This window comes from Gymnoscopelus microlampas (assembly GCF_963454915.1).
Source record: "Gymnoscopelus microlampas genome assembly, chromosome: 4".
Taxonomy (NCBI): domain Eukaryota; kingdom Metazoa; phylum Chordata; class Actinopteri; order Myctophiformes; family Myctophidae; genus Gymnoscopelus; species Gymnoscopelus microlampas.
The window spans coordinates 39,714,909-39,835,795 of NC_139941.1; the positions used below are offsets into that span (position 1 = coordinate 39,714,909).

Genomic DNA, 120,887 nt, shown 5'->3' on the forward strand with positions numbered 1-120,887 from the left:
TACAGATACTGGGAGAAACCAATATTGCAGATATGTTATGCTGATGATGGCAGGGCCCAGTACCTCGTGTTCTGCTGAGAGATATGGAATAACCTGCTCAAATAATGCTTCATTTTGTGACAGGGAATTGTAGTACACACTATATATAAAATGACAACCAGTGGTGGAAAAAGTACTGATTTTTTTTTACTTAAGTAAAAGTATCAATACCACAAAGTACTCTGTTACAAGTTAAAAGGCCTGTGTTCAAAATGTTACTTGAGTAAAATTTACAAAAGTATTGGCATCAAAATATACTTAAAGTACCAAAAGTAAAAGTACCAAAATGTTTGAAAATAGCAAATCTACAAGCTCACAACGCGTCAAATCGCGTATACTTCAAGTATATAAGTATATAATTAGCAATTGTTTTTCAAATTTTTAGAACTATTTTTGAAAAAAAAAAAAAAAAAAAGGAAAATGTGCTCAAAATAGGTATGCCAGGGTTAATGTGGTTAATACTGGAGTTCTGAGGACAAATCTGCACTTGGCTCTCTAAATGGTTTTTTGTTGTAAGATATAAATTATCTTCAATTTAAAAGAGTAAATGATACTTTAATTTAGACACTAACAATTTGGAAAACCAAAAAGTCTACCCAGTGCCCACTCATTCACGTAATGTTTTTTAATGTGTTTTCAGTGTGCCAGTTTTACTGTGACACAATCACACAAAACTAAAGTTAACATGATTGTCGGTGACTTTGCTAGGCATTCAACAGGATTGTGAAAGCAAATCGTCCCTCCCTCTATTTAACCCATTTAGACCTGGAACTGTGTCATTTTTAGATTTGAGCTAAAAAGCATTATTTTACACTTTGGGCTATTCAAAAATAGCAGATATACAAGCTCATAGCGCGGCACCGAGTGCCGCGCTATGAGCTTGTAGATCTGCTATTTTTGAAAAATCGTGAAAATGTGTGCAAATCTTTGAATATATATATTTTTAAGCGAACATTTTTAACTCAAATCTTTGCTTCTGGGGGTCCCTGGAACAAAATATTTTGATGGGGGTCCGCGGCCAAATACATATCATTTTGGGGGTCCTTGACATGAAAAAGATTGAGCACCACTGATATAGAAACATACGTTTTTCAGAATACTGTTGGGATTTAGGAGACATGTAGAATGGGTTAACACACAACCATAAATGCACTACTGTAGTAATCCATGCACCATGCACTATACGCTCATGTTATACTGTTATACAAAGTGTCAGTGGCGGCCTTTGTTATGTTTCACCTGTTTCAAAAAAAAGTCTAATATCTATATTAGACTAATACAATATCTATATCTAGTCTAATAGCATGTGGAGTAAGCAGGATGTAGATCTGATTAAATCAGGGCTCAGCTCAAGTGAATCATGTAACGACAATGGCAAAACAATATTACTTTTGTTAATTTAATGTGAGGGAGTTGTCTTAGCTGTCTGTCCATGGTGGAAGTGCAAATAGTCTAATTAATTTAGTTTGAAAAGGCATCATTATGGTTTATGGAAGCAAACCAACTTCAGTCAACAACTTTTTTTTATATAAAAAGAAAAAAATATAAACGTTTTTTTTATTTTTATGCATCATATGGCTTCATATAGCTCTTGAAACGGGCCCCCAGATCACTAAGGCCGCCCCTGCAAAGTGTACATAAAGACGGGATACTGTAGGTAGATGAGGTTGATGACTGTGCCAAAAGCCATTTCCAATAGTACACTGTAATCACCTGGAATACTGCGAGGAAAATACTGTATACCCTGGACCTGCTGGTTTAGTATCACATCCAGAAATAAAATATAAAAATCAAAAACAGGAAGTTTTTTTCTTCTTTTCTTTTGGAGTATTTTTGAGTTGTGCACAGGAAAAGAAATGATTAATAATACATCAGGATTATGGAGCACAGGCTGTGCTGCATTGACTTTAATAAGTCCACAGAGGAACAACAAGCAACCAGACTAAAGAAAACAACCACAACCAATGTCTGAAAAACATCTGCATTTAGGCACTGATGAATCTGTTTGGTTTTTTTCTTTATTTCCCTCAGCAATAATAAAAAAAAAAGCCTTAGTTAGTGAAGCGCTGTTCAAAGTATACAGCCAAATGTTTGTGATAACTCTCCTTATTTTTGTTGTTGTTCGTCTCAGATGTTGCTGTGCTACCGTATCAATGGACCAGTAGGGTTTATTTAGGGAAGTGCAGCTCAGTTGCGGCGTGTGTGTTTTTTGCTGCAAAAAAACCCTGAGAAATGAAATAATTGGCACCCCGGTGTACGACTCCCCCTGTTTGGTGCCAGCTGTTTAAAATATGGATGATATTGTTTTCATTGCCGTGTGCTTTTATTGAGTTCTATTCGGGCCATGCGGCATAATCCTCTGACTCTGACCTTTTCTGGCATGTGGAAAAAGTAAATAAACAAGGCACTGATGTATTCCCTTCTCTCTGTTATACCAGAGGAGCTAGAGGAGTTGAGTTGATCACATTCAGGTGTCTCTCTCTGCTATTCAGGAGAACCGTATGAGTTTCCTGAGCAGAGAGAACGGGGAGACAGGAGCCTCTCAGCAAGAACAGCCAGAGAATAATGGATGATGGGGAGAGAGAGAGAACAAAAACGTATTGACAACTTAGATCAGCGTATACGGAATTGACTTTCCTTTGGCATGTAGTATACCGGCAAAGCTTGAAGCACACCGACCTTGATCTCTCTTCTGTGCTGTTAGTTTCAACTAACACTCTGAACAACTCTGCAATGCCTCTTCATAGAAGTCATAATATATTGCACCAAGCAACAACAAATAGCATTAAACTGAAAAAGTCACGATAAAAATGTTGCTAAAGTAATTTTAAGTGTAAACATACACATTACCACACAACACACAATCTCCCACCGTGTATGCAACAATTAATCTATTTTATTTAAAAAATAATAGTGAGACTGCCTGGGAGCACGTTCGTCTGTAATGCCAGCCTGACAGCGTGTCACTGGTTCGACTCCCGTTCCCGACAGCCTTTGTTGCGTGTCACCCCCCATCTCTCTCCCCATTTCCTGTCAGCCTACTGTAAACTATCAATAAAGTACTGTATATAAATTATTTTTATTTAAAATTGATAGGACAGTAGGAAATGGGCATGCAGCAAAGGCCGTCGGGAGTCGAACCCGCGACTCGCTGTCAGGCTTCATTGAGCCTAGGTGCCCGGACCGCTACAACAGCAGTCCGGGCCAACACAGCAGCTAAATTCTAATCTCATGTACATGCCTGCTGCTAATGTGGACCTACTGTACCAAAGTGGAACCACCTTGCACCTTATGTCTAACCTCAAGCACATACTGTACTTACTCGTTTAAGCTATGTAGATATCTTAGATTTGTGCTTCTCCTTGACATGTTTTTCTTAACCGTTTGATTTCCCTCCTTGCTCTCTCCCCCCCCCCCCCCCCCTCCTCCCCTCTCCTTTTCTCTTTCTGAAAACAACAAAAATGATGTAGCTTGCACAAAAAAAACAACGGATTTCACCCACTTCTTTACACCTGTGAATCTGTGAGGTGACAATAAAGTTGATTCTGATTGTTATTGTGTGGACAGGCAATGTTCTACCAGTTAGGGTTCACAGCAGCAGTCCTTGTCATAGATGATAAACAGTAGGTCAGTAGTCCTTTAGGGGGTTCCAGGGGGTTCTCAGAAATAAATTGAAACAATTTAAATTTCACTTTCTAAAAGTTAGCCCAATGATAGAATGTATAGCCTAAGAATTACTATTCAGATCAGAGGTTTCACTCACTCCACTGTATCTCCATAACTAAAGTATAGATTGTTGAGTAACTAAATATAGTATTTGTATAGCTTCAGACTAATCCATGTGAATTTGGGGGTCCTTGACATGAAAATGTTTGAGAAACACTAATGTAGGCTGCCTGTAGGCTGCCCCCCCCCCCCCCCCTACTAATGTAGGCTGCCAGACGCTTAGTCATTTGCTGGATAGAAATCAAAAGTTGTGGTGGGGGGGGGGGGCGGAATGCTGTTTGCTTGTCCACAGAATGTTATTCAGACAGATGGTAGGTCTGATGTTTACCTGGTATTCTAGTTAGTTTATAGCACTAAGTTATTTTCTTGTCACTCTATTTACTTGACCGCATACCCTGGTGTTGGCTGACTAGTGTTCATCATGCCATCTACTCCTATCTTGCACTTTGTATGGCTCAGCCTCTGGATAAGACAGGCTAAATGCCCCAAATTACAAATTGTAAAAAGTTGGCACCATATTTTTATACATGCTGACCTGCTGGCAAAATGACATAATCTCAACAGATAAATGTAATTAGTCCAGAAATGTATTGCTCAAAAAAACACTTTCTTCATAGAATTGATTTTAATAAAGATAGTACAGTTTAATTTACTAAGACACCTACACCAATTTAGAATGCTGTCTCTCTATCTGTACACCTGCTAAAGCCCTGGTTAAGCTGCCAAATATCATTCCCTGTTCTTGTATCATCTTGCAGCTATAGTCCATTAAAAGGCAATGAGCGGCACTTTCCAAATATACTAATGCATTAGGGGTGTAAACTGAATACATGATGATCAATAATCCCACTATTCAGCTATGCAACAGTTTGGGCATCATGTTCACATATCATCGCTAGATCGCGTAGAAACCTTGTAAGTCCAGAAATGTTACTTTTCAGGAAAACAGAGGAAAGAACCGGTGCTCCAATGGTAGGTATGGTATGTAGATATTATCCATTCACAAGCTCTTGTTAATATTTACTGTATAAAACCCACAGACAGACTTTAACCTTACATTTTCTTTTCAAACAATAGCAACTTTTGCGCAACACTTATCATACAACAAATTATACTAGAGCATTAATGAAAAAACAAAAACATAAAAAAGTTGAAATACGGAGATACAAGGTTTCTGCCCGACAACAACGATATTATGTACTATATACCACCTCGCCCATGATGTCAGGTGCCTGTGTATAATTTGTTTTATTTTTTTTGTGCCTCGGTTGGGTAAGATGATAATCCAAGCCTAGTCCACTGACAGACTGCAACATGATTCACTTGGACAGTGACTGACTGCACATCCAATTTGTTTCAACTCCAGAGCAGGGGCTTATCCCTCCAAGACCGGGAACGCATCTTATGTGTGTCATTTTTTTTATTTCTTTGGGCTATTGAAAAATAGCAGATATACAAGCTCATAGCGCGGCACCGAGTGCCGCGCTATGAGCTTGTAGATCTGCTATTTTTTTTTTTTAATTGTGAAAATCTGAATATATATATATTTTAAGCAAACATTTGTAACTCAAATCTTTGCTTCTGGAGATTCTACTAATGTCTCCTAAATCCTAACAGTTTTTTGAAAAAACATCTGTTGCTATAATATCAGTGGTTCTCAAACTTTTTCATGTCAAGGACCCCCAAAATGATATGTATTTGGCTGCTGTCCCCCATTTCAAAATATTTAGTTCCAGGGACCCCCAGAAGCAAAGATTTTAGTTAAAAATGTTCGCTTTAAAAATATATACTGTATAAAGATTTGCACAAATTTTCACGATTTAAAAAAAATAGCAGATATACAAGCTCATAGCGCTACGAGCTTGTATATCTGCTATTTTTTAATAGCCAAAGACACCTAAAAAATGACACACAAGATGCGTTCCCCCGGATCGACTGGGTTATTATCTGGAATGCATGAGATGTCTGCGCATGAGAGGCGTGATCAGCCGGGGCGTGCGCCGGGGCTGCTGGGAAAGTAATCAATAAGGGATTGTCTCTTGTAGTTTAGGCCGACACATTATGACAGAGACCAAAATTAAACGGGCAGATATTAATAATAATGGAAATCAGAGGCTCACGGGTGAGATGGTGTTGGTGGGGGCTGAAACTAAAAATATGTATCATGTTCTGCCCCCCCGTGTGTGTGTGTGTGTGTGTGTGTGTGTGTGTGTGTCTGTGTCTGTCTGTCTGGGGGGGGGGTTAGGACTCCTAGGTGGCAGTGGGGTTGGTTCTGTGCATACTGTACAGGGAGTATTTTGTCTTTTTTCTTTCTTCTAGGTGCAGTGTGTGTGTGTCCAAATTACGCCCATATATGGAGATCCTGTTTTTATCAGTTCCCATCCCTAGTGAACTACTTACTGTGAAGATCCTTACTGTACAGTCGTTCTTTTTGATTTGTGTTTCATTCCACAACATTCAACTTTTTGTGTGCGTGTGTGTGTGTGTTGGGCTCATTAATGGTCAATAAAAGCGCTTTAAAGATGGATTCTTATAATAAGGGCCAATCAGATGACGCAAGAAAACTATTGAATTTGTGGAGGGAAACGAGATGTACGTTTTTGTGACAGATGTGTCAATGATACCATTACAACCTTTACTGTTCCATCCATGTTACTGTATATTTACAAATGTGAAAACAGAGCCCTTTGTCAATACCCATGACAAAACACAGGACTCTCAGAGTTAAATTATAGTATGCCAAGCAGTGGTGGAAAAAGTACTCAAATGTTTTAAAAGTATCAATACTGCAATGTAGAAGTACTCTGTTACAAGTAAAAGTCCGGAATGAAACATTTACTTGAGTAAAAGTACGAAAGTATTGGTATCAAAATGTACTTAAAGTACCAAAAGTAAAAGTACCAAAATGTTTGAAAATAGCAGATCTACAAGCTCACAACGTGTCGTGATGCGACGAAAATAGCCTAGGTATAAAATAGGGCTAAAGTGGTTAATGTATGTTTTATAATGTAATAATTTATATCTGCAAAGTAACTAAACGTTTCAAATAATTGCAGTGGAGTAAAAGTACAATATTTGCCTCTGAGATGTAGTGGAGTAGAAGTGAAAGTACTGATAATTAGAAATATTTGAGTACCTCAAAATTGTACTTAAGTACAGTTCTTGAGTAAATGTACTTAGTTACTTTACGCCACAGATGCCATGTATGGTGCAAAGCCAGACATTTTTTAAGCAACCCTCTGTGTATAGTTTCATGATAGAAGACAAGTACTTCATCTTACCACCAAGAGAGAGCGAAGAGAGGGAGGGGGGGGGGTTAGAGATGGACAGAAACACAGACAACCAGAGACAGAAAGAGATTCTTCTGACCCCATGCACCAACACAAAATCCCTTTGTATTGTTTGTGCAACAAACGTGGTGCCATTGTGGTGGGGGGTTTAACAAACTGCATTACAGGCCATTACAGATGCAGTGTCATTGATTATTTATACCCTTATAAAATGCTAGGCTCCCTGGTGGTGTGTGGGCTTTGCTTGGCTGGCTCTGATAAAATGTTCCCCTTAAATCACCACACTGGGGGCAAGCAACGCATTCAAATACATAAGAGAGTGAGTGACACGGTCCTGTGTGTATAATAGCCGTGAATATCAAGAGCATATACAGTACCAAGATATCTCTGTGCTTTGTGGTACCTTAAACACCATCACTGTGCTCTTATTAAACTAATAACTCTTTTATATTCCCCGTTTCCTTGTAGTTCATCTTTTTAAAATGTATACTGTGATTTGATTTGATGGAAAACTTAACCCGTTAAGGCCTGCAGGCCGATTCTACGAAATGTCTTCTAAATCTAACAGTTTTTTGAAAAACAATGTCAGTGGTTCTTAAACTTTTCCATGTCAAGGACCCCCAAAATGATGTGCATTTGGCCACGGACCCCCATCTCAAAAAAATATTTTGTTCCAGGGACCCCCCAGACGCAAAGATTTGAGTTACAAATGTTCGCTTAAAAATCTATATATATTTTCAAAGATTTGCGCAAAAGTTCAAGATTCTTAAAAAAAATAGCAGATATACAAGCTCGTAGCGCGGCACTCGGTGCCGTGCTACGAGCTTGTAGATCTGCTATTTTTGAATAGCCCAAAGAAATCCCCCCAAAAAAAGGACACACAGATGCGTTCTTCCCGATCTTAACGGCTTAAAGCCTCTGGAGTGGTGCATCATTTCCATGGAGGTAATACATTCTCAGAAGAAGTTGCCTTGCATTAGTTATTGGTGAGGGAGAGACCAGATGGTTGGCTGTGTGTACCGTGTCCACGGCTTATGAGGATGTCAGCACTTTTTTTTTTTTTTTTTTTCACTTTCATGTTCATAGGTGTCTGTGTTACCGAGAGAGAGAGTCAGGACCTGCTCCAACCAGTCACCCTCGCCATGGGAATATTCCCACTGAGATATTAATGGCCGCCCTTGTCGAACAGACCACCTCAGCATAATGCCCACGGGGGCCTAGCGATAGCAAATGCCACACCCTTCAAAGTCTTGGCTTCTTAATGGCGCTACACGCTAATGTTTTCTGGTGGTGCCTCCCAGAACTCCCTTGATAAAGTATATCAAGCGCTTAGCCAGCTAAAAAAAAACACGGTGGCGCTTTTGTGTTTGACATGCTGTCCTCTAACTGTAAGTTATTGGCAGTATATGAGACTGCTGTAGGAACACAAGAGCATGCTGCTCTAACCCGTTAAGAACGGGAACGCATCTGTGTGATTTTAAGATTTCTATGGCTATTAAAAAAAATAGCAGATCTACAAGCTCATGGCGCGGCACCGAGTGCCGCGCCATGAGCTTGTAGATCTGCTATTTTTTTTTTATTGTGAAAATCTTTGAATAAATATTTCTCTAAGCAAAAAAAAATCATCTAATTTTACAACTTCTGGGGGGTCCCTGGAACAAAATAGTTTGAGATGGGGGTCCACGGCCAAATACATGTCATTTTGGGGGTCCTTGACATGAAAAAGAACCACTTACAGCAACATAAGTTTTTTCTAAAAACTGTTAGGATTTAGAAGACATTTGTAGAACCTCAGAAGCAATACGATTTGAGTTACAAACGTTGTAAAAAATATATATTCAAGATATGCACAAAATTTCCACGATTTTCGTAGATCTACAAGCTCATAGCGCGGCACTCGGTGCCGTGCTATGAGCTTGTATATCTGCGATTTTTTATTAGCCAAAGAAATCTAAAAATGACACACATATACGTTCCCGGTCTAAATGGGTTAAGAGGCAAACATGGTGTACAATTAGTGTCAATGAAAGTGATAGTGTCGAAAATTAGTCAGAAAGTCAGAATGTTACAGCTATTACACTATATGTCCTTACAAAGACACTCGGTAGAAAAAGATGGATACGTGCAGGTACGTGACGAGTGCGTACTACGGAATAGTAAATAGGTAGAATGGGACTGTGTTGGACACACTTCCCAGAGCAAGGAAAGTATGAAAGAGAGGACAACATCTTGTATCATCTATCTTCCTTAAACGCTGAAGCCGTGACAAAGTGGATGGAGAAATTATGATAAATGATAAGATGTATTTAGTCAATACCTGCGATCCTCTTTTCTTCCACATAGCTCTAGTTTTAATGGTCATATTGTTTGGTTGAAATGACAACCATTCATTTAAATAAAGCTCCACCGCAGGCACAGATTGTGATGAAATTGAAATGAGCATCATACATGTTAATATGAATATCTCCATCAAGGAGACAGATTGTCAAGATGTCCTTTTTGCGAGTTTTTGCATCTTATTTACCCAGTTAAGGGGAAGTACGTTATGTGGTAGGTGTTTTAATCAGTTTCCAAGGTAACGCTAAGCAACTCAGTCTGTCATCTTATTAACAGACAAAGAGCAAACTCATTCAACGCAAAAAAAGAATAATATAATCAAAACAAACAAAATGCATTTTGTACAATGGCATTTCAATAGGTCATACTGCATTTATTATTGGCTTATGTTTAGTAAAAAAAAGAAATGTAATCGTTTTGTGTACAGTATCTCATATGGGAATGACGTGGCTCCAATGTGAACATTGGACTTGATGCGGCTAGCCTCGTGAGGTCAGACTCAGTTGTCTATATCAGTGGTTTTCAACCTTTTTCATGCCAAGGACCCGTAAATTGATATACATTTGGCCGTGGACCCCCATTTGAAAATGTTTTGTGCCAGGGACCCCCAGAAGCAAAGATATCAGTTAATTTTCGCTTTAAAAAATATAAATATTCAAAGATATGCACACTTTTTCAAGGTTTTTCAAAAATAGCAGATCTACAAGCTCATAGCGCGGCACTCGGTGCCGCGCTATGAGGTTGTATATCTGCTATTTTTGAATAGCCAAAGCTAAGTGGTTAAAAATGATTGTGACGCTATTAACACATTTTGCTGGGGACCCCCTGGTACTCCCTCAAGGACCACTGGTGGTCCCCGGACCACTGGTTGAAAACCACTGGTCTATATGACATGACGTGACTTGAAATTTTGGCAAGCTTTTCAGCCCGATCCAACCGATTGGCTTACAATATAAATGTAAGTTTAATATTTCAAAAAGTACAACACATATGTGAAAACTAAATTGTGGAGATAGTACATTAGCCTACTGGCAGTGTGCTGTGCACAATACATTTGGTACTAATCAGTAGCGGTTTGTAAGATTAGCTCTGAAACAGACAGACAGACACACAGACCGACCCCAATAGATGGCTATAGCCTCCTGCAGAGCCACCACGTAAAAAATATGTACGACATGTTTTAAATTAAAAGTGATGCCACTAAGCAACAAACAATGACAAAAACAATTACCATGTTTTTTTTTTTGCTCCGTTTTTATTGACAAAGCAGCGTTTCACTGACACCATGTAGGGGGTGAGAGCTGACTGGTGATGGAGTGAGATGTGTGTCAGTGAGAGAGCAGCCCCTGGGACTGAGAACATGACTGAGAGATGAGTGACAAGAGGCATGCAACTACAACCTAACATCCACTCCAACAACTCTAATGTGAACTGAATGTTACACACACGTGCACGCACCAGTGGTGGAAAAAGTACTCAACTGTTTTACTTGAGTAAAAGTATCAATACTGCAATGTAAAAGTACTCTGTTACAAGTAAAAGTCCAGAATTAAACATTTACTTGAGTAAAAGTACAAAGGTATTGGTATCAAAATGTACTTAAAGTACCAAAAGTAAAAGTACTAAAATCGTTGAAAATAGCAGATCTACAAGCTCACAACGCGTCGCATTGTGAGCTTGTAGATCGGCTATCTTCAAATAGCCTATGTATAAAATAGGGCTAAAGTGGTTAATGTATGTTTTATAATATCATAATCTGAAAAGTAACTAGTAACTAAACATTTCAAATAATTGTAGTGCAGTAAAAGGACCAAATCTGCCTGTGAGTGGAGTAGAAGTAAAAGTATTGGAAATTGGAAATACTAAAGTAAAGTACAAATTCCTTAGAATTTTACTTAAGTACAGTACTTAAGTAAATGTACTTAGTTACTTTCCACCACTGGCACACACACACACACACACACACACACACACACACACACACACACGCGATCAGACCCAGCTATTCAAAATCCATAAAAGTATTTCAATTTGCCTTTCATGGCGGCCAACCTTTGCAAGCTATGCCAAGATGCAATTAAACAGCATATTTCATGACTGAACGTTGTAAGAGATGAATTGTTTTCTAGATGCCATCAGTCGCAGACAGTGCTGTGAGGAAATAGTCCAGCAACAGGTAGGCAACTGTACACAGAGTTGGCTACCTGTTACAATATGGACACCGAGACCTTGCTTGTTTTTGTGCTTGTTTTTGTTTTCCTCTACACAAGGTGAGAGACTCCGAGAGCAGCGGATGAGGACAGTAAAAGGAGACCAAAGGACATGGGGATGATACTGTCCAAAAAAGTGTTTGCAGAGTCGATATTGAACACCGTTGGTTGAGGTTACTATTTATCTCATGCCAGCCAAGTTGGCACGCACATCTGGCGTTGGGTACTTAGTGCAATTATTTATGATTTCCTCCAAGATTTAAAAGCTCTTCGCCCGGCCTTGTAATGCAGTAACTGATTGCACTGCTAATGTAATTAAGGGGAGATTATGATGTCCACGTGGCACACCAGATGGTGGCATTCACAGCGATGGGGGAAGGCACAACTGGCACACCACTGCACAAGGGCAGTGAGGCGCAGTCAGTCGGAGCAGTCCAGACTCCCCACCAGACGGGGGAGAAAAAGTGTGTGTGTGTGTGTGTGTGTGTGTGTGTGTGTGTGTGTGTGTGTGTGTGTGTGTGTGTGTGAGTGCACGAGCACACACACAGACACACACGCACGCACGCATGTGTGTGTGCAAGAGATGGAGAGGGCCAGAATATGTGTGCGTATACATACTGTATATACGATACGTATGTATATGTGAGAGAGAAATATAATGCATGTTTGTGTACATGCATGTGTGCTTTTGATGTTGTGTTACAGTAGGAGAGAGAGTCTCATATTGTCCTACAGATCATAAGTGAGAGCATACAATGCATCACAGAAGATATGACTTGAGCCAAGACAACGTTACATCTCAGAGAAATGGAGGCATGAAAATGTAATCTAGGCTATGGAAAAACTAACTTTCATACTCAGACTACAAGTTCCACAAAAATTGGGAAAAGTGGTCTTTCTTCTTTCAGCCCATGGACAATGTATAACAAATCTTTACTAGAGTAATAACTGTAACAATTGTAGAATGCAGCCTTTCTTTTTTTGTATTGTCTTGTCCTTTTTATTTTCTTTCTTTCTTTCCTTCCTTTTTGTGTCCTTTTTTTTGTTCTGTCTTGTATCCTTGTATGTGTGTTTGTCTTTTGAAAATCCTTTGTTCCAATAAAAATTGAGTTAAAAAAAAGAAAATGTAATGTAGGCTAAACACAAATATTTATAGTAAAAAGTATATCCTTTGCTACTGTAGTCCCAGTTATAATGTAGCAACAACTGTGAGCAACATCAAAATGAACAGAACAGTTCAGTTAACGGGAACGAGGTACAGTACAGTCCTGTAGGGCATTAACATTTTCAAATTCTGTACTTCAGTGCTCAGTCAAGAAAATGGATGGCAAAAAAAAAGGGAAATCTTTAATCACGTTTGGGCAAAGCCATCATTTTTTAGGGATTTGTCAGCCCAGGCAACAATGAGACTATAGCCCAAACTGACCTTTAATTACCAAACAGCATGGATATTATAAAACCTTGCAAGGCATGTATATCCTATGGGGGTACTAAGGGTAGGGCTTCTTAAAGCATGTTATTATAAGCTATTCAGGAGACACAGGGGTTCTTTATGTGCAGACAGAAATGTTGGAGGGGGGGGGTCATATTTGAAACGAGACCTGCAGATTTCTACACACAGCCTGTAATGGGTTCACGAGGGTGATGGGGACATTTGGGGGCGCGGTAGATTTCCCAAGTTGAGATAGGGGATATTATTACTCTCGGGGTGGCGGCAACACGGAAATCTCCATCTTCCAGACTCCCCAGACTAGTGTCAGCAAATTACAAAACACAGTGAATGACCTTTACACATGAGAGAGCGACCTTTGCTGTTTGCATCATATAGTAGGGAAAGTGCAACGTGATTCACCGAAAGGCATAATTTAGTTTTTTCCCGGGCACTCTTGTGTCAACTACTGAGTGGAACGTGAACGTTTACCATAACAATAACACGGGGGAGAATATTTTGTAGTATGCTATAGTTATCAAATGGCCTAAGTGTTGACTTTAACCCATTGAGACCGGGAACGCAATCCGTGTCATTTTAAGATTTCCTTGGCTATTCAAAAATAGCAGATACAGTATACAAGCTCATATGAGCTTGTAGATCTGCTATTTTTGAAGAATCATGAAAATCTTTGCAAATCTTGAATATATGAATATGAATATATGAATATATATTTTCTAAAGGGATCATTTGTAACTCAAATCTTTGCTTCTGGGGGATTCTACAAATGTCTTTTCTAACAGTTTTTCTCAAACTTTTTTCTTGTCAAGGACGCCGCGGACCCCCATCTCAAAATGTTTTGTTCCAGGGACCCCCTAGAAGCAAAGATTTGAGTTCGCTTTAAAAATATATATATATTAAAAGATTTGCACAAATGTTCCTCTTTTTTTCAAAAAATAGCCAAAGAAATCTTGAAATGACACAGATGCGTTCCCGGATTGAATGGGTTAATTGAGCGCCACTATAAAGCATGAACAAAGGAATGTAGCTGTTTTAATGAACCTCTCCCCAATGCCAGCTGTAATGCTATGCGCACACTTCCTACATAAGCTGCTCCCCCACCAGAAAACCTGCCAAGGCCATCATTCATCTTACCCCACAATCCTCAGCGTGTGATGTGCCGCACATTAAAACATTGTAATAGCTGATGGCTTTCACAGTTAGCATGTGTTGCTGATATCTCCAGACTCGCGCAATGAGTGTTTCATCACCTATTCCATAATTAGACCATTACTTTAACAGGTGCACCTCTTCTCAGCCAGAGCATTTTTTCTCCCCCTCTCTCTCTCTCTATCTCTCGTTTTTTCGTCTTCTTTTTTTCACTTTGACACCCGAGATAGTATCTTATCAACTTCAGCATTACCGTGAATTCTAGAAAAAGTGTGTTCATGCTTATTTTAGTACCTTGTCAACACCTCGAAGTCAGCGGTGGGGTAGGGGGAGGAAAAATAAAATCTACTAGACCGAGACTATAACAAAGAAGCTTGTGTTTTAGAAATATCTGCAACTATGTACATTTCTCTTCCAAAGATCCTTTGTCATTGAAGATAAAGATGCTGTGTACAAGGGGGGTTGGCCCGGTATGATTGTCTGGCTGCATCTTAGCTCTCTTTATAGTTGGTGTTCTGCCAACCGTTCACAATAATGTTCAGTCTCGATGACTACCTCCATCACTCTCATTGACACACATAGAAGCTCATGTACAGCAATTCTCTACCTCTATGAGTTATGGGCACCGACTTACTGTCACTTTGTTACTAATAATGATGAGCGTAAGTGGCCTCATTGTTTGTTATTATGTTCATTAAACTAGTAGTCCATAGGAAGGTGATTTCATGTTCGCATCATGAAATCAAATACTACTAATTAGCCTGGCTCCACCCCTGAATCGTTTGCCTCGCATTCAGGTCTGGTGACGCTGTCGAAGGCGGGTGTTCCTCGGTTGAAAATCTGTACGACGAATCGGGATCGGGATAATCCAGTACGAACCAATCGCGTTGGTTCATAGTGGAGTCCCACTTTGGCCACGCCCCCATCTCAGAAGGTCGGCTGCATTGAGAGGGCTTTCAGACTAAATAATGGAGTGAAACGAAATGAAAATTCAGGCTGAGTGTCAGGCTAACTAATAGCCTTACTACTAACAATAATGTAGTCTCACGATGCCAGATGATTTGAGATCTCCGCTTACTGCTCGTCTGGACTTCGAAATGCAAGGTAGTTGCTAGAATACCGGCGTGAACAGTTGCTATCTTGGTGCATGGCCAAGGCTGAACAGACCCAACATGGACACTCATCACTCCAACCACGATCGTTTGTTTCCACTGGTTAACCATCAGGCTGCTTCTAAAATAGCAGATCTACAAGCTCATAACGAGGACTGAGCCCTGTTGCTATGTCAGCCTTGGCGACATAGGCCGCAACACAGGTATTATCACTTTATGTGTATGATTATGAATACACTCCATTGCTGTTGCACTGGCAATATCACTTATGTATGTACTGTATACACATGATGGATATCTGCTGCTAAATGATGTCTCTTATTTGCACAAGAGACTGTGATATTCTGCCTCATTTGTTTATAGTGCATGCACCATATATACTGTATTATATATATATTTATCCCCACCAGGAGGCCGGAATGGCCAAAGGCGAGGATTATGTTTTCGCTGGTGTCTGTCTGTCTGTCTGTCCGTCCGTCCGTCCATGAACAGCTAATCTCCGGCACCGTTGGACTGATCGGCCTGAAACTTTGCACGCACACTCCCTGTAGGCCCAGGAAGAAACTCTACTCCACGTTTTGCACAAAATGCCACAAATCATGAACTTGTTTTAACACATTTTTTGTAACAGTAAACTAAATATACAAAATAACTTACAAAGTAACTATTTTTCAAACATTTGTAGTGGAGTAAAACGTACAATATTTGCTTCTGAGATGTAGTGGAGTAGAAAATAAATTAATAAAATTCTAAAAATGGAAATGCTCATGTAAATTAAAAGAACCTTAACATTGTACATAAGTACTTGAGTAGCCTACATGTACTTATTTTCTATCCAGCACTGCACCTTACCTTACACAATGGAGTTTTTCCTAGAATTGACAGACAGCAGAGGAGCTGAATCATGCATCCTTTATACCACAAACACTCCATTGCCATATTGACCAATTATAACATTGTCTAATCTCTTGTACCTCTGAGACACGTACAGCATATGAGCAGCTTTAATGAGAGGGGTTAGAGCACAGGTCTATAGCCTGGAGGAGCACTGCAAGGACTCAGCGGTGACTTTCTCAAAGGACACATTGACAGGGATGGACACACTGGGAGATATGACCTTCGTTTCCAACCAACCACAAACCGGTCATTGTAACTAACCACACCTGGCATGGTGGTGTACTTATTATGCAGTGGTGGAAGAAGTACTCAGATATTTTACTTAAGTAAAAGTAGCAATTCTGCAATGTAAAAAGACTCTGTTACAAGTAAAAGGCCTGTGTTCAAAATGTTACTTGATTAAAAGTACAAAAGTATTGGTATCAAAATGTACTTAAAGTACCAAAAGTAGAAAGTACTCATTATGCAGAATGTCCCATTTCAAGTTTTCAAATGTACAGAAATCTTTTGAAAATAGGCGATCTACAAGCTCACAATGCGTCGCATCGCGACGCATTGTGAGCTTGTAGATCGCCTATTTTCAAATAGCCAAAGTCTACATTAAATAGGGTTAATGATTGTTTTGTAATAATAATCAAAATCTACAAAGTAACTAGTAACTAAAGGTTTCAAATAATTGTAGTGGAGTAAAAGTACAATATTTGCCTCTGAGATGTAGTGGAGTAGAAGTAACAGTACTGAAAATTGGAAATACTCCAGTAAAGTAAAAATACCTCAAAAGTGTACTTAAGTACAGTACTTGAGTACTTAGTTACTTTACACCACTGCTATTATGGTAACGTTATATGGATATTTTTCCTTATAAAGAAATAAAAGTGTCAGCCAGGCTTAGTGTTTATGTATTCTATTAGTAATAAAACAAAGACGAGACTATTGGAAAGTTGACACATCAAAACAACAGGTGACAAACCAATAAATGCAGACCTGTTTATGTGTAGGGCGACAATGAAGACACCTGGTCCAAGGATGCAGCGCCGCGACAAAATAGAGCTATAAGACTACAATTTGAATAATTTAGGGTAATAGTTGCAAATTAAATCATTCATTTGATGGCTATTCTGAGTGTGGGGACTGCATAAATAAACTTGGCAAGGGGGTAGCATCTGTTGCCTCGTGACAAGTTTGCTGTGTGGGTTTTCTCTTTGCTGGGTTTTTTTTTGCATTCTGGGAGATGTTCTGCCTAATGTTATTTAGGCTAACACGTTGCTGCTTATCATACTTTTATCTGATTATCATGTGATTATTACAGAGTCAGTCAATGTCACAAAAGGGCGACCCTTATATATGAAAAGATAATTACAACAGTTTAGGCGCAGCCTTAATTTTGTTATGGCTGGATTTAATCTCAAAACTCATTGCGTAGACATTATATCCTATAAATGTGACAACCAGAGAGAAAGACCCTTCTGCCATTGATTCTCCATTGATTCTTGACGTTTCAGGCTACATATAAAATGTACAGGCCTCTACTTTCACAAGCGTGTTCATTTTGTGAATGAAATACTTCAATCTAGTGTTCGTAGACAATTCTTTGCTAGCATGTGATTAAGCCTTTATTCCACAAGTTCCACAGCAGTTCACCTGCTAGACTGCAGAACCATGAACAGCATTGCAAAGTGATGCTGCAATAAAATTAATAAAATTAATGCTCTAAATCAGGGGTTCTCAACCTTTTCAGGCAGCGACCCCCCCAAAAGAATCAAATTTGAACTGGGGACCCCACACCCTGATAAGCACTTGGAATGTAGGAGTTGAGGCATTACATAGTTTGACTCGGTTCCACAGATAAATATTGTGAAAATAGCAGATCTACAAGCTTGTAGATCTGCTATTTTCACAACTTTGGACTACTTTTGATGCAACAATGGTCTTTTTTTATTTAATGTCTTTATATATTTATTTAGGTATTAAAAGGTCCTTAAACTGTCACTTCAATGTCATCTGGGGACACCCCAAAAAATAAAGAAATCATGTGGGGACCTCCCTGGGGGTCCCGACCCACAGGTTGAGAACCACTGCTCTAAATGCAAGGTGCACGTTGACGGCCTGACGCACAGGCTTGACAACGCGACGGGCGGGGGCGGCGAACAATGTGCTATTCATTCATGTGACGCACCTGCCAAACAAACGGCCGTGTTATGGTTTAAGTTAATAATCTCCTAAATACACAACATTGTAACTTAACACAACACCCCGGAAGCACAAAGTCGCGTCGCTAACCGACGGTACAAGACTGAACAGTTGACTGTCTGCTCACAACCAGAAAGCAACGCATAATACAATAAGGTACGAAAATATATATGATTATTCAATATCCAGACACCTGTTTGTTTTACCTGGATTTGTTGTACAGCGCTTGAGTAAATGTACTTAGTTACTTTACACCACTGAAAGTAGTATTGACTGTTTAAATTGCCAGAGGCACAGTGGTAGCTACTTACGGTTACTTACTTACCAAACAAACTCCAAAAGCTTGTAACTGAAATATGAACGCGTTTAACACAACCAGTAAATGTGTGTTTAGAAAAGCATGTAGGCCTACAACAACACAACACTGCAAACTCAACGTGGACTGGAATCAATGCCATAGTCCAGTGGTTCTCAACCTGTGGGTCGGGTCCCCACATGATTTTTTTTTCACATGACAGTGAAGTGACAATTTAAGGACTTTTAAGACCTTTTAAATACCTTTAAAAAATAAGGAATAAAAGAAAAAGAGAATAGAAAAAAAAACATTAGCCTACTGCATCAAAATTAATCAACAAACTATGCTACTATAAACATTGTTCAAACATTGGCCAAATTGTCAAATATTATAAGAAAGAGGCAACATTTTTGAATATAGCTGATCTACAAGCTCACAATGCCTCAAGGCGTTGTGAGCTTAGATCGGCTATTTTCCCAATCTGTATTTGTGGAAATGAGTCAAACAAAATTGAATGCCCCAACTCCTACATTCCAAGTGCTTCTTAAGGTGGGTGGGGGCCTGGGGGGTCCCCAGTTGGGGGCCTGGGGGGTCCCCAGTTCAAATGATTATTTTGGGGGGTCACGGCTTGAAAAGGTTGAGAACCACGGCCCTAGTCGAGCACACAGCTGTATCACTGTCTCACAGACAGTCTTTTGTCAAAATGGAAAAGGTGATTTTGGAGAGAGCGGTCGGCTATAACTGAGGGTCCTGCAGTTGAGGGTCTGCCTGCACAATTGATGGGGAACAAATTAATGTTAGAAAGGAATCATTCATTCTATTAGCCAATTTGCTATCCTGTTTCATTTGAATAAGTACAGCTATCTAACATTTGTTAAAGAGACGGCTGTTTCTGGAGTAAATCCTCTAATTTGATCAGCTTAATTGTAATAGATTCTGTAAACATCAAGATTGAAAGCACTAACTTTGTCAGTTAGTACAAGAATGCTTTAAACGTAATCTAATAAAACTGTAAAGGAACCTTTGCAAAGCCACTTACCCCTTTAAAAGGCTTGCATACCCATTAGGGTAAAATTCCCTAAGACAGGAATAGATAGCAATTGATTGGGACTTCCCTGAAAATATGCGATCAGTCCGTCTAATTTGTGATTTGGTGAACTCATTGGGTGGTCTCCAAGTGCCTTTTTGTCATTGGTCTCACTTGTCATTGGATCCTGGATTAGGAGACCACTTTTTCTTCCTGATGCTAATAAGCCAGCCAAAGTCAATACTCTGTTCGAAATCATTATAGTTGAGAGAAAGCCATCTCAGGCTCACTGTGTTGTCCTGAAATGTGCAATCCAGAAGGTATTTTTTTCTAAAATATATGGGGATATTGTCAGTCACATATTACAAAGAGACAAGTTGTAGAATATAGAATAATCTTCCGTCACATTTTCATAACCCATCCACATTAAAGTATGCGTTTCTCCAATTTGTACATTATATATTATACTAATGACTTTACTGCCTCAATGTAACACAGGTCTAGCTATAACATGTAACGTCTAGCTACAGTTAAATTATACATTAGATTATTAGAGCAGAAAAGATTGAGTGAATGCATCACAATACAGACAAACACAATGTTTAAGCAGCAACAGCAGTTAAGTAGCTGTATGTTGAAATTCTTAAAGGAGTAGTTCACCCAAAAAATGACTTATTTTCTATCAATTGCACACCCCATGAAGTCTTCAATTCATGGATTATTTTTTGTTTGTGTCGCATTCCTAAGCCAATAATTTGATTCCCGTCTTGTACCGGCTAATGTATCCGGTAGGAGACACAAAGTAGATTATTTGTGTCTCCTACCGGAAATACACCCGGTCATCAAATTATTGGCTTAGGAATGCCACAAAAACAAAAATAAATCCATGAATTCAAGGCTTCATGGGGTGTGCAATTGATAAAAAATAAGTCCTTTTTTGGGTGAACTCCTCCTTTAACATACAGCATGTGGTGCACAGTGTCTGTGTGGGTAGGCATCTGTTGTGTAGCCATCCTATTGCTGTAAAATGTTCTCAAACTTCCATAAAGAGGCACAACAAGAGTCAAAACTATTTGACCATTATATGTTTTCAGCTTGTGATAGCCATTCACATTGGATTATCAAAGCTGTACAATATTTCAGCACACTATTTATTTAACGTATCAAATGATCATTGATCATATTGCAGAGGGCTTTGCTGAGGGACTTTGTGCTTTGTTTACAGAGATCCGATATGTCTGAAGTACCAGATCAATGCTGTGCCCTGGAACAGCTGCCCACAGAGCCCATCAGTGCTGTTGGAGTGGCTGCATCGCTGAAGGTCCCTGATGATTACCAAGTTGTGAGTCATGTTTCTGAACTTGGGATTCAATTCTTGAAACGTATTAGTTTGGACATGGATTCTGTTCTGGTTATTTGAAGCCTTCCCATTGAAAGTGTTAAAGGGATAGTTCACCCCCAAGATTTTCCCTTTTTTTCCTATCAATTAGTCAGCCCATGGAGACTTGAATTCATGGATATGTTTTAGTTTTTGTCACATTCCTAAGACAATAATTTGATGACCGGCAGTGGTTCCGGTCGGAGACACAAAGAGTCTCCTTTGTGTCTCCTACCGGAACCGCTGCCTACCGGTCCGCTGGTCATCAAATTATTGGCTTAGGAATGCAATTTCTTTTTAAATATATATATATATATTAATATAGTCTCCATGGGGTGACGATTAAAAATATTTTTTGGGTGAACTATCCCTTTAAGTACAGTACGTGTTAATTCACTTTTGAGCAAACCATCCCGTAAAACTTCACGACTAAACATACTTTTTTACCAGCAATTGTTATGAAATTATAAGTGAATCATTGAGGAGATTACTTGTTCTAAGCATGCTTTAGTTAGTTAGTTGGTTTTGTTTTGTTTTGTTTGTGCTAAAGCTTTTATCTTTTATCTTTCTGTTAGGGTCATTTAATGAACAACAGTATGGCTGTATAAATACCATGGTTATTATAACACTATATAAAACGGATGTAACACAAACACAGCCATGAGGTTTGTCATGAGGCTTGGAAGCAGCTTGCTGGGCTTTCTGTTAGAGAGCTGTTTGCATGACTTATTCATAGAGTTTACTTGGATGATTAGGGGGAATGCTTTGCCCAACGTTGTCATGTGTTGCCACCACCAGTCCTCCAGACTCACCAGAGGCTATGGTTTAACAATGTTTGGCGGATACCAAGCAAGCCGCGGCGGTATGGAACTTTGTGCCCGATGTTTGTTTTACACTCCAGAGAAGAGGGGGGTTGCTGCCAGCAGGTTGGTTGGTGTACTCCCTTACAACTTCAGCATTCAGCATTAGTTGTTAGGATGGAAAGTAGGACAGCGGATCTTACTGGCTTATGGGACCCATATGTACAGTATTTGTGAAAAGAGATGGAGAGCTAGAAGATGTCTGGGATTTTAACCCATTGAGACCGGGAAGGGAACACTGTGTCATTTTTAGATGTTAACCACTTTAACCATTATCTTATACTTTGGGCTATTAAAAAATAGTAGATATACAAGCTATATATGTGCAAATATGTGCAAATCTTTCAATATATATATATATATATATATATATTTTTTATTTTTATTTTTTTTTTAAAGCGAACAATTGTAACTCAAATCTTTGCTTCTGGGGATTCTACAAATGTCCTCTAAAACAGTTTTTTGAAAAAACTTACAGTATGTTGTCATAATAAGCGGTTCTCAAACTGTTTCATGCCAAGGACCCCCAAAATGATATGTATTTGGCCGCGGACCCCCATCTCAAAATGTTTTGTTCCAGGGACCCCCAGAAGCAAAGATTTGAGTTAAAAATGTTCGCTTTAAAAGAAATATATATTTAAATTTTTGCACACATTTTCACGATTTTTCAAAAATAGCAGATCTACAAGCTCATAGCGTGGCACTTGGTGCCGCGCTATGAGCTTGTATATCTGCTATTTTTGAATAGCCAAAGTGTAAAATAATGGTTAAACAGATGCGTTCCCGGTTTTAACGGCTTAACAAAGCACAAAACAAGCTCTGGGGCAGAGCTCTCTTCCTCCTTTCTCTCTTCCTCCCTGCTTTAATTTCATAGTCTTTTTTCAGCCCCTCCTTTCTTTCTTTTTTTTCACCACCAGACTTCCTGCCTCACCCAACACAGCCTGATTATTGTCAAGTCTGGTAGATAATTGTGAGTTGGCATTGAACGGGAGCTTCTGGCATGGAAGTGGAGGCTGCTGGCAGTGGACCAGTGTACGCACACACACACGTAGTTGTTGTGACAAACACAGAGAAAGGCCCATCAGGCTTCCTGCTCTACTGCTTTCGGTGTCTGCATTACATTTCTGTTGATGTGTGAAAACAATGCTATGTTTTGTAGGGGTTTAAACTTAGTCAGAGCAGAGGCTGGTATTGGCATCAGATATATTTAGGAATGGATGTCAGATGATTTGTAATGCTGCTCAATGTGCTCATCAATTTCCAAGTTGTAGTACATACAACGTAAAAACTGCACACGTCTACAGAGAAAGGTATTTATTTTTGAATAGAATTGAATAGAATTTCAACGCCATGACAGCTAATGTTTACTAAGCTCCAGTACTTTCTCATTTTAGGTTGACATTTGAAATAGGCTATCATCAAAGAAAGATTCTGAATTGAAGGATAGCTGTTTGATCATTAGCATAAAGGAAAGTCTGGGCACAGAACAAGTGGGTGAACGCTGACAAATCTTCCACACATAAAAGTAATACCTGTGGTTATTCAAATATGACATAAACGCTGCACAACTCTGTATTTTAGTTTTGATTGGAAATTAGTTTGTCCTTTTTAGGGACACAACCTTTAGATACAAACCCATATTTATTCAGGTTTATCCATAAAGAGAGACTTTGCCAATAACCTTTGAATCCGCCACAGTGGATCTGGTTTGGCTGGACACTCCAATGAACACAATTTGGCTGTGTTAGCGTACATGGGTGGTTTAGTCGGGCAGGGAGGATGATCTCTGTCACTCTAGCGACTCCTACAGGTTGGTCGGTCTGTCCCCTATTCAGCAGGGAGAAGACCTAGGTTGGAACGCTGAATTTACACCAGCAGCATCACAATACTGGCACGTTCTGATTGAGCTTTGAGTTTCTATGCAAAGTCGTGCGTCTCGACCGTTTTCCACAGCGTTGGGATGCTTGACAGCAAAAGCATAATATCAAAGTTGAGAAAACCTCAATGTCGACGCTAGTGCACAGCGCGTGTAACCAATCAGAGCACACTTTGCTGTGAATAGGCATGGGGTAGGCATAATACACTTGAAAAAAAGACTACTCTACAGAAGTAGCAAGTTTTTACTAACATCATTTTTAATTAGAAGTTGTCTGTGTGAAATGAATCAATATTGACCAACTACATGGCATATTTGTGATGCCTAGAATGTATAAATAGTTTACAAACAGAGTGTCGAGCATCTGCACTTCTCCTGCTTGTCTCTGTCTGGTGAGGTCCGTTGGTGGGTGCAGCTGGTGGCTTTGATCCGCTCAGCACCGGGCTCAGCACTGGAGCCTTTCACTGGCCCTGGACTTGTCACACACTCGACACCACTTGAAATGGACAGAAACCCACTGCTTTGTGGACATAGTGAATATTAGCAGTTGTAGATAACACAGATAGCTACACAACATATATAAACAACAATCCATCCCCTGTATTGTGGGAGCAGGGATAGCTCCGGTGCTCTGAACAGCTCAGGCCAGCTGCTCTGCCAGGGAGGCTGAAAAAGACACAGAGGCCTATATTATTGCTCGTCTCTCTCTGGAAGCTTATTTGTAAACAACCTATTCATTTTTAGGCACTAAATACATTACGTACTGTAGGTGCTCAATCTTAACCCATTAAGACCTGAGGCAATTCTTACTTTTTTTTTTAACCCATTGAGACCTGAGGCGATTCTTTAAAAAAATCGAAATCATAACAGTTTTTGGAAAAAAAAAATTATTGTTTTCAAGATTTTTCAAAAATAGCAGATCTACAAGCTCATAGCGCGGCACTCGGTGCCGCGCTATGAGCTTGTATATATGCTATTTTTGAATAGCCAAATACATCTAAAGTGACACAGATGCGTTCCAGGTATCAATGGGCTAAATCCTAACAGTTTTTTGAAAAAAAAAAATGTTTTCAAGATTTAAAAAAAATAGCAGATCTACAAGCTCATAGCGCGGCACAAGCTCATAGCGCGACACAAGCTCACATGCGATGCGACGCATTGTGAGCTTGTAGATCTGCTATTTTCAAAAGACATTTGAAAACTTGAAATGGGACATTCTGCATAATGAGTACTTTTACTTTTGGTACTTTAAGTACATTTGGATGCCAATACTTTTGTGCTTTTACTCAAGTACATTTTGAATTCCCGACGTTTACTTGTAACGGAGTATTTCTATATTGCAGTATTTACACTTTTACTTACTTTTTCCACCACTGCTAGCAGCTACAGTACAGGGAGTAAAAGGTTTTTCAAAATGGGGGAATTGGCATAACAACTAAATTGGGTGAAAACAGGCAAAAGGGGAAGAAAAAAGATTTAAGCTCCATCCTGTCCTTCTGCATGGAGGAGGACAAGTGAAAATGTGACTTAACATTTTCCAACGTGTTGAGAGCTCACTCACTCTCTGCACTGGAAAGTCATCGCCAGCTCCATGTAATATAACTTATTACAGCGAGCGTACAGCTAGTATTTCTTATTATACAGTAGGCTGGCTCGTAAAATACTGGCAAAGTTCCCCCTCTAAGAAGCCCTTTTACTTGCTTTATAAATCAGCAGGTATTCCCAGTGGATGACAACATACTGTACAGTAGGTCAGCCTGTTAAACGTCCCTTTCCAACTTTTTTTTCTTCTCTTTTTTTTGTTGGGGTGGGGGCGGGGGGTAGGGGGGTGTTCAACAGCTCAACAGCTCTCCTTTTGTATGTTTAGAGCCTTTTGCCGTAGTGAACGTATATCCTTTACAGTCTAGACTCTAGACTGTTAAAGGTCAAAATTATTCTTATGAATGAAAAGCCAGGGATCAGTAAACCCACAGGATGAAATCCCAAGTCCATACACTCAAACAAAGGGCACATTTTCCCATATCGAAGAACATTATTTGACTGAAAGTCAGTGGTCTTTCATTCATGGGTTTTGGGTATTGATACTGTACCTGGCATCGACGTACCCCTACAAATATCGAGGGTGTGCCTTGAGATATTAGTGTTTTTGAATTCATCCTCATTAGTGAGTGCTTGAAGACACCACACTTTATTCATGCCCTCGATCAAGGAGCTGATTTTACTCTTTTGCTCTCCAGCATTGTGCACTTACATGTCTGAACTTCAGTATGTTGTTCAGCACGAGAGAGAGAGAGAGAGAGAGAGAGAGAGAGAGAGCGAGAGAGCACAGGCCCAGATCAAACGGCATCCCACAGGGATCGAGAGCTTTGCTCCAGCACCAGCCAAGCCACCCCACATCAAACACTTAACCCTTTAAGACTGGGAACGCATCTGTGTCATTTTAAGATTTCTTTGGCTATTCAAAAATAGCAGATATACAAGCTATGAGCTTATAGATTTTTTTTTAAATAATGATTTTTTCTTTGCAAATATTTGAAATGTTTTTTTTTACATAATTTTTTGACTCAAATCTTTGCTTCTGGGGGTCCCTTTTACAAAATATTTTGAGATGGGGGTCCTAAATACATATCATTTTGCGGGTCCTTGACATGAAAAAGTTTGAGAACCACTGATATAGAAACATACGTTTAAAAAAAAAAACAGAAGCAAAGATTTGAGTAACAAATGTTTGCTTTGAAAATATATTTATATTCAAAGGTTTGCACAACATTTTCACGATTTAAAAAAAAAAATCAGATATACAAGCTCATAGCGCGGCACTCGGTGCCGCGCTATGAGCTTGTAGATCTGCTATTTTTGAATAGCCCTAAGAAATCTAAAAATGACACAGATGCTCTCCCGGTCCGGTCTTTAATGGGTTAAGCACTCTCAAACACCATGCACTCGTGCACTCATGCGCCGCAACGGGGCGTTGTGTGTAATTCAAATTCACCTGAGCTTTTAGCGCGTTGAACCCCCTTGAACTGCATTAACACATTAAGACTATTTGAAGAAAGATAGTACTACCTTGAGATCTGAGTTCTCTGTAATTGGCTAGGAAGTTCAGTGAACCGATTTTACAAGCCATAGATGAGCTCCGGGATCTTCTCGCTTGCATTGGGAGGCATCGTCATTCAGCTTATTCATAACCATCAGTGGATGGAAAGGCAATGGGCATGCTTGAAAGTGACAGTGGTGGAAAAAGTGCTCAAAATAAAAAAGTATCAATACTGCAATGTAGAAATGTACTTTGGTTAAAAGTATAAAAAGCTTTGGTATCAAAATGTACTTTAAGTACCAAAAGTAGAAAGTAGTCATTATGCAGAATGTGCCATTTCAAAAGTTTTCAAATGTATACAAATATTTTGAAAATAGCCGATCTACAAGCTCACAATGCGTCGCATCGCGACGCATTGTGAGCTTGTAGATCGGCTATTTTCAAATGGCCGAAATATATATAGGGCTGAAGTGGTTCATGTATGTTTTGTAATAATAATCTAAATCTACAAAGTAACTACCGGTAGTAGCTAACGTTTTCAAACAATTGTAGTGGAGTAAAAGTACAATATTTTCCTCTGAGATGTAGTGAAGTGAAAGTACTGAAAATTGGAAATACTACAGTAAAAAATACCTCAAAATTGTACTTAAGTACAGTACATGAGTAATTGTACTTAGTTACTTTACACCACTGGAAAGTGCTAGTGTTTAGTTGCAGACTAACAGTATACCTCACACAACAAGGATACTTATTTTCATTTGAATAATTCAAATAAGATGTGAAATAGTCGTCAGACATAGATTCTACCATTCCATGAACAGCAGCCCAACAAGGTAATCTAGGTATAGGGCCTAAGCTTGAACAAATGTTACAATGTAACATCAACGTAGCTCAGTAATAATAGTTGGCGTAGCATCCTCGCCAAGAGAGATGAGATCCAAAGTATCATCGCTGTTTGTTGTTCTTTTGAGAAGCAGGGGTTTGTTGTTGTGACTCTAATAATGAGTTTTATATTTAATATATTTTCTCCAGCTGGTCTCTCACTCCCCAGAGATCCATGATTTCATGCCTTTATGTTTTTGTGTGTGTGTTTGTTTCAGTAGTGCTTCACACAGTGGTTTATATTAACTCACTCACTGGTGTTGGTCTCCTGAGATATCCTTCATAGGAATATTCAGAGCCCCCCGGTAACAGAAGGAAAAAAAGACATGTTTCACTGCAGTCCCTTAGATCACCACAAAGCCTACGATCTTTGTAACTGGCAGGTGGATCTGTCGGTGGGCTTTGTTTCAAAAGATTGATTTCAGGTCACAGCTGTGATAACTCTCTTTGTCAGACAGACGTGGGGTCACTCTACTCTTCTTCTGCTGATGTGATGACTGACTGACTAGGCCCGGTCTGGGCGACGGAGCCAGCCAGACGGCAGCACACTTAACCCATTGAGACTGGTAACGCATCGGTGTCATTTTTTGATTTCTTTGGCTATTCAAGATTAGTAGATATACAAGCTCATAGCCGCGCTATGAGCTTGTAGGTCTGCTATTTCTTAGAAAAATCATGAAAATTTGTGCAAATCTTTGAATTATATATATTTTTTAAAACTCAAATCTTTGCTTCTGGGGATTCTACAAATGTCTTCTAAATCCTAACAGTTGTGAGTCTTTCATGTCAAGGACCCCCAAAATGATATGTATTCGTCCACTGACCCCCCCCCTCCCCCCCATCTCAAAATATTTTCCAATATGTTCCAGGGACCCCCTTAAGCAAAGATCTGAGTAAAAAAATGTCCAGCAACGGACCAGACAGAGACAAGCAGGAGAAGTGCAGGCGCTCGACACTCTGTTTGTAAACTATGTATACATTTTAGGCCAGTGGTTCTCAAACGTTTTCATGTCAAGGACCCCCAAAATGATATGTATTTGGCCGCGGACCCCCATCTCAACACATGTTGTTCCAGTGATCCCCCAGAAGCACAGTTTTGAGTTAAAAATGTTTGCTTCAAAAAATATATATATTCAAAGATTTGCACAAATGTTCACGATTTTAAAAAAAATAGCAGATCTACAAGCTCATAGCGCGGCACTCGGTGCCGCACTATGAGCTTGTATATCTGCTATTTTTGAATAGCCAAATACATGACACAAATGCGTTCCCGGATTGAATGGGTTAAAAGTAGCAATGGAGGCGAGCCACGCACACAGTAAGATTTGCTCCCTCTGCTGTGGCTCAGCAGAACGGGGCCGTTTTGGCATTCTGGCCGCGTTGGAGCCTGGCTGACGGTGCCGGTGCCGCTGTGGCAGCCAGGATGATGCCTGAGGTGCCTCTCTCTCTCCCTAGGAGGAGGAGGAGGAGGAGGAGGAGGAGGAGGACGGTGCCCTCGTTACTCCTTCAACTTGACTTTGGGTTTTTTTTTCCGCCACGAAGCCTGGCCTATTGTTTACGCTGACAGGATGCGCTGGCTACTGACCTGGAAAAAGTGGTCAAGACGGCTTGTCTTGTAAGGGAGAGAGAGAGAGAGAGAGAGAGAGAGGGGCTGGTGATGTATAGGGCTCCTTCTGGGACTGCGCTCCTCTCCCCCCTCCCTCCCTCTCTCACTCTTTCTCTCTTTCTCATCATATGCTCTCTCTCTCTCTCTCTCTCTCTCTCTCTGTCTCTCTCTCTCTCTCTCTCTCTCTCTCTCTCTGGTGGAAAGTAACTAAGTAACTACTGTAACTACATTTACTTAAGTGCAATTTTGAGGTATTTGTACTTCACTTGAGTATTTCCACCTTACAATACTTCTACAAGCTCACAACGCGTCGCAAGCTTGTAGATCTGCTATTTTCAAACATTTCAGTACTTTTACTTTTGGTACTTTAAGTGCATTTTGATACCAATACTTTTGTACTTTTACTCAAGTAACATTTTGAGCACCGGACTATTACTCGTAACAGAGCATTTCTACATTGCAGTATTGATATTTTTACGTAAAACATTTGAGTACTTTTTCCACCACTCTCTCTCTCTCTCTCTCGCTCTCTCTCTCTCTCTCTCTCGCTCTCTCTCTCCCTCTCTCCCTCTCTCCCTCTCTAACATACTCACTCTACTCTATCCCTCTCTCTCTCTCTCTAATCCCCTCCCCCCATCCCATCCCATGTAGTGAGTGGTGGTTTTGCATGAATCTCTCCATGCCGTGCCCCCCCCAGTCAGTGGGGTCATTCATCATTATTGTCAGGGGGGGTAATGTGTGTGGGTGGGTGCAGAGATCTATGACTTCTTCGTTTGAATGAACCCTCATTAGATTGACTCCTCTTTGGTAAAGGATCCTTTCAGAAAACAAGTCTGGCAGTTATTTAGGTGATTCTCACATGATAGTCAATGGAACATGACGTTTTAACCCAGTCAGACCGGGAACGCATCAGTGTGTCATTTTTTTGGATTTCTTTAGGGCAGGCTATTCAAAAATAGCAGATCTACAAGCTCATAGCGCGGCACCGAGTGCCGCGCTATGAGCTTGTAGATCTGCTATTTTTGAAAAATCGAGAAAATGTTTGCAAATAGAACATGGGATTTTTGCAAACGCGAACATTTTTTTATTCCGATCGGTGCTTCTGGGGGTCCCTGGAACAACATATTTTGAGATGGGGGGTCCGCGGCCAAATACATACCATTTTGGGTGGTCCTTGACATGGAAAAGTTTTGAGCACCACTGATAGATAGCAGCATAAGTTTTTTCAAAAAAACTGTTAGAGATTTAGAAGACATTTATAGAATCCACCAGAAGCAAAGATTAGAGTTACAAATGTTCGGTGTTCGCTTTGAAAAAATATGTATATTCAAAGATTTGCACACATTTTCACGATTTTTCAAAAAATAGCAGATCTACAAGCTCATAGCGCGGCACTCGGTGCCGCGCTATGAGCTTGTAGATCTGCTATTTTTGAATAGCCCAAAGAAATCTATAAAAATGACACACAGATGAGATGCGTTCCCGGTCTTAAAGAGTTAAGCCGAGCGTATTTGCTAGGAACCATGGAGGAGGCTCTCTGTGCTGTAGTGTGTGTGTAGGTTGTGTTTCTGCTTTATCATTCTAACCCTGATACTGACATTTACATAGAGATGCGCCGTAAAACCTTGAGCTTGACTCATGGTAGCCTCACACTGTTAACCACATGAACCCTAGTGTCCCTGTTCTGGGCTTGTCATAATAGGTGAAAATAGCCAATCTATCAGCTCACAGCTCGTTGTATTGCGCGACACGTTGTGAGCTTGTAGATCGGCTGCTTTTGTTTTGACCAAGTGATTTGGTGTAGAGGGAGGGGAAAAAAGGAGGGTACCAAGTAAAGACTCCTGGGGGACTGAAGTATTTGGTTTAAGTGCAAGTCTGTATTTTTTTTACCTGACTACTGATAGTGTGTTTACAACGAATAAATGAACAATGCCTTATTATTACATACATCATGGAAAACTTCTCTTTTGTTAAGGATGTAGATGTATTCATAGCCCACATACAGTATTGTATCAAGAATTGGTCTTAATAGTCATTGATTATTAGGTGAATTGTCTCTTTGGATAATGGACTGAATCCCCAAACACCCAGTGAATTAACCCATTAAGACCGGGAACGCATCTGTGTCACTTTGAGATTTCTTTAGGCTATTAAAAAATAGCAGATATACAAGCTCGTAGCGCGGCAAAGTAGATCTGCTATTTTTGTAAAATCGTGAAAAGTTGTACAAATCTTTGAATATATATATATATATATTTTTTGAAGCGTTAGGATTTAAAAAACATTTTTTTAATCGGCCTTAATGGGTTAAAACAAGATACGTTGCTCTGAAATGTCCTTGGTTTACCTTGAAATTCAACAGGGAGATAAACAAAACCTCAACAAAAAAACATATGAAAAGAATAAAGAATCTGTAGATATATAGTATAGTATTTCACACACACACACACACACACACACACACACACACACACACACACACACACACACACACACACACACACACACACACACACACACACACACACACACACACACACACACATACACATAAATAGGCTTCTTCCATATTCTGCATTTCAACAGAAATCAAAGATATGTGCATTCATTCCCATAGTGAAACACAATGAAGTTTAGTTTGTTCCTTATTAGAGCAGCAGATCTTTGTCAGGGCGTCTTTAATCAGCCCGGGTCCCTAGAGATGGTATTTTTAGCCACCTTTTTTTTTGGAGGCTAAGACTCCTTTACCCACACAGAGCACTAATGAGATGGAGCGCCTAGTGCAGGCAAGCGTTAATTAAGGCTAGTATGCAAGGGAAGAGGCAAAAAGCAACACACGCTCATGGCATACATACATTAACCCATTACGACCGGGAAAGCATCTTTAGAAGATCTACAAGCTCACAATGCGTCGCAATTTTTTGGGGATTTCTTTGTGCTATTCAAAAATAGCAGATCTGCTGTTTTTGAAAAATTTTGACAATTTGTGCAAATCTTTGAATATTTTTATGTTTTTGAACATGTGAACATTTTAAACTTTGCTTCTGGGGGTCCCTGGAACAACATATTTTGAGATGAGGGTCCGCGGCCAAATACATATCATTTTGGGGGTCCTTGACATGGAGAAGTTGGAGCACCACTGCATTTTCTTTAGATATGTATTCGCAGACCCCCATCTCAAAATGTTTTGTTCCAGGGACCCCCCCAGAAGCAAAGATTTGAGTTACAAATGTTCGCTTTAAAAAATATATACAGTATATTCAAAAATGTGCAAAAAAAAAATCACAATTTTTCAAAAATTAGCAGATCTACAAGCTCATAGCGCGGCACTCGGTGCCGCGCTATGAGCTGGTATATCTGCTATTTTTTGAATAGCCCAAATAAATCTAAAAATGACACATGCGTTTCCCGGTTCGAATGGGTTAACTTTATCCCACCTCGTGCATGTTTTTTCTCTCTCTCTCTCTCTCTCACTCTCTCTCCTTGTGTTTTTTTTCTTCTTTCTCCTCTCTCCTTTTTTTCACGTAGGTTGCACAAACAACAGATGGCTCTGATGCCGACCTGTGGAAGGACGGCTTATTCAAATCCAAGGTCACCCGCTACCTCTGTTTCACAAGAAAGCATGTAAGTGGAAATGTAAACTAACTTTTTCTCCTCTCCCCATGCCATGTATCTTATCCACTAGGCACTCCATCCATAACCCTGTTTTTTTTTTACCCCGACTCTCACGGTTGGCTAGGTTTTCACCGTCTTCACAATTTTCGACACACATACATACACACACATACAATCCAGTGGTGGTAAAAGTACTCTTTTTCAACTTAAATACAAGTATCAATACTGCAATGTAGAAATACTCTGTTTCAAGTAAAAGTCCAGAATTCAAAATTTACTTGAGTAAAAGTACAAAAGTATTGGCATCAAAATATACTTAAAGTACCAAAAGTATTATGCACAATGTCCCATTTCACAGGTTTCAAATGTAAAAAAAAATATTTTGAAAATAGCAGATCTACAAGCTCACAAGCATTGTGAGCTTGTAGATCTGCTATCAAATAGTGATAGTGGCTGAAGTGATTAATGTAATAATAATTCAAATCTACAAAGTAACTTGTAACTGAAGCTTTTAAATCATTTGATATTGTACAATATTTGCCTCTGAGATGTAGTGGAGTAGAAGTAAAAGTATTGGAAATTGGAAAGTCAAAATACCTCAAAATTGTACTTAGTTACTTTCCACCACTGCAATCCTGAGTGTTAAAGCTACATTCCGTAAGTCTTATGTCCTCTACCCAACGGAGAGAAAGTTAATTGCAACTGTAACATCTTGGGATTTGAACCCAGGTCTCCCTTGTGGGGAAACCAATCATCTTTCCGCTAATGCTAAGAGGGCAACCACACTTGGCCAGGTCAGATATTTGGCTTAAGAGCTCCAGGCAGTACTAACTGTCCTACCTGACACCATGGGTCAACATTTGTCAATGGAAGAGTAGGGATACCACCTCCAACCACCGCAGATGTGCTAGTTATAACATACTTTACTGTTCAGATTGATTAAAATATCTTTTTAGTCATTAAAATAAGTCGTGGATTGCAGCTTTAATTTAACCCTGGATATTTAAAAGTGGTCCCGTAAGGAGTTTTTAGCGTCAATGTGTCACTTTGATCATCGAAACTCTCATAATTTTCAGTATATTTAGTGTTTTGAAATAAGTGTCAATGTCGATATTAATTCTGCATTATATATGTGCATGCATATTGTTGATGAATAAAAGCTTTCAGTGTGGGATCCCAGGACTATATTTTTCATGTTTTCGGTTCTCCGGAGAGAGTATTATTTATGGTTATTCATGACAAATGACAAAGAAGTCTACCTTAACTATTCCAATTTATTCAATTAGCCGCGTCCCCAGGAGAATGTGTGGTACTAACTAGGGATTCTTCAAAGGTGATATACTGTAGCCTACGCATTCCAGAATGCATAAAGTGTGAATATGAAAATCCTCTTTCACAAGGAATGAAACATCAAAAGGCCTTTTCTCTGTGGTTGAGAATAGAGGATCTATATTTTGAAAAGCTGTGTGACGAGTCCTCTGTGAGTTGAATGTGTACAGTACAGTGTGTTCCCTAGTGTGCTGTATTTCAATCAGCAGTTTAGCAACGACCAGTAGATTTTCTCTGGCAAACTTGCATACACTAGTCCTTGAACTGTGGATTGACCCATGGGTCTTTTTTTACCCATTTACTTTTTTAATTAAGGCTCCATTAAGGCATTGGTTCTCAAAGTGGGGTCCGGGGACCCCCATGGGTCCTTGAGGGAGTTCCAGGGGGTCCCCGGCTAAATTATGGATAGTTAGAACCAAATGGACCCTCATGGGTCTGTAACTCTGAGAGCATACAAATGGAACCAAATGGACCCTAACGGGTCCATTTGGTTCCATTTGTACACCCTCAAGAGTTAAATTCCCAGAGAGAGAAATGCCATTAAATGGGGGTCCATAGCCTAATGCATGTCAAACTGGGAGTCCTTGAAATTAAAATGGTTAAGAATCCATGCTCAGAGCCGTAAAAATCTTCTCTCATGGGGGTCCCTGGCATATCTTTTCAAATGGGGGTCCGCGGGCTATAAGTGTCAATTTTGGGGGTCCTTGATATGAAAAAGTTTGAGAACCACTGCATTAGGTCCATTATTACAGTATCAGAGTTAAATTAATAGTCCATATTTGACTGTGTCCTACTGTGTCGATACTCTGTACCTAGACTCAAACAGGTTGTATCTACCAAGCACTGTATATCTCATGCTAATGTCCTAAATCATCACGATTGCCCAACCAGCCTCTTTAAGCTTGGCTCATACAGACAACTATTTACTAAGTAGGATTATTATCTTATTGATATATGCTATTTTAGCTGCAATGATATACTCTAAACTAAAGAATACTGTGTTGACTGTCTAAGGTATTTTCTTCTGATCTTTCCCCCCCCCCCAAGAGTTCAGTTAGGTCATTTCATGATGAACATGCAGTTTTGTGCCGGCTGCCTCTTGAACTGAGCTCAATCTGGTTCCCAGTTTAGTATAAAGCACACAAATAGCCTTCCCCTAGTTCCTGTATATTATCTTAACACATTAAGACCTAACACCGACAAAATGTCTGCTAAATCCTTTTTTTTTTTTTAAACCTATGTTGCTGTCAGTGGTGCTCAAACTTTTTCATGTCAAGGACCCCCAAAATGATATGTATTTTCACCAGGGACCCCATCTCAAAATATTTTGTTCCAGGGACCCCCCAGAAGCAAAGATTCGAGTTTCAAATGTTCGCCTTAATAATATATATATTCAAAGATTTGCAATTTTTTTCACGATTTTCCAAAAATAGCACATCTACAAGCTCATAGCGCGGCACTCGGTGCCGCGCTATGAGCTTGTAGATCTGCTATTTTTTAATAGCCAAAGAAATCTAAAAATGACACGGATGCGTTCCCGATCTTAATGGGTTAAAATGTGTTGTCTGCATTGTTTTAAAGCCTTTGACACAGATTAAACATGGCAGAGCCATCAACAAAGGCTATTTCGTCTGCCAGTCACTGTAGCCCCCACTGTAATTGTCAATGACAAAAACAGATTCTGCAGAATTAGCCCCTTGAATTACGTTGGTGGGGAGGAAGTAAATAGTTTGTGATTTATCATACTCTAGGTTGGAGGTAGATGGCCTTTTTTGTCAGGTCCTGATGGGGAAAAAAATCTCCTTCAGCAGAAAGAAAGAAAGGAAGGAAAAAAGAAAACAAGAAAAAAAAAGGTTCCATGCATAGTAATAACATTCATCCACATTCACCCCCCCTAACCCATTAAGACCGGGAACGCACCTGTGTGTCATTTTTAGATTTCTTTGGCTATTCAAAAATAGCAGATCTACAAGCTCATAGCGCGGCACTCGGTGCCGCGCTATGAGCTGGTAGATCTGCTATTTTTGATTTTTGATTTTTTTATTTCTCATACATATATTTATATATTTTTTTAAAGCGAATATTTTTAACTCAAATCTTTGCTTCTGGGGGTCCCTGGAACAAAATATTTTGAGATGGGGGTCCGCGGCCAAATACATATAATTGTGGGGGTCCTTGACATGAAAAGAGGTTTGAGAACCACTGATTATAGCAACATACATTAAAAAAAAAAAATGTTTGAGTTAAAAAAATATATATTGAAAGATTTGCAAAAAAATTCATGATTTAAAAAAAAAAGTAGCAGATCTACAAGTTCATAGTGCGGCACTTGGTGCCACGCTATGAGCTTGTAGATCTGCTATTTTTTTAATAGCCCAAAGAAATCAAAAAATTACACAGTCAGATGCTTTCCCGGTCTTAATGGGCTAAAGTCAGAATAAAAACTATGAATAAAAAATGTCTCTAATGGTAATGACTGCTGGGCAACAGCAGCCAGCTAGTGGAATCCGGCTTTTTTCGGACGCATGGAGTCACGGCTCGTTCGCCACCACTCTCTCTCCGCCACCGCTGTGTGTATTATTGCAATTTATTATGGGCAAAAAAAATGAAAACGTAATGGCTGGGAGGTTGAGGGAGACTGAGAAGAGTCATGCTTGAAAATGTCAACTACACACTAGGCTGATTGTTTTTAACCCATTGAGACCCGGGGAAAGCGTCTGTGTGTCGTTTTAAGATTTCTTTTGGGCTATTCAAAAATAGCAGATCTACAAGCTCATAGCGCGGCACCGAGTGCCGCGCTATGAGCTTGTAGATCTGCTATTTTAGAAACTTTGTGCAAATCTTTGAATATATATATACCGGTATATGTTTTATAGCGAACATTTTTAACTCCGATCTGTGCTTCTGGGGGGGTTCCTGGAACAACATATTTTGAGATGGGGGTCCGCGGCCAAATACATATCATTTTGGGTGGTCCTTGACGTGAAAAAAGCTTGAGAACCACTGAATAGCAACATAAGTTTTTTTTTACTGTTAGGATTTAGAAGACATTTGTAGAATCCCCCAAAAGCAAAGATTAGAGTTACAAAAAAAATAAAAATAAGATTTGGACACATTTTCACATTTTTTTTTCAAAAATAGCATATCTACAAGCTTGTGGCTTGCGGTGATCTGCTATTTCCCGGTCTTAATGGGTTAACCAGTCCTGTTCTGATGATCAAGCTGCCTGGCCTGTCTCACATCACCCTACTGTTCCTCTCCAAGGGTTGAGAATGATTACAAGTTCACACATGGATTCTCATTAAAAAAAAGAAAGAAAGGATGAAAAAAAAAAGCTATTAGGTTGTAATTACTTCCGCTATTGTGTCAACCCTTCTCTTTTCCTAGACTTCCTGGGCTTTTAGTAAATCATTGAGTCAATTATCTTTACGTTCTCTTTTCCTGAAACCCACCCCCCCAAAAAAATGGGTACGGAATTTATTCTGTCTTTGACTCTCTGTCCATTTACAAGTTGAATATCATCGTTGTCGGGTGGAAACCTTGTATGACCAAGAGCGTTAATACTTGTCTGGAAATACCCTAGGTGGGGTTGGTGAAAGGGCCTTTCTGTGTGGAGTTTGCATGTGCTCCCCGTGTCTCCTAGGGTAGGTACCCTCACAAAAAAACATGCAGTAATCCTGGTCTCTATACTGCCTCCCCCTGGTCAGCCGGGGCGCCTGATGGAGGGGAAAGGAACTGGTTGGAATAACGTGTTCCTTCCACGCACTACCTCCTACCGGGGGAAACTCCCCTCTGTCAGGTGATAAGAAGGCTTGTTAGCCCTCATGCATTGAAGGAGGCATGAGTTCAGCTCTGGGTTCTCCGTAGGTTGGCAGAGGGAGTGTAGCGCCCAGGATTACTTAGACAATCGGCACTGGGTGAAAAAAATTGGGTTACAAAATCGCGGGATAAAAAAAATATATATACTTGTCAGGAAATGGAGAAAAGAACCTGTGTTCCAGTGGATCCCATTGTATTTATTATTTAGACACAAGCTTCATGAAGAAAGCTTATGAAGAAAACATAAAAAAGATGAAATATGGAGATACAAGGTTTCTGCCCTACAGTACAGCAGCGATATCCTCATGTTGAGCTCAACTTTTGAGTTGCCTCTTGCCTTTTTCTGGCCAGGAAAGTAGCGTGGTGGTGGAATTGAAGCTGATTGACGGGAGAGACGTCTTGCCAGAGGGCTTCACACCTATACAAGAAACAGTGGACACGAGTAAGTAAACAGTCGGTACAAAACCACAAGCTTTACAGCGTCTGCCCCTCTCCTCTCTTCTCCTCCTTGTTGCTCTGACTCTCAAACCCTATGTATGTATGTATGCCAGCCAGGTCCTCTGGGGCAGCTTTGCTTGAGATAGTGAATGTTTTATGGGTGCAGGTTAGCTTAACCCATTAAGACCAGGAACGCATCTCATGTGTCATTTTTTAGATTTCTTTGGCTATTCAAAAAAATAGCAGATATACAAGCTCATTTGGAGATCTGCTATTTTTTTTTTAAATCGTGAAAATGTGTGCAAATCTTTGAATATATATTTTTGTTTTTTTACTCAAATCTTTGCTTCTGGGGGGTCCCTGGAACAACATATTTTGAGATGGGGTCCGCGGCCAAATACATATTATTTTGGGGCGGTCCTTGACATAAAAAAAGTTTGAGAGCCACTGTAGAAATATATACTGTAGAAACATATTTTCTTTCCCCAAAAAATTAGAAGACATTTAGAAGACATTGTGGAATCCCCAGAAGCAAAGATTTTAGTTAAGATTTGCACAAACATTTTCAAAAATAGCCCAAAGACGTCTATAAAATGATACACAGATGCGTTCCCGGTCTCAAGGGGTTAATTTATGGTAGTCTGTGGGAATAAAATAAACATTTTGCCCTGGAGGTACACAAGAAGAGAATCATGAGTCATTGTTTATCTCAGCTGGAGCTGTGCTTTTCTTTATGAGCGGCCTTATTTATTTATGTATTTATTTGGGGAGAGGACGAGTAAGATGGGGGGGGTTATCTAATATTAATGAAATGCATTCCCCAATGCTTTAGTGCTTTTTGAGTGCTATGTATTTCCCTCCCCTCACTATCCATGCCTCGGAAATGTAATAATATTTTGGTGTGGGGAGTGAGGACAGCTTGTTTATTATTTTTATTATCATTGCATTTACACTGCACTTTCCACAATGCTGCTAGGGGGAAAGAATGAGCGAGGCTCACAGATGCAATATAGGAGGAAAGCATGGGGCTGTTTTTTTTTCTTTCTTTCTTTCTTTCTACCAGAATGAAAGGAAAGAGATTATGTTTTGTTTGGGCTTGTGGTGTAATTTAATGTTTTATTACGTTATGTGAATCCATGTTTAATGTATACATCTGACATTATGGATGAGATGCTACGTTGTGAATATCCCAGTTTAATCCATTCAATACGGGACACGCATTTCTGTCGTTTTTTAGATTTCTTTGGCTGTTCAAAAATAGCAGATCTACAAGCTCGTAGAGCGGCACCGAGTGCCGCGCTATGAGCTTGTAGATCTGCTATTTTTGAAAAATCGTGAAAATTAGTGCAAATCTTTGAATATATATTTTTTAAAGCCAACATGTATAACTCAAATCTTTGCTTCTGGGGGGTCCCTGGAACAAAATATTTGACAAATGTTCCCTTTAAAAATAATATATATTGAAAGATTTTCACACATTTTCACGATTTTTCAAAAATAGCAGATCTACAAGCGTGTAGATCTGCTATTTTTGAAAAGCCAAAGAAATCTAAAATGACACAGATGCGTTCCCGGTCTTAATGGGTTAAATCCCTGTTGTGCACTATAGCTGATGGAGGGTTTGCTTGCTTCTATCATTTTACCTACTAAAATGATGAAAATTATAACAATAACATGCTGGGTATTCTGTGACTTCATGCTGTCCGGTCGTTTTATTGGAACACAGAATGTCCCAGTGGAAACAATATTTTTTAAGTTTATCTCTTATCTAGAGATTATAGTGAAGACTAAATGGCAACAAAAAGAAAAAGTAAAAACTTGAGAAAGTGTTCATGGTATTTGTCAATGTTGTAGTGGTTCTCAAATTGAGGTTCGGGGGGCTTGAGGAGGTTCCAGGGGGGTCTCCATCTAAATGATTGGTAACTCTGAGAGGGTACCAATGGAACCAAATGGACCCTTACGAGTCCATTTGGTTCCATTGGTACACTGTCAGAGTTATGGGGGATCGTGGCCTAATGCAGTGGTTTTCAACCCTTTTCATATCAAGGTCCATTATCTTTTCGGTATTTGAGCCACGGACCACCATTTGATGAGATTTAGACTCTCAGACCCAAAACGTAGAATATTTTTTTATCGTTATTCGTTGAAAAAAAAAATGTCCACAATTCCATGCTATACTGATGTGGTACCACTAGGAGAGATAACAGGCCAACATTGATCAAAATAACAATTCTTTAATTGAGTAATGCAGATGTTTAACAGTAATTTAACTCTTGAGAGCGTAAAATGAAATCAAATGGACCCGTAAGGGTTAGAGATCTATAAGGGTCCATTTGGTCATTTAACTGGGGACCACCTGGAACCCCCTCAAGGACCACTGGTGGTCCCCAGACCACTGGTTGAGAACCACTGGCCTAATGCATAGTAAACTGGAGGGTCCTTGAAATGAAAAGGTTTGAGAATCACTGAATTAGAGGACATTATAGACCTTGAAACCCAGTGGCTTGAGTTGTCCTGATAATGCTCTTGGTCTTTACTGTGTGTGTGTGTGTGTGTGTGTGTGTGTGTGTGTGTGTGTGTGTGTGTGTGTGTGTGTGTGTGTGTGTGTGTGTGTGTGTGTGTGTGTGTGTGTGTGTGTGTGTGTGTGTGTGTGTGTGTGTGTGTGTGTGTGTGTGTGTGTGTGTGTGTGTGTGTGTGTGTACCTGCCTCATCAGAGGAACCTGCCATGAGGAAGAGGAGGCTGTGTGTGAAGCTCAGCCCTCGGGCCGCTGCAACCACTGCTGTCTGTGACATTGTGATCACTGGGAAGTCCAAACATCACCCTGTTAACTACACTTGTATAGGGTGAGTCCAAACATCACCCTGTTAACTACACTTGTATAGGGTGAGTCCAAACATCACCCTGTTAACTACACTTGTATAGGGTGAGTTCAAACATCACCCTGTTAACTACACTTGTATAGGGTGAGTTCAAACATCACCCTGTTAACTACTGTACACTTGTATAGGGTGAGTTCAAACATCACCCTCTTAACTACACTTGTATAGGGTGAGTTCAAACATCACCCTGTTAACTACACTTGTATAGGGTGAGTTCAAACATCACCCTGTTAACTACACTTGTATAGGGTGAGTTCAGACATCCCTCTGTTAACTACACTTGTATAGGGTGAGTTCAAATCCACAGCTAAATACTGTACGTTCATGTGTTTTGGGGAAATTATCAAAGCAATCTTTTCTGAAGCTACCTGCTGAAATGTACTCTTATTTGCATTAGAAAGCTTTCCATACTGTCAGTATTTAAATATTTGTGCTGACTGAGATATATGGATGTGTGCATTGTGCAAATTATAACTATACTGATAACTATAACTAAATCGTTCACCGTTGTTTTATTTGTTGTAGTTGTTGGTGTGAGTGGACTCTGCCATCCAATTGACTTAGAACAATTTTCTAAATATATATATTTTTAGTTATAATTACTGTATAGTGTTCGGCGTGAATGGCCCTTTAAGCTTGAGTTATTATTACTATTATCATTATTATTATCATTAAAACTATGAACAAAAGATTCCATTAGTAAAGGAAAGTTCTGCTCTGAAGTGCAGTATATAATTTTCTGATTCAATAGTAGGCATTAGACATTCTTGTGCCATCATCATTTACATCATCTTTTTTTTAGCATACCAACAATCATGATCTTTCTTAATAATGAAGTTCATTAATGTTTTCCTAGTGAAGTCAACAACATGGGGATATGGTATCGAACGGGAGACGTTCCTCAGACGCAGCAAGCATCACCGACCGGATCCACTACAGCTTCAAGTGAACCACAACCCAGCATAGCAAGGTGCTGTACTGTCCTTGTCATAATCCTTTACAGCAGTGGTTTTCAACCAGTGGTCCGGGGACCACCAGTGGTCCTTGAGGGAGTACCAGGGGGTCCCCAGCGAAATTAGTTAACATAGCGTCACAATCATTTTAACCGCTTAGCTCTGGCTATTCAAAAATAGCAGATATACAAGCTCATAGCGCGGCACCGAGTGCCACGCTATGAGCTTGTAGATCTGCTATTTTTGAAAAATCTTGAAAAAGTGTGCATATTTTTGAATATTTATATTTTTTTAAAGCGAAAATGTACTGATATCTTTGTTTCTGGCGGGCCCTGGCACAAAACATTTTCAAATGGGGGTCCGCGGCCAAATGTATATCAACTTAGGGGTCCTTGACATGAAAATGGTTGAAAACCACTGCTTTACAGAAAAATATTCAGTGGAAAATTCTTGGGAAGTTCAGTGTCAAGAGAGAGAGCTAATTTCCTCTCTTCTATGCTCCTCCTGCGTGTAAAGCAATAAAGTCCTCGGTAATTGATCTCTCCTGAGCAAACTGCAGAGAAAAGGTTGCGGCGGGCTGGACATAGAGGAGAAGCTATAGTAGAGGGTTCACCGGAGAGACAGGCTAACTAGACAGGATCCTCAGAACGAGAACATGAGTTCAATGAGGGCTAAACTCCTGCTATTTGTGCTGTGTCCCAGGAGGCTCAGGCAGGTCGCTCTACTGACGGTGGTGACAGGAGTGTGTTGTACTGTGTGCAGACAAAAGAGGAAGAGCTGTAGCCCGGAGAGAGAGAGAGAGAGGGAGAGAGGGAGGGAGACAGCTGCAGAGAGGAAGGGAGGAGAGGCTCCAAGAGCCTCCGCCATCCTGGAGCGTACACCCCCCCCCCTCTCCCCACCTCCTCCCCTCCTCCCCTATCCCTTCCAACCCCAACCCTCTCAGCTGCTCACCCTTCCTCTGCCTCGGGCCCTAGCAGCGAGGAGGAGAAGGAAGGCTAGGTCTTTGTACCGCGTCCAGATCAAACAGCTCAATTATTTATTGCAACCAAAGAGCTGGGGATTTCCAACATGCAAAATGTAAATAAACAATCAAGTACTCCTTATGCAGGAATGGCAGCAATGGGTGGAGAGACTCGACTTGGCTGGGGCACACGGGCTGGCTTTGCCAGCTTAACCCGTTAAGACCGGGAACGCATCTGTGTGACCACTTTAGACATTACTTTAGTACTTTGGCTATTCAAAAATAGCAGATATACAAGCTCATCGCGCGACACTGTGCCGCGCGATGAGCTTGTATATCTGCTATTTTTGAAAAATTGTTAACATTTGTGCAAATCTTTGAATATATATATTCTTTTTAAAGCAACATTTGTAATCCAAATCTTTGCTTCTGGGGGGTCCCTGGAGCAACATATTTTTAGATGGGGGTCCCGGGCCAAATACATCATTTTGGGGGCCCTTGACCGCTTGACGTGAAAAGGTTTAAGCACCACTGTTAGGATTTAGAGGACATTTGTAGAATCCACAGAAACAATAAGATTTGACTTACAAATGTTCGCTTTAAAAATATATATATTCAAAGATTTCATGATTTTTCAAAAAATAGCAGATCTACAAGCTCGAGCTTGTAGATCTGCTATTTTTAACAGCTTGTATATCTGCTATTTTTGAATAGCCAAAGTATAAGATAATGGCTAAAGTGGTTAAAATCTAAAAATGACAGGGGATCCGGGTCTCAATGGGTTAAAATGTGGTGGCTTGGCATTGAGAGCTGGGTCTGAGGAGAGACCACTTTCACAAACCTAGGCCAGAGTGGGTGAATCATGCCAACAGGGTCCACTGACTGCACTGCTCAGATGCCCAACTCTGTGGAATAAGGAGAGAAGAGTGCTGAAATGCAGAAAGTTTGTTCAAAGGGAAAACTATGATTTTTTTATTTTTTTAATACTCTACTCTAACTGTGAGCTAGATTTTTTGGTAGAATCATCCGTATTTTTCAGCTTGAAGATGGTCAGTATAGTAATCTTTGATGTCTTCGAAAAACGACGGCGAGAGAGAGCCGCTCGGCTAGTACTCCCCGACTTTGCAAAATGTTACCGGTAATCCTCCGGTTTCTTTTGAAGCCTGCTTTCATGTTGGTGAGGCACTGGGGTTGGAATAAATTGCACCTCCAAGCAACTCACACGCCCCTCCTGCTGCCTGCTGAGATCACAGGCTCCTGTTTTTGTATTAACCCTTTAAGACCGGGAACGAACGCATCTGTGTGTCATTTTTTTTTAAAGATTTCTTTGGGCTATTCAAAAATAGCAGATCTACAAGCTCATAGCGCGGCACCGAGTGCCGCGATACGAGCTTGTAGTTCTGCTATTTTTTGAAAAGTCGTGAAAATGTGTGCAAATCTTTGAATATATATATTTTTAAAGTGAACTCAAATCTTTGCTTCTGGGGATTATTGGAGTTTTTTTTTTTAGGTATGTTGCTATAATATCAGTGGTTCTCAAACTTTTTCATGTCAAGGACCCCCAAAATTATATGTATTTAGCCATGGACCCCCATCTGAAAATATTTTGTTCCAGGGACCCCCAGAAGCAAAGATTTGAGTTAAAAATGTATATATATATATATTCAAAGATTTGTACACATTTTCACGATTACATTTCAAAAATAGCAGATCTACAAGTGCCGCGGTACGAGCTTGTAGATCTGCTATTTTTGAATAGCCCAAAGAAATCTTAAAATGACACACAGCGGATGCGTTCCCGGTCTTAATGGGTTAACATTAAAATTCATGCCACAGTGTGCAAGTCTTCTTTTTTAGTGCATTTTTTTCCATCCATAACGCACAGACACACAAGGACGGCGGTACTGTGGGCAGTTGGCGCTCTCGCCCAATTTAGACGGTTGCCAGGTCTTTGGCAATTTATCTTTAGAAAACTGGCATCGGTTCTGCGTACTTGTACTTTACACAAACACATCACCATACATATTTGTCTGTCTTTTCAGAATCACAAATGAGAGCTTTTTTTGCACCAGTGATTCATGACTGTTTGGTCACAGTCACAGATTGATTAAAAATACCCGTACAGTAGTAGTCAATGTGTTACTGTCCTTGTGTAGCATCGTTTGGCTTGTACTTTATTCATATTCTGCATGTGGAAAATTCCCTCCCCATCCTCCCTTCCTTGGAGCTATCTACAGTATAACAACTTTATGGCCTTTGGAGAATGGCACCTCTTTAAATTTAAGTGCCCTTTACAGTCAGTGCAAAAGATGTTTTAAATACAGTCAATAATGTGTAAATTTTTAATGACCCTTATAATTTTGAAAGCGTCAGTGATCCCTCTCAAATGTTAAGTTGCCGCGGGCAGCAAGGAGCTTGTTAGTGTGCACTTAACTTAAGTCTCAGGTCTCTTGCAGTTGCATAAAGCTGCTGTGTTATATAAGCCGTAATTATAAACTGTTGAATGTGGTGTTATGAGGGTTACTCTACTGTAAGTTCAGTATATAATGTATCCAGTGGTTTAATCCAAATCACTGATGAGAAGAAACGAGAGTCTCAAAGTCCTGCTAGTGACCTCATGAAGCCATGCTGCTCCTTACTCCCAACTAGACCAAAGTGTTTTGAACTGACAGTGCCATCCTTAGAACCCCAAAAGCTTTTTTTAAGTGAAATAAAACAGAAAGTAGACATTTTGGTGTACAGTATGGCCCCTAAAGGAAGTGCTATTTGGTCACCTAAATCCATAGGGTTTATCTTGTAATGTGTAATTTGATAATATGATATATAGATGATGAGATATCTTGTGTGAAAGGTTGACTGTGACCCAGTGCAGCAAATAGATGGTCAGTAATAATTTGTTATATTTCAATCCATAATTTGTTCACACAAATTATTACATAGGCTAATTATATTTTCAGCAATGCTTGGTAAAACAGTGCTCCTCTCACAGTTCAGTTAACAGACCTTGCCTCCCCTCATAAATATGGATGGATTCTCCCTTGCATTTTCATCAAATCTGACAGTAGGTCAAGCCTATTTCCAAAATTTGCAGAAATCCTATCAGGAAAATGTATAGATTATTCCAACACAAATGACTAGTACTGTAGGTTAAATATGTCTCATTTAAAACCAAAGATTAAATAATTGAATATGGGGTAGGGTCTCGTGTGTTTGTGTTCGGGTGGACCGCTGAAGACCTCTGGTGTGAAGTCCATCTTTCATACCATCATGAAGTAACTTTATAAGATCAATCCCTCACTCCTTCTGTCATGTCAAGTTCAAATAAAAAGGAATTAACCATGAGATGGAATTACATATTGGGTTTGGGTGAGTCCAATTCAACTTACTTTTTTGTTGTATAACTAAGTTGTGTAGGGAGAATCATAATAAAACCGCAACAATAGTCTCTCCTCTCTTCTATTGTCACATTGGCCAGCCACTGAGATGCCTGCCTCTCTTTGCGCACTAAAGGCTGATTTTTGGTGTTAGGTGTGGCGCTCCATTTTAGCAGCACCCATTGGTCTAGCACAACCACCACTGTAAAGTGGATAGACATCCTCATTGCTCGGTTGATACAGACAATAAGCCACTCCAACCTAGTTACATATTTAAACCATCTTTTGTTACAGTTGATTACTATTCGTGTTAAAAAACAACATACATGTTTGGCCTGAACAGACCATCCTGTCTTGTCCCCAACTGCAACGGGAGATCAGATCAGGTGAAGCTGAGATAAAGCTGACGGTTAGCCCATGGCACTGTTCTGTGCCTGCGTGAGAGGACATAACTCTTCTCACCATTATGAATAATGAATAACGTTATACCCATTTTCCACCAAAATGACTTAATATGTGAGAACCCGCCCCCCCCCCCAAAAAAAAAGACTCCTTTCCTTTCCCACTGCCAGTAGACGAGTATGTCTTTCTGTTAATGTTTCTGGTGTGTCACGTTCAACCCAGATTATTATGGGGCACAGAACTTGTTACAGGGTGTTTATCATCTTATCAATCATGATGTTCTTTTGCAAGAAATGAGTGTGTTCCATAAACAAAGTGCGTTCATGTCATGAAGTACCTTCAAGTCTCTCTATTTCGCTCACTCTACCTTTCTCCCTCTCTGCGTGCTGTCCACAATATTTTTTCGGTCTATTTTTAGGGGTAAATGTGAGTGAAATGCTCTCCCTTCCCAAAGTTCCCAACGATCTCTGGCGACAAAATACAACCGTTTATCGAGCACATGTGCTTCTCGACTGACCGATGTCCCGACAAACCCTTGTTTTGTTCAAGCCTTTAAAGTTTCAAACTGATTAAGGAACATTGATTGTTGTTCATTTGTAAAACGTACCCCCAAATCAGAATTGGCATAACAAGTATTAGTTTTAATGTTTTCCTAATTGTGTGATTCAAGTGTAGTCTTTGGTGGAGTAAATCCACTATTATTCATTTGTTGGGTAAAGTATTAACTAAATATATTAATTCAAAGCATTAATAGATTTTTCCAATTATGTATTTCAAACCGAAAAAGTGTGAAAATCGTTTCCTGATCAGAAAAACACTTCTATAGACTATAACAGTCTACACTCTGTGTGGAGTTTGCATGTTCTCCCTGTGTCTCCTAGGGTAGTTAATACCCTCACAAAAACATGTAGTAATCCTGGTCACTGTACTGCCTCCCCCTGGTCAGCCGGGGCGCCTGATGGAGGGGAAAGGAACTGGTTGGAATAACGTGTTCCTTCCACGCGCTACGTCCAACCAGGGAAACTCCCCCCTGTCATGTGACAAGAAGGTCAGTTGGCTCTCATGCATTGAAGGAGGCATGAGCTCGGCCCTGGCCTCCCTAGGCTGGTAGGGGGAGTGTAGTGCCCAGGATCACTTAGCAAATTGGCACCGGGTGAAAAAAAGGGTTACAAAATCGAGGGATAAAAATTATAAGAGAAAAAAAAACTATAAACAGTCATTTACAAAATCAGTCGGTCAATATATTCATGGTGACACTTCATTTTGTAGCACTGGTCCTCTTGTGCAATCCGCTCATTAGAGTTTGCAATATTTTGTGTGCAAGTGAAAATGTTGGCCTAAGGGTGACGCTAGACTAGGAAATGCCATGAGGTCACCAATATTAGTAGGGTCCATTCTCAGAGGAGCAAGAAGGTGCACAGCAAATGTCATTGCAATCCAGCCTACAGTTAAAATGTTTTACTTAAAAGGTGCTGAAAGTGATATTTGTTGGTTTTTTTCTTCTTTGTTTTTGTTCTACATTAAAAGTTCTATATAAGCTCTATATTCTGATAGTAATCATTGCTATAGAGTGGTTGGGTCTCCCTGTCTCTCCAGCTCTCTAGTAAACAGAAAATACATTTTCAGATGGGACACCAAATTCATCCTATCAAAAGAGAGAACCCATTTATCAGCTTTAATTATAGTGTTCCATTTCCAATTTTGTGCCAGATTTCCACTTCTAATATCACTTGTTTGTGCTGTATCCTGTAAAAAACAAATATCACCTACAGGACCTTTTTAAGGGTAATGCTATTCATTGTCCATACATGTTTGCAGTCCCCTCTTTGTTAATATTGTTGCATACAGTACTATAAAAGCGGCCATAGGTTACAGGCAACTGATCTTCAAATCTTTGACCCCTGTAAAGGCTATTTTTATCAGGTTTGTCTAAGTATTCCAAACGGCTATAGTGACCCCTACATTTATTCATGGCCTCCGTCTGATGTCGACCACTTTAGCTTTGCTCTCTGTCAAGAAAAGGCCATATCGCCACTTCCAGACTTCATAATGTGTAAAAACCTGTACCATCCGGTCAGCCTTCCCCCCCCCCCCCCCCCCGTCCACTGTAAGCCCCACCAACCCCCTCATCCTGGCCCCAACGCTGCCATTTGTTCTCCTGATAAAACTGTCATTGCTGAAGCTGATATCTGACCTCTACTGTACTAGTGACTGGTGGTATAGCATACAGTAAATTAGCCTTGTCCTAATATCGCTATTTCTTTCCCCCTCCAGAATCAAGGTTTCTGACACTTCTAATAGCCCTATAGTTCACAGCCTGTAGACACTTCTTTTTCTTTTTTTAGATCAAACGACCAAATGACAAAAATGTCGAGGTCGAGTGTCTGTGTTTTTTTTGTCATTGCAGAAAGTCATCAGTGTCAGGAATGACATGCATATCAATACACCTTGTATTTCCCCCGTCTTCTGCTTTTGACACGCGCACGCACAGCGTTGTAGTTCTACACTGCCATTGTATCACTGCTTTAACCCATTAAGACCGGGAACGCATCTGTGTGTCATTTTAAGATTTCTTTGGCTATTCAAAAATAGCAGATATACAAGCAGATCAAAAAAAAAAAGAAAAATCGTGGACTTTTGTGCAAATCTTTGAATATATACTGTATATTTTTTTTAAAGCGAACTTTTGTAACTCAAATCTTTGCTTCTGGGATTCTACAAATGTCTTCTAAATCACAACAGTTTTTTTTGAAAAAACCTATGTTGCTTGTGGTGCTTAAAACCCTTTTCATGTCAAGGACCCCCAAAACTATATGTATTTGGTCACGGACCCCCATCTGAAAATATTTTGTTCCAGGGTCCCCCAGAAGCAAAGATTTGAGTAAAAAAATTTCCACAAATGTATTTGCACAAAAAAAAGATTTTTGAATAACCAAAGAATTAAAATATGGATAAAGTGGTTACAGTGATGCGTTCCCGGTCTTAATGGGTTAACCAGATCTTCTCTCACAGCACACAAATCTTGAATAGAAAGACACACTGTCACTGTTGCTCTGTGACAGATCTCCCATCAAAAAATGTTAGAATACATAATCATTTTTTAGAATGCTCCCATTTTATTATTTCAAAGAATTCTGAAAAGTTGCAATAATATATATATATATATATATATTTTGTATTTTAAATAAAGCGTCTCAATTCAAACCAAACGGATGCAGAGCAGCGGTGCCACAAACGATAGTGATCAGCCCCAGATCTGATGGGGCTCGGGGACTATGTGCTCAAAAGATTTTGCCAGTGAATTGAAGAGAAGATCCTCTTTTCAACACCTGACACTGAGCTTAACCCATTCAATCCGGGGAACGCATCTGTGTCATTTTTAGATTTTAACTATAACCATTATTTTATACTTTGGGCTATTCAAAAATAGCAGATATACAAGCTCATAGCGCGGCACCGAGTGCCGCGCTATGAGCTTGTAGATCTGCTATTTTTGAAAAATCGTGCAAATCTTTGCAAATCTTTGAATATATATTTTTTAAAGCGAACATTTGTAAAACTTTTTTTGTTCCAGGGACCTCCAGAAGCAAAGATTTGAGTTACAAATGTTCGCTTTTAAAAATATATGTATATTCAAAGATTTGCACACATTTTCAAGTTTAAATTTTTTTTTTGCAGATCTACAAGCTCATAGTATATCGTATATCTGCTATTTTTGAATAGCCCAAATAAATCAAAAAATGTCACACAGATGCATTCCCGGTCTTAAAGGGTTAAAGGAGGATAATGATGGGTGAGAAAGCAGCACTGTCTCTGCACATGGAGGAAGGTGTGGAGATGTTGTCACAGGGAAGGCTGGATGTGTGTCAAAACAAGAGCTTCCAACTCTCTCTGTCGCATGGCTCTGGCTCTTCGCTGATATCGTTGCAGTCGGGAAGAAAACTTGTATCTCTAAATTTAAACTTTTGTTTGCAAATGAAAGCCCTACTTCATCATCACAAGAGTGTCACACAAAACATTATAATAATAAAAAAGGAACGGTTTTGGACATACAAGGTTGTTGTGCTAGCGTAGTGCCTCCGACCAACTCAGCCATTATGAAATAGAGGAAAACTGAGACCTTGCGTGGCTTATTGCTTTTCTAAAACAGTTACAAATATGGCAACATGAAAATCATAGACACCTCCCAATTAAAACGGTTGTTAATAATTCACTTCAAGAACAACTTCTACGAGAAAGTAGTTCCCGGGTACAAGGAAGATCTTCCTGACAGACTGTTGCCTGTTTACTCAGCCAGGCTGTGTGTTAGACGTCAACTTTTCCCAGACAAACACCTAGAGACACAAAACTTAACTGTTCAATCTCATTGATTGATAGAAATTCATACTGTCATTTTTTAAAGCCATGTTTAGCTACTACGTATGTGAACTTCCCTTGTAAACTGCTAGCCTAGCTACTTGGCCTTGCAGCCGAGAATCCAGCACAGATGGTTTGGCGAGGGATGGGGAGCCTTTATTTTCCCTACAAGTCTCGCCCGAAGCCCCTCAGTCACTCTCCGTCCCACACAGCCATTGCTTAGAAGCCCCGCACGGCCGGGGCTTGTAAGGTAAAACAAGCACTCCCCTTCCATCGTTCAGCTACAGATACGCTGGATCAATGTATAAACAAATAACGCACCTGTGAATGAAGCTGATCTAAGGAGTTGATCATAGTCTGTTTTATCACGTCTTCTCAACGGAAACCAGCCAATCAGAATCAAGGAATGGGTTTGGCTGTTTTAGAATAGCAGATCGACAAGCTCACAACAAGCTTGTAGATGAGCTATTCTCAGCGTGTGACGCCATTGTAGCAATCACAGTCTTCACTCTCATCCTTGTATTGCCTCTCTGCTGACAAACTCTTGTCTGTCCGGACGGTCTCACCAACGTTCTCTTATAGATTACATTCTTTTGTTCAAATCATGGCTTTATTTGCTTATTCCACAAGGAACAACATAAACATACATATGCATAGAAATACATTTTAAAAAGCACATGTAATCACTTATCAGTGTCATCAAGCAATCCTTGGTGCCTCAGTGTACATAGTTGTACTAATGTGATTTTAACCCAATAAGGCCTGAGGTTCCGATTCTACAAATGTCTTCTAAATCCTAACGGTTTTCTGAAAAACGTATGTTTCTATATCGGTGGTTTTCAAACTTTTTCATGTCAAGGACCCCCGAAATGATATGAATTTGCCGCGGACCCCCATCTCAAAATATTTTGTTCCAGGGATCCCCAGAAGAAAAGATTTGAGTTAAAAATGTTCGCTTTAAAACAATATATATTCAAAGATTTGCACACATTTTCACGATTTTTCAAAAATAGCAGATCTACAAGCTCGTAGCGCGGCACTCGGTGCCGCGCTATGAGCTTGTAGATCTGCTATTTTTGAATAGCCAAAGTGTAAAATAATGCTTTTTTTTAGCTCAAATCAAAAAGTGACACAGATGCGTTCCAAGTCTTAAAGGGTTAACTTGCACAGATTCCATGGGACCAGAAAGCTTTTGATCGGAAGGTGTAATTGTGTAAATCTTTTAGGCCGTGTTCCCAGTTTCGGTAATTTGATGAGGAACAACACTATAATTGAATATTCAAATTAGGAATATCTGTCAATATGGCTCCCTTTGCTCCGAAATGAGGATTAATTGTTGTCAAAACTCCAGTGGCCAACGTAATACGAGCTCAAGCACTGTTCGTTTATTATGAATCCACTTTGCCATGTTTTTGTTTTAACAATTAGTGCTTTAATTGATTTGCCATATGTTACGCTCACCGAGCGCACCTGAAATTGTATTTAGAAATCACAGAGTTTGGGTTCTCTGCATCAAACAGATGGGTATGGTAACCCTAGTGGTCGACTATAGAAAAGGATTGTATACATTATGCACGCTGCTCTGAATTCTCTTATTATTTAACTGCTACTTATGCTTCTTACATAGAGTGAATAGTTCAACACACAGCAGTTCTTATACATTTTCTTGATATTCCTCTTTCTTTGTGTGCATAACATTTATAGCTGATCATTTTTGATGAAGAGTTTTCAAATTCTTCCTTTGTTTTTACCTAACATAATCTACAATTTATGCATTTAGCAGACGCTCTTAATTCAGAGCAAATTACAGTAAGCAAGGTAAACACAAGGTAATATATCAAATGCATAGAGACACTGTAGTGCCTCAGTAATCTAGGATCATACTGTAGCTAAACCAAGAACCTATCATCAGTCTAAACAGTATAATATCAAAAAACGAATAATATGTACATTGAAACTATACAAACTATAGGATGCCAGACCCACCTAGGACCACACAAATGGATGCCTCAAAGAAGCTTTTCTCCAAATGTTTCATCCGAGCATGTTAATCTCAAACGATATGATTATTTGCTCTTCTACTAAATATTATGCTTTAAATAGAAAAACAAAAAAACGACATCAACCAAAACCATTTCCCTTCAGTTTATCGGTGCTTGGGAAATGTCTCAGTGCTCAGAGAGAGGTTATGTACCTTTCTTTCTTGGCGGAGTTCAACCTTTTGCGAAAGGTAAGAGAATTCTTCACCGAACGTGACAATCATTCCCACAAGATTGATGCCAACCTTTTAAAAATGCACCACTGGCCTGGATTTAACCCATTAAGACCTGGAACGCATCTGTGTGTCATTTTTAGATTTCTTTGGGCTATTCAAAAATAGCAGATATACAAGCTCATAGCGCGGCACCGAGTGCCGCGCTATGAGCTTTTATATCTGCTATTTTTTTGAAAAATCGTGAACATTTGTGCAAATCTTTGCTTCTGCGGATTCTGCAAATGTCTTCTAAATCTTAACAGTTTTTTTTTTTTTAAACCTATGTTGCTATAATATCAGTGGTTCTCAAACATCTCAAAATATGTTCTTCTAGGTTCTAGATTTGAGTTAAAAATGTTCGCTCTAAATTTGCGAGAAAAAAAAATCACGATTTTCGAAAATAGCAGATCTACAAGCTCGTAGCGCGGCACTCGGTGCCGCGCTACGAGCTTGTAGATCTGCTATTTTTGAATAGCCCAAAGAAAGCTAAAATGACACACAGATGCGCGTTCCCCGGTCTTAAAGGGTTAACATGGCCAAATGCTGATGTAAACAAGGAGGGGGAAAAAAGTCGACCCCGTCTTTGCAAATAAATCTGAGTTGCAGACTTCATCCTCATAAATACCACCACCTGCCAGGAGTCGTGTTTTATTGCTGTTGATGGAAATTATTGCATTTATTTATCTCATCCAAAGAGATAAGGCTATGGGAAGCCACAACTCATTGCACAGGCGGCGGCTTCGCCCTCAGAATACGCCGTAATGCCATTAGTCTTAAATTTCGAGAATTTATACGTTAACCCCCGCTCAAGCGGAGATTGATTATGATATTCATAAACAGACCCACCTAAAAAATGCATGGATGCAGAAAACACGCTTTATTGTTTACAGCTTTAAATTCGCCCCAACTTGCAAAATATTTCTTATCTTTTTCTTCCCCGTCCCCCCCCCCCCCCCTCCCCACCACGATCTTTCTTTAACTTTCTCTACCTATTATTTATGCATTTTTTACAGCTAGAGTCCACATGTCTCCTACTCAAGGGTAATTGTTGCACACCATTGTAATGCTGTTTCCAAGTGCTTAGTTTTGCATGGTCAATTGGTCATCGTCAGTGGTGTGAAGTAACTAAGTAAGTACATTTACTCAAGTACTGTACTTAAGTACACTTTTTAGGTACTTTTACTTTACCGGAGCATTTCCAAATTGTCTATACTTTTACTTCTACTCCACTACATCTCAGAGGCAAATATTGTACTTTTACTCCACTACAATTATTTGAAAACTTTAGTTACTATACAGATATAAATCATTATATTATAAAACACACATTAACCACTTTAGCCCTATTTTGTACAAAGGCTATTTGAAAATAGCCTATGTACAAGCTCACAAGCTCACGCGACGCATTGTGAGCTGCTATTTTCAAACATTTTAGTACTTTTACTTTTGGTACTTTAGGTATATTTGGACACCAATACTTATGTACTTTTACTCAAGTACATTTTAACACTAGACTTTTACTTGTAACAGAGTACTTCTACATTGCAGTATTGATACTTTTTTTTTTTTTTTTACATTTGAGTACTTTTTCCACCACATTTTACTTAGTTTTGCATGGTCAATTGGTCATTGTTAGACGGCGTGTTTCATAATATCAGTTTTTTAGCAACTTTTGCCTTCAATGCTTGTCACATTATGTGGTTCTCCTGAAGCCTAGACGCTTGCTGTGTGGATTTATCGATCAGTGGGGGTGAGTCACCGGGTGTAATTCATGATAGCTTGATTGATGAGGATTTCAATCTTATATGGTTTGTTAACCTCAACTGCCCATGAAGTGCATTGCATGCTGTTTTCTGTAATACAAGGCCATAGGAGTGGTACAACGGACTTCCCCCTGAGTAATGGAATCTCTTTGTTCACAAAGGATTAAGAAGAGCCTAATCCTACCCTGGTAAACAGTAGTAAGATTACTATATGTGGTCAGGTCTTTGTTGACTTTACATGTGAATGTGTCCATTTTCCTATTATTTACTGTGTGTGTGTGTGTGTGTGTGTGTGTGTGTGTGCACGCGCACGCACATACATTACCACTAATTTGTTCACAGCTAAATAAAATATCAATGGTCACAACATACTGTACCAGATACGTATGGTTCAAGGTAGTAAGGTTCTTATTAGACACCTAAATGTGTTACTGTTACTACATCAAACTTGAGAACCATGTTTATAATGTGACACTTTATTGTGGAGTCTTTGCATGGTAGCCATAGTTCTTCATAAGCTGAATATTGCACTGTGAGCAAATCAGTTGTGACCAAAACTAACCACACTTTATGTGGATTGTAGCACCCCCATGTAGTGTGGTCATTTTCTCATGTCACTCAGTGAAGGTAGCCGCCATGTGTGAGGGGCAGTACCTTTTCGATTGGTTAAAAACGGGACTGGCCTTCAAAATGGTAAATGCAAATTTGCCCGATATGCCCCCTATTCCCGCATATCTGAGTAAATACCTCCAAAAGGTTAGCGACACCCACAGTCACAATACCAGAGGGAGCGTTAACAACAATTTGGTACCACCCACCCTTAAAACAAACATGGGCAAATTCTCCTTCTACAGCACTGCCACCCAGGATTGGAATAGTCTAACCCCATCCCTCAAAAAATGCAGTTCGCTGGGCTCATTTAAAAGAGCCTTAAAAAAATCACCTTTCAGGAGGCCAAAAGAGGAGGTAGTACCATTTTCCCGTTAGACAGCCGACCCCCCCCCCCCCCCCCGTTCTTGTACATATCTTTTTCCCCCCTTTTTTATTTTTTTGTTGTACATAGTGTTATTTTTTTTTGCTGTTTTTTTTGTAATGATATTCGAACTGTGGTGCCACTATATATGTCTATGAATTGAATACCAAGGCCCTCATTGGAAACAAGTCCGCAAGGACTTTTATGAACTGACCTGTTAGACAAATAACAGGTCATTTTAAATGTAAGCTATTTTAAGCTATTTTCAATATAAACTGTGCTGTTTTACATTTTTTTGCCTAATAAAATATTCAATCAATCAATCAATTACGATCACATTATAAATCTGGTTGTCCGTTTGTGGTTGGCAAATTGAGCCAGTTATGTTATATATATATATAGTATATATATATTCATTCTTAGTCTTATCATTGCTACTTTGTCTGTGTCCAGTAGCCTCACCAGCAGAAGCAACAGTAGACCTGAGTATGAACATCAGACCAGTGGTATCTACACCATTTCAGGTAAGATGTTACACACTTCATACATACTAGTACTGTACATACTTGTGTGCACCCACACTATTTGCTTTTGGGTTGTGCGCTCGGTGTGCATAGTTAGAGGGGAGCGCTGCTCATTTCCTCCTGTTGGTGTGTGGTGTGGTGTGGTGTGTGGTGTGTGATGTGGTGTGGTGAAGACAACCCATCCGGTCATTTACCACCCCACGTCAAATCTTTGCCACCAACAACCATGAAAAGCTGATGTTTACATGGTTTCAGCTAAGCTATTTGAGCGTGACGCTCATTATGCGCATGCGAGTGCTATGGACATGATATCCAAAGCGGCCCTCTGTTCATAAAACAGTGTCTGAGGACACGCCCCTAAATCAAAGTCCTTTATAACTTTGTAGCGCTGGTGTGAATACTGCAGCCCTAAAGGTAGGTGAGCCTGGCTACAGAGCCTATAGCCTGTGGGGACCGTAACCCATAGAGCAGATCCTATAGCCTGTGGGGACCGTAACCCATAGAGCAGATCCTATAGCCTGTGGGGACCGTAACCCATAGAGCAGATCCTATAGCCTGTGGGGACCGTAACCCATAGAGCAGATCCTATAGCCTGTGGGGACCGTAACCCATAGAGCAGATCCTATAGCCTGTGGGGACCGTAACCCATCCCAGCAAGCACAGTCAGGACCCGGACCAATCAGTGACGTCTCGATTGGGGCTAGATCAAGTCAAACCAAGACAAGTCAGATCTGGCCCAGAATATAACCTGATTTCAACCAAAATTAATCCTGACCACAAAAACGTCACTTCCAGGACGTCATCTAAACACATTCTCATCACCCAAAATTGCTGTCCAAATGTCCATATGATGTCCCGGTGATGACGTCCTGTAAATGACGTAAAGATCATCCCCATATGGGCTGTGATCTGGCCTAGTCCTGAACGTCACTGGGGTGATGACCGGGCGTCATCATAACGTCATCATGACGTCATTGTGCTTGCTGGGATAGAGCAGATCCTATAGCCTGTGGGGACCGTAACCCATAGAGCAGATCCTATAGCCTGCGGGGACCGTAACCCATAGAGCAGATCCTATAGCCTGCGGGGACCGTAACCCATAGAGCAGATCCTATAGCCTGCGGGGACCGTAACCCATAGAGCAGATCCTATAGCCTGTGGGGACCGTAACCCATAGAGCAGATCCTATAGCCTGCGGGGACCGTAACCCATAGAGCAGATCCTATAGCCTGTGGGGACCGTAACCCATAGAGCAGATCCTATAGCCTGCGGGGACCGTAACCCATAGAGCAGATCCTATAGCCTGCGGGGACCGTAACGCACGACACCAGAGCAGATCCTATAGCCTGTGGGGAACGTATGTAACCGTGACACAGCTCATAGCCCGTTTTCCCTCATTTAATAGTTGGATATCTGGTGCAACAAACAGTGGTAGCATTTGTGGCAGCCCCAATGGGTTGAAGTGAAATTGATACTGATATAGTACATCTTAATCACATGATTCCAGAGAGAATTGTCTACCAAGTTTTAGACAAAATGTCATGCATAAATTTGGATTGTGTGACCTATGGTTCAAGAGTTAGAGGCCAAAATGTGAAGCACCCGGGTATAGCGCCACCATGCGGCCGATATGAAAAATCAGGGGTTGAGGTCCTTCATTGGACTACCTGGAGTTTGTGTGCAACGTTTCATGCCGAACGATCCTGTTTTAAGCTAACACCATACATTAAGAAATGCCCTCAACCTAAACCCTATACTTTGTTGTCTAGATTCCGTTTTGGCTCTATATTAGGTCTCCCTCCTGTCTACTCTAAATATCTTCGCTGAAAATAGCCGATCTGCAAGCTCATTGCAGCCCGTTGTGAGCTTGTAGATTGGCTATTTTCCCGCTGAATATTAGCCCCAGAATAGTGAATGCTACAGTAGTAGGTCTGTAGGTCTCAAGTGAGTAAAAAGCATGCTGTTCATTCTTTGCTAACATACAGGTAATTCTACAAAACCATGCCTTCTGCATTGTGCCTTTTTATACGCTATTTAATCTCCACCTGCATGTAGAGACTTCTCCTCCGGTACTTGATGTACAAATGCTCCATGTCTATCTTTCATCACTGATGGGTACAGAGCTGTGCTTATCTGAACGAGTGAACGCGGCTCCCCAGAGGAGCTCCACATTACACTCAGGAGAACGTTTAACAGCTGTCAAAGATGATTCATCATGTGCCATGCTTACAGCTGTACTGTACGCATTACTGTACTATATATCCCTTGTCTTATTCTATTTTTTTGTACAACAAATTCAAATAGAATAGACTCTTGTTTTACAGTGAGCACGAACCAAGAGTAATTCAAGCAAAAGCAAAGCTTTAGCGTCATGGCCTGGCCCGTGTGCAGTCAGAGAGACCAGCTGAGACAGACATGTGCAGCCAGTGAGCAGTGGTTCTCAAACGTTTTCAGGACATGGATGCCCAAATTGTTATGTATTTGGCTGCAGACCCCCTTTTGAAAAGATATTGTGCCATGGACCCCCATAAGTGACGATTTGGGGTTTTTTTAATCAATTTTTTTCTAGATTTTTCTAAATGTTTGAAAATAGCAGATCTCTATCTCTCTCTCTCTATCTCTGTATCTCTCTCTCTACCTCTCTATTGTGAGCTTGTAGATCGGCTATTTCCGATTTGAATAATTTGATAAAATACGGTTATGGTGGTTGAACAGATTTTTGATGCTACAGTATATTAACTTATTTTGCTGTGGACCCCCGGGGGTCCCCAGACCGCACTTTTGAGAACCACTGCTTTAGAGTGTGTGTGGGTGTGTGTGTGTGTATGCGTGTGCGCGAGTGGGTGTGTGTGTGTGAGAGAGTGAGCAGCCTGGCAGACTTTATCCAGCTGGAGAGAGACCCCATGTGGTGGTGCTTCCTCCTGCTAAACAGAAGCATAGCCATTGCTTAGACAGCCCAGGTATCTCTGTTCTCTTCTAGTCCATACTTCACTGCTGTAAACATGCAATGAAAAGAATCATTCTGCCTGTTTATTTTTTCCTCCATGATTATTTTATTATATTTATTTTATTCTATAATATGATACACTTCCATAATTTTGCCCCTTTTTAAAAGTTTGATTGGATCAAAAACGTAAAACAAATTAAAAAAAAAAAAAAAATTAATCTATTGGAAAATATGCATTGGAGAATTAATGTGTGCTTGAAGACCAGCTGTTTTCAAATAATCTGAACATTTTGAAAATAAATTAAAATCATACATTTTTGAAAATATATTTTTTATCTTTGCCTATAATTACATGCCCAAAATATTGAAGCACAGGGTTAACGCGTTTTAATATGCCATAATAATGCTTCTCCTCTGGGCTACGTTAAGGTAGCAGGCAGGCAGTACTAAAAAGAATTGATTGGAAGTTGATTAATACGTCATTATCTCGCCCGGTGATAATCATAGTGCAAATGATGGTGGTGTTAAAGGACACCCTGAAGGAGTGGCGAGACATTAACGCACACAGCCCAATGGTTTGTGGCATATTTGGGGTGTGTGCGCTCGCCGGGCTGCCTCCAGTGGGACGGCATTGTGAGTGACAGTGAGGAACATGCAGATACAGTGCTCTGCCAGGAGTCATCATTTATCACCAGAGTCCCCCATTACCTCCGAGCCTTTATCTCTCTCCGCCGAGTCACTTTGGAACATTTTTAGGGGAGAGAGAGGATATAGAGTTCTAGCAGAGAGAAAAAAAAGAGAAAGCCTAGCTCTATCTCCTCAGACAGTGTACTCACTCATGAACCTCACAGCACTGTGTAAATGAGAGAGGGCGTAACATCCCTTCATTAAGCCGTTTAGACCGGGAACGCATCTGTGTGTCACTTTTTAAATATATTTGGCTATTTTTTTGAAAAATCGTGAAAATTTGTGCAAATATTTGAATATATACGGTATATGTTTTAAAGTGAACATTTTTAACTCTGTTACAACTTCTGGGGGTCCCTGGAACTAAATATTTTGAGATGGGGGTCCCACGGCCAAATACGGGTTTTGAGAACCACTGATATTATAGCAACATACGTTTTTTTTGACAAAAACTGTTAGGATTTAGAAGACATTTGTAGAATCCCATGAAGCAAATACGTGGGTTACAAATGTTCGCTTTAAAAATATATATATATTCAAAGATTTGCACAACATTTCCACGATTTCCCCCAAAAATAGCAGATACTGTATACAAGCTCATAGAGCTTGTAGATCTGCTATTTTTGAATAGCCCAAAGAAATCAAAAAATGACACACAGATGCGTTCCCGGTCTGAATGGGTTAACAATGTGATGGCCCGCAGACCAAGTGTGAGGTCGTAGCAGACAGCTCCTGTGTGTTAATTGTGAATGTGGTGGTGTGTGTGTGCCTGTGTGTGTGTGTGTGTGTGTGTGTGTGTGTGTGTGTGTGTGTGTGTGTGTGTGTGTGTGTGTGTGTGTGTGTGTGTGTGCGTGTGTGCGTGTGTGCGTGCGTACGTGCGTGCGCGTGTGTGTGTGTGTGTGTTGACAGCTGGCCAGGTTCTAGTTGCTCTAAAACCATGTGCGCTCTGTCAGGGTTGTACAGGCGCCTTCTTTAGGATTGATGAATTGCCTGCTTTCTTGATTAAACCCTCCGTCACTTCCCCAACAAAACAAAAACCTCCAACACACACACACACACACACACACACACACACACACACACACACACACAAAAAAGAGCACAGAGTTGTGGGGAGGAGGAGAGAGCAGGTACCTGTCTGAGGTATCTGTCATCCGCGCTCAGCGTTATGTACACACGTGTGATGTGCGAGTGCTTTGACATTTATTACCTCAATATTAAAAACTAATTCACGTTTATTTTGCAGCCCGTTCGCTTTGACAGTTCAAGCTCATTTGAAAAGTTATGAAGTTTTCACAACAGCCCCCCCCAACCCCCCTTTTTTATCCCTCCCCACCCCCCTGTTTTTTTGATCGATGCCAAGTTTACGTGCCAATTAGGTGTATTTCCCATAGGTGTTTCTTTTTTTTGCTTCTTTTTTTTTTTTAACCCATTGAGACCAGAAGCCGATTCTACATGTCTCCTAAATCTCAACAGTTTTCTGAAAAACGTATGTTTCTATATCAGTGGTGCTCAATCTTTTTCCTGTCAAGGACCCCCGAAATGATATGTATTTGGCCGCGGACCCCCATCAAAATGTTTTGTTCCAGGGACCCCCCAGATGCAAAGATTTGAGTTAAAAATGTTCGCTTTAAAAATATATTATGTTCAAAGATTTGCACACATTTTCATGATTTTTCAAAAATAGCAGGTCTACAAGCTCGTAGCGCGGCACTCGGTGCCGCGCTATGAGCTTGTATATCTGCTATTTTTGAATAGCCCAAAGTGTAAAATAATGCTTTTTAGCTCAAATCTAAAAATGACACCGTTCCAGGTCTTAATGGGTTAAACATGCAATTAAAAATAGACTTGGATTCATTAAATATGCCAGAAAGACATTGCTTGCGTGAAACAAATGTTAAGGTACTGGAATATCCAACTGAAATCTACCTCCGAGTAGCTTATGTTTTCTTTAACTCATTAAGACCCAGAGGGGCCGATTCTACAAACAATGTCTTCTAAATCCTAACAGTTTTTCTGAAACACTTTATGTTGCTATAATATCAGTGGTTCTCAAAACCATTTCATGTCAAGGACCACCCAAAATGATATGTATTTGGCTGCGGACCCCCACCTGAAAATATGTTTTGTTCCAGGGGCCCCCGAGAAGCAAAGATTTGAGTTAAAAAATATACATTCAAAGATTTGCAATAATTCTTCACAATTAAAGAAAAAAAATACTCTTTACTTTACTTAAGTGAAAGTAGCAATACCACAATATACTCTGTTACGAGTAAAAGGCATGTGTTCAAAATGTTACTTGAGTAAAAGTACAAAAGTATTGGTATCAAAATATACTTGAAGTACCAAAATGAAAAGCACTAAAATATTCAAAAATAGCCCAAGTGTAAAATAATGGTTTAGATGTCTTTGGCTATTCAAAAATAGCAGATCTACAAGCTCATAGCGCGGCACCGAGTGCCGCGCTATGAGCTTGTAGATCTGCTATTTTTGAAAAATCTTGAAAACTTTTTTTTTTTTTCTTCTTTTTCCAAAAACTGTTATGATTTTAGATTTTTTTTAAAGAATCGCCTCAGGTCTTAATGGGTTAATGGGTTAAAATGTCACAAATATATAAGTACAGCATGTTGACACAGCCCTGGCGTTCTTTGTGGCGTTCCGTGCAGTCACACCACATTATTACCCAGGGTACAACTTCAGCAGCTAGTCATCCACCTGATAAAAAGGTAAACCTAATAAAAAGTCATACATTTACATATCTACCGCATTAATCAAAAATAAACCCTGACATGGGCCCTGATCTAACGTAATATGGAGAGCAATTATTTCACTATCCATTAAAAGAACTTCAATTAACAGACGCCAGACAGTTCATCCTTTTGGAGAGGAAAGAGATAGAGGGAGATGGAGGGGAGGGAGGGGAGGGGAAAAAAAATAAAACACCACAAAAAAAATCCTGCGGAGACTTCGAAATTAACTCTGGGTTTGCAAAATATCGTGGCAGGATGACAATGATTTTTGATTTTCAGGAAACGATATTGGAATTCTTATTAACCCATTTAGACCGGGAGAGAATCTGTCATTTTTAGATTTCTTTGGGCTATTCAGAAAATAGCAGATCTACAAGCTCATAGCGCGGCACCGAGTGCCGCGCTATGAGCTTGTAGATCTGCTATTTAATGAAAAATCGAGAAAATGTTTGCAAACCTTTGAATATATATATATATTTTTAAAACTTTTTTAACTCAAATCTTTGCTTCTGGGGATTCTACAAATGTCTTCGACAGTTTTCTTTAAAACGTATGTTTTTTTGAAAAAGTATGTTTCTATATCAGTGGTTCTCGAACTTTTTCATGTCAAGGACCCCCAAATTGATATGTATTTGGCCCGAGGACCCCCCATCTCAAAATATTTAGTTCCAGGGACCCCCCAAAATATATATATATATTCAAGATTTGCACACATTTTCACGATTTTTCAAAAAATAGCAGATTTACAAGCTCGTAGCGCGGCACTCGTGCCGCGCTACAAGCTTGTAGATCTGCTATTTTTGAATAGCCCAAAGAAATCCAAAAAAGAAAAAGACACACAGATGCGTTCCCGGTCTCAACGGCTTAAACTATTTGCATCTGCTTTTTTTAATTTGCCGCAAATAATTGGAAAATGCAATGGAGCTTTCCAATTAAAGCGCCACTCTATGCCGTTTAATAATGCCCCTCATAATATTATAGCTTATGAAATGACAGGTGAGTTGATGTATGAATAAAACATAAAGCCTCCGTAATAAGAGACAGGGAAAGGAGGAAAAAAAAATATATGAGACAGTTGTTGGGGAGGGGGGGTGTGGGGGGGTCTTTTAAATGCTCGATATAATTTGCATATATTAATCTCCTTCTTTTCAGCCTTATCAAGTATTCCACTGTATTTGAAGTTAAAATAGTCGTGACAGGCAGGCGTACGCTTCATTTTTCCGAGGATTTATTACTTGTATAATTCTGGATCTTTAATAAGCCAATATGACTGATCCTCTGAGTTCTGTGGAATTTGGTTAATTGTTCCAGATGGTGCTCGCTGATTATGCAAAATTACTTTCTTTCTCTTCTTTTTTTTCCACTCCTCCTCCCCACCACCACACAGCCCAGCCCGCCCAACCCCAACTACACCAATTTTGGATTGACTAACACGGAGAAAAAAGATTATTTTTGGCCCAGCACTTTCATTAACCCTTTGAGACCGGGAACGCATTTTTAGCACACGTCATTTTTAGATTTATTTGGGCTATTCAAAAATAGCAGATCTACAAGCTCATAGCGCGGCACCGAGTGCCGCGCTATGAGCTTGTAGATCTGCTATTTTTTGAAAAAAACTTGAAAGTTTGTGCAAATCTTTTGAATATATATCATTTTTTAAAGCAAACATTTGTTACTCAAATCTTTGCTTCTGGAGGATTCTACAAATGTCTTCTAAATCCTGAAAGTCCTGAAAAAAATGATGTTGCTATATCAGTGGTGCTCAAACTTTGTCATGTCAAGGACCCCCAAAATGATATGTATTTGGCCGCCGACCCCCATCTCAAAATATGTTGTTCCAGGGACCCCCAGAAGCAAAGATTTGAGTTACAAATGTTACAAAAATATATTCAAAGATTTGCAAAAAAAATCACGATTTTTCAAAAATAGCAGATCCGAGTGCCGCGCTATGAGCTTGTAGATCTGCTATTTTTGAATAGCCCAAAGAAATCAAATAATTACACACAGATGTGTTCCCTTCCCCTGGTCTTAAAGGGTTAAGAGGTTTCTCATCAGGTTTCAAACAAAAGTTCCATCTTACTGTATCTCCCTGTGTGTGTGTGTGTGTGTGTGAGTGTAGTTCTGTGGGCTAAGGCTGTGGTGTAGAGCGAGGCTGATCAGCCGGGCTCTTATCTCTCTATAGCCATGATGGATCTGAACCACGCTTCTGCTCTACTGGGGCTATATTTTAGAATAACACAATTCTTTAGGCTGAGAGATTAAAAAACATAACCTCTGGAATAGTGACACAAAAGTTATTATTAGTAAATGTCGTCGTTCTCTTTCTCGCACTTTATCCTTTTCCTCCTTTTGTTTTGCGCTCTCTCTCTCTCTCTCTCTCTCTCTCTCTCTCTCTCTCTCTCTCTCTCTCTCTCTCTCTCTCTCTCCCTCCCTCCTGAGGGTTGATGAAATTCAGTGGTGTAAAGTAACTAAGTACATTTACTGAAGTACTGTACTTAGGTACAATTTTGAGGTATGTTTTACTTTGCTGGATTATTTCCAATTTTCAATACTTTTACTTCTACTCCACTACAACTCAGAGGCATTGTACTTTTACTCCGCTACAATTATTTGAAAACTTTAGTTACTTTGCAGATATACATTATTACATTATGAAACATACGTTAACCACTTCAGCCCTATTTTATACACAGGCTATTTTCAAATAGCCGATCTACAAGCTCACAATGCGTCGCAGCTTGTAGATCTGCTATTTTCAAACATTTTAGTTATTTTACTTATTTTACTTTTGGTACTTTAAGTATATTTTGATACCAATACTTTTGTACTTAAGTAACATTTTGAACTCAGGCCTTTTACTTGTAGCAGAGTATTTTTATATTGTGGTATTGCTACTTTCGTTTAAGTAAAAATATCTGAGTACTTAGTACCACTGATGAAATTACTAAACCAGTGGGGTTGGTCTTACACTCTACTTGCATGCTTGGGTTCCATTCACACACAACTCACCAACATTTCTGTTTTGCATCAGCTAAATGGAGCTGAATGAATCATTTATGGAAGTGTTATGGGGGAGGTAAAGAAAGGCTGGATTTACTACTGGGGCTTTTCTACTTCAGATGGAGTGAGATTTGTATGAAACTGATCTTGATGTTTGAAGCCAAGCCAACGCTCTTGCATCAGGAACACGAATGGAACAGCCCTTAAAAACTTGCAATTTGATTGTATATTCCTGTGGTCAGCACAAAGTGAGGTATACACAGCCAGTAAGCAGTGGTGTTTTACATACACCGCCTGTGTGGACATGTGTGTACAAACACAGATGGTATACAGCCACACTAGGTCCCAAAAAATGTCTACAGCTCATAACATTATTTCTGTTACCAACGGATGGCAAATGTCCAGTGGTGGAAAAATAACTCAAATGTTTTACTTAAGTAAAAGCATCAATACTGCAATGTAGAAGTACTGTTATAAGTAAAAGTCCGGAATTCTAAATTGACTTGAATAAAAGTACAGAAGTGTTGGTATCTGTAACAAGCTCTATTAGTATACTTTATAACTAATATAGATGAGACGGTCGTGTATCCTTTTAGGTAGCTTTATTGACAACTGGAATGACTCACAAGTATGAATGAATGGGTGTCTCACCTAATGTGTCCCCCCTAGCTACACACATTGGTTCCTATACATATCTCCACATCTCCCTCTTTTAGTGAAGTACAACATTTCTTTTTTTCAAACACTGTTAATTTCTTTTACTGTACTTACACAAACACAACTCTTTTCTTTTACTTTAACTCAGGAGTGTACAGTATGAAATCAACTATTAAAGAATTCCTCAGAATAACATTTATGTTTCACACAATAGAACTTTGCAAATGAATTACTTGTAGTGTCTCTTTTCTTTTAAACCAACCACATATTAATTAACTTGAATGTACTGTTTCTATCTAGGGGTCAGGTTAGACTGCCTGAGTCCCCAAAGCTGTGCAGGGGTTATTCTGCCCTGTTTATCAACAGCTTTCTATCTAAGACACAGGTTATTATAAGTCCATTCTGACTGGTCTTTTAATCATGCGCCCTGATCTAGTAACTGTAGAAGTCTCTGGAATGACCCTGATGTGGGATCGGTTTCTGCGAAGACTTCCAGATGGCAGCTCGATGTTGTAGGACCTTGGTGTCTGGGCTGGACCTGTGATGGTCCCAGGCTGCTCGGTGTTCTTCACCCAGACTCTTTGTCCTGGTCTGAGCTCTTGTCTCGGCTGTGTGCGGTGTCTTTGATTGAAACAGGATGCTTGCTTCTCCTTCATCTGCTGATCCTTTTCTTTGAAAGACTGTAGGTCAGGCCACCTCGGCTCCAACTTCTCCTGACTGACGGGCAGGGGCGTCCTGATGTTTCGACCCATCAGCAGCTGTGCAGGAGATGCACCTTGTGCCAGGGGTGTGGCTCTGTAAGCCATGAGGGCCTTGTATGGATCCTCTCCCTTCTTCAGGAGAGATTTGACTGTTCCCACAGCCCTTTCAGCCTCCGAATTACCTTGAGGATAACGGGGGCTGCTGGTCACATGTTTGAAGTCGTATTCTCTGGCAAAGTCTGCAAACTCTGCTGCAGCAAACTGCGGACCATTGTCTGTGACCAGAACATCTGCGACCCCATGACGTGCAAAGATAGACTTCAATTTCTCCTTTACATGGGCTGAGGTAGTGGAAGTGAGGTGAGCTACTTCTATGTATCGTGAGAAGTAGTCGACCACCACTAGGTACATAGCTGCATTCCACTGGAATAGATCTGCTCCAACACGCTGCCACGGCCTGTCCGGCAACGGTGTCGTCAGCAGTGGTTCTGGGAAGTTATGAGCCTCCTTGGCACATATTGCACAGTTTCCCACTTTCTGCTTTATGCGTTTTGACAGTCCTGGCCACCATATGGATTGTTGTGCTCTAGCGATACACTTTGTGATGCCCTGGTGACCTTCATGAACTTTGTTCAGCATCTCCTCTTGCATAGAGTCCGGGATGACAAGTCGTTCGCCTTTCATCAGTAGTCCATCTGCAATAAGCAGATCCTGGCGATATTGCCAGTATTGCTGTAGCTCTGGTGGGAGAGCCTTTCTGTTAGGCCATCCAGTTTGCACCAGATTCTTTAATCTTTTGCAGATACTGTCTGCCTCTTGTGTGGCTCTGATCTGAGCCAGCCTCCCTTCTGACGCAGGTAGGTGCTCCACCACTTGGTTGATGTAAGCACCAACATCCTTCTCCAGCTGCGTTTCCTCCGCCGTCGGCGGCGCTTGGATCGGAGCCCTGGACAGTGCGTCTGCTGTAACCAGGTTCTTCCCCGGTACATGTTCAATCGTGTACGTGAAGCGAAGCAGTCGCAGTCTGAATCTCAGGATTCTAGGGGGCAAGTCATCAAGGGCCCTGCTTCGCAGCAGGGAAATGAGGGGTTTGTGGTCTGTCTGTATCAGAAAGTCCATCCCTATTAAATAGGATTGAAAGCGCTCACACGCCCAGGTCAGCGCCAGCGCCTCTTTTTCAATTTGTGCGTATCTACGCTCCGCATCTGTCATGCTGCGTGATATGAAGGCGGCTGGGCGCCATTCGCCTGACGGTTGCCTCTGAGACAGGACCGCTCCTAGTCCAAATGAGGAAGCGTCCGCTGCAACTTTTGTCACTCTGTTCGGGCAGTATTGTGCCAGGACAGCGGCTGAGCTGAGCTCCCGACGCAGCTCCTCGAACGCCCGCTGCTGCATACTCCCCCACGCCCAGTCGCTGTCAGCTTTGAGCAGCTCCCTTATGGGCTGTGAGAGCTCTGCAATACGTGGCGAGAACTTCCCTACATAATTCACCATGCCCAAATATCTTCTAACACCAGCGATATCCGTGGGTGTGGGCATGTCCGTGATGGCTTTAATTTTACTTGGGTCTGCTTCTAGGCCCTGGGCACTGACAATGTGACCTAGGAACTTGACACGGTCCACAGCAAACTGGCATTTTTCATCATTGAGTGTCAGCCCTTCCTTCTGTAGTCTCTCCAACACTTTGCTCAGCCTGTGGTCATGTTGTTCATGCGATGACCCAAAGACAAGGATATCATCTGCATGACACACTGTTCCTTCCAGTCCTGACAGCATCTGTGTCAGTCTCTTCTGAAAGTGCTCGGGTGCTGACGAAATCCCAAATGGCAATCTGTGAAAACAGTACCTCCCAAACGGTGTGATGAACGTTGTCAGGGGAACTGATTCTGGATGCAGTGGCACCTGCCAGAAGCCAGCTGTGGCGTCGAGTTTTGTAAACACTTTCGCTCCTGATAGCTTGGCGAGGGTTTCATCAACTGCCGGCAGAATGAGTCTTTCACGGCAGACGTATTGATTCAGGTGTGTCAGATCTACACAGATTCTGATCTTTCCGTTGGGCTTTGGTGCCACAACAATCCCTGCGCACCACTCTGTGGGCTCATCGATGGGAGCAATCACTCCCAGAGTCTCCATTCTCTGGATCTCCTCTTTGACTTTGTCTATCAAGGGTATGGGCACACGGCGGGGCAGTGACAATGCATAGGGCTTGGCATCCTCTGTCAGCTTAATTTTGTACATGCCCTGCAGGCAACCCAGGCCTGTGAAAACTTTGGCATACAGCCTTTTAATGTCAGCTGTCTGCTCCTGAATACTGTCAACCGTGTAGGCTAACTGCAGTGCTTCAATTGCTGGCAGGCCAAGTAGTGGGGTAGCTAATCTTTGTATGACAAACACTGGCTGTTCAGTTGTCTGCTCTTTGTATTTTATGATGCCATTGAACTGACCTCTCACTTGTAGAGCGTTGTCGCCCTGTCCCAGCAGTCTCTTTGTTGCAGTGGTGAGTGGGCCATGCTGCTTCTTTGAGTAGACTTTAGCTGGAATGGCTGTCACGTCCGCTCCTGTGTCCAGCTTAAAGGTGGTTTGTTGGCCATTCAACATCAGTGTCTTCTGCCATGTTTTTGACTGTCCACCTGCGGACACCTGTCCCAAGAAAACAGTCTCTACCTCCCGTTCCTGAATTTCATCCACGCTGCTTGGCCTTGTTTTACAGAGGGCTGCATAGTGGCCTTTCTTGTGGCATTTACGGCACTCTGCATCTCTTGCAGCACAGTCATTCAGGGAATGTGGTGGTGCTTTGCCGCATCGACCACAGCTCTTCTGCCCTTTTTCATAGTCCTTTTGACCCTTGAAGTGGGCACTTTTCCCTGTTTGAGGTTGTTTTTGAAACTTTTTCTTGAACTTCATCATATCCACATTAGCTTCTCTCTGGTCTGGGCTATGTGTCTCACGTACAGTGGGCTGCTGTTTCTTAATCTCTTCGTGTTGCCTCATTTTTAGTACAGTTTTTGCCAGCGTTAACTCGCTGTCCATCTGCAGACTCTCTGACAGGCCCTGGTGTCTTATGCCGACCACCAACCTGTCTCTGATCATGTCCTCCTGCAGTGCACCATATTGGCAGTGTTCTGCTAGTTTATAAACTGCAGAAATGAACGATTCAGCCGATTCACCTGGCTCTTGGCATCTTTTGTTAAATCTGCATCGTTCATAGATCACATTATGTTTGCAAACAAAATATTTATCAAAAGCTGCTTTTACTTTACTGTATTCCTTCTTGTCTGCATCACTCAAGCCCAGTGTGCACAGAATGTCATCAGCTTTATCACCCATGGTGTAAACTAATGAATTTACTTGATAGTCTTCATCCTTTTGGTCCAGTCCAGCAGCAACCCTGAACCTCTCAAACCTGCGGATCCAATTGGGCCAGCTTGGAAAGTCTGAGAAATCAAAGTTTTCTGGTGGACTTATGGAGAACAGGGAATCCATCATCTTCTCTCTGTGCTGTTTGGCTCGTTTTTTTTTTTTTTTTTACTTTTAGATTTTTAAAAGTTTTCTTTTTCAAAAAAAAAAATCTTCTTCCAGGCAAGCAGGACCACGCGATGCTGTCTTCAATAGCACTCAGTCTCTTTTTACCCAACTCGGTAGCTATCTGCTATGCTACTACTACAGTTTCTAACTGCTAGTTAGCTTATTAGCTTAGCAACGCCGACCGGGACTTCCTATATAAACGTTCGTTTCTGCACTCAACAAACGTTCTTCTTAACGGCCTCCGACAATCACTGTGACGGGACTCGGCACTTCTGACACCATGTAACAAGCTCTATTAGTATACTTTATAACTAATATAGATGAGACGGTCGTGTATCCTTTTAGGTAGCTTTATTGACAACTGGAATGACTCACAAGTATGAATGAATGGGTGTCTCACCTAATGTGTCCCCCCCTAGCTACACACATTGGTTCCTATACATATCTCCACAGTATCAAAATGTACTTAAAGTACCAAAAGTAAAAGTACTAAAGTGTTTGAAAATAGCAGATCTACAAGCTCACAACGCGTCGCGATGCGACGCGTTGTGAGCTTGTAGATCGGCTATTTTCAAATAGCCTGGGGATAAGATAGGGCTAAAGTGGTTAATGTATGTTTTATAATGTAATAATTTATATCTGCAAAGTAACTCGTAACTAAAGTTCTCAAATACTTGCAGTGGAGTAAAAGTACAATATTTGCCTCTGAGATGTAGTGGAGTAGAAGTAAAAGTATAGACAATTGGAAATACTCCAGTAAAGTAAAAGTACCTCAAAAAAGTATAGTACTTGAGTAAATGTACTTAGTTTTTTTACGCCACTGCAAATGTCATCAGTTTTCTGATTCTGATTGCAACAGGATTGCCAACAGGAAACTTCTATAAATTCCACAAAATACCTGTAGAAGATAATCTTATTTGATTATATCTTAATCTTACACATATTTATAATTCGGATAACGGATTTCCCCCATAGGAACCTAAAGGTTTAATTCCAAAAATACGCTCCTGATGCGATGATGCCATATTTAGGAAGCAGTTTCATATAATCTTGCTGTAGAGATTTCTAAATAATCTTTCTCGACTAGGGGGCGATGAGGCCCTAAGGCATTTTTTTGGACCCCTATTACAGTCAAATAAGCGACTTTGAATGGCTCTGCATTTGCAGCAGGACCAGACTGGACTCTCTGGAGCCTCATCCCTCATTGCGTTCTATCCATCCCTGAGATAGAAGCGGGTGCTCCATTAGTTTCAGTGTCCAGATATGGACGGTCCTCAATGGATGGGCCTGTCACACGCTTCCTCGTTTGCCCCGTGTACAGCAGGGTTTGTTATCGCACATCTAATTAGAACTTGATAAAAAATATTTCACAAAAATCTAGTCATTAAATATAGTTTAACCCATCGAGACCTGAGGCATCTGTGTGTAATTTTTAGGTTTCTTTTGGCTATTCAAAAATAGCAGATATACAAGCTCATAGCGCGGCACCGAGTGCCGCGCTATGAGCTTGTAGATCTGATATATTTTTGAAAAATCTTGAAAACGTGTGCAAATCTTTGAATATGTATATACGTTTTAAAGCGAACGTTTTTAAGTCTGATCTGTGCTTCTGGGGGTCCCTGGAACAACATATTTTGAGATGGGGGTCCGCGGACAAATACATATAATTTTGGGGGTCCTTGACATGAAAAAGTTTGAGAACCTATTATACCTATTATAACAACATATGTTTTTTTTTTTTTAAACTGTTAGGATTTTGAAGACATTTGTAGAATCCCCAGAAGCAAAGATTTGAGTTACAAATGTTTGTTTTAAAAAATATCTAAATTCAGAGATTTTCACAAATTTTCACGATTCTTCAAAAATAGCAGATCTACAAGCTTGTATATCTGCTATTTTTGAACAGCCAAAAAAAAACGTAAAAATGACACACAGATGCGTTCCCGGCCTTAATGGGTTAAGGAGATTTATGGTCAAATATGCCTTAAAGATCTTTTAATGGCTCTGCTGACTTGTTAAGTTTGTAATTAATGATCTTCTAATACATAACTGTGTGGTGCTGTGATTTAGAAAAGCACAATGAGATTCTGGGAATGAAGTCGTTTTGGAAAAGGGCATCTGGGGCTTCCAGAAGCTATATTAAATAGTTTGTGCTCAGACTTGGTTCACCGAGAGGAGAGGAGAGAGAGCCATGTGAAGTCCTCTCTGTGGAAAAGTTCAAACAGATCAACCAATTTACAAAGACGGCAACCATTTCTTTTGCTGTAGTAGTTCCGCAAAGTGAAAGAAAATCACATGATTAAACCATTTAGACCGGGAAAGAATCTGTGTCATTTCTTTTATTTCTTTGGGCTATTCAAAAATAGCAGATATACAAGCTCATAGCGCGGCACCGAGTGCCGCGCTATGAGCTTGTAGATCTGCTATTTTTTCTGAAAACAAATCGTGAAAATCTGTGCAAATCTTTGAACATATACATTTTGGGTGGTCCTTGACATGAAAAAGTTTGAGAACCACTGATATTATAGCAACATACGTTTTTTTCCCCAAAAAAATGCTAGGATTTAGAAGACGTTTGTAGGAGAATCCCCAGAAGCAAAGATTTGAGTTACAAATGTTCGCTTTAAAAAATATATACATATTCAAAGATTTTCACGAATTTTCACTATTTTTCCAAAAATAGCAGATCTACAAACTCTTGTATATCTGCTATTTTTGAATAGCCAAAGAAATCTAAAAATGACACAGATGCGTCCCCGGTCTTAATGGGTTAAGAAATTGTTCTTTTTATAACTGGACTAGTGTCAGTTAGTCTGTGTGAAATAAATCCCATGGCGTATTTTCTGGTATACTAATTAAAGAACGATCCAATCAGTCTGGGCACGTGGACCGCAATTAATGCATGCGCAAAAGGGGGAAAAAATCGCTTTGTAAACGAATCCACAGTATATTCCGGCTCGGCGTAACAAAATGAATATGCATCAAAACCATGAATGCATTATACTAATATCAGTCGCCTGTTTCACCAGGAGAGTAATGGTGTCCTTATTAGCATAATTAATGACAAATGGCAGCGCGGCATTGGTGGATTGGTTGGTTGGGATGATAAATTGGTGGATGCCCAGGTTAGTGGCTGCCAAAGGAGGCCTCTTTGGCTGTCATCCCTCCTGCTTCCTACTCTGGCACAGTTCATTACTCACCGTGTGAGGTGCCACTTTACATTGCCCGGTACTGTGAGCAAGGAGAACTTAACCCGTTACGACCGGGAACGCGTTTGTGTCTTTGTTTTTTTTTGGCTATTTAAAAAAATAGCAGATATACAAGCTCGTAGATATACAAGCTCGTCACAAGCTTGTAGATCTGCTTTTTTTTTATTTTTAAATCTTCAACATTTGTTTAAATATTTGAATATATATATATATATATATATTTTTTAAAGGGTAACTCAATTCTTTGCTTCATGGGGGTCCCTGGAACTAAACATTTTGAGATGGGGGTCCGCGACCAAATACATATAATTTTGGGGGTCCTTGACATTAAAAAGTTTAAGAACCACTGATACAGAAACATACGTTTTTCAAAAAACTGTTCGGATTTAGAAGACATTTGTAGAATCCCCCAGAAGCAAAGATTTAAGAAGATATGTCACAAATGTTCGCTTAAAATAATATATAATAATCAAAGATTTGCAAAAATGTTCACGATTTTTCCAAAAAATAGCAGATATACAAGCTCATAGCGCGGCACTCGGTGCCGCGCTATGAGCTTGTATATCAGCTATTTTTGAATAGCCCAAATAAATCTCAAAACGACACCCAGACGCGTTCTCCCCGGTCTGAAAGCGTTAATAATGCCCACCCACAACCACGCAAGGGCCCGCTGCTTCTGCCCCACTGTCCAGAGGGCAAGTACGCTCAGAGAGGAGGGCTCTGGAGGGGTTTTGGGAGGGTTTTGGACCAGCGTGGGACTCATATCTCCTACCTGGTCCAGCTGCTCTGATCCAAACAGATCTACATGTCACTCACTAGTACTTCAGGGGGAGAAGGAAGCACTAGTGTCTCTCCTCTCTCTCCACAGTGTTGTTGTGCCGCCGTAGCGTTCTTCTTGTTAGGATTTCTGGGGGTTTTCTCCTCTCTCTCCACATCCCCCTGCATCATTACGGGTTAGTTTGCCCACAGAACCGCTAATTAAGAGGGGATTTGTGTAATTGTGCCTTCTGCTGGGTCCCATCCGGCAGCATGCAATTTACTGTCAGCCCTCTGCCAGCTTTTTACACTTGTCCAGAGAGAGGCATACTACTACACACCATTTATACACAAACACACACGCACACACACACACACACACACACACACACACACACACACACACACACACACACACACACACACACACACACACACACACACACACACACACACACACACACACACACACACACACACACACACACACACACACACGCACGCAGTCACACACACATATTCTGCTGTGCACATTTTCCCAGCACAGCCACAGCTGGGGATATGGATGCCGATGCCATGGCAATGTCTTAAGACGACTGTGGCGCTGATTAAAGGGTGATTGTCCATTTGAATGTCTCCCTGTGATTCCCCAGCATAATGTACAACAGCAACACACACACAAGTTCATTTGAAAAATGAACGCTGTTGTACAAAAGTAGGAGGATTTATTATTATGAACCAGTAATCACTCTAGCTGTGTCTTATATGGTATTGCTTCTAGCTCACTGTATTTACATACAAACCCCCAGCCTGCAGGCTCCCATGTAATTTCTATTTCTGTCTTGTGAGTGTCAGTGCCCATATTGTGCATATATTGGAGAGGTTCTCACACACATGCACGTACCCACTACACCTCCTCAAAGCATTCTGTGTTCAGGCTGAAGTGTTTGTGGCCAGCTCACCATAGGTGCTGCTGGCTCTCTGTCTACTTTCTGGAAGACTGATGGACCAGCGCCCGACTGGGACTGCCTTCTGGCTCCCTTCCCCACGACCACATTTCAAGGACTGCTTGTCACAGATGGAAAAATAACTGGGTCGTTCTACATAAGCATGGGCATTTTGTTAGCCTTATGATGATACTAGCAAAAAAAATAAGTTAACATTTTAGTTGCCTCGCCTATCACCTTGATGACACATATTGTACTGTATTAAAGTAACACAAATGGGTGGGGGGGGGGGAATTATCTGTTTTGATAATACGATTTTAGCCACTGATCTACAAGCTCACAACCCATCGCACTGCGATCTTTGAAAAATAAAAATAAAAATGTTAGTATGTAAAATCTTTGTTTACCCAAGTTTAGCCAAAATAGGGCTGCCAGAGTTGTGTGGTTGTTAAAAAGAATATCTGATTATGATTTTAGAATTATGGTCATAATGATTGCCAGTCTCTGCTATAATTGATTTATTGATTGGTTAAGGAGGTATTTATTGAAACAATAATGGCATACAGTGCATGGTAAAATATTGATACACATAACATCTCAAAGGGATAAAAAAGCCTGTAGGCTCATTTCCATTGTGACTAGTTTGTATTAGTCACAGCGCTGGCTGGCTGGTGATGCCTTATGCACTATATACAGTCTTCACAATAAGAATATATGGACATCCCACATGTATACTATACTATTTGAGGTCAAAATGACTGATACCGTTACATTGAACATATTTGGAACATATATTGCTTCAAAAATAAAAGTCTATCCTTTGGTAGAATTTTGTCAGATCATGAATAAATGGTAAGCTCTCATAGAATGACCCAACTCCACTCTTCCATGCTATGTAGTCCTCTGCAAGCCCCCCACCCTTCACTTCTTCTCTGTAAACCTCTGTTTCATGGCTCCATAGCTGCCCCTCAACCAGCCTACACATTGATCCTGTGTAATCCATCCTATACCAATACTAATAATACAACTCCCTGTGTGTGTGTATTAGGACAATCTTAAACGCTGATATTTTGAATACACTATAATTTTGGATTGTTTTGGGGTTGTTTGATGTTGTTTTGGGTCATGTGTTTTCAGTGGGGCTGGGGGGGGGAGGGGTGTATTTTTGTGTGAAATAAATAACTGCATATAGCCTGACTAGCTGACAAGAGAATAGCGAAGGAAAAACCACATGCATGCACAGGAGAGAGAGAGACTGTTGAAACGGCTTGAACACATCATCAGGGAGAAAATAAAATAAAAATAGATAATCGGTATTCCTCAACATCATTTCAGTATCCTCAAGTTCTATGTTAATTAAATCCCTCAGTAAACATTTTAATAATTCAAAAGTTACACTTTTCTTTCCATGTGAGAGATTATCAGTATCTTTCAGAATGGTTATTTTCCCCTCGTTTCCTTTCAAACTTCACTGTGCTCTGTCTGGAGGGTTTTGAGGAGAGGGGTTTGAGAAAGATAAAAAGAAAAAGAATGGGTTTTCACAGAGCCATAGTCATTAAAAGAATCTGAAAATAGCAACTCGCTATCATCTGTTCTCATAGCACGGGTCAGGGGCTCTGACACCTCCAAAATTCCTCCTGTCAGGGTAGGGGGGCCATTTGTATTCTCTCTCATTAGGCAATTTGACTAATGACCTGCCGGGGCTGCGGAGCTACTGAGGGACCCGGAGCTCGGCGGCCTCTCCTCTCCTCTCCTCTCCTCTCCTCTCCTCTCCTCTCCTCTCCTCTCTCAACCAGCCTGAACACACACCCTCTATTGGAATGGCACAGATGGCATGCCCGGGCGACAAAATAAACTACAATATGTCTCCGAGATGCTGTCAGGGCCTGGGCACTATTTCTCATGTCAGAGGAGCCCGGGCTAAGGGCTGTGTGAGTGGGCATAGGGGGGGTCCTCTATACCAGCTTCTCTGTTGATCTACTCACCATTATATGGTGGAGGTGACAGAGAGAGAGAGAGAGAGAGAGAGGGAGAGAGAGATAGGGGCCCCGCAACTGGAATAGCATTTCCAGGGTATGCATTAAGATTCCATCTCAAATTGAGACTCACGCCGGCAGAGAATGTATTGCATGTGTGTGATGTCAGGGCTATGGCTACACAGGAAGGGATATGGAATACACAGAATAAAATGCATTCCACAAGCTTCCAAAAGCTATTCTTCTATCGAATACTTTATTCGTGTTTAGTGGTGTATATATATATTAGACCATTGGTTCTCAAAGTGGGGTCCGGGGACCCCTAGGGGTCCTTGGGGGTGGTACCATGGGGTCCCCAGCAAAATCAGTGAATATAGCTCACAATCATTTTAACCACTTTAACCATATTTTATGCAATTGGCTATTCAAAAATAGCAGATATACAAGCTCATAGTGCGTCACTTCGTGCCGCGATATGAGCTTGTAGATCTGCTATTTTAGATAATTCTTTCTTTTTATGCAAATCTTTGCTTCTGGCAGTCCCTGGCACAAAATATTTTTGAGATGTGGTCTGCGGCCAAATAAATATAATTTTGGGGGTCCTTGATACCACTGTATTAGACAATGCATACATGGTGTAGTCCTGCACGCACCTGATTTCCACACATATATGAGCTATAATAGATGTGTTGTTTGGCCTTTGCGTGACTTTCTCACTTGATTCCAGCATCCTGACGGATTCACCTGAGTAATCATGGTGGACAGAGATCAATGCAATTCTGCTGAATTAGTGAAGTGTAAAATAAAAGTTCATCAACATTCTAAAGGTGTTACTCGTGGAGTCGCGGTTCAGGTGATATGGGGGTATGCTCCATCACCCACGCACATTTTCCCATCAGTCAATGTCTCGGTAACCGACACGCGCACACACACGCGTGAGTGTGTGTGTATGTGTGTGTGTGTGTGTGTGTGTCCGTCCGTCTGTGCATGTTTCTGCCTGCATCCCTGATGTGTGAATGTGTGTGTGTGCGTGTGCAGTGGTGGGAAAAGTACTCAAATGTTTTACTTAAGTAAAAATATCAATACTGCAATGTAGAAGTACTCTGTTATGCGTTGTGAGCTTGTAGATCGGCTATTTTCAAATAGCCTAGGTATAAAATAGGGCTAAAGTGGTTGATGTATGTTTTATAATGTAATAATTAATATCTGCGAAGTAACTAGTAACTCAATTTTTCAAATAATTGTAGTGGAGTAAAAGTACAATATTTGCGTCTGAGATGTAGTGGAGTAGGAGTAAAAGTATAGACAAATGGAAATACTCCAGTAAAGTAAATGTACCTCAAAATTGTACTTAAGTACAGTACATTTACTTAGTTACTTTACACCACTCTGTGTGTGTGTGTGTGTGTGTGTGTGTGTGTGTGTGTGTGTGTGTGTGTGTGTGTGTGTGTGTGTGTGTGTGTGTGTGTGTGTGTGTGTGCGCGCACACGAGCGCACACGAGCGCTTGCATACATGAGTGTGCTTGCGTCCATGAGCTCATGTGTGTGTCCGTGCGTGTCGGTGGAGTCGTGTGTGTGCGTGTTTGTTTCTTTGTGTGTCTCTCTGTGTGTGCGTGTGTGTGTGTGCGCGGGTGTGTGTCGTGGAGGGGTGGTGTTGTGTACCTTGGTAGGGTATGTGTGCGCCCATGTGTGCGTTAGAGCCCCAGAGATGTGGTGTGTGTTGTATATGGTGGCGAGTGGAGTGGGACCAACTGACTGGAGTCCATGGGTGTGACAGTGCATCCAACAATGGAAGAGTGAGGGATTAGCGCTCAGCCCGGCCAGTACGAGGGAGCCCTTCCCGCCCTGAAACAGCCATTCATCTGGGCCCGGGGGCTGGAGATGACAATGCAGCCATTGCTCATCGCACCTGACGGAGCCATTAATAAGGCAATGATCCACACGGGGCGCCGTGCTGACTCCGTTCTTTACACTACCATCACTCAAGCCACAGGGTCCTCCTTACTTAACCCGTTACGTCCGGGAACGCATCTGTGTGTCGATTTTTAAGATTTTTTTTGGGCTAAATAGCAGATATACGTGCTGCGCTATGAGCTTGTAGATCTGCTATTTTTTTTTTAAATCGTGAAAATGTGTGCAAATCTTTGAATATATATGTTTTTTTAAAGCGAACATTTTTAACTCTGTTACAACTTCTGGTGGTCCCTGGAACAAAATATTTTGAGATGGGGGTCCACGGCCAAATACATTTTGGGGCTCCTTGACATGAAAAGGGTTGGGAACCACTGATATTATAGCAACATAGTTTTTTTTTTTTTTAACTGTTACAGATTTAGAAGACATTTGTAGAATCCCCAGAAGCAAAGATTTGAGTTACAAATGTTTGCTTTATAACTATATATGTATTCAAAGATTTGCACAAATGTTCCAAGATTTAAAAAATAAATAGCAGATACACAAGCTCATAGCGCGGCACTCGGTGCCGCGCTATGAGCTCGTAGATCTGCTATTTTTTGAATAGCCCAAAGAAATCTTAAAAACGACACACAGATGCGTTCCCGGTCTCAATGGGTTAACACCACCTCTGTGCTCATCAACACCACCGTCGTCATCATCATCATCATCATCATCATCATCATCAGCTCCTCTGTGGAACCAAATAATTCCAGGCAGATGTTGCAGCAATAGTTGCTACATTTAGATAAAAATCCACAAAATACTAAATAACTATCCAATTCCCAATCCTCCCGGTTGCACTCATGACTTAATGGACTGTATCCTGGTCCATTTGAGCAGCTTAAGAGCATGTTTCATACCGGGGGGACTCCACAGCCCAAGAAGAAGATTGGATTTACATTATTTTTGCCCTTTGCACCTTCCAGATTCGTCCCCTAGCATGGTATCCATTTCTTACCAAGTGCAGCAGCAGTCGTCTCCTCCTGCGCCTCCTCTCCATTTGTCTGGGAGGTGTAAGATAGGGCTATCTGGAGTATAGATGGTGGTGGAATACAAAGTGAGATCTGATTTTAAATGTAATCCTTGAACAATAAAGAAGAAGCTCTCTGTGGCCTTCGGGCTCCGTACATTCATCTGTCTGTTCCGCGCAAGATCCATCAATGGGTGCGACAATCTCCTTGCTTCCACCATTGCTGGGGTATTGATTCAAATGTACCCCCCCCCACCCCCCCACACACCGACCGCCAGCCCACCTCTTTGCCTGGGTGTTGTGTGTGTGTTGCTCCCAGCGACACAGTAGCACATGTTTATTCACTTGTTTTTATGGGCTTAACCCATTAAGACCGGGAACACATCCGACAGCCGCGCTATGAGCTTGTAGATCTTCACTTTTTGAAAAATCATGAAAATTTGGGCAAATCTTTGAAAATATATATATATATATGTTTTAAAGCAAACATTTGTAACTAAAATATTTGCTTCTGGGGGTCCATGGAACAACACATGTTGAGATGGGGGTCCGCAGCCAAATATATATCATTTTGGGGGTCCATGACATGAAAAAGTTTGAGAACCACTGATATTAAAGCAACATAAGTTTTTTTCAATAGAAAAAAAACAGTTAGGATTTAGAAGACATTTGTAGAATCCCCAGAAGCAAAGATTTGAGTAAAACAAATGCTTTGAAAATGTATATATATATTTAAAAAATTGCCAAAAAAATCAATAGTTTCCCAAAATAGCAGATATACAAGCTCATAGCGCGGCACTCGGTGCCGCGCTATGAGCTTGTAGATCTGCTATTTTTGAATAGCCCCAAAACAACCTTAAAATGACACACAGATGCGTTCCCGGTCTAAATGTCTTAAACAAGCCATCATATCCACCCAATCACCCTGGCTGGCCCTGCTACTACTCCAGGTACTGTAGCCCGCCCCACACACCCAGAGAGCTGTTGCTAAATGGTGGTTGTTGCAAACGGAGTTCCATGTCAAAGCCAGGGCATTGAATGGCCCCTGGGTGAGTGTAAATGAGGCCTGGACGCTACTACTCCTTTGCAATCCTCTAATGCAGCAGATTTACTGTATAGGAGATGGTAGTTGGTTCGGGGAGAGCCAAGGAAACGGAATAGGTTTTTTTCCTCCTCCCAGACGTGGTTGTGTGTGAGGGTCATGCTTTGATTACAAAGATCACATTGTAGTTGCGGTTCGGGTGGAAAGTGCAGAGCTATGGATCTGGGTAATGGCCTCCAAAGGAAAGCAAGTCACATAAGTGTCAAAATGAAGGATATGTAAAAATGTCATAGTTTTAACCCATTAAGACCGGGAACGCATCGGTGTGTCATTTTTTTTGATTGCTTTGGGCTATTAAAAAATAGCAGATATACAAGCTCATAGCGCGGCACCGAGTGCCGCGCTATGAGCTTGTATATCTGCTATTTTCTGAAAAATCGTGAAAATTTGCACAAAACTTTCAATATGTATATTTTTTTAAGCAAACATTTTTAACTCTGTTACAACTTCTGGGGGTCCCTGGAAGAAAATATTTTGAGATGGGGTCCACGGCCAAATACATTTTGGGGGTCCTTGACATGAAAGAAGTTTGGGAACCACTGATATTATAGCAACATACGTTTTTTTGTTAAACTGTTAGATTTAGAAGACATTTGCAGAATCCCCAGGAGCAAAGATTAAAAATGTTCGCTTAAAAAAATATACATTTTCAAAGATTTACACAAATTTTTCAAAAGAATTGCAGATCTACAAGCTCGTAGCGCTATGAGCTTGTAGATCTGCTATTTTTGAATATCCCAAATAAATCCAAAAAACGCCACAGGCGCGTTCCCGGTCTTAACGGCTTAAATACCGCTGTGAGGTGGAAAGACTAAGGAGAGTGTCGGTTCCAAAAACCATGACTCATGCACAGCTTTGGCTTACATTTATGAGTTCCCTTTCCTGTGCCAGCAGCCTGATGGACTGGAGGTAAAAGAACACCAGTTGTGGAAGGCTTGGCCTCTCCGCTATCCGGGGGGGGGCTCCTGGCTCCTGTCGGGAGGGAGGGAGCCAATAACTGCTATAGCGACGACACAACGACAAGAGTTTTTGTGCTTCCTCTTTAAATTTGGACTTCCATAATGAATGTGAGCAGCTGTATAGTTTCCCCCTCTCCTCAGCCCTGTGTGAAACGAGAGGGCTTTGTGTCCCTTGTCATCCTGTGTTAAGCCACTGAGACCGGAGAACGCATCTGTGTTCGTTGGGCGATTCAATAGCAGATATACAAGCTCATAGCGCGGCACTCGGTGCCACGCTATGAGCTTGTAGATCTGCTATTTTTTTGAAAATGTGTGCAAATCTTTGAATGTATATATTTAGAAGCGAACGTTTGTAACTCAAATATTTGCTTCTGGGGGATTCTACTTAATGTCTTCTAAATCCTAACAGTTATTTTTTTTACTTATGTTGCTATGTATCAGTGGTTCTCAAAACTTTTTTATGTCAAGGACCCCCAAAATGATATATGTATTTGGCCGTGGACCCCCATCTCAAAATGTTTACTTCCAGGGACCCCCCAGAAGCAAAGATTTGAGTTAAAAATGTTACAAAAAATACATATATTCAAAGATTTGCACACATTTTTCATGATTTTTCAAAAAAATAGCAGATCTACAAGCTCATAGCGCGGCACTCGGTGCCGCGCTATGAGCTTGTATATCTGCTAATTTTTGAATAGCAAAACGACACAGATGCGTTCCCGGTCTTAACGGGTTAATTTGGGCTCTAATGTATTTTATAAACAAAGGCCTGCTCTCTAGCCCTGACAGTCGTGACACCTTGATTCCAGAGCAGGAGCGCGTGCAGTACCGGGTCACACCATTAATAATCAACTGGCAGCCATCACACCATTTTAACCACGATCATTATGATAAAGGGCATACACTTAATTACAGGCCTGCTTAATTATAGCTCTGTTGAAGCTCGTTTGTTTGGTCAAATGCTAATTATACCACCACGCTCTTGGCAAGTCCTCATTTCAATCCACTTTTTTTTTTCTCCCCAGTTCTTTCTCTTTTTTTTTCTCATCCCCCCGCCTCAACAGTAGTGGCTTATTTTCATGCAAATTTGATATCCGGGTGAATGTTTTTCTTTTTTTCCCTCGTCTTTCTGCCTTTCTGCGCCAGGGTGATGGCGTCTTTGTTTTGGAGGTGAAACATCTCCTCAGACAAGACAGAATCAGGAATAATCAAGAGTAATTAACCCTTTAAGACCGGGGGACGCATCTGTGTAACCACTTTATCCATATTTTATACTTTTGGCTATTCAAAAATAGCAGATCTACAAGCTCATAGCGCGGCACCGAGTGCCGCGCTATGAGCTTGTAGATTTGCTATTTTTTTTTAAAAATCGTGGGGTTTTTTTGCAAATCTTTGAATATATATCTATAAAGCAATTGATTTTTACTCAAATCTTTGCTTTTGGGGGTCCCTGGAACATTTTTTTTTTAGATGGGGGTCCGCAGCCAAATACATATCGTTGTGGGGCTCCTTGACACTGACATTAATACTATAGCAACATAAGTGTTTCAGAAAACTGTTTTAAACTGATTTAGAAGACATTTGTAGAATCCCCAGAAGCAACAACATTTTAGCTAGAAATGCTCGCTTTAAATATATATATATTCAAAGATTTGCACAAAATTGTTCACGATTTTTCAAAAACAGCAGATCTACAAGCTCGTAGCGCGGCACTCGGTGCCGCGCTATGAGCTTGTAGATCTGCTGTTTTTGAATAGCCCAAAGAAATCTAAAAGTGACACACAGATGCGTTCTCAGGTCTTAAAGAGTTAAAGTGGAAGACGGGGTTGTGTGTGGAAGAAGAGCTGGGTGGAGGAGAAGAGAGAGTGGAGGAGAGGTGCTCAAAATACGGCAGAGAATAGAAAGCCTTTCATCTTTCCAGAGAGAGAGGGAAGAGAAGGGGAAGAGAGGGAGGGAGGAGGGGGGGAGAGGAGGGTGTCTGGGACGGCAGTCAGAGGATGCTGATAGCTCTGCTATTTTATACTCCCAACATTTAGTCTTGTTGAAATACTCACAATGAAAAAGAGGGAGATTTATTGTTTTTCTATTATTAAGCCGTTCAATACAGGAACGCATCTGTGTTATTTTAGATTTTAGCTATGACCATTATTTTATACTTTGGCTATTCAAAAATAGCAGATATACAAGCTCATAGCGCGGCTTGGTGAGATCTATGGTCTATGAGCTCTATGAGCTTGTAGATCTGCAATTTTTGGGGAAAAATCGTAAAAATGTGTGCAAGTCTTTGAATATATATATTTTTAAAGCGTACATTTGTAACTCAAATCTCTGCTTCTGGGGGTCCCTGGAACAACATATTTTGAGAGTCGGCGGCCGAATACATATCATTTTGGGGGTCCTTGACATGGAAAAAGTTTGAGAACCACTGATATAGAAACATACGTTTTTCAGAAACCTGTTAGGATTTAGAAGACATTAGTAGATGCGCTCCCGGCATGAATGTGCTAAGAGAACAACAACAACAACAAAAAAGTCAAAATATTCTCCCCGTGCATTTCTTGACTCACAACCTGTTTTTCTCTTCTCTCTTTGCAGCCATGGATAACGTGCCGTTTGGGATCTCTGAGAAATTCTGCAGCACCCCCAGCGAGGTGAGTGTAACACATTTTCGAAAAATAGCTGGTCTACAAGCTCACAATGTATTCCACGTTGTGAGCTTTTAGATCTGCAATTTTGGGTGATAAGAAGCGACTTGCTACTGTAGCTCTCATGCATCGAAGGAGGCATGAGCTCGGCTCTCTCCCTAGGCTGGCAGAGGGAGTGTAGCGCCCAGGATTACTTAGACAATTGGCACTGGGTGAAAAAAAATGGGTTACAAAATCGAGGGATAAAAATGTAAGGAAAAACAAAGATTTGCAATTTTAAAAAATGATTACATTTTCAATTATAAATGACATGCCCCGAAAATAGGGTTGCCAGGTTCGAACAAGTGGTTAATTATTCTATATTTTCAGGATTGGGATTTCATTTCCAGCTTACCAGTGGTCATAATATTCACCTTTGTGTTGTATTGTGCTATAGCTCTGAGTCAGGCGGTGACGGGGCTATATACACATTACTCACACTGAAGAGCTGCAGCAGTGCTCTTCTTCTAGTGATGGCTAGTCTACCTTATTCTCACAGTATGGTAGAGCCTGTATTACTCTCTCCGGGTCATGAACTTCAATCAGGCTCTCCTCCAGTTCCACTCTCCACAACCACCACCACCACTACCCTCCTCTCTCTCTTCATCTCTCCATCTCTCCTCTCTCACCTGCTGCCTTATCCTCCTCTCTCCTCCTCTCTCCTCCTCCTCTCCTCCAGTGTGGAGTGAGTGATGAATGCGGTCAGTCAGGCAGAGAGCCTGGCTCAATGCAGTCCATTTGGCTGGCTGGCGGCGGTTGTCACTATAGGCCCGTTTGTATTGACACAGAGCGAGGGAGAGGATTAAAGATTTTAACCCGCTAAGACCGGGGAACGAACGCGTCCGTGTGGTGTCATTTTTTTACCATTTATTTTGGGGCTATTTAAAAAATAGCAGATATACAAGCTCGTAGCGCGGCACCGAGTGCCGCGCTACGAGCTTGTAGATCTGCTATTTTTTGAGAAATCGTGAAAATTTGTTGCAAATCTTTGAATATATATATATGTTTTTCTAACATTCTTAATTCAAATCTTTGCTTCTGGGGATTCTACAAATGTCTTCTAAATTTTAACAGTTTAAAAAATAATCTATAATCAATGGTTCTCAAACTTTTTTCATGTTCAAGGACCCCCAAAATCATATGTATTTGGCCACGGACCCCCATCTCAAAATATGTAGTTCCAGGGACCCCCAAAAGCAGAGATCGGAGTTAAAAATGTTCGCTTCAAAACATATATATTCAAAGATTTGCAACACATTTTCACGATTTTTTCAAAAATAGCAGATCTACAAGCTCGTAGCGCGGCACTCGGTGCCGCGCTACGAGCTTGTAGATCTGCTATTTTTGAATAGCCCAAAGAAATCTATAAAACGACACACACGGACGCTTCCCCGGTCTCAAAGGGTTAAGCATGCTTACTTAGCCATGAGCCTAACCGCCATGTTCCTTGTTTTTTTTCTCTTCTCTCTCTCTCTCTCTCTTCTTCTTCTTCTTCTCCCTTTGCTTTTGATTTCAGATGCAGCGAGTCAATTTAATGGGCATTACCATCAAATCCCTGGCAGAGATCGAGGAGGAAGTGAGTAGAGAGAGAGAGAGGGCTCTGCAACGCTCCGCTGCCACTGACGCCGCTGGCCCAGAATGCAAAGCAAACGGGTCTTGGGATTGTAATTAAGTGTCTGAGACGGCGAGAGGGCCCTGTTGGCTCCACTAAGCTCCCGATTGAATAAAAGCATGGCCCCGTCTAAGGCTGCCGCTCTCTGTTAACCCCTTTTGGGCGGGAACTCCTATTCGGAACTATACCTCTCAGGACGGTAACCTCTTTTTGGGGGTTCCTGTTGCTATGTACAGCAGCGGTTCTCAAACTTTTTCATGTCAAGGACCCCCAAATTGACACTTATTAGCCAGCGGACCCCCATTTGAAAAGATATGCCAGGGACCCCCGATAAGAGAAGATTTTTTACGCCTCTAGCAGTGACTCTCAACCATTTAAATTTCAAGGACCCCCAGTTTGACATGCATTAGGCTACGGACCCCCATTTAATGGCATTTATATCTCTGGGACCCCAAACTATATAGTACAATCAATGTCAATGTAACTCTGAGAGTGTACAAATGGAACCAAATGGACCCGTTAGGGTCCATTTGGTTCCATTTGTACACTCTCAGAGTTGGGTCTGTACACTCTCAGAGTTACAGACCCATAAGGGTCCATTTAGTTCCTAACTATACATACTTTAGCTGGGGACCCCCTGGAACTCCCTCAAGGACCCCTTACATTTTTTGTAATTTTTGAATAAATATTTGAAGTTTTTCCAGAAAACTTAGGTTCAGGATTTAGAAGGCGTTTTTAGAATGGGCCTCAGGTGTGAATGAGTTAAAAGCGTTGTGTCCTGTTCCAAAACACTTGACTTTTATTCCCCAATTGTTCTCTCAAACAGCTCAATTGAATGTCTCTCACGGTCGGTGCTTTGGTTTTTTCGGGAACTTTTTACTGTTACTGTTAAAGAAAATTCCAACGTTCCGGTATATCCTATCCCCTATCTTCCCTACTACTCCTCCAGAGTGACATTGAAAGACAAGAGATCGCACAGAGAGAGAGAATTTACACAGAAAACACAGAGCGTTACAAATACCAGCCGATTTCTGATGAAACACTGCAGCCTGTAGACACATTCATATAAGAAAGAAAGAAAAGTGCCTACCGTATAGAAATGAGGCAGCGTGTGCGTGTGTGTGTGTGTGTGTGTGTGTGTGTGTGTGTGTGTGTGTGTGTGTGTGTGTGTGTGTGTGTGTGTGTGTGTGTGTGTGTGTGTGTGTGTGTGTGTGTGTGTGTGTGTGTGTTTGTGTGTGCGCGCGCGCACATACACCTATTTGTGTGTGTGTGTGAGTGTATTAACCCATTAAGACCGGGAACGCATCTGTGTCATTTTAAGATTTCTTTGGCTATTAAAAAAAATAGCAGATATACAAGCTCGGTGCCGCACTATGAGCTTGTAGATGTACTATTTTTTTTAAATCGTGAAAATGTGTGCAAATCTTTGAATATATATATTCTTTTTTAAGCGAACATTTGTCAAATATTTTGATCCAGGGACCCCCAGAAGCCAAAGATTTGAGTTACAAATGCTCACTTTAAAAATATATATATTCAAAGATGTGCACACATGTTCAAGATTTTTCAAAAATAGCAGATATACAAGCTCATAGCGCGGCACTCGGTGCCGAGCTATGAGCTTGTATATCTGCTATTTTTGAATAGCCAAAGAAATCTAAAAATGACACAGATGCCTTCCCGGATTGAATGGGTTAATGGTGTGTGTGTGTGCGTACGCGCTTGTGCGTGTGTGTGTGTGTGTGTGTGTGTGCGCGCGCTGTATTAAAGACAGCGATACACCCCCCTCTCTCTCATTAGCACGGTATCTCGGTATCAGAACTGCCAGGATGTGACAGACCACTGTAAAAGAACAGGTGCTGTTTGGGTTTGAGATGTGTTACAGAGCAAACACTCCCTCATCAAACTGGGTGTCTGTTCTGCACTCCGCCTCTGTCTTCTGTCACATGCTATCCAAATCACACACACACACACATAGTCGGCCATCTTGTCATTTGGTCATCCACATGGAGCTCATTGTCAGCTTCAGGTATTAACCCTTATAGACCGGGAGAAACGCATCTGTGTAATCCCTTTAACCATTATTTTATACTTTGGGCTATTCAAAAATAGCAGATATACAAGCTCATAGCTTGTACCTATGAGCTTGTAGATCTGCTATTTATGTATTTTTATCAAAAAAAATTGTGCAAATCTTTGAATATATGTATATTTTTAAAGCGATTTGTTCCCCCTACTTCTAGGGGGGTCCCTGGAATAACATATTTTGAGAAATGCGTATAATTTTGGGGGTCCTTGACATGAAACAGTTTGAGAACCACTGATATTATAGCAACAAACGTTTAAAAAAAAAACCTGTTATGATTTAGAAGACATTAGTAGAATCCTCCAGAAGCAAAATTTGAGTTTAAAATGTTCGCTTTAAAAATATATATGTTGAAAGATTTGCACAAATGTATCACGTTTTTTCCAAATAAATAGCAGATCTACAAGCTCATAGCGCAGCACTCAGTGCAGCCCAATGAGCTTGTATATCTGCTATTTTTGAATAGCCCAAAGATGACAGAGATGCTTTCCCGGTCTGAATGGATTAATGGTGTGTGTGTGTGTGTGTGTGTGTGTATGTATGTGTGTGTCCAGTGTGGTATCCTCCTCATTCAGACAGCCTGGCAGCTTGTCCTCTTGGTTTGATCTCCTCTCTCCCTCCCTTCTCTCCTTTTTCCCTCTTTTCCTCTCTCTCTCTCTCTCTCCTTCCTCCTCTCCTCTCCTCTCAGAGTGTGATTAGCAGCAGGACACATGGTGAGCTGAGCTGGGGAGAGAGAGGGGAAGGGAAGAGAAGGGCGCGAGAAATCATTAACCCATTGAGACCGGGAACGCATCTGTGTGTAATTTTTTAGATTACTTTGGGCTATTCAAAAATAGCAGATATACAAGCTCGTAGCGCGGCACCGAGTGCCGCGCTATGAGCTTGTAGATCTGCTATTTTTGAAAAATCGTGAAAATGTGTGCAAATCTTTGAATATATATATTTTAAAGCAACTTCTGGGGGTCCCTGGAACAACATATTTTCAGATGGGGGTCCGCGACCAAATACATATCATTTTGGGGGTCCTTGACATGAAAGTTTGAGGACCACCGTTATAGCAACATAATGTTTTTCAAAAAACTGTTAGGATTTACAAGACATTTGTAGAATCCCCCAGAAGCAAATATTTGAGTTAAAATGTTTGCCGTAAAATTATATACATTCAAAGATTTGCAAAAAATGTTCACAATTTAAAAAGAAAATAGCAGATATACAAGCTCATAGCGCGGCACTCGGTGCCGCGCTATGAGCTTGTATATCTGCTATTTTTTGAATAGCACCAAATAAATCTATAAAAATGACACACGGCATGCGTTCCCGCCCGGGTCTCAGTGGGTTAATTACCGCCGCGCTGGAGCTGATGAAGTAAATGTGAGATAGTGTAACACACAGGATTTAGTGAAGTGGACGACAGCACAAGATTAATGGCGGGGCCAGGCTGATGAGGATGAAGTCACAGCTTAGGTTGATAATTAGTTTCCAAGTGGAAACATCCCTCACCATTGTGTTATTTTTTACTTCTCTCTCTCTCCCTCTTATTATTATTATTATCCTGTGGATATGATACCTCTCTGGAGCTGTAGGGAGAAAATACACAGTTTGTTACTGTATGTTTCTGTGCCCTAACATGCAGGACATATCTGTGATATTGGTACATTGTACAATTTTTGGACGTTTTTTTCTGCTGTGCATTATGGTGTAAAAAAATTGGTTTAGTTTATCCCTTTAAGACCGGGAACGCACACTGTGTGTAATTTTTTTATTTCTTTGGCTATTCAAAAAATAAGCTGATCTACAAGCTCATAGTGTGGCACCGAGTTCAAGTTAGACATAGACATGATCACAAGATCCAAGAGTGCCACGCTATGAACTTGTAAATCTGCTATTTTTTAACATTTGTGAAAATTTGTGCAAATCTTTGAGTATATATTTTATAAAGCGAACATTTTTAACTCAGTTACAACTTCTTCTGGGGGTCCCTGGAACAAAATATTTTGAGATGGGGATCCACAGCCAAATATATATCATTTTTGAGAACTGATATAATAGCAACATACATTTTTTTTAAAAACTGTTAGGATTTAGAAGACATTTGTAGAATCCCCAGAAGCCAAGATTTGAGTTACAAATGTTCGCTTTAAAAATATATATATTCAAAGATTTGCACAAATCTTCCACGATTTTCCCCAAAAATAGCAGATCTACAAGCTCATAGCTCGGCACTCATGAGCATAGCCAAATAAATAAAAAAATGACAGAGATGTGTTCCCTTATTGAATGGGTTAAATACAGCTTTTCTTCCTGTTCCAAATGCAGTGTAACAAAACGTAACATAACTCTAGAGTCGAGTCAAAGAACAGCAGTTTGTGTCTACAAACAGCTCCCAGATGTTTATGAAGCACCGCTCCATGTATGCTGTTGTCCAGAAGAGGTCACTGTCACAGTGCTCTGCTATGGGGAGAGGCTTTCTTTTCTCTCTCTCTCTCTCTCTCTCTCTCTCTCTCTCCCTTCTCCCCCAGGAAAGAAACAGCACTTTTTCCTGCACCAGAATCTAATTGACTAATTCCTAATTCCATTAAAAAAAATACATTTGTGAAAGAGATGTGCTCTCTCTCTCTCTAAACATATGCACATGTAATTGGGGAAAACTGTTGTAATCACAGGCAAGGAGTTTTAGATAAGACCATTTCCTAACAGGCATCACTTAAGCCCATGTCTCAGATGATGTTGGTTCCAGCAATTAGGCATTCTTTTCATTTCCCAAATGACTTGCAAAACTTGCGGATATTATAATTGCTTTTAGCCACGCATATCTAATTTGTGTCTTTTTAAGTGTTAATTAGTAAGCGATTTAAAGTGACGTCTTTATGTAGTTTGCGCCGCTGAAAAATTTTGTTGGCGGCTGGCTAATGGTTTTCGGAAGAGGAACGCACATGAAAGAGAGTGTATGTATGTATGTATGCTAGGCTGGGTATGAATGACTGTAGCGCACATGACAAGATTTTCATTAGCACCTATGTATGAGTTTACAGCATTTTGTAGTTAGCAATGAATAGTGTCGCTGCTCGTGTGTGTGTGTGTGTGTGTGTGTGTGTGTGTGTGTGTGTGTGTGTGTGTGTGTGTGTGTGTGTGTGTGTGTGTGTGTGTGTGTGTGTGTGTGTGTGTGTGTGTGTGTGTGTGTGTGTGTGTGTGTGTGTGTGTGTGTGTGTGTGTGTGTGCGCACGCACTGATGTATTTGTGTGTGTGTGTCTGTCAATGAATAGTGTTGCTACTTACGAGTGTGTGTGTGTGTGTGTGTGTGCGTGTGTGTGTTTGCGCGCGTGCGCCAATAATGCATGCATCTACACAGTATGTGTAGGTGTGTCCTTGTCTATATCTGTGTGTGTGTGTGTGTGTGTGTGTGTGTACACACAGTATGTACATGTATGCATCTCAGTATATCTAGGTGTGTTTGAGTCTATATCTGTCTGTCTGGATGTGTGTGTGTGTGTGTGTGTGTGTGTGTGTGTGTGTGTGTGTGTGTGTGTGTGTGTGTGTGTGTGTGTGTGTGTGTGTGTGTGTGTGTGTGTGTGTGTGTGTGTGTGTGTGTGTGTGTGTGTGTGTGTGTGTTCTCTCTCATTTGAATGTATGGAAGGACAGTAGCATATATATATATATATGCGGGTGTGTGTGTGTGTGTGTGTGTGTGTGTGTGTGTGTGTGTGTGTGTGTGTGTGTGTGTGTGTGTGTGTGAGAGAGGTGAGAGAGAGAGGGAGAGAGCTCCAAATAGAGGTGGAATTAATGAAGACAACATGTCACATATTTTTGGCAGTGGAGCAGGGACAGGAAATGAAGCTGGGCTCGTCTGGGTGACTGCCGCCCATGTTCCAGTGTGTCACTGTCCTGTCAGCCCGTGTGTAAAAGTGGCAGACATTGATACATGCTCTCCCTGATAACACCCCATTCCCCCATCCATCATCCACCACACACACACACACACACACACACACACACACACACACACACACACACACACACACACACACACACACACACACACACACACATGATTATTTATTTACTGTGCCAGATGTTGAGACTGGATTTTATTTTTTTTCCTTTCTTATCCCATCAAGACCGGAAACGCATCTGTGTAATCACTTTATACTTTGGCTATTCAAAAATAGCAGATCTACAAGCTCATAGCGCGGCACCGAGTGCCGCGCTATGAGCTTGTAGATCTGCTATTTTTGAAAGATCATGTTTTTTTTTCAACTCTTTGAATATATATATATATTCTTTTTTAAAGTGAACATTTGTAACTCAAATCTTTGCTTCAGGGGGGGTCCCTGGAACAATATATTTTGAGATGGGGTGGTCCGTGGCCAAATACATATCATTTTTGGGGGTCCTTGACAAGAAAGAGTTTGAGCACCACTGATATAGAAACATACGTTTTTCAGGAAAAACTGTTAGGATTTAGAAGACATTTGTAGAATCCCCCAGAAGCAAAGATTTGAGTTACAAATGTTTGCACAAATTTTCACAATAAAAAAAGAAATATCGGTGCCGCGCTATGAGCTTGTAGATCTGCTATTTTTGAATAGCCAAAGAAATCTAAAAATGACAGATTCTTTCCTGGTCTAAATGGGTTATTTTGTGAGGGAGGGGGGCTTGAATTTCTTCACAACTAACTGGCTTGTGATAGGTGACACGTTTGTGTAACTTGCAGCTTCCTCAGAGTAGATGAAAATCCGGGGATGGGGTTGGTTTTTGAGGTAGATAGAAAGAAACCCCTTTTCCGACCATTGTGCTTCACTTGCTTCTCTCCTGGTGATTTTTTTGGGGGGGAAACTCATTTCAGTGATCATGCAGCATCACCTAGTGCTGTGTTGAAGTATTACACCTCTGATAAATATAGTTCAATAACCGTTACTTATAATAGCTTTTGATTTGCTCATTGGTATGAATACACAAAAGCAAAATATGTAGATTTCATGTATTCATTTAGTTTGTTATCTAACTATAACATTGTCATCAGTCATCTATTGTCTGTTGATAAGTGAGGTAATGTTAATTTGTGGTCCCTAACCACCAATCATTTCTGTTAATTACATAAATTAATTTTAATTGACGTTATGTATTTACAGTATATAGCTGCCTTTTGGGGTTTTCCATAACCTCTGTGTGGATTCGGGGACCTGAGGTGTTTATATGACCCTGCATTCCATGAAATACACATTTAGGTCCTTGGTCACTAATTACATCCATCTCCTCATAATGGCCATGAACAGCACAAAATGGGCATAGATTGCGCCAATATTTAGTCACAGATGCATTTTGTCTGTCACCATGTATATCTAGAGGTGTGATAAACACTGCTCTAATGTGTTCTCTCCTCTGCATTCCACTCAGAGAATTCTTTTGTCTTGTTTTTGTCCTGTTACAGGTTTTTTTCTTATGTTAGAGTCATGTTCGTGCTTGGCCATAAGGGGGCAGTGTTTGTTCATATTTCTATGCTGGTCATTTTTTTGTCCTGACATTACTATCTAACCACTCTGATTGGAAGTTACAGGACTGTAGAATATGTACAATATTGTTTTGTTTTTAGGGTATTTTTTTTGTCTGTTGATCACCCAAATATTAACCTAAGTTAAGTGCCTAGTTAGTAAGCAATACATCTTTATTTTGTAGCTATACTGTACAACGGTTACACAGCATACAGTAGGTGGCCAGCAGTGGTGGAAAAAGTACTCAAATTCTTTACTTAAGTAAAAGTACTGCAACATAGAAATACTCTGTTACAAGTAAAACTCCAGAATTCTAAATTTACTTAATTAAAAGTACAAAAGTATGGCATCAAAATATACTTAAAGTACCAAAAGTAAAAGTACTAAAATGTTTGAAAAAAGCAGATCGACGCATTGTGAGCTTGTAGATCGGCTATTTTCAAATAGCCTATGTATAAAATAGGGCTAAAGTGGTTAATGTATGATTCATGATATCATAATTTATATCTGAAAAGTAACTAGTAACTAAAGTTTTCAAAGGATTGTAGTGGAGTAGAAGTTAAATATTTGTCTCCGAGATGTAGTGGAGTAGAAGTAAAAGTATTGGAAATTGGAAATGCTCAAGTAAAGTACAAATACCTCAAAATTGTACTTAAGTACAGTACTTAAGTAAATGTACTTAGTTACTTTCCACCACTGGTGGCCAGTCACTTTGACCAGTTTCACTTTGAAAAGCTTTGCATCATGCATGTCACACAAACAGAATGTGATGCGTTTTGTTGATATGACAAGTTTGTTCATACATCCACAAATCCACCATTTAGCTTCCACAATCCACATGATCAAAACCATTGGTGTTGTGTGCCGCATTCCAGTGGCGTGCACAGACATTTTGAGGGGCAGGTGCTCAAGTAAATTATCCTTTTTTGTGTTTACTTGGTCTGCTCTTTTTTCCCTCTACACCTATACCTCTTTGCCAAAAATAGCCGATCTACAAGCCCACAACGCCTCGCAGCGCGAGGCGTTGTGGGCTTGTAGATCAGCTATTTTTTGGCTAAAGTTCTCCTCAGAAAAGGGATGCTAGGTTTCGAGTGGTTATGGCAAAAAGAAAAATCATATCACACAAAGATTTGGCGGACCCCCTGTAGTAACTCTAAGGACCCTCTAGGGGCCCCGGACCCCCTGTTGAAGACCCCTGCTGTAAACTGGGAAAAAAAACTTTTTTTTTTTCTTTTTTTCAAAAAGGCACTTCTGGTCAAGAGGGCAAAGGGCAGGTGCTCTAGCACCACCTAGAGTCTATCTGTGCACGTCCCTGTGTAGTAGCATGTATTATCTCTGGACTCATTACCTCATCTTTCATAGGATTTTACATATCATAAACTTGAGATTTTTTATTTAGTTATTATTGTATTTCTGTGTTCATCTCTATGTGTGTTTTTTCTTCACTTACAGTTTCACTACAACTTCAGCGCAGAGCGAAGCATTTGCCCGTTTCCTCCCACCCGGCTCGCACAAAACCAGCATTAAGCCAGTCACCAGGTCTGCAGAACTAGCTGTTGCAGGGATCATTTACAGTACAACCAAACAGGTTGAAAATCAAACATCGATCTTTAAAAATCACAATGATGATGATTGTTGTCTTTTCATAATGAAAATAACTGGTTAACAGTGAAGTCATGAATTTCAATAGTAGTGGTTCATATGAATTATAATAATGTAATGGCATCAGTGGTGGAAAGTAACTAAGTACATTTACTGAAGTACTGTACTTAAGTACAATTTTGAGGTACTTTTACTTTACTGGAGCATTTCCAATGTTCAGTACTTTTACTTCTACTCCACTATATCTCAGAGACAAATATTGTACTTTACTAGTACTTCACTTTACTACCATTGTAGTTACTAGTTACTTTGTAGATTTTGATTATTATTACAAAACATACAGTAGCCACATCTTCAGCCCTATATATATATTTCGCCATTTGAAAATAGCAGCTCTACAAGCTCACACTGCGTTGCTATTTTCAAAAGATTTTTTTTAAAACCTGTGAAATGGGACATTCTGAGTACTTTTACTCTCGGTACTTTAAGTACATTTTTATACCAATACTTTCGTACTTTTAAGTAAGTACATTTTGAAATTCGGACGTTTACTTGTAACAGAGTATTTCTACATTTCAGTATTGATACTTTTATTTAAGTTAAAATCATTACTTTTCCCACCACTGAATAGCATTAGCGATTCATATGAGCTTTTGTATGTGTAGAACACCTATGGATTATCTTATTCTAAAGTGCACTTAATTTATGCTTGATTAAAGAAGCTATTTAATTTATTTTTTTAAATAAACGTACGTTAACATATTAACATAATTGCATAAACTGTGACTCCATATTTGTATTTTGTTTTTGCTCATCAAGAGTAACACAGGAGCATTCACAGGCCTCAGAGAGTAGAGCGGTGTGATTGAGACAACGGGGAATAGGGGACAAGCCTTGTCACGCTCCCTCTGACACGCACAGATAGTCCCGTCTGATGCTCAGTGTTCAGGTAATGCCAGCTTTCCATCACAAAGTTCATCATGAGCACCGTCACCGTCGTGCAGGAAAAGCTCAAAGCAGCAGAGCTTTGAGAAATGAGTTCTTTTTTACCCCAGACACCCACCCACCCACCCACCCACCCCTACTCTAATACAACACCTCCTCTACTGAGCCAGGTCTTAACCCGTTGAGACCGGGAAAAGCATCTGTATTTATTCAAAAATAGCAGATCTACAAGCTCATAGCGCGGCACCGAGTGCCGCGCTACGAGCTTGTAGATCTGCTATTTTTTTTAAATCGTGAAAATTTGTGAAAATCTTTGAATACATATATTTGTTTTTAAAGCGATTTTTTTTACTCAAATCTTTGCTTCTGGGGGTCCCTGGAACAACATATTTTTTGATGGGGGTCCGCGGACAAATACATATCATTTTGGGGGTCCTTGACATGAAAAAGTTTGAGAACCACTGATATTATAGCAACATAAGTTTTTTTTTAAAAAACTGTTAGGATCTAGAAGACATTTGTAGAATCCCCCAGAAGCAAAGATTTGAGTTACAAATGTTCGCTTATATAAAAAATATACATATACATATAAAAGAAAATATATATACATATATTCAAATATTTTCACAAATTATCAAGTTTTTTCAAAAATAGCAGATCTACAAGCTCATAGCGCGGCACTCGGTGCCGCGCTATGAGCTTGTATATCTGCTATTTTTGAATAGCCCAAACAAATAAAAAAAACTTACACACAGATGCGTTCCCGGTCTTAAGGGGTTAAAAGAGAACGCCACGGAAATCCACTCTTGAAATATTCAACTCTTGCCATTCATTCCCACATATACAGCTGCCTAGAGAGAATGAATTTGAAAGGGATGGAAAAGGTTGGCTGTGACAGTAACCCAGATGATAGTCCTGGGTATAAGAATACATTTTCTCTCTTTTCAGGCACACTTTACTGTCACTACTGTAATATAAAGCTCATTTGATTGTAAAAGAGGGAAAGAATGTATAAACCTCATAAAGTCAGTCTCTCACCGCCCATGAAACTGCTCTTGACTGCATGTGCTCCAATATGAAATCATAGATTAAGAGTTTTTAGTCCCACTATGAAATCATAGATTATAACTTTACACCAGTATGAACTCATAGATTTATGTGTCGTTTGGTATCTAAATATATTTGTGCACCATTATAAACTCATAGATTAAAGTCATGAGTTGTGGGTATCTTAATATGTTTGTGACAGTGCTCCTCTGTGAAATCATAGATCAGAGTCTTGATTTCTTGCTGTCTATATTGCAGTGGTGGAAAGTAACCAAGTACTGTACTTAAGTACAATTTTGAGGTACTTTTACTTTACTAGAGTGTTTCCAATTTTCTATACTTTTACTTCTACTCCACTACATCTCAGTGACAAATATTGTACTTATACTCAACTACAACTATTTGAAAACTTTAGTTACTAGTTACTTTGTAGATTTGTATACATTAACCCATACAGCCCTATTTAAACTTGCTATTTTTAATACATTTTAGACATAACTTGTGAAACGGGACATTCTGCATAGTGATTACTTTATTTTAGGACAAAGTATTGATATGTCACAATATTGTCACATTTTTGTCTGAACTTCTTTACACAATTGAGCAATTTCCTATGAACATTCTTAAACTCTCCAACCACTTTTCCCCTCGGTTTAAAGGACCAAACCTGATATTATATGTTTACACTTGACCACAACTCATGACTCATACTTTTCCACAGCATATCATTGTTTTATTTTCAATTTTTGAGGAAGCCATTTGTTTTCATTAATTTCAGAACAAAATCAAATCAACTAGCAGAGAGTTGAAACTTACTTACATTTATCAGTCATCAGAAATATTAGCCAGAAAAGCAGAAATATTAAGTTTGGTTTATCATCTGAAAGTTTGAAAAGGAAAAGATTTTGAAATCTGGTCATTATTACAATATCTAACACTGTACGCTTTGGGAGATGGCCAGCAGTAATGTAAGATATACAGTATAGGCCTAGCATGAGTCATATAGTCAGTGATCTAAACATTACTGAACCCATATAAATAAAATAAATAAATGCACACTAATGCTCAGATTACTGGGAATAATTAGCTTATGGCAATAATGCATACAGTAGCAACAGTATTGGCTTACTCTTTTACTCAACGTCGAGTTGCTTGTAAATTCTTACTATATAAGGCAGGGGTGGGCAACTTTGATGATGGAGAGGGCCACTATATATTGCCTCACTCACTCCAGAGGCCCACATTGCATATACTGTCGGGCAGACGCGTATTATCTCCGTATTGAAGATAGTAGAATTTTAATACTAGTCATTAAGCTGAAATCATTAAAGTGGGTCATCTTTGCATGTTTTGAATTGTAACAGCTGAAATCAATAATATCACTATTCCGATATTAACCTGCGGGCCGCATTAAGTGAAGGTGAGGGCCGCATGTGGCCCCCGGGCCGCCAGTTGCCCATGTTTCATACAGTATAAGGACTTATGGCTAAACAGAAATCTAAAGATGTGTTAACATTGCCCCCAAAACAACAACAAACAAACAAAACAAAAACAAAATTAGGTTAATCATGTTTTGCTCACCCTGATTAAGGCCACAGACTCATTTTGTAAATCACATCAGTGTTTTTATGACCATGTCAATGCCATTTCAACGTTGCCTTATTTTGGGTAAGATTATCTCATTGGAATGGGTGTAAACACACTCAGTGTCTTGTCAGCCCCTGAAGGACCTGTTCTCAGAGTCAAAGTCAAATCATGTTCTTTTCACCATCGCTCAGGCGTGTCATACCCAGCCTAATGAAGCCATCAGAATTTATTTGCACATTTCTGTAGGTCTAATTAGCCTCAGAAACACCCTAATGAATTAATTCCCCATTGTTAATTAGACTTTCCTGCCACGCTTGTGAATTTATGAACACTGTATGGGGTTTATTTATTTATTATATTCATATTATATTAGTATTTTAGTATTTTGTTGTAAACCAAAAGTATTTGTTTGGCTGAGGTGTAAAATGTCAGTGGTGGAAAAAGTACTCTGATATTTTACTTAAGTAAAAGTAGCAATACCACAATATAAAAATACTCTGCAAGTAAAAGGCCTGTGTTCAAAATGTCACTTGAGTAAAAGTACAAAAGTATTGGCATCAAAATATACTTAAAGTACCAAAAGTAAAAGTACAAGGAAATAGAAAATAAACAGATCTACAAGCTCACAACGCATCGCATCGCGACGCGTTGTGAGCTTGTATATCGGCTATTTTTAAATAGCCCATGTATAAAATAGGGCTGAAGTGGTTAATGTATGTTTTATAATATAATGATTTACATCTGCAAAGTAACTATAGTAACTAAAGTTTTCAAATAATTGTAGTGGAGTAAAAGTACAATATTTGCCTTTGAGGTGTAGTGGAGTAGAAGTAAAAAATACTGAAAACTGGAAATACTCCAGTAAAGTAATAATACCTAGAAATTGTACTTAAGTACAGTACTTGAGTAAATGTACTTAGTTACTTTACACCACTGCAATGCTCCCACTGTTTCAACCAACTCTTCCGTCACAGTGATGTTGTTAGGAATCCTCTGTTGAGGGAGGCAGCTCTGTGTTCATTCATGAATGTGACATACATGTCAGTAATGTCCTAGCATGCAGTGACAGGCCATATTACTGCCCTCCCTTCCTTTGTACATAGAGCAGAGGTCTTCAACAGGGGGTCCGGGACCCCTAGGGGGTCCTCAGGGTTACTACAGGGTGTCCACCTTATCTTTGTGTGAACGGATTATTATTGTCTCCGTCAGAGGTGGAGAGTATGTTTTCGTTCTTGTCCTTCCGTGTGTCCGCCAAGCTAACATTGGTCAAGCTTCACGTGACAATATGTTGAAAGGGTGTGCTTTGATTGGCTAGTGAGACGCATGACGAAATAGAAACCTAGGTGTATCACTTCAAAAAATCATTTATATTTTTTGAAGTGAGGTAAGACAGGATTAATCAGGAACAGTACTGGCGGAGAGACCTGTGCTCCGAGGAGCACATTTTCTAGTTATTCATTTTTTTACATTAACCACTTCAACCCTAGCATCGCTATTCTGAGGAGAACTTTAGCCAAGAATAGCAGATATACAAGCCTCGCGGCGCGAGGCGTTGTGGGCTTGTAGATCTGCTATTTTCGGGCAAAGCGGTTTGGTGTAGAGGGAAAGAAAGAGCAGAACAGTTTACTAAGTATCGATGACGGTTTAAGTGGTTAAATGTCTGACAATACACATCACTGTCAAACAACTCTATGAAACAATGTATGAATATATTTTATACATTAGTGGCGGTCCCTGCCTCATCTCTCTCTCTCTCAGCTAAGGGGTCCTTTTGGGCTGAAAAACGTTGAAGACCCCTGACATACGAGTACACATTTTCTGCCACATGTGGCTTATTGCTAACTCTTCCTGTTTTCAAAATCAATTATGGCTTAATTTGCTCTTATAGTTATTATGAAGAGAGGAGAGCCTCAAAGTAATCATGGAAATATTATTTTGCCATTTCACTCAGTGAAGCCCTCAGGCAGAGAACCACATAAGTCCGTTTTGAGTTCTCAGATAAGTCATGTTGTCACATCTCATTATGACGTTAAGTAATATTCAATACCGTCATATTTTAAACCGCAAGTTGCTGCATGCATATGTGGTTCATTATAATAGAGGCTATGCAGTTTCAGGCAATGTGTACGCGTTGCCTGAAAGCATATTAAATAATTACTGTATAAGATATATACAATACATACGAAAAATAGCTTTTAGATCAGGTATGCTGTTTTTGACTGTTCACAATATTTTTGCAACATTTATAAGATACATTTGTATCTTGATGATGTTTATTATGTAAAGGAATGTATTGCCTATGTTAACTTTCATCCATACAGTACAGTGGTGGAAAAAGTACTCAAATGTTTTACTTCATTAAAAGTATCAATACTGCAATGTAGAAGTACTCTTTTACAAGTAAAAGTCCGGAATTCAAAATGTACTTGAGTAAAAGTACAAAAGTATTGGTATCCAAATGTACTTAAAGTACCAAAAGTAAAAGTACTAAAATGTTTGAAAATAGCAGATCTACAAGTGTTGTGAGCTTGTATATAATAATTGATAATTGCAAAGTAACTAAAATGTTCTAATAATTGTAGTGGAGTAAAAGTACAATATTTGCCTCCGAGATGTAGTGGAGTAGAAGTAAAAGTATTGAAAATTGTAAATACTCTAGTAAAGTAAACGTACCTCAAGATTGGACTTAAGTACAGTACTTTAGTAAATGTACTTAGTTACTTTACACCACTGATACATAGACTACAGTATATGCCATAATTCAGACTGGTTATTTATGAATAGCTGACATGGACTCACTCCAGGTAGTGTGGTTGTTGCTCTGCAGTTCAGATGTTGTGCCGTTTAGGCTGTAGCTAAATGCCAAGTAGAGAGTCTTGCGTTGGACAAACTGCTGCAGCACTACAGCCAAACCCACCAGATGGGCACCGTGCAATCTAGCTCTGAGAACCACAACGCCCTTAGGAGCCGTGCCCAGCCCATCAAAAAGCTGGCTCACATGGTTTCACTTTCCCATCGGTTCCACTTTATGATATAGAAAATAATAATGATATTCAGAGAGACCACATTGTAAAAATGGAAAATGGCAAAGGCCTTCATTTTGTCCCTATTACACCAAGGCCACGCATTAACCCGTTGAGACCGGGAACGCATCATTTGTGTCATTTTAACATTTCTTTGGCTATTCAAAAATAGCAGATCGAGTGCTATTTTTTGAAGAAAATCTTGAAAATGTGTGCAAATCTTTGAATACATTTTTAACCAAATGTTTTGCTTCTGGGGGTCCCTGGAACAAAATATTTTCAGATGGGGGTCCGCGGCCAAATACATATCATTTTGGGAGGTCCTTGACATGAAAAAGTTTAAGAACCACTGATATATAGCAACATAAGTAAAAATAATAATAATAATAATAAAGAAAACTGTTAGGATTTAGAAGACATTTAGAATCCCCAGAACCAATAAGATTTGAGTTACAAATGTTTGCTTTAAAAATGTATATATTTTGAAAGATTTTCATGATTTAAAAAAATAATAATCTAGATCTACAAGCTCGAGTGCTGAGCTATGAGTTTGTATATCTGCTATTTTTTGAATATCTGAAAAATAACAGACGCGTTCCCGGTCTTAATGGGTTAAGGCAAAGACTTATTCACATGTGTACTTAGCAAAAGGACTTCAGGGCCCGTTGTGTGTATGTTGCACATTATTGTTGACCCGTTCGTTCCCAAGCAACTTTTTAAACTCCCTCGCCGTTATCTCCTCCACAGAAGGCCTTCTCTTGGTATTCCTCTAGTCACTACTAGCGTTACATGGAGGAGGCTTTGGCTCGCTGAAAGTGGGGCTGAGCAGCACACACATCAAAGCCCCGCCCTAAGCGAGGCCCATGCCAGATGTCTCCATGGTCATTTTTAAACTCACACCCCTGCAGCATGACATGGAGCGGTGTGTAAGCATGTAGACAGAGGTGGATGGGCCGCTTGGAAATTGGAAAAGGAAGCCTGTATTTATGAGGTGGTTTGAGGTGCTGTGTTAAGACAGGCTTAGCCTGCCACTCTAGCCTCTGACAGGCCCTGCTTCCCCTATGAGCTGGGCTGACCAGAGAGAGAGAGAGAGAGAGGTGAAGGAGTTAACCCATGAAGACCGGGACCGCATCTGTGTGTCATTTTTAGGTTTCTTTGGACTATTCAAAAAAAGCAGATATACAAGCTCATAGCACGATCTGCCATTTTTGAAAAAATTAGAACATTTGTGAATATACGTATATATTTTTTCCAAGGCGAAATTTTTTAACTCAAATCTTTGCTTCTGGGGATTCCACAAATGTCTTCTAAATCCTAAAATGTTTAGTTTTTTTTTTACTTATGTTGCTATAATATCAGTGGTTCTCAAACTTTTTCATGTCAAGGACCCCCAACATTATATGTATTTGGCCGTGGACCTCCATCTCCAAAAATGTTGTTCCAGGGACCCCCAGAAGCAAAAATTTGAGTTAAAAAATCCCTTTAAAAATATATATATTCAAATATTTGCACAAATTTTCACGATTTTTCAAAAAATAGCAGATCTACAAGCTCATAGCGCGGCACTCGGTGCCGCGCTATGAGCTTGTATATCTGCTATTTTTTGAATAGCCAAAGAAATCTAAAAAATGACACAGATGCGTTCCCGGTCTTAATGGGTTAAGACAGGGGACCTGTCAAAGTCAAGGCGCAGACCCTAGATCCATAGTATATAGACTGGCAGGCAGGTGATATAACAGATCCGTTACTTGATCTTCACACATGGAGGCAACTGTTATTCCACATGGATGTGAAGACTGTGCAACTACATCTTATTCTAGAGAATGATTCATTATTCTATTGGCAGACCCAGGGATCAGCGGCAAACTATGCGTGCCATGCATCATTTCTGTATTTCTCCCCTGATGTATCTGAAGCCATTTTGACAGAGACGGACTCACTTAGCTTATCAGTGAACTTTAGAAGCCCCCCACCCTCTCTCTCTCTCTCTCTCTCTCTCTCTCTCTTGCTCTCTCTCTCTCTTGCTCTCTCTCTCTCACACTCTCTCGTGGTGTAGTGATGTCATCACATGGTGGAGTCTCTCAATGAGATTTTAACCCCTTCAATCCGGGAACGCATCTGTGTGTCATTTTTAGATTTCTTTGGCTATTAAAAAAAGATCTACAAGCTCATAAAGCTCATAGCGCGGCACCGAGTGCCGCGCTATGAGCTTTATGAGCTTTTTTTAAATCATGAAAATGTGTGCAAATGTTTGAATTTTTATTTTTTTAAGCTGACATTTGTAACTCAAATCTTTGCTCCTGGGGGTCACCTGGAACGAAATATTTTACAAATGTTCGCTTTAAAAATATATATATATATTCCAAGATTTGCACACATTTTCACGATTTTTCAGATCTACATGCTCATAGCGCGGCACTCTGTGATGACGCTATGAGTTTGTAGATCTGCTATTTTTTAAAACCCAAATCTTAAAAAGACACAAATGATGCTTTTCCGATATTAAAGGATTAAGTGGGAGGTTGAACGTGTGGTCTTCCCCTCCATGCTACCTTAACAAGCCCCAACTGAGCTCTGTGGGGAACAGCAGCACATCAAAACGCTCTTGTCTTACCTCAGCCCAGAAAGTAAAGATGAGTTATCTCTCAGAGCAAGGGGACACCCCCCCCCACCCCACCCCCCTACTCCCCCACAGAGGAGCGGTTCTCCTCTTTCTCTCTCTCTCTCTCTCTCCTTCTTTCTGTGTATGCTGCAGCGAGCGACCACGGCCATGTGAGTCAAATTATTGTAATTGAGCAAGGATGGAGCAGGGTGTGAGGTGATCTCTTTCTTCATCCCCTCCCTCCCTCCCTCCCTCTCTCTCTCTCTCTCTCTCTCATTCTCTCTCTCTCTCTCTCTCTCTCTCTCCTGGATTTTTCTCCACATGTTGTGAGATGACCAGTAAGACTTTTTTCCCTCTCTCTCTCTTGGGGAAGTAGGCTACAACATAAAGTGCCTGCAACACAGAAATCAATTAACTCCTTTCAAGTCAGATCAAAGGCCCAATACACCATCCAGGCCTCTCCACAACCTGAGGGACAATTAACTAGGGGGCCTACTAGGACAGGACAGCAGCACCCACTTTTTTTGGACAGATGAAGGGAACTTGCTGCCACTGGTCTTCTACGTGAGAAGTGGCCATAAACAAGGCTGTGGTGATTGGGTAGGACACTTAACAAGCAATCTTGCTGCTTGATGTCAAAAATAAATGACTTTGTAAAAATATGTATTGTGGCAACAATACCACTCATGATGTTTGCACATTATTCTTTTTTTTGTTTTACATTTTGTACAAAACTGTTTGGCACTTTAAGCAACTCTATTCATCTATCATGCCTGCAGGATATTCCTCACACTCTGAATGGTGGAAGCAGATTTGTTGAGACACACCTCAGTTCTCATCGTGAATGGCCAAGGTTCAAGGTTGTACTTTATTGTTTATTGTACTATCTTGTTTACAGGTACATAAGAGAAAAACGTATTTTGGTTCGGCTTCCTTCAGACGATGCAGCGGCATAGGTAATAACAATAATAGAATAATGATAGAAAAACGTGAAAATGTTTAAAGAAAAGAGAGTGCAAAAAGAGAATAAAAGAAAAGGCGTCATCAAATCAAATGTACATGTGCATAAAAAGAAAAAACTTGGTATGTTGTATACACCAACGGCATTTTTTATTGCAAGGTGTGCTTGATCTGATACCATTCCGTGTCGCTTTAAAATATTGACTAACAATAAGTTATTGTGGAACCTCAAAATGATGTACACGTTAATAGTTAACCTCTTGTGGATAGTTGTGTATGAATAGCTAAAAAATAAAACACCAAATTACAATAGCAAACAGTCTGACAATAATAAACAAATTATTTGGGTGGGTGGATTGTGGGTGGGTGATACTGAATATTGGAATCCCTAGGTGTATGTTTGCCTCTCAGTGGGTCAGGCTATAATTATTGAGTATACAAATATATACACAGTACACACACATACAAACACCTTGGGGAGGTGTTCATGCTACCAGCTGTCTGTGCACAGGGACATGGCTGGCATGGTGCTCGACGAGGGGGGGGTCCGGGTCTCAAACTGATGTGAGAGGACATGGAAGTTGGGAGGGAGCCTTCATACACAGACAGGTGCGCTGACCCTGTCCACCCTTGGAGGTGCCATATGCATTTTATTGGACATTTATGGCCGGCCAGCATTTTTTAACAGCCACCTGGATGCAATAAAGGGCCAGCCCCTGAGCTCTGGAGCTGCCCAGAGGATTTCCCAGCAGCCCCCGTGGGACCGCTGGCTGGTTAAGATGTTTATTAAGCTGAAAGTGGTCCAGTGGGAAAACACAGCCAGTTCTGAGAGATTCGGGCGAGCGGGTTTTCTTGTTAGTCGAGAGAGGCTCCCGGGAGGATTGGGTTTTCTTTTTCCTTCCAAATCTCCAGAGGGAGGACAGGGTCAGTTCACAGGGCATGGGGTTGGCCCTGGCTGGTTACTAGGCTACATGAACCCAGGAAGGGGAAATATCTAGAGACCATCAAGGTCAGGTTAACTTGGGAGTTATTCCCATCTCACACCGAAGGAGGAGCGTTACACATTATAGAGTCACACAAACTCAAGAGAGTTACTGAAACACCTTGTTGTCCTTGAATACAGTGATAACCATTTAACCCATTAAGACCTGAGGTGATTTTTTTTTTTTTTAATCTAAATCCTAACAATTTTTGGAAAAAAATCTAAAAAAATATTTTTCAAGATTTTTCAAAAATAGCAGATATGCAAGCTCGTAGCGCGGCATATCTGCTATTTTTGAATAGCCAAAGAAATCTAAAGTGACACAGATGCGTTCCAGGTATCAATGGGTTAAAGAGTTTTCTTTTTTCATTATGTTTTAATACAGTGGTAGCCATTTGAGATGTTTTTGGGTCCATAATATATCTTTATTAGTATTACAGAAACGTAAAATAGTACCTCTTGTGGCTGAAGAAACAGTGAAAAACAAAGCAACAGAGATGTACTGTGTATGTGGCACTTTAACAATTGTATTCGCTTTGGAAGAGTATTGTTACAAAAATGAGACATCCACAATTTGAAGTATTGACATATGATGATTATTGTATTGATACGTAGTGTATGTACAGTAGTAATCTAAGTAGGCAGTGGTGTAAAGTAACTAAGTACATTTACTCAAGTACTGTACTTAAGAACAGTTTTTAGGTATTTTTACTTTACTGGAGTATTTCCAATTTTCTGTAGTTTTGAATTCCGGACTTTTACTTGTAACAGAGTATTTCCACATTGCTGTATTGATACTTTTACTTACTACTTACATCAGTATTGTTTAATTAACTTAAATTCACAACATAGTATTTAAAAGGCTGGTTCTCCTGTGTTTTATATAGTGTGTGTTAGGGTTCGTTGCAGCATTGTGGGAAATGTTTTTACCTTATAATATTGCACAGTAGTATACTGAACTGACCTCCATTTGAGAGAGGTTTTAGGAATCTAATCATCCTCCTTGACCAGGGCTCTTGTGATGTTTGTTCTGCTGGGGTGTGTGACCTCACTAAGCACCCTGAGACCCCTTAGTTCAAAGCCCTGTTCTCTTGCCCCAGGCATTCTACCCTAATAACTTCATTTAGCCCATCAGCCTTTGATTTGCCTTGTGAAAGTTCATCAGCTGTATGACATATACAAGGTTTCATTCAGTATATAAAACAAATCATTATATATAAAGTGTAAAAAAGTGTAAAATGTACCCATAACCACTTAAACCCTCTAGTCTAGACTTGAGTTTACAACTCTACTTTTTTTCCGTCTACACCAAACCTTTTCGGCAAAAATAGCTGATCTACAAGCTCACAACACATCAGTACATTTACTCAAGTACTGTACTTCAGTACAATTTTGAGGTACTTTTACTTTACTGGAGCATTTCCAATTGTCTATACTTTTACTTCTATCTCAGAGGCAAATATTGGACTTTTACTCCACTACAATTATTTGAAAACTTTTAGTTACTAGGTACTTTGCAGATATAAATGATTACATTATAAAACATACATTAACCACTTTAGCCCTATTTTATACCTAGGCTATTTGAAAATAGCAGATCTACAAGCTCACAACACGCATTGCATTGCGACGCATTGTGAGCTTCTAGATCTGTTTTTTTCAAACATTTTAGTACTTTTACTTTTGGTACTTTTTCCACCACTGCAACACATCGCATTGCGACGTGTTGTGAGCTTGTAGGTCAGCTATTTTTGGCGAATGAAGAAAGAGAATGCCCCCCCCCCCCCCCCCCCCCCCCCCCAGAACAGTGATGCTGGGGTTCAAGTGTCCTTTTGGGTAAATGTTTGCACTCTCAGTTACAAGAGAGCAAATACTGAACACTACTGAAGATACATTAACTTCAATGTTGTTGTAAATGCCATTTTGTGATTTACAAAATGGTGTGCCAAAGTAGTTATCACATTTGACATTTCCTGTTTTGTTTTGAGCTTACAAAAGAATCCCAACTCCAGAACCTATTGTTCCGTGTGGTTAGCATGTTGAGCATATTGCGTACAGAGCCGCATGTGCTGCTGCTAGCAATGGGCTTGCCTTGTATAGCATTCTCTGCCTAATGTTCAGGACAGATTAGAAATGCTAGCCTGTGACAGACGCTGTCTAGATCTTCACTACCAGATCCATCCAGCTGCAAAACATCTGGAGGATCTCAAACCTTTTCTCTGAAGTGCAGCCTATTAATGACACACTTACATTCATATATGTGCTGAGTGCGCGTGCACACGTGCGCATACGCTATATATATATTCCCTTTTATATATATATTCCATTTTATATATATATTCCATTTTATATATATATATTTGTTTTACTTTTTTATTTTGTGTGTGTGTGTGTGTGTGTGTGTGTGTGTGTGTGTGTGTGTGTGTGTGTGTGTGTGTGTGTGTGTGTGTGTGTGTGTGTGTGTGTGTGTGTGTGTGTGTGTGTGTGTGTGTGTGTGTGTGTGTGTGCGTGCGTGCGTGCGTGCGTGCGCGCGCGTGTGAAAGGAACACACATGCATGCACAAGTATGCATGCATGAGCATTTTGTAATGGTCACCACCAAAGTTGAATGAGTTATGTCTGAAACTGATGCCGTTTTATTGCCGTTTGCCTGTTTTGTTTAAGTTTCTTTAAAACATGTCTTCTATGGCAAATCATTTCTTTATTATGATGTTTGGTCAGTATATCAGTGGCCACATGGTGCTCATTTAAATGGCTCTGGTGTACATTACTGCATATATGTACTTTAGGATTAATGCTGGTCACTACATACTAGCTGATTCTCCCAGACTGGTGTTTTGCTATAGTTATAGTAGATATTAACCCATTAAGACCGGGAACGCATCTGTGTCATTTTAAGATTAGTTTTGGCCATTCAAAAATAGCAGATCTACAAGCTCGTAGTGCCGCTCCGAGTGCCGTGCTACGAGCTTGTAGATCTGCTATTTTTGAAAAATCCTGAAAATTTGTGCAAATATTTGAATATATACTATATTTTTAAAGCGAACATTTGTAACTCAAATCTTTGCATCTGGGGGATTCTACAAATGTCTTCTAAATCCTAACAGTTAAAAAAATGTAAACTTATGTTGCTATAATATCAGTAGTTCATGTCAAGGACCACCCAAAATTATATGTATTTGACCGCGGACCCCTATCTCAAAATATTTTGTTCCAGGGACCCCCAGAAGCAGAGATTTGAGTTAAAAGTGTATATATATTCAAAGATTTGAACACATTTTCACTTTTTTTTTTCAAAAATAGCAGATCTACAAGCTCATAGAGCTTGAGCTCGTAGATCTGCTATTTTTGAATAGGCCAAAGAAATCAAAGAAATTACACAGATGCGTTCCCGCCGGTCTTAAAGGGTTAAATTGTAGTTCTGTGACATAGCCAGTATGTAGATCTATTCAGAATTTCTCTCTCACTACTTTAGCCACGAAAATCTGTGGCCGGCCGCATGCAATTTAGACAGCGGAGGGAGAATTTATCCATTCCACATGAGGAATGGGCAGCGAGGGCCCGTGCTTGTTGTTGATGGCACGCATCCTAAAATCATGCACTTGGCCTCCTGCAGCCTTGCTTTCTATCAAGGGAAACATTATTTTTCTGCAGACAAATCCAATGAATAACATGATCGTCCGCTGAAAGGCACTGCAAATCTTTTGCCTGGGCCGAGGCGCTTTTGGCTAATGATAAAAACAGGTCACATGTTACAGTACAATACAATACAACATCATAGCTCCATGTCCCTGCTGCAAATGTATGCCACATGAAGGGTATAATTCCCATCCCCTTGTTGTGCTCCGATGAACAAATGTTTGTTTTATGAACTCTCGATTGTTTCAGCTGCGTGTATGCTCTGTGCTGCCCTATCATCTTCCACTTAACAGACGCAACTTCACTTTTTCTCTCTGTGAGCAACTTTGTCCAGATGGTGTCTCGCTATACATCCCGCCCTACACTCGACACCTCTGAAATGTGCGACGTAGATTTCTTAGCCGGAGAAATATGTTTATGAAACGCTTGAAGTGTCTGACGATAATTGCATCTTAATCATCTCCCAACATAGTTGAAGAGAGACACATAGACGTAGTGTGTGTTAGGAGGAAATTGGTGACATACTTTTATTTTGAAATGACTGATGTGTCTGGATTTGGAAAGCATTTAAATGAAGACCTTGTTTTGCCAAGTGTTTGTGTCTGTTAAGTAAAACAGAGGTTTGTACGGATGGGAGATCCCTGGAGATGCTACATGAAAGACTTTTTTCTCAGTTATTCTTGGATTCGAGTGTTTCATCTGTTGCCAGCTTTGATCATTTTAAATGTTTTGGAGGTGTGCATTTGTGAAGGAAAAATATTTTTAGCATTAATTTTGTCTTCATAAATCATTTTACATTAACCTTGTCAAGACGTGGTGGGTGGGGAGGCGTTTCATCTTAGAGCGTATCAAATTAATACTGTCAATACAAACAAGGAAAGTAGTACTGCAAAGAGAAAGTTATTGTTTTCGTTGCACTTTTTTATTACATGATTCTGTATATAAAACCAAATTTTAGTTTTAAATGGAAATGGAAGTTTTAAATGGAAATGGAACTATCTTTTCCTTTTGAAACGTTCAACACACACACACACACACACACACACACACACACACACACACACACACACACACACACACACACACACACACACACACACACACACACACACACACACACACACACACACACACACACACACACACACACAGCCACAAAGATAAAAGTGAGGTAGAAAGTTCCTCTGGTTGTCTCAAATTCAATTAATTGTGTTCAATATCTTTACGGTTTCATACTATTCTTTTATTACAGTATAATATGGCTTCTCATCATCTTGATATAGGATTTGAATATTCCTTATAATGATGATGATAAATATATGGATCCAAATGCTTAGAGAATGTGACATAGTTAATTTGGTTTCTTTTTATATTCTGGGTTGCCTATTGCTAAAAGGTATGCTTTCTTTCTTTCTTTCTTTCTTTCTTTCTTTCTTTCTTTAGTTTCTAATCTAGCACTGAGTAAGTATGAGATTGTTGGTAAACCCTATACCAAAATTTCTGTTAAATATTAAATGACAATTGCTAGAAATATAGATATTAGGTGCAATACAGAAGGTACTTTATGGATATTTAATATGCGCCCTTTGCAACTATTTATATAAAATGAAAATCATTTCTACAATATAATAAAACAATGAATATGAGCGAAACACTTGAAATGCCTTACATGTACAAAAAAACATTACGTTGAAGAACAATGACATGCACAAGAAAAAATATGAATCACTGTATATAACTGTATACTAAAAGCATATCGTTGATACTCTACTACTTTATTCTGGCTGTAAATCACTTGGAGATATCAACAGTTATGAAATTAAGTGAAAGATAAATTAACTAATGCTGTTACAATTATTCAATTCTGTACTGTTAATTCTCACAGGGGGTCCTCCATATCTTTGAGAATGAGGGGAACATTAGCCAAAAATAGCAGATCTACAAGCAAACAACGACTCACACTGCGAGGCGTTGTGAGCTTGTAGATCTGCTATTTTATATTAATGTATACAACATGATAGTGCTGTCAAACAAGTCTATGAAGCTATCTATGAAATCTGTGAAAAAAAGTTTAATCTGCAGCATATTTTGTATACAATATTAGGTGTTGGGGGTCCCTGCTTTATCTCTCTCTCTCAGCTAACGGGTCCTTGGGCTGAAAAACGTTGAAGACCCCTGCTTTACAACATTGGCGATCTGAATGGTATTTTTTTGGGTTCTTTGGCAAGAGGCACAACTGGGTGTAATGTGTGTGAACGTCCACCAGGGGATGACATTGTAATTCAGATAAAGGAATCCCAGCCTCAGGTATAACACACACACAGGTCATAAAAGTGTTGAGTAGTGGTGGGTTACCAAAGAGCTGCAAACATGAATGACCGGACCAGGTGTGTAAATATGTCTGCATCCTGGATAACCTGACGTGTCCCACACTGCTCCATATTTTCAGGCTATGTTCACTGGGTTTCTTAAACTGCAGGAATTGACGTTTTGGCCATGTTTACAAAGAGGAATCTTGATGAGTAATGCTGTCAAAATGAGATATCCCTGAGCCTGAATCTTCTGGTCTATTAAAAGAAAGTATGAAGTCAAATGTAATGACTGATTGTAGTGTAGCCATGTTTACTACAATTTTAGTCATTTTTCATGATGGGATAGTTCAACTTTCATGGCTTTACGCTATTGTTTTAGTTGTTTGCTGACTATATTACATACACGAGTCAATGTTCATTTGAACATTCACTGATATGACTTGTACTCAAGTTGATATGTTATATTGATTGCATCTGTTCCTTATTATGAGTCATACAAGATTCCACTCTTAGACCAAAACATTGCATGAACATTTAAAATGAAGTTATTTATTCTGTATTGTTATACAGATTACAGTGTAACAGCAGAATAGACAAAACACCATCTTTAAATTATTTTGACAATTTAAATCTGTCAATCTTTCTCTTCATCCAACAATACAAACCTTTGGAAGGATTTAGTGTAGGCTAAAAAACACTAATAATGACTCAAGCTCTCTAAATATCTTTGCTGAGAAATTCTGCCCTTTCTTATGAAATTGAAACAAATTATGACTCGTGTTAATTTTAAGTATTCTACTCTGGATTTCCTTCTTGGTGTTAGACATTCAGATCCTATCCCGCATAACGTCAACTTCAAGTGTTTACAGACAGTTCAAATGATGGTAGATAATCTTCACCTTCACAGCAGACTTTGACATCCAGTATAAGCCTACTGTCAGCCATTATGTCAAGAACTCAGTACGTTTGAGAGGGAGAGAAGGAAAAAAAACGATCAATCCAGCACATCAAAACATAAACAAAGCCAGCAGTGAGCAGACAGTGGTGTGTTATACTTTACCTGGCTCCTTGGGTTCTGTTGGTATTATCCCGCTGCTGGAGTTATTTGGCCGTGACATTCCCAGAGGTCTCAGTAAGATGAGAAAGACTGGATTTTGGAGAAAAGGCAAAAAAATATTTGAGGGGAGGAGTGGGGTGTGGTGGGGGGTTGGGGGGCTAAAAAAGCTCCGTACACACTGTGTTAAGTGCATGGGTCTATGCTAGCCTTGGATCAAGACTATCATAGATGTATTTTATAGATTTTTACGTTTAAGTAAAAGTCAGAAAGTCAGTCTTGATCCAAGGCTATAGAGGTCTATGCAAGAAAGTTCAGATCAATGCATGGGAGTGAGCTCAAATTATTGTACAAGCGTAAGAAAGCACCAATACATTATGAAAGTTTGCCCTTGCAATAGTAAATAATACATAATACAAATAGGCCTACATTTTAGACATTAAATATCAATTTAAAGTCAAGGTATTATTTTTTGCATCATTATTATTTTTATTTAATTTAATATTTTTGTTATCTAAGGGCCCATAAGCCAAGTGGGAGCCCTAATCTAATACACCAGGCCTATACAGGGCGGACCAGCATTTGTTTTGTCACATAATGGTGTAGCTTTTGATCAACCAGCAGAAAATATAGCCTATAGCCCATTCTCACTATGCAATCATTCCATGTTTGCTGTACTATACTGACTAAAAAGTAGGTCTAAAGTAAACACTAGTCGCACGAGACACATAGATTATATATATATGGTAACAGGATAGGTGGGCACTATGGACATCTGGGCACCTCCATGTAAAATTGGCTATTTTGTCCAAAGAAAAATTGTCTAAAGTAAAGTATATGATTTGAGCATGCTTAAACATTCGACAATTAAGGTCTAATATTTCTACAACTGCCACAAATTGCTACAAAACCTGTATATCCAGTCATTTTGGGCCATAAGCAAGAAGTTGAAGGATAGTCTGATAATGATGTAGGCTTACCGTGCATGTTCACATCATGTATACTTTACATGACTTAACACAATTTCTCAAATATATATATATATATATAGTTTGTCTGCTATAGATGCTGGGGGGCAAATCTCACCTCACCTTCAATAAGCGTCTCTGGTGCTCCACTGCTGGTCAGGGTCTCAGGGTCACCCTGAATTGACCAGATAAACGATTCGCCTGGAATTTCACGTGAAAACAAAAGCCATTCGGACGCTATTTTAAGTTAGGCTATCATATGGGAATGTAAAGGCTTGAAATTTAAAAAAGAAGAAAGAAAAAAAGAGCTCCACTTTATCAAATCGCCTCCCTAGGCCTGTTTGATCCATTTGACTGAATATAATTTAATTTAATATAACATGTCTGTGCTATAGGCTATAATTTCTACTCGATTGCAAGCTTTTTGAAGGTGTTCAGCTGCACGTCGGGCTGAGAAAACAAGACAGACTGTATGTTTGCTGTACACACGCTTTTTACAGAAGCATCATGGAGAGCTTAAAGCGTTTTAGAAACACTCATTAAAAGATCAAAGTGAGTTAACTGACAAAGTCCGACCTCCACCGCTGCAATTTAGACTATGGACTATAATAGACTATACCCATTATGTCTTTGGTGTGTTGAGTTACTCCTCATTAAAGAATGTTAAATACAGGTCATTAGTCCGTTTTTGTTTATGCATAATTGAAACATTATCAGTATCCAATATCAGATTAACATCACAACAAGATCAAAGTCCTAATAGCTGGTCCGTTTTGATGCATTCTCGTCGTAGCCTATTCTACCACATTTTAGGGTATTTATTTAATGTATTTATTAATTAGTTATTCTTTTAAACCCTGGGGCTTATAGCCTGGCCAACAGCATTTCTTAAGGAAATTCTAATTAATTAATTATGCTCATGAATAATTAGTTAACAGTAGGCTACCCCCTCCCTGGTCAAGTTACCTATGACAATATGTAGGCTAATGTGTATGAAAAGATTACTCTAAAATTAATTAAACGAAATCTGAATTCGATTTAATAATTATTCTGATTTAGCTTTAAACGATTTTATTTGTGACTGCCATTCAAATAACTTCTATATCTATGTATATATGCAGACTAGAGGTTATGGTTAATTAATTAAATATAGGCCAACGGAAATAAAATAATCCAGTGACGTCTCAAACACGTGCATATTAGTTGTTCCAATAAGTTTCACGTCAAAAGGAGAAAAACTATTTTCTCAACGTTTTCGATACAATATGGTAATCAATATTTAAACCGATCATTCAAGTTTGAAAAAAAAAAAAGAAAAAGACCCAGCCGCCCTTTTTAGTAGAGAGTCCGTTATCCCAACCTGGGACGACATTTCCTTCCCATTATTTCGTTATCATTCGGGGTCAATTAACTTTTTTAAAGCAGATTTTCACCAGCACAATATATATTGACTGCATTATAATAACAGCTTACCTTTATGCTGGATGCAATAAGAATGGTTGCTTAAAACAAAGTGGGGTCCATGGACTCTCATGGTTCCGTGAGGGGGTTCTAAATGGACCCTATACAAGTCTGTAACTCTGACAGTATACAAATGGAACCAAATGGACCCTAATGGGTCCATTTGGTTCCATTTGTATACTGTCAGAGTTAAGGGGGGGTCCTTCAAATGTAAAAGTTTGGGAACCACTGGCTTATATGTGCTTTATGTTTTTGGCCTGTTATGGGCGCAACAACACCCACACAGCACACCTGCTGAATGATTTTTCTTCATTACAGAGGGTGTGTGTGTGTGGGGGGGGGGGGGGGGGGTCATCACGTAGAGGCCCATTAAACACGGCGCGGGCCACATTTATTAGATTGATTTATTGATTAAGCCAATAGGCTTACACATTGTCGGTCCCTTCATTCGCGCCGTTGAGCTTGTCTGTAATTGGTGAATGAGGCCACTTGCCTCACTTTGTGTGAATAAATTGCTCAGCAATTTAGTTTGACTGGGTTCCACCACAGATAAATATTGTGGGGATCTACAAGTTCACAACGCCTGGCATTGTGAGGCGTTGTGAACTTGTAGATTGGCTATTTTCACATTTTTTTCCTCTTTCTTATATTATTTGACAATTTGATGCAGCAATGCTATTTTTATTTTTTTCTCTTTTATTTTTACCGATTAAAAAGTTCTTAAACCCCTTAAATTGTCACTTCACTGTCATCTGGGGACCCAATCGGGTGTCCCGACCCACAGGTTGAGAACCCCTGGGTGTAAGATAACCTGCAGAGCGTAGGCTACTGCTGCCTACGCATGGTGTATGTGGCTGCTAATATTACATACCATTCCTACGTTCAAGCCTGTTTAGTCATATCTGTGTTTTTATTCTCCAATCCCCTTCTTTAGATGCTTCAAATATTTGAACTGGGGTCAAATATTTGAACTGGGGAGCCCCCCCCCCCTCAGATAAATATTGTGGAAAATAGCCGATCTACAAGATCACAACGCCTCGCAACACGAGGCGTTGTGATCTTGTAGATCTGCTATTTTCAAATGGTTTGCCTCTTTCTTACGTTCCCCTCACGGGCCAGCAGAGGGCAACGCGAGCAACACAGCCAACAATCTATTCTCTGTGTTCCAATCTAGGCTACAGGTCATATAGGCTTGATGCTGCTTCACAAAGGATGTCACAAACACACAGGCCTGTGCACTATGGAGACGAGGTAAATAACATGCAGCACAAAGGTGTTGCACATGATTAAAAACCTTTTCTCATTTATTTCTCATCTGCCTCTTCAATAAGTGTCGAATTATTTAAAATATAGCCTAAACCGGTCTGTATACTCATTTATGTCAGCAATAGGCCACGGAATAAATATAAAATTATTATTATTGTTGTTGTTATTATTATTATTATTATCATTCTTATTCTTATTATTGTTATTATTATTATTTAATTAGTATTATTGTTATTATTATTTAATTAGTATTATTGTTATTATTATTTAATTAATATTATTGTTATGATTCTTTTATTATTATTGTTATTATTTTATTATTATTATTATTATATTATTATTATTATTATTATTATTATTACTATTATTGAGCATTTCTTGCACCTATTACATTATTTATGGAAATTGACCACATTCGTTATCATGGCGTATTGACCTTAAAATGCATATAGGCTCGTTTAGCTTTGTCTCCATTAGTGTGCAGTCAGTGAGATCATTTTAAAACAGTAGCCTGTCTATAGGTTTAGACAATCTAAAAAATCTAACAAACACGTGAACGTGGCACCATGTGATTTGCAGCCTATTCGTTAATTTGAGCAGAATAGGTTAACCTAATTTTGTCCTCCAGATAGATCATGGAATTAAAATGTTTGATGGTGTCTGATGTAGCTCCTTTTAAAAGTATTAGCCGAGGCCTATATAGTATTTAAAATACGCTAATAATATCCAGGAAAAAAAACATGAAATGGAAAACATCAGAAAAGAAATCCAATTAGGCTATTGTTATTTCAGCAGTTGCCCGTCAGCATGTATTCCTAGTCTTCATACACGCATGCATAGCCATTGGTAAAAACACAAAGCGACTGATATTTTAGAACTATTATGCTACTGTTATAGCTAGCCTATACATTCATGAACAACACTACTGATGTTGCCTGCATGTTTTAATGATGTAACCTATATTTTGAGTCGTGGTCATTTTCAGCGAGCCAAGGTTGTGATCTAAACCAGTGGTTCTCAAGGTGGGGTCCGGGGATCCCCCTCAGGGGCCAGGGGTCCTTGAGGGGGGTGCCTGGTGGTCCCCAGCAAAATTGGTTAATATAGCATCTAAATCAGTTTAACCCCTGTAACCCTATAGGCTAATTTCAATTCGTTTTCTTTTTTTTAATGTGGAAACATTTGGAATATGTTTTTTAACAACACACATCTTGTAAATTATTTTCAGAGGGGGTCCGTACGTAGGCCTATATTAATTTGTGGGTGGGGGGGCACTGATCTAAACGGGGAACGCGTTCAACCCCGCGGCCGATAAAGCAGCTCAGATGACAGGAGTTCGCGTTGATTCCAAGACAGACAGACAGACAGACAGACAGACAGACAGAGGGCCATGTATTTAGCCTACTTCTCATATATATGCACTGTTCCTGTCAAATACAACTGATCTGACTGCATGCATGGGGCAGCCTAGGCCTTCACTGCAAAGCCCGGTGCATATTTTACATTTCTTGCCGGGATTAGATGGAAATATGTTTGTTTTTGGCTCCATTTCTGGCTCCCTCCTCACTGCTGAACACATGCAGCAGCACTGTGTTATCACCGCTGTGATCGCCAGGTGCATTATCATCATCAGTTGTGGGGCCAGAGCGTTCTTCATGCCTGCCAAGGACCCCCAGATTGATATGTATTTGGCCGCGGACCCCCCTAACTGAAATTGTTTTGTGCCAGGGTACCCCCACAGAAGCAAAGATTTGAGTTAAGAAATGTTCGCTTTAAAAAGATATACATATTCAAAGATTTGCACACATTTACAAGATTTCAAAAATAGCAGATGTGCCGCGCTATGAGCTTGTACATCTGCTATTTCTTTTATAGCCAAAGTATAAAAAAATATGGATTAAGTGGTTAAAATGACTGTGACGCTATATTAACTAATTTTGCTGGGGACGCTGGTACCCCCTCAAGGACCCCTGGGGGTCCCCGGACCCCACTTTGAGAACCAATGCTTCAGCGCGCGCGCGCGCCACACACACACACACACACACACACACACACACACACACACACACACACACACACACACACACACACACACACACACACACACAAACTAAACGTCATAACTAATCAAGCAGTCCTTATAGCACAGAGCTCGTTTTTTTATTTTACACAAAAACGAACACAATATAAAATAAATAAATGACATTTGGCAGCAGTCCACTGAAATGGTACCATCGTTTAATTTTCAGTGTCCAAACAGTCCTTTCAAATAGGCCTACTGTAGGCCTATACATGTTTTAATATAGGCTACATACCGAAAACCGCGATGACAATCCAACGGAAGTCTAATCTAATAACACACGAAAGTATTATTTTTTATTCTTTATTTTAGGCCCATTTCATGTCATTCAAACAACCCCCATGAAGC

General features: G+C 40.1%; 1 protein-coding gene across 2 annotated transcripts; it reads left to right on the forward strand.

Annotated features, from left to right (window-relative positions):
- Positions 1-18,457: 18,457 nt before the first annotated feature.
- On the forward strand, positions 18,458-97,144 carry mvb12bb (multivesicular body subunit 12Bb). 2 transcript variants are annotated; one of them, XM_084055266.1, is made up of 10 exons: positions 18,458-18,556; positions 20,948-21,064; positions 32,890-32,985; positions 38,476-38,566; positions 41,277-41,406; positions 42,299-42,412; positions 56,932-57,002; positions 85,740-85,795; positions 87,345-87,404; positions 96,468-97,144. In XM_084055266.1, the coding sequence occupies exons 2-10, from the start codon at positions 20,957-20,959 to the stop codon at positions 96,540-96,542; spliced, it is 801 nt and encodes a 266-aa protein (XP_083911392.1). In that variant the 5' UTR covers positions 18,458-18,556; positions 20,948-20,956; the 3' UTR covers positions 96,543-97,144. The 2 variants fall into 2 exon arrangements, with proteins under 2 accessions (XP_083911392.1, XP_083911393.1); XM_084055267.1 differs by having other exon boundaries at positions 56,935-57,002.
- The last annotated feature ends 23,743 nt before the right edge of the window (positions 97,145-120,887 follow it).

What these genes read in the sequence shown, in the direction of transcription:
- mvb12bb (XM_084055266.1), top strand. Translation starts at nt 20,957, where the DNA reads ATGTCTGAAGTACCAGATCAATGCTGTGCCCTGGAACAGCTGCCCACA. An exon ending in TCTGCAGCACCCCCAGCGAG is followed by an intron (nt 85,796 to 87,344) that starts GTGAGTGTAACA and finishes TTTTGATTTCAG; the next exon opens with ATGCAGCGAGTCAATTTAAT. An exon ending in TGGCAGAGATCGAGGAGGAA is followed by an intron (nt 87,405 to 96,467) that starts GTGAGTAGAGAG and finishes CTTCACTTACAG; the next exon opens with TTTCACTACAACTTCAGCGC.